Genomic DNA, 144,179 nt, shown 5'->3' with positions numbered 1-144,179 from the left:
CTGCAACAGAGACCTTCAAGCATTTAAATGTTGGTTGGGACTGTTTTCCGTCTTCCACACACGCTGTTTGTCCTCTAACTGCTTCTTTTTAGCCACTAGGGCAGGGTTTGCAGTTTCACTGCATGATGGGGAAATATGCCCATCCTCCTGTCAATTAAAGCAGTACCGGGGCTGGAGTTTGTTTGTCTGCTTCGTCTTTGTCTGGTTTTGCATATTTGTATTTGCATGGTCTTTGTCTGGTGTTGGGCTCTGGGATTTCTCTGAAGCTCTTCTTTTATTCTCCTTTTTCTGAAAGAGGTTAATTGGCTCTGCAAGCTACGAACCTGCTTCCTAAGATCCTCAATAGCATTGAGATTGATCTCTGGCTTCTCTTTTGGCTCTGCGCAGGCACACACTCCCTGACAGTGAAGTTGGATTTGCTGCTTTGTGGCACCAATTTGTTTCTTCATGTGACTGGCTTTTGCTTCCTGCCTGTATTCCTTAGCATTTTTGAATGGGGCGGCACAATGGTGCAGTGGTTAGGACTGTCACCTCACAGCAAAAAGGATCCCGGCTCGGGCACAGGATCTTTCTGTGTGGAGTTGGCATTTTCCCCCATTGCCTGTGTGGGTTCTCTCCGGGTACTCTGGGTTCCTCCCACTGACCAAAGACTTGGAAATGGGGCCTAGGCTGATTGAATACTCTAAATTCACTGTAAGTATGACTGTGAGTGTGAATGGTGGTTTGTCTATAGATGTTGGCCTTGCGACGGACTGGTGACCTGTCCAGGGTATACCCCACCTCTTGCCGAAAGCTGCTCGGATAGGCTCCAGCCCCCCCCCCCCATCCTATCTGACAGATGAATGGATGGTACTTTTGAATGCCAGCCAATAAGGAAAGGGGGGGGGGTGACACCCCTAGATGAAAACATAATGTTTGCCATCTTTCTACCCCTTTTCATGTAGAGGCTCAGAAAGCTATTGCTTGATTGATTAGCCAGTTTTTATGCTACAGCCATAGGAGAATGCAATTATCAAGCTCATATGCAACAAGATAATTTCTAACAAACTACTGCCTGAACAAGACATACATGACTACCGGTTTGAGCAGGAATTGCTGAGAAAATGGCTTTGCTTATCAGTGAGGATACATTGTTCATCTCAACTTCTCTCCCAACGCAGCTGTAAACTCTCCACGTAAATTACCCATAGAATCGATCAGCTGGTCTCTCAATGCCATGGACACCAAAATTTCGACAAGGAAATCAGGATTGGAGGAGCCAGCCTGCCTGGACGGACTATGTCTTCGATTCCTGGGGGAGCTGGCATGTCTTGGATGGCTTGACGCCACTTTCCGTGGAGGACATCGAGGACCTCTACTTATTTGGATTCATGATTGTAGGGCTTCTCCTCCTTGGACTTGGAGGTGCCCTCACATACTGCAAAATTGGCAAGATGACAGCTGCCACCAAATCTGGATCTCCACACCTGACCGTCATCTCCAATGCAATTAACAAGGTTGGCAGAGTGGCGCAACAACTGTCTGTGTTAGCTCATGAACAGAAACACAAAATGGAAACCATCTCGGAGGAGTTGGCCGCTCTGCGAAGAGAGTGATGTTGAAGACCAGTAAATATAATTTCATATGAATTGGACTGGACTGAAAGAGAAGATGGATTGGAATTTGTGCCCCTCTGCCCTAACCCAAACACAGCAACCTTATTGGCTACTGAAGGACATCTTGCCCCATTGTTTGTCCTCAGGAGAACTCCACCTGCCTTGGTGATGCAAATGGTACGTACTATCCTCCCCTCCCCCCGTTGTGCTCCTGACCCCCTCCCCCATCCTCCTCCCCTTCTCCTACCCAAATCCCGCCTCTGCCCTCTCCACCTCCCTTGGGGTGGCAGCGCCGACCTTGGCTGCAGCCTACCCCCCCAGGTTTGGCAGCCCACGCTGCGATGCCTCACTCTCACTTGCCTCCATTGGGACAACGGACTGCTCAAGTTTAGCATACATACACAACAAATGTATATGTGCTTTCGTTAATTCTGAAGTGTGCCATTATTACGAACACCCTGTACTAATTGTGACTGTTTTTGATAGCTGTATCAGGCAATTGAGTGAGTAATTCCATTGTGCCTCTGGGCTCGATCCCTTGGTGACAAATAAAACTGAGTCTGAGGATGAAGAGCCTGAACCAGGGTTAAGGCTGCAGTGAAATGGGAACAGTGGTGCTGACGCTTCTGTTGTGCGCTGAAGAGCGAATTGGTCAAAAATACTGATAATCGATAATTATGGATAGAATTATCGATAATTAATAAATTACTAATTAATATGAAATATTAATTATTCAGGGCACCACCCTGATGAGTTCAGGGAAACTAAAATACGACCAAACTTGTAAAAGTTATCAGTCTCAGAGTTTATCGACTAAACAGTCAATATTCTGTGACATTAACTACCTAGGGACAGCTCTGATGTTTGAAGGATGAGATCCGAGCACTGGCTATTGCTTAAACACGTGACCACAAATTCGTGCACAAAAGACGCTACGACTTCTCTCTTATAATAAAAAAAAATTATTAACACAGTGCATCAATCAATCAGCAACACGTTGGTATAACAGTTATCTAACCAAAAGACACAAGTGATAATAGGTGTGTGTGTGTGTGTGTGTGTGTGTGTGTGTGTGTGTGTGTGTGTAAACGTGTGAGTGAGAGAATAAGGAAGGGGAGGGGGAGTCTGGTTGCCTAGCAACCAGTTAGCATCGCAGCAGGGCTAGCAGCTAGGCTAGTTAGCTGAGGCTAGCCAGCCGCTAGTTAGCACCGTGGAGGTAGAACTTGTGGAATGTTAATAACTAAGCGGAGTGCTTAGCGGAAGAGAGAGAGAGGAAAGAACAAAGGTAAACCCAAAAATGTGTGTGTTAACACACTTGTTCAGTATTAATAACAGGTAACACCACTTGAGATGTCACGGTTATTAATAACTAACGTCAATAAATAACGCATAATGCTAATAATGCTTAATATCTGCTAATTACAGGACTTTCGTCACATAAACAGAACATTCATAGACATTATACAAACACAAACTAAGCTATTTCTCTGCCCAGAAAATGCCTAGTTGAAGGAATCCTTACTTGGTCCGGTGGAGCAGAAAGAGATTTGATCTCCGTGATCCAGAGCGCGGTTCGGCTCGACTCGGAGGGCAGCAGAGCAGCGGCAGGGCAGCCTGCAGGGTCTGCTGGAGTTACTGGTGGAAAGGTGAAGAAGCTGGAATGGGCTTTCTTTCACCAGGGACCAGTTCACGCAAATTGCGTGCTGGACGGTGACTTCTCTGGATGCGGAGACAGGAGGAAAAAAGGTGTTCTTTGATGAAGTGAAGTCCTATGCACTCAGGAAGGTCATCAGTGGATAAGACCACAATCTTGGCCTCACCATAGCACCAAGGAGGTCAAGATGACACACCAAAGTAGTCCTGGCAGATCTGGACAATGCGGACAACATCAGCTTGCTCTCCAACCCCGTGGAACAAGCTCAGGAGCTGGAGAGTGGAGGCAGAGTGTGCACAGACTGACCGAACGGTTGAATGCCAAGAAAACAGTTATCAACTGCAACATTCCCTTTGAACATCCACCTCTGACAATAACAGAAGGCACAGCTCTGAAAGAAGTTAAGGACTTCAAGTACCTGGGCTCATGGGTCAACTCAATGGAGCAAGATCTTAAACTGAGGTAGGCACCTGCATGGAGGACCCTGAATGGCATGGTAGCGTATAGAACTCAGTTTCTCCTACTCAACAGTAGAGTCAGTTCTACTATACGGCAGTGAATGCTGGACCCTGACGCCAACCCTGCAGAAGTCTCTGGTGGATGCTACACCAGAATGATGTGTATAGTACTTAACATCAGCAATAACAAATAGCATCAGCATGTTACTAACGAGAATCTGTATGATGGAATGCCAAGGGTCGTTGTTGTTGTCCTCCACTTATCGGGTTGGTCTGGGTCGGGGGGGCAGCAGCCTTTGCAAGGAAGCCCAGACTGTCCTCTACCCAGCCACATCCACCAGCTCTTCTGGGGGATTCCCGAGGCATTCCCAGGCCAGCCGAGAGATATAATCCCATTCAGCGTGTCCTGGGCCGGACCCAAGGCCTCCTCCCAGTCGGACATGCCTGGAACACCTAATTTAAAACAGTGAAATCAAGTAAGAACATCCCACCTATGTGTAGACAGAAGTCCAAGGTAAGGGAAAAACAATATAAGATCTTTGTTGTTGGGAAATCTTGTGCCATCATGCTCAGTGTTAAGGAAATGAAGTGAAACACAAGGAACTGTAAGAGTAAACTGTCTGAATACACACATGATTAGGATATAGAAAAGAAACTAAAAAATTAAAAATATGAGAATATACTTGTAGTTTAGCATCAGATTATAAGAGTCATAGTAGAGTAGCCCGCTATGTGCAAGAATTGGTCATTGTTTTTACAACTTTTTTCTGACTACAGTTCCAACTGGAAAGCAGTGAGTTTGTTCTTGGAAGGCAGTGTGTGCAGTGCATAATAGTAGTTGCCTTTGTTGTAACAAAAATAACCTTCTGCCCTTACTTTAGCCACATTGGGCCCATTTTAATATGCATTTCTGCTACATGGCTGACCCAGTTTCAATAGATCTTCCTCTTTCCAGCAGCAAAGTACACATTAAAGTCATTGTTTCAAATGTTAACCTCACAGTGGTGAAATAAACATAAAAATTTTATACATTCTATTCATCATGTTCCAATGATATTTTCAACATCAATAGTATTGCATTAGATGTAACCCTAACCCTGTTTGTATTGAGCCAAAAAATAATGTGTAATTTACATACTTTGACAAAAACTGCCTTTAACTTGTTATACAAAAAAAAATGTTGAATATACAATATGCAGTCACTTCAAAAGTTTAACTGCTGGACACAATATGTCTCCTCTATTCACAGTGTTTGTCACAGGAGGCTTCATTACCGATCATAATTGTTTTCATTATGCTTGTAGATTCACACCTTGAATGTAATTCTTTCATTATTCTTCACAGTGCAGCTCAAACTTAAAAACTGTTTTTGAGTAGCAGGGACATTATTCATGCTATTCCACGGTATTAGAGCCCACCTTGGATGCTATCCATATTTTTTTTATGCCAGCTTTTTCAAGATATCAAATATCCAAATGCTTCTATTTATAACTCATTCCACTGGCAAATACAGTTGTTGTTATAACCCATAGTCTACAAATAATATAAAGGCTCAAGTTACCCAAGACCACTGTGTGGGGACCTCATGAGAATAGCAGGTGCCTAACTGGCTAATATTTGGTTTCTGGGGGGGTAAATGTTGTGGGAGGAGGATCAGATGCTGTGAATATGAAGGAGTGTGAGACAGGACATGTTTAGGTAGATCAGTAAGCAACCTGACAAACGAAGCTGTGAAGCGTTCAGTGTGGAAATGACCAGTGACCCAACATAAACCACCACACAGACACTCATCATCCCTCCCCCCACCAAGTCAGTGAACCTATCGTGAGTATGCATTGCATATTTGCATTGTGGGATACACTTAGTCAGCTACTACTCACGGGGAGCATGGCTTAGAGGTACAGTTGCCATCTGGCAACCAAAGGGTTGCAGGTTTGATCCTCACTTTCCCTGGTGACCATGTTGAAGTAAACTTGAGCAAGATTCTGAGCCCTTAATTCCGCCTCTTGCCCAATGTCAGCTAGGATAAGCTCTAGCCCCCCTGTGGTAGAGAAAATGGATGGATGGATGGAGTAATTGCTCACTACACATTGGAACATTATGGCAAAATATTTCTTAAAACAGGTCTTGTGAATATTTCTCATGTCTACTTTGTAGTTTTGTTTTATAAATACAGTTGTAGGTCCTTTTGAGATTTTGTATTTTGTGAACTTCATTGGTTCTTGGCATCTGTTTTATGTAGGTTCAGTAGATAAATTTACACTGGGTAAAAACTGAATGGAGAAATATTTAAGTAATATATCAATACAATAAAATACTTAAGCAAAGACTGGATTCCCAGATATTACAATACAATGGAAAACCTTACTGGCACATTGAAATTGAACACTTAAGTCACAAAGATGGCATTATTGCAATGCTGTTGGTGCATTTGATTACAAAAGTGAATCCAATCAGCTTGTACAACAAGGATGAATAAGAAATAAACCAGTTTATTCAAAAATATACTTTAAAACATGTTTTGCCAAGAAAATAATATAAAACATAATAGGGTCTTCGCCTGAAGTACCTTCTGGCTCAGGCCCTAATAATGATTATTTTATGTCAAAAATGTTGCCATAAATCAACTTGTAAAGGCTGTTCTGGTGTACAGTCGTACTGTGAGGGATCATAGATGTTAGCTAAGCCTTGGACATTAACACCATCCGACTCCACCCCTGGTCAATACAGATATACAGAGACAGACCAGGGAGACATACCTATTTTCTTACATATCCACAGGATCAGTGACAGTGTATTACACAGTGATTGCTCATACTATCATGATGTATCGTATATAAGTGCTAGAAATCAAATGAAAAATTCCAACTTAAAATGAAATTTCTGAACTGGACCGATATATGCTTGTTGTGGTCGTCGTCATCCTCCGCTTATCTGGTTGGTCTGGGTCGCGGGGGCAGCAGCCTCAGCAAGGAAGCCCAGACGGTCCTCTCCCCAGCCACATCGACCAGGAAACTCATTTTGACTGTTTGTATTTGCGATCTCGTTCTTTCCATCATTACCCAAAGCTCATGACCAAAGGTGAGGGTATGGAATGTAGACTGACCGGTAAATCGAGAGCCTCGCCTTTTGGCTAAGCTCCCTCTTCACCACAATGGATTGGTTTAACACCCGCATCACTGCGGATACCGCCCCAATCCGCCTGTCAATCTCCCGCTCCATCCTACCCTCACTCGTGAAAAAGACACCGAGATACTTAAACTCCTCCACCTGAGGCAGGACCTCCCCCCTGACCTGGAGTGGGCAGGCCACCCATTTCCGGCTGAGGACCATGGCCTCAGACTTGGAGGTGCTGATTCTCATCCCAGCCGCTTCAGATTTGGCAGCTGTCCTAGCAAGAGTTGGAGGTCTTGGCCTGATGGAGCTAAGAAGACCACGTCATCCGCAAAAAGCAGAGACGACATCCTCCCGCCACCAAAGTCGACCCACTCCTACACCCGGCTGTGCCATAAAAGTTATGAACAGAACTGGTGACAAAGGACAGCCTTGGTGGAGTCCAACCCTCACCGTGCACAAGTCCAACTTACTGCCAGCAACGCGGACCAGACTCTCACTCCTCTGGTGCAAAGACTGAACAGCCCTTTGTAAAGTGCCATCCACCCCATACTCCCGGAGTACCCCCCACAGGGTGCTCCTGGGAACACGGTCATAAGCCTTCTCCAGATCCACAAAAAACATATGGACTGGTTGGGCAAACTCCCATGCCCCCTCCAGCACCCAAGCGAGGGTGAAGAGCTGATCCACGGTTCCACGGCCGGGACGAAAACCACACTGTTCCTCCTTAATCTGAGGTTCAACGATCACCCTGACCCTCCTCTCCAGTACCCTGACGCAGACCTTTCCAGGGAGGCTGAGGAGTGTGATCCCCCGATAGTTGGAACACACCCTCTCTTTCCCCCTTTCTTAAAGATGGGGACCATCCCCCCTCTCTGCCACTCCAAAGGCACCACCCCCGATGTCCATGCAATGTTGCAGAGACGTGTGAACCAAGAAAGCCCCACAACATTCCTTCCGTTCCGTTTCGTTCCTCAAAGTATTCCTTCCACTGCCCAATTATCTCCCCAGCAGACATCAGCAGCCTCCTGTCCCCCCTGTAAACAGTGTGGACAAGTTGAAAAAAAAAAAGCTAACAAGAGGGGGCTAACAAAAAGCCCACCCAGGCCCTCCATCTCTCACCTGAAGCAACTCCAGTAAAGGACAGAGTCCAACCCCCCTCAAAAGCCAGCTTCCATACCTGGGGATCAGACAGTCAAGGCCCCCGCCCTGGACTGCTGCCCAAACCACATAGCACCAGACCCTTCCAGTTCCTCCTACGCGTGGTGGGTCCATGGGAGTCCATGTATCCCTTTCGGGCTAGGCCCAGCCGGATCCAATGAGCTAAGGCCCGGCCATCAGGCGCTCGCCTTTGAGCCCCTGCCCCAGGCCTGGCTCCAGGGCGGAGCCCGGTGCCCCTCCAGGCTTGATACACAAATGCCTTGGTTTAACTTCCATGAGGGTTCTGTTGAATCATTCTTTGTCTTGCCCTTTGCCTAGGACCAGGACAGCATCACTCCTAGGGTCACCAGGGCACTCAAAATCCTCCACCACGATAAGGTGACATTCAAGGAGGAGGATCTATGCTTGTGTTTTTTTTATTAATAAATATTCATATTTAATTAAAATTTTAATTTTGTCAGACACGTCAACTTTTACTGTCCAAATGTGAGATAATTTACTCTTTAAATAATTATCTTTTCTCCTTCTCGATTTAAGTTGACGTATTTCACTTAGCAATATTAGCATTAAGTAAATCTGACCATGTGGTGGTTAAAAGTCCTCTGTAATCTGATAGTTGTTTAATTAAAAATATGCTCATTTCATAAATGTCAATTAACATTGAATAGAGGCAACTTTCAAAGTTTAGCATGGTTTGGATGTATCTAGCAAAACATCTTATGTGAAAACACCATTGAAAACACAGTGAGACAAGCCTCTGCTGAGCCCTTCACACTTTGACACCTCTGCCTGGATAGAAGCGAGATGCCCAGGATAAGATAGGGCCTGCAGATAAGATAAGGCAAGTCTTTTCAAAGTGATTTCCCACACAAGCTACGTGCTGTATTCAATTTAGATGGTAAGATATGCATGAAATAAATTGGATTTGGAGGGTGAAGATTGTTCGCAGTTGTTGTTTTGAGAGTGATTTCCATGCTTGAGATTGGCTCGATTTGTTTATCCTGGCTCTGAAGCTTGTAAAATGATGAGAGAAGAATTTGGATGATGCACAGTGGTTGGTTGTTTGGTTGCCACTCTGGACTGAAAGGATATTTGATGGGGCATGGCAAGGTTTGAGTTTGAAGCGGCTCTCTGGAGCCAGACAAAGCCTTTTGGGGGCAGAATTCCCAGCTTTAGCTTTAGGAAAGCAATAAAAGTGAGATGATAATTAAACATAGCCTACACACACACACACACACACACACACACACACACACACACACACACACACACACACACATTAACAGCTCTGGCCACCACACTGAAGAGATACAACAAACACGTAGAGGCTAGGAGAATAAACAAGATGTTTTCCACTGATCCAGCCAAAGTGTACTCTCAGTGGCAGGGGGATAACAACCAACCAGGCCCACCAAGAGCTGAGATGGAAAAGTTCTGTAAAGGCATATGGGAAAGAGAAGCATCACATAACCCTGATGCACAATGGCTAGTAGACCTGAGAACTGACCACAGAAACCTCCCAGAACAAGAACCAGTAACAATCTCAGTGGCAGACATCCAAGACAGAGTGTCAAAGCTGAAGAGACGGACAGCACTTGGCCCTGATATGATCCACATATACTGGCTGAAGAAGCTATTTGCACTCCATGAAAGCCTTGCAGCACAGATGAACCAGCTGCTAAAGGATGGGACGCACTAAGAGTGGCTAACCCAGAGCAGGACAGTCATGACCATACATGGAGAAAAAAAGATAGGCAATAACAGTCGGGGTTAAGATCTTTCAGGACAATGGGTGCCTCCAACTCAAAGCCAACATTGATGACCATGGGCTGTGTATTGGGTGTGTCATCATCTTCAAGCACTGTGAGGGCCCCCATCGGGACACCTTTGGTCTGCTTGTCTTCTGGATCAATTGCCACATCACTGAAATAGTGTTGTGTCAAAAACTAGCCAAAATAAAGTGTGATGTCAGTTTGAGTGCCTGCGATGTAGTGTGATCTACACTAGACATTCTCTTTTTTTTTAAATGGAAAGAAAAAACAATACTTTAGATTAATAACAGTTATTTGTGCACAACTTTAGTTTCCATTTGTGTTTCCATCTCTACTACTGTGCATGTTGGCAGAAATAAAACAATTGCAGATTCTATAAGTTTGTTAGTGTTTCTTTGGTGTGTCTTGTGATACAAGGCAAACACTAAAGGCCTTGTAGTCATACAACTGACCTGTTCATCAAGCTTTTCCAAAAGGTTGACCATTTACAAAAGGCACCCTTCCTTTGGGGTGAACTTTTCAAGTGCAAAGGTCCCAAACAGGTCCTTGGTGGTGACACATGTGAACTCTTAACAAATCTGAAAAAAAAATGCAATACAAATACAACAACCTGATCATGCACTTGTATACATATAGATACTGCAAACTGTCAGACATGATACCAACAAAGCCTTTTTGGTAAGAGACACATAATCTTCATTTGGGTACCTCTTTTCAAGTATTGACCGTTTTTCATCTGAATATGATATTTTCACTTTGTTCACACTATCAATATACAATTTTGGCTTGAACGGATGCTGTTTGTCAAGACAGTATGCCATGAACTATTGATGTTTAGTGGAGTAAGTAGTATATTTTTAAAACAGAGAGCATCATTGATCACTTGTTTGAAAAACTATGCTTAGATTCAAACCTAAAAGTCTTCAGGTTCACTAATGGTCCAAAACACCACGTGAGATGCACATAATGATCAATAAAGTGAATCAGCGTAAAGTTAGGAAAGGTGCTGGTGAGCAACTGTTGATGATCAGATAATTTATTCTCCAAGTAACATCATGTCTCCTTTGATAATACAGTAGACACCACAATCTCCACAATCTCTTTAAGGTCCATTAAAATTTCCCACAATGGACCTTAAAGAGATTGTAGTTCTTAATCAAGAAAGGTAGGAAACGTACAAGTGTCCAGTTTTAATGTACGTTACCTTTTATTTTTCCAAATGCAGGCTTGTCTTCAAAACTGGCTGTGACTTGATGACCAAATCAGATAATTTGTATGGAAACTGATTTATATGATTATTTAGTCCATGAAGTGTAATGAAAACTTTCCTAATCAATTCTTTTAAACAAACATAACTACATTGGGGCTACACCCTTGAACAAATCATGTAAAATATCGGGGGAAACCCTGTAACTTGGAGGAAGCAAGACAACTTACTCAAAGCATAGGATTCAAACATGGCTCATCACTCAACTTGAGTTCTTCCACAAAAGCATCATGCTGTGTCACAGTTCATAGTGGAAATTCCTTGGCTTAGTGTTTGAAATTTCGTCTCGGTTTAAGCGACAAAATCTGCAGAATTTTTCAACATTAAAATCTTCCTGAAATCCTACTAAGCTATGTGCACCAAGGTGAGACACAGACACAGAACACTGTTCCCTTTACAAATGTATCCAGAGCCTCAATGTGCAATCCTTCTTGTTTATCCTCCAACAAAGGAAGGCATCATACCCAAATTGCCTGACATCATTAGTTTTTCTTAAACAAGCCAGCTGAATTAGGGGGAGGGGAGAGTGACACGTGCTTGGTAAATTAACAAAATGTAATAAACAGCTGTAATTTTATGGATTTTTTAGAGGAAACCAAAAAATTACAAAGTTCCAAGTCATCGATGTAAAGATCTATAGAGATACTTGGATCTCGCACATGCAGATCATTGTCTTTGTAGTACTGGCCATCTTGAAAAGAGCCCAATTAACCTGGGTTGTCCTCCTTACTAAATACCAACTTCTCCACTTTTCCTTTTTGATTTTTATGGGTTATTATATATACAGTGAGTGAGTGTGTGTATATCCATCCGTTGTCTTCCGCTTATTCCTATTAAGGGTCACGGGGTGGGGGGGGGGGGGGGGGGCTGGAGCCTATCCCAGCATCAACGGGTGAGAGGCATGGTACACCATCACAGGGCCAACATACATAGATAAACAACCATTCACACTCACATTCATACCTACAGTCAATTTAGAGTATCAATCAGCCTAGTCCCCAATTGCATGTTTCTGGATGGTTCGAAGAAGCCAGAGTACCCAGAGAGAACCCATGCAGGCACGGGGAGAACATGCAGACTTCACACAGAAAGATCCCGTGCCCGAGCCGGTGGTATATATATATATATATATATATATATATATATATATATATATTTTTTATATATATAAATATATATATATATTTTATATATATATATATATATATATATATATATATATATATATATATATATATATATATACACACACACACACACACTCAGTCAGCTCAATTACGGGACAATTCTCCTTAAAGTAAATATCTCTCCTGTGATCAGCGGCCAATGCCGATGCATGTTTTTTCTTTCTGTGCTTACAGTTAATGGATTTGTTTCAAAAACAGCATCATTAACCTTCTTGGCAATATCATCTATTTTAATGCTATGTTCTGCAAGCACTTCTTTGAGTCTTTGTTCAGAGTGAGGTTTTGAAAAATGTAAACGATCATTAAATCCTTCAGCTATTTTCTTTACAGCTCATCTAGTGACATGTAATTCAGTTTGCATGGATAGAAAGAAAGATGCAACCCTGTGTTCAAGAGTCTCGGCATCCACGTTCTCATCCTCTTCACGGACATCTAAATCTGTGTAGAGCTACTTTGAAGTGTCTCTTCCTCACAACAGATACCTGATGGTTGATCTAAGGCATCAGTCTCAGTGGGCACAGGTTTATTTCCACAGTCTGTTCTTACACATGTTCTGATGTTATTTCCATGTTTGTGTTTCCTACTTTTTTGTGAACAGAAAGGCTTTGTTTTGCCTGTTTTAAAAATACATCTCAGGAAGGGGCAATGCATAGCAGATTTCCTGAAATTCACATTAGTGACAAAAAAATGGTCAAGTTCTCAGGACTTAAGGCTGTCCTGCAATCGATCTGGTCAAGTGTGACTATAAGGCACCAGGTGTTTTGAAATTCTATACACAGTCACTGTAGACACACGGCCTGAGACGTTGGTGCCACAGTAAATGGTCTTGACTGGTGCTGACAAAGCCACAGAAGCGGCACTTAAACCTGCAACGAGAGTGGGAAGAGCGTATGAGAAGGGATGATGTGCAGCCATTCACATAAATGCTGTTGAACAGCGCTAAAACATTCAAGTCGCATGCTAGATCTACCAAGTTAACTCACAATTATCAAAACAAAAGTTTAGCATCATGATTAGGGCTAGAATTTTAGCTACCAACGTATCTAGCTGGTTGGCTCTGAGGCTGCTATCATGTCGTCATCAGGAGCTATGTAGACTAACCATCACAAGTGTCATTTCAATGATAAAAGCAAACATGCATAATATGAAGTCATCATTGATCAGGAAAACAAGCATAACGTCTCCACAAATCTCTCAATTATTGTATTCTAACAGTTACACAAAATGCATTAACATGGCACTGCAAGCTGACAGGCAGGGCTTCTCAAAGAATACATGTTATAAAAATCTTTTTATACAGTTAGTCCAGGCAGCAAGATGGAGCAGTGGTTAGCGTTAGCGTATAGCGTTGTGTTGTCCAGGAAGTAATCTGTCCAATAGTACAGGTGCCTTGGACTACTTAGATTATAAAAGGTTTTTGTTGCATCATTATATTTATTCTACGAGAAGCCCTTCTTGTCAGCTCACAGTGCTGTATTAATGCATTTTCCATTAGAATATGCCCACACTCCAATTTGAGAAACGGCTGACTTGACTGCGCAAACTTTACTGCTGACTGGCTTGACTGCAGTAATGTAGCTGGTTAGCTCTTTGGCTGCGAACAAGTTCAAGGCATCGTCATCATCAGCAGCAGCAGCAGCAGCAGCAATGCTGACTGACCATCGCCAGTACATAGTTTTATTTCAGTGACTGAAGCTAGCATGCAAATGAGATTATTCCATTCATCAAGAATAGAAACATAACAGCTAACTTTCTCAAACATTATGTTTTACTGGCCAACATATTGTTAAAATTTGCAGTGTCAGTGTGACATTGCCAGTTAACTAATGAGACATTCGTAATACCACAAAATTCAGTTCATGCTTTATGGATTTTTTTCCACACAGTCAAAAGAGACACGATAAAATCTACATATTGAAATCTATTACCTGTTTGTGGCCAAGTTTTATGTGACAAAGACTGCTTACAACATTACAATGGTGGACTCAAACTTTTTGAAAGGAGATGGTAGCCTTGCGAAAATCCTTTGGAGACCCTGTTACAGCTGGTTGCCATGGCAGCAGTCAAATGACCATGAGCAGAGAAGTTGACGTAGGTATTGTGTTCAGTGCAGCATTCACGTCCACTAGTAGATTTTCTGAAGGTACTTGACAACTCAGCTTCGGTATACGTCGAAGGTTCCACGATTCTTGTTGGTTCATGATCTTCCTTCTTAGGTAAGCAGCTCTTGTATTGAGGCTGTTAATATCTATTGGGGGTGGTACCCAATCTCAGTTGGTGGGGGTGATGATGACATTCTCCCACTGACCTGTCATACTAGCTCCCCCTTGCTGTAGCATTGTTGTTATATGTCATTAATCTCTAGTTGTGACAGTAGTTTCTGGTAATGGATGTTGGAACACTTGGCTAAGAGTTGTTTCTTTGTTAGTCTAGATTTCAGGTTTCAAAGTAGCCATTGGTCCCACATCCTCTGCATGTTTCCCCTCTCTCTCTGGGATTGCTTGTATAGTAGCATTCCAACAAGCTTTCATCCAAGTGTGTCTTGTTGCAGTATCCCATTTATCATCAGATTGCCCTGGTTCCATAGCAACTGACACGGACCTTGTTGACCGGGGAGACGTCTGAGCCAGTATGACTCTTCTATAAATATCTCTCATGCGCTCTGAGGTAGGCCAGTAAAGCATTCAGGGTCTTGCTTAAGGACCCTTACTGGATACCCCCCTTGCCATGGCTTTGAACCCCCAACCTCCAAGTTCAAATCTGTTGCCTGTTTACCTGTACCATCCAGCAAGAGGGGACTAGACTAATCGGACACTCTAAATTCACCGTAGGTGTGGCTCTGAGAGTGAATGGTTGTCTGTCTATGTATTTTGGCCCTGCCATGGACTGGCAACCAGTCCAGGATGTACCCCACCTCTCGCCCCCCCACAACTATTACAGGATAAGCAGTAGAAAATATATATATATATATATATATATATATATATATATTTGCTCATGTTTCTAGATGAAAAATATGAAAAGGTCAAAAAGGTACATCAATACTTGCAGTATATTGAACAACTTAATTAGACTGAAACATATCAGCCTGTAGCCTTCATCAGGGTCATCAAAAATCTGAACAACATAAAAAAGAGCCCAAATCTTCAAAATCAGTTGTGCATGAAAAGCGTTATCAGTGAAACTCAAACAGAACTTGAATGAAATATGTTTTTGTTTGTTTATTTTTTCCCCATAAGTGGACATTTTGTTTTAAATAGATCATTAATCAATCTATTTCTAAGCTTAATAAAGAACCATATTGTTCAAAAAAGTGATGTCTTCCTCATATTTTGAATCAGTCCCAATATGATGCACTGTTAACACTCCACTACCAGACCTAATGAAGAATTCTAGTTGCCAGGCTGGGCGGCAGAGGCTTGGACAGTGGAGATTTTTCATCTTGTAATGTTGGCACGGGTCATTAATTGTGCCTGCCTATGAGACCAGTGGGCTTCTCCTTTGGGTAGAGCACCTCTATACATCTCCTTAACCTCAGCCTACTCTCTGTCTCTCTCCTCACATACAAATACACACACACACACACACACACACACACACACACACACACACACACACACACACACATATTCTCACAATTCCTGGCACATTTACCTGGGTGATGGTTCATTTTGGGTCATCTGCATCTTTGCTCTTATCAGGAATGGTAGATCTTATGCAGCGTACCTGTTCTGGTGTTGTACTAGATCAGAAAATTGTGTTCCTTTTAAGACTGGTTGGGAAATTTCGATAACAGCCTCTATCTGTCCATAGTAAATCCCATGGAGGAGCTTTTTCTTTCATGAAATTTTTCTTCATCCTCATCACTCTTTGTCTTCTGTTGCCGGGGGTGCTCACTTTGCAGTTCATCTTGGGGGGTCCTTTTTCCCATGCACTCATGTTTTTCCAGTTTCATCCTGCATAGGGGCCCTGCAGGATTTCGCATGAAACCCTCCCTTTATTATGAGGGTCTGCACATGATGAAGAGGTTCCATCACCTGATATCTGTTGCCTTTACCTGCTGAATTAGCCAGATTATTAATCCAACAGGATTGATCTGTTTGAGGGGGCTCAGGTATATGTAGACACAAACACAGTGCATTGTTTTAATATATGCCACATTTGATGGTTAGTTACAGTGAGGCCCAACAGGATCTTCCATGGAGGAAAAGCATGTCATCAGACAGTTGAACGTTGTTGAGAAGCAGCTGGTTCATGTATGACACCAGATGTGAATTGTTATAATATATCCTACTGCAGATCAAATAAATAACACATTCACAAAAATTCAACACTTTTAAAGACATTTGCATATCTATCAACTAGTGATGCGTGTTCTGACTCCTGTCAGTGTTTGTAAGTCCATTTTAATATTTGTGTTGCAGTTTTACAACTTTCAATAAGATTTCAGTGATTCACTCCCAATCTGGAATCAAGCCTCTTGAGTCTTTGTGTTTGCTATCTGACGAACAATACAGGTGACATATCGGCTTGGACAGAATAAAGTGTGTTATACCTTTTCCATGCAATGCTGTGGTTTGAAAATGTCAAGCTATCAAAATCAGCAGGATTTGCCATCATACCCTCACCATGGTATCAGATTCTTCCAAGAGAGGGAATGCTCCAGCCACATGCACAGTTTAGGAAGCCTGTGCAAATTGACATGCAATCTGTCAAAAATAGATGCACTGCATCAAGTGTATGCGTGCATGCATGCGTGTATTGCAACAACACAGAAACAGTCATAATTTCTGTATAATATTAACCCAATTTTACAAGGCAGTCGTTTGTTAAAATTAATAATTACATAAATTGTTTACACTGGCAAGTAAGATAAGGGGGCAACACGGTGGTGCAGTGGTTAGCATTGTGGCCTCACAGCAAGAAGGTTCGGGTTTTGAGTCCCGGCTCGGGCACGGGATCTTTCTGTGTGAGTTTGCATGTTGTCCCCGTGCATGCGTGGGTTCTCTTCAAGTACTCCAGCTTCTTCCCACAGTCCAAAGACATGCAATTTGGGGACTAGGCTCTGTATGTTGGCCCTGTGATGGAATAGCGACCTGTCCAGGGTGTACCTCACCTCTTGCCCATAGACGCTGGGATAGGCTCCAGCCCCCCGCGACCCTTAATAGAAAGGAATAAGCGGAAGACAATGAGTGAGTGAGTGTTTACACTGGCAAGTAAGATAAGGGGGCAGCACGGTGGTGCAGTGGTTAGCACTTTTGCCTCACAGCAAGGAGGTTCCGGGTTCAAGCTCTGGCTCGGGCACGGGATCTTTCTGTGTAGAGTTTGCATGTTCTCCCTGTACCTGCATGGGTTCTCTCCGAGTACTCCGGCTTCCTCCTTCCATCCAAAGACATGCAAGAGGGGCCTAGGCTAATTTGATACTCTAAATTGACTATAGGCATGACTGTGAGTGTGAATGGTTGTCTGTTTATATGTGTTGACCCTGCGATGGACTGGTGACCCCTCCAGGATGTAAACCTTGACCCTTAGCAGGATAAGAGGCAAATAAATGGATGAAGTAAGATAAGAACTAAAAACTGAAATACAATGTTTTCTGATGTTCTACATTAATGTTCTATTTTTTAATATAATTTTTAACTGCAAAATAATTTATTTCTTTTTTTTAAATAGTAAAAACCAGATTTTACAACAAACAGCCAATAAAGGTCTGCAATATTATAAAACTGTGTAACTGTGTTTTTGTTTGTTTGTCATCAGAAAGTCTTATTTGCACATCTCTAATTTAACTTTTGACACTAGAGTTGAAAGCAAAACTAATGCTTGTAATCAGTAATAATACAATATAGATCTAAATATGTCCTTTTTAAAACATTTTGTGTCCTTTTTAATAATTATGTTGATTGCAGTTTGTATGATGCTTTTCATGAACAATTATGAGTTAATTTTGGTGGACAAAACAGCTTTATATACGAGGCATGGTTATGATTTCCATGTCAATATGTCTCAGTTAGGATGCAACTGATTGGAACCGTCAAGCTCCAGTAGGAATCCTGTACTGATCAAGAAAATTCTCAGCTCAACCCATCCAGAGTAGGGATCGTCTTGGAAGGGTGTTCTGATGGATGAAATGGCCGACCTGCCTCAGGCCCTCTATGTCCTTTTTGGACTGATTTATGACCTGGACCTGGACAACCCCTAATACACAAAAAACACTTTCTACTCCATCCAAACAGGTAACCCTTGGCCTCGGTAGAAGTGTGCTAGAAGCCAAATTTCAGACTCACGTCACACAAGGTTTTGAATAGTTATGCTGTTCCAGATAACAAGTGTTTTTTTTGTTTTGTTTTTTTTATAATGTTGCTCTTTCAGAAATTATGTTTGCTGCTCTTTTTGGATGTTTTACAGGATTTGTATTCAACTTGAACCCATTCTGATTCACAATATCCATCTTTGATACTAATTAATCCCATAAAAAGACCTGTTTGGAATATGGTCAGTTTCAATACCAAATGAACACCTAAAATACATATCTGCCTTTTTCCGGGTTGTTGGCAGTTATATATGAGGTGAGTCAGCAGTTTTTTTGTGTATTCCCAAATTCAAGTTATTTGGTCAACGAGATTTGTTAAAATAGCAGTCATGTTTTTAGTGACATTTTTCACGTCATTTTATGTCTTTCATGTGTTACTGGACTTTCAAGGTCATCAGATGACATGTGGGCATGATTTTAGAAGTGTAATTAAATAAAGTACTTTGGTGGAAAAATATAATACTTGCATTGCCTAAACCTTTTCCTCTCTCAATTTTTTCTCCAAATTCAAGAATTAATAGACATCTGTCATCCCTGGTCAACTCACATGGCACATATCCTGGAGGAAATGAAAAATCATGGTAGGCAACATCTGAAAAGCATGCAAACTGAATCACTAAACACACATTGAACATATCACTAAAGCATATTACAGAATCAGTTTTTCAGTGAAGCATAAATCCAAGACGGTTCTGACTCCTCATCCAGTTTACTCATGATAATAGCTTCTAGTTATTTTGACTCTAAAATGTTGCTGTGTCATTATAGTTTATTTTCTGGAATGTCCTCCATTAAAAGACCATAAACCTATTAACAAGAAGTTAGTGGGGTGAGTCAGCTGTTGTCATCATCTTACACACCATAAGTATCAAACCATTTATATAGAAAAGTACATTGTTTCACAAAAATACAGATCCAGCAGTCCACCAGACGGAGCGCAAATTCATTTGCTAGTGAAGGGGCAAGGGCGCTTGACATAGAAATATATGCATGGGCTTGAAGCAAGCAATGACTCTTGCGCTTGATTGAGCTGCAGCTTTTGCCATGCTTAAAATAGGGCCTTATGTGTGAAAGCTGCAGTCTGAGGTTTCCTAGAGGATAATCATAAGTCTGGGCAGGTACCAGCTGACTTCTTGGAGACTCAAACAGCACAACATCCCTCACTGCTCATCAACAAAGGAGCTGTAAAGGTGGTTGAGTCTTTGAAGTTCCTAAGTACACTCTGAGAACACTTACCAACCTTAACTGGAAGACACACTCATTGGATGTATTCAAGCAAGTTCATCAGAAGATACACTTCTTCAGACTGCTTTAGAATATGAATGTCTCCCAAAGGTTTTGTTGAAAAGTACTGCAGGGTCAAAATTGAGAATTCTCTCACCCTCTTCATCACTGTGTGGTATTCTGCGTCCTTTGCCCACCCCAACCACACACGGAACCACATTTGGTGCTGAGTACTGAGGTTCAAAGGCCTGGATCAGTTGCAAAGTCACGATCTGTATGGACCAGCAGGGAATGAGCCAGAAATAACATGTTGTACTTGTATGCTCCTGAAATGTCACAGTGACCTTGACCTTTGACTGTCAAAATCTCATCCGTGAGTCCCAGTGGATGTTTATAGTACATCTGAAGACAGATTTGCAATGAATTCTTGGATTTCATGTTCATTTGAAGTGAAATTTATTTATTGTCCTGTCATATTATTACAGTTTATAGTTTGGCTAAGATATTAACACACATACACCAACAATCATTGTCAACTCAATAATACTGAACCAGAATACAACCAGGAAGAGCAGAAGTGTGGCGACCAGACACAATGAAATATCCACATCATCAGATGTAAGTTACAAAGCAATGGATCGTAAGCAATGAGCAGATTGTATCACAGGTAGTGTGAGCTGGTCTTTGTGTATCAACTATGCCCTGGTCATGCTTAAATATGCTGCTTTTATTAATTGTTTCAAATGTTCTGTTATTTTCCACATTTTTTTTGTTTTCTTTCCTCTTCGGGTTTCATTAATTTCCTTCTTGTTTGACTCATGTTTTTTGTACTTAATGTGACTTATCTTTCTTTCATACTCTCCATTAAACAAGCATATTCAGTATACATGTGATGGGGCTATTGTCTTTAGTATTAAATTGTTTGGTGGCCACCAAAGGACTGTGTATGCAAATTACCTGGCAGCTGTGATCTTGGATGGTGCAACAACTACTGTGACATTTTGTTTTTCGCTGTATATGTGGCCTTTTACATGACAAAAAAAAAATAGAATACTCCTGACAAGCAAATGAATATCTATTGAAACTCTTAAATGCTAACGCCACTGTGCTCATACAATACATGGCTACAATTTCCCAGAATGTATGTGTAGATTTTTTTTTTATACACTCTGGCATCAATACTGAGAGCTTATCGCTACCTCACAGTGCAACCTAAACAAAGCATTATTTTTCCCTCTGTTTTTTGTCTGTTTTTTTTTTTAACGACAGAAAGAATTCCCAAATAATGGAAGGGGGCTCTTAGTTTCCTCATTAGGGAGGAGGACAAAGAGAATGAGCTAGACAATCAGCTGAGACCCTGATGAACACTTTCAGACTTATTTATTGGTTTTTGGAATTTCCATGGCTAATTTGCTGAGAAATGCAGCAATGTAGATGGAGATAATTTTCTGAATGAAGCTGCAAGTAATTAGTGTGTGGCCAGATTCTGGAGAGCATCCCCTGGTGGAACTCTGCTGGCTTGGCTCAGGCCTGGAACATGAACAGAAGCCAAAGCACTAGTAACTTTCATCTCATCCTTCTTTCCTTATGACCATGCTATGGCTTTACCCTCCCTTTGTTTGTCATTTTCTCTTCTTTTTCCTGTTAGTGAGCATTATCTGCTAACTTAAAAAAAATGTGAGGTGGATGCAGTACTTATGTGGAAATATGTTCTCTGACTAAGGGGTGACAGCAATGTTTCTTCGCTTCTTTTTGTCAGAAAGGTGTCTTTTCTTTGCTTTGCTTATAAAGCAATAACAAGAAAAAGAGAAGATAAAGCTACAACATTTTTTGTCCAACATAAAACATATTATAATTCTTTCTATAGACACATTCTATGCCCACTTATTATTACAAAACTGAATATTCTGTGGTTGTTGCTGTATGAGTTTCTTTTGTCAAATACAGTAATGAGACCCAGAGTAGTTGTAACATTGCTGGAAACAACTCAATAGCCTGTGTGTCACTGTTGGAACATGTGATGGAGGTAGATAATGGGAATGTGTGTATCTGGATGGTGGGGGTGAGCAGGATCGGGCCCGGGTCTCAATGAGCATCTGCAAAATGCCTTGGCAGAAGCCAACTCTCCTCATCTTCCTTAAGCGCTCAATTTCTACTGTGACCAATTAAATGAATTTCAGCAAAAGAGCATTTTATTAGTATTTGCCCACAGCTGCAGAAAACTGCAATAAATTCTTCTTTTGAGCACTCAAACAAATTTGCACATTAACCAGTGAATGGCTGGAGGGCACTCTCCTGCCCATGCCTCCAGGGCTGGCTGGCGAATCGACTAGTGTGCTGATTCAGAGGCAATCTCTCTGCTTTATCATTCAGAATGACAGTATGGGGCTGGAGTGCTGGACTCAGATGGGGGCAACCAGTGCCAGATGTCAGCCATTACCTCTCTCTCTCTCTCTCTCTCTCACTGTCACTTCTCTCTTTACATGCACAAATACATAGGCACGGCCTCCAACATTGACTCCCTCTGTTCTCTTTGGCAAGCCCAAGCTGTTTGCTTTTGAGGCTCAACGAGCCCTCTGGATTTATCTGTTATTACATTGGAATTGTTGGATCCAAAAAACAAGAGGGAACCTGTGGTGTGTGCCAGCACTGTTGGCTGAAGGTTGATGTCTACTGCTATTCCTCCTTTTGACTCCTCCTTTCATTCACACTTACTCCTTCTATCGATAAACTTCTATCCGCAAGGAAAGCACCAATCTGCTCTGCCTGTCTATATACTTTTTGGTTATGTATACACTTCATGTTCCAGCAACTAACTGTCATTTTGTCTCCCACCACCCTGCCTGGCTACATGCCCCCAACCTCCCATCCACCACTGCATCACAGGGGCTTTCAGCAGTGCTAATGAGGATTACCATGTTTGTGTTGTTTATATGTGTGTCACCCTAATCCTTTTAGCAATAAGCTGTTTTGCAGGAAGTAGGAGTAATTTATGCATGGCATATGTTTCATTGGATTGTTAACTGGCAGTATGGACATTCCACACAGACTGGTGCAAGACTACGTTGTTTGGCAATGACCTAATCAGATAATAAGCCACAATAAATAGTCCAAATATATGCAATTTCTGGGTGTACATGTAGTGTGACTAAAGAACTGACATTCTACTTCCAACTTGTGTTTGGAACACTGTGTGTGATATGTATTTTCATATATATGTATGTGTATGTATGTATGTATGTATGTATGTATGTGTGTGTGTATATATATATATATATATATATCTGTGTGTGTAAGCCTCACAAATCTCACAAATATTCATCTGCAAGATATTGTCTCAGTCTTATTGTTTTGTTGCATGTGTAAAATCATCAATAACAGAATATAACTTTGGTTTATAAATTAAAATACAGACTTACAGTATACACAACACACACACACACACACACACACACACACACACACACACACACACACACACACACACAAAACTTTTATGTTGCACCCAAAAAAAATGTTATTTGAGACCTTCATCCTGCAGACTTGCACTTTACAAGTGCACCACTTTGTAATTATTGGTATTATTTTTTTGGTACTCTTAAATGGGGAATGTAAATTTCTATATACTTTTTTGCTGTTACAGCATGTGTGACTAAAGAACACATCAGACAAAATAAACACAATTAATGCAAATACAATTTCCTGATCACATATTATAGATGTGGATTTAATCTGAATGTTCCATTTATGATAGTCAAAAGCAGGAAATCTTTATGCACAAGACTGGGCAGAAAAAATGTGCAGATTTAAATCTTACTTTGGTGAGAAGTTATGTATTGCTTATTACAATCACAACTTTCAGATTACATATAAAAATGAACTCCTGTTAGGGTATGGACACAACTATGTGCATTCCTCAACCTCAAAGTACAGTCTGGATTTTATTTTAAATTTATATGCTTTAATTTTATGCTATGTATATGTCAAAGCCTCATTGGAGGAGTGAAGTTGAAGTAGGGCTGTTGTCTTCAGTCTGCTCTTTGGAAGACAAAGGTCAACTGAAACTAATATGAGACATTTACAAGTTTTAAGATCAAGTGTGGATTCGCTAAAGATGATCTGGGTTTTTAGCCTAAGGGCAGTTCGGCAGAAAAAAAAAATCCAAATTTATTCAGCAGAACCAGAAATATTGTCATTTTTATTGCTACTTCCTTCAAACCTACGTCTTCTTCACTTCAACGGGACTGGATCCTCTTGACTGAACAAATTCTGGTTATGCTTGTGTTGGGGCATTCCCTGATTTTTTTTTTTTTCATTTCTAAACTTGTAGTCTGCCACAAATGATGTTGACTAACATGACATCATGTACTTTATCAGATTGGTGATGATGCAGAGGTAAGTGGGATAGCCACTAAAAACACTGCAGTTATGTTCAAGTTTCTTTTGTTTTTCTTTGAAAATAGAACACAATGATGACAGTGATGATATTTGTTGACAGAGAAACTGGCTGGTGTCACTGAAATGGTAATGGCTCCTGGCTGCTCCACCTTGCCTGTCCGCAGAAGAAAAGGACAAGTCATAAGCAAGCTTCTCTAAAACATTCCATTCATGAGATGGCAGAAAGGTTAAAAAAAAACAAAAAAAACAAAAAAAAAACTTAGTAGTAATTCGACTAGGACCATGATCACAAATGGGCTCCACTTTGTTGATGACTGGACACTGGGATAGGGGACCGAGCTCTGTAGGGCAAGCATGTGGCCTGGTGCTTTGTTGCAGGAATGGTGCCAGCCCTGGATGGCAGACCCTTCCACTGTCAAGCCCTGTCAGTCAGTGCGTGCTGCTCATCCTGGGCTTTCATCTTCTCCACAGTCTCGGCCATCCCCCTCTTCCAGTCCCCACAGACCCATCAAAGGCTGATTTTCCAACCCAGCGGGCCAGCCGGGGAGGCTCACAGCCAGGGACAGGTGGGAGGCAGGAGCGTCAGGGGAAGGCTTTGGAGGCTGGTGGGCCAGCATCTGAGCATGGAGAGGGTGCTGGGCTTGGGCCAGTAACTGAACTGAAAATAGTCCTGCCCTGACATACAGGCCAGGAGGTGCATGTGGCTCCAAACACACACACAGAGTTTGAGAATTTACTTTGCACCGACAAACACGTGCAGCACCAGACCATTAGATTTTAATGGGATGTATTCATTGATGTTATGGCACTCCTGCATCTATAAAACATTAAAAAATGTTGAGGTGACACACTTCATGAATCAGTTTAACAACATTTTGGCACCTACAGTGTCCTTATGGATTTTATGGACATATATTGTACACCATATATAGCAATAAAAGGCAACATCTGAACAGACAACGGCACATAAGCTGAACTCATAACATTGAGAATTTGAGTCTATTCTAGATTTGGTTTTGTTTCGCCATCTGCCTGACAAAAAGGGATAAAAATCGATGTCCATCCACCACTAGAGGTTAAATCGCTATCACACCGGTGAGGCCACTCAAGCCATCAAACCTATTTTTCTCCCAGTCTCCCAGTCCTCTGTCCTTTTTAGATTTTAAACTTCCCTTGCCACCTTCTATTTTATGCTGGTGTAAATGAGTTCCCCCACAAAATCTATAGTGCGTCTTTAAAAAGCGATAACTCTCATGGTGGTGCCGTGACATTGACCCCCCGAGCAGGGCAGTTCCGGTTCACTGCCTAGGCCTCACACTGGAACACACACAGACACATATATCCACACACTCACAGCCAGACCCCAGGTGCACCAAAAGGAGCAGTTAAATTTCATCATTACCCTTTCTTCCCTGTGTTGTGGCTTTTTATAGGGCCTTTTTATGGCCCGCTCTGAAGGTGCCACTCTGGTCCCAAAGGTGCACAAGAGGAAGACAGATAGATGGAGAGGGACATAGCGAGGGGAAGACAAAAAGGGAGGGTGGAAGGCAAAGGATATGTGTATGAGGGGGAAAGAGAAGGAGGTGAGACAGTGTGCATGAATGCCCACAAACATGCACACTGTCAGGCGTAGAACCAAAGCAAGTAGGTCACTGGGGAGTGAGAAAAAAGAGAAATGGAAAGAGAAAGACTTGGTTGAGGGAGAGGGAGAGAGGGCCATCAGTTGTCAGTGTGACTGCTGGCTGATATAAAAACAGTGGTGAGGGTGGGGATAAGGCGGATGATGAATGAGCTGGAGACACTCATCCATCCCACTGAAAGATTTGCGGCCAGGGAATCGTGTACAGACACATCTCGAAAGAAAGGACTGTATGTGATGGGGGGGGGGGGGGTTGTTGTGATGTGTGTGTTTTTAGGCATGTGTGATGTACTGGTGATTGGAAGACTGAAAAAGGCAGAAATAATGGATTCACTACTGAAATGTGTGCTTGTGTGTATCGGTGTGTGTGCTTACAGTTGGTAGGTACATGTCAGTCTTATGCATTGGTATCCTGGACATGCTTGTGTGCATACTTTTATGACAAACCCCTCTGTTGCAGCACAGAGATGACAGGCCTCTGCCCTGGAAGATGAATGGTGAGGCTTCTGTCTAACTCTCTACTGGCCCATCCATATCCCTCACTGCTATCAGCACTGTCCAACTCAGTTTTATTGCATCAAACATTGGCCATAATGACACTAGGACTCTGAACATGTCAGGGCGCACCAGATCGATTGGTAAACATACACAGCAGCCTGAGATACACTTGTACATCATTGTCCTGATTTTCAGGCAGGAGCTGTAATAGAGGTTGAATTATTGCTGAAGGTAGATGCAAAGGGTGACACAGTGGTGTTGGGGTTAGCACTGTTCCCTCACAGCAAGAAGGTTCCGGTTCGAGCCCTGACTCAAGCACAGGTCTTTCTGTGTGGAGTCTGCATGTTCTCCCTGTGCCTGCGCGAGTTTTCTCCTGGTACTGCGGCTTCCTCTCACAGTCCAAAGGCATGCAAGAGGGGACTAGGCTTATTAGAGACTCTAAATTGACTGGAGGTATGACCGTCAAAGTGAATGGTTGTCTGTCTCTATGTATTGGCCCTGCAATGGACTGGCGGCCCATCCAGGGTGTAGTCCGCCTCTTGCCTGAAGGCAGATGGGAGAGGCTCCAGCCCCCTCACAACCCTACAGGATAAGGGTGGATAAATGGATGGATGGTAGAAGCAAAGCTAGATTTAGATGATGTGGGTCATTTTAATGCAGAGACTTTTGGAATGTGTACAAAGAAATGCACAAATCCATGTCATTCATTGTAGAGTGCAGAGATCAAATATGAGGATGTGTTTGCAACATTTAAAAACAGTCATCCTTCGCTAACTGACAGAATATATATTGATAGCTGTGATTTTCCCTCTGCACTCATGATCATTTACAGTATGCCTTGTCTGTTAACAGTGTACATATATGTGCGTGTGTTTGTTTCTGTGTGTGCATGCGTGTGAATGTGCATGGGTGCGTGTGTGTGTGCGTATAGAAAAGGGTATATAAGGGAGGTGAGCATACATGTGCACACTCTGCAGACTAATCAAATTTCTGCTGCATCAAATCACATTAAAAATTATTTCATGACCCTTAACAAGCAGTGTGTCTACAACCACACTTTTTTTTTTTAATTAAACCCAACAATTCCCCATGAGCAATATTGTGACAGAGGCAACTAAAAACTTTTCAACTCAAACTGTTCTCAACTCACTCTTTTATACTTAATATAAGTACTGTGGTCAAATTTATCCAAGTGTAGAGTCAAAAGTAACAGTTGGATCTTTTAATACTGGATGAAAAGAAAACACTATATAATGTGAGACCTCTTTTCAGCACTTTGTTTTCAAAGTCAAAGTCAACTTTATTGTCAAATATACTATACGTGCATCACATACAGCATAGATGAAATTTCAGTCCTCTCAGACCCATGGTGCAAAAACAGGCAGATTGCAGAACAGGCAGGAATAGTATAAAGACAAAAAAATAAATAAATAGACATTTGAAGTAAACATTCAATATTTGACATACAAGGCACTGATGGAATTCCCTGAGGTAGTGCAGTATACTGCAATAGTGCAATAGAGGATGCTGAAGTGTACATGTTTGTAGAGAGGCTTTGACTGGATGCATCCCAGCAAATCAACTCACATCAGACAATGAAGTATCCCTGAACCAGCATCATCCACCTAAAGAGGTTTCACTCCATCAGTCTCCAGTAAAGAACGATCGGAGGGAGAGGAGCCCCAAGTCAGCCAACTTGAGGGACTTGGAGGTAGGATAGAGGTCTACTATTTGGAAGGGGCATCATATAGGGCTTTAAAAACCAACAGGAGAACCTTAACGTCAATTATATGTCAGCCAGCACAGAAACAAAAATGATATCCCAGTGGTCAGATCTACGTACAGACCCATCATGTTTCCCGATGATAGTTAAATCACAGTTGTGATTTTTTTTTTAAGTGTTTGCTTTTTCCTCAACACAAAATTGATATTATATTCTTATTTTAAGGCCTTCTGCTCAATGCTTTCATTGTTGGGGGGAAAAAACAGCTTCTTGAGATTGTTACTGGTTTCACTCTATTTGTCTTGGTGATGTCAATATCCCCTTCAAATATATTCTTTAAAACCTTGTTTATACTAGGAAGAAGTGTGGATATTGAGGTCAGATGCAGTGGACTGTCAATATGAATATCGGCCTCAGTGGGGTTATGGTTGGCAATGTGATGTACTTCTAACCTGCACTGCCCCATTTGACCCTGAATAAGATAAGAACTTGATAGTATTGGCAGAAAAATGACTGAAACAATCTACATTCCGTGATTAGTCATTTTCTGGCCTTTTTATATCTCATTCCAGACTAGGTGGTTATAGGACACTGGACACATATTTTGAACACAGTGTTCAGCTATCAGCTTTCAGATATGTTTTACTTTACTGTTTCATGTTCACTTTCAGGTTTGCATGATTCATGTTATCACTGCTGATTTATTTATGTATTAATTTAAATGAAAGCTCACACAACACGATAATGGAGTACTTTTATTGATGAGATTCTTATCATTCAAAGATATACTTTTAAGCAGGGAACCATAATGTTATGGGCACACAACTACTTGCTGTGCGGGGCTGATGTGCATAGCCAGGCCAGTGCATGTGTAGGGGAAAGGTGTTAATTAGTGAGGCAGTGGTCCTCAGACCCTCATCAGAACTATGACAGTCATACTTTGTCATACTGCTTGAAGGGATAATTCATTGATCCATCCATCCATTTTCTTCCGATTATCCCTGTTAAGGGTCGTGGGGGGGCTGGAGCCTTTCCCAGCGACTACAGGCGAGAGGCGGAGTACACCCCGGACAGGTCACCAGTCCATCGCAGGGCCAACATATAGACAGACAACCATTCACACTCACAGACATACCTACGGTCAATTTGAAGAATCCAATTAACCTAGTCCCCACTTGCATGTCTTTGGATGGTGGGAAGAAGCTGTAGTACCCAGAGAGAATCCACAGGGAGAACATGCAAACTCCACACAGAAAGACTCCGTGCCCGAGCCGGTACTTGAACCCAGAACCTTCTTGCTGTGAGGCAACAGTGCTAACCACTGCACCTCCATGCCGACAGGATACTTCATCCAAAAATTATATTTTCACCTTTAAGGTACACACAAATGTTTCTCTCATGAGAGTGTGTTTTCCCTCCCGTGTTACACTAGAATTCAGAGGGACACAACCACATATATCAGTGTTGAATCTAATGGCAATCGTAGCTACCAGTTACAACGAAAGTGCATGTAGAACGCAGCCCGACTGAGTGTGAAATGAGTGTGAACAAATTGGTCTGACTGAAGGCATCATCATAAATTAATGCAGACCCAAAGGTTTGAGTTTGTTTTTTATCTCAAATCAAAGTGTTTGTGGATTACTGAGTGTAAAGTTGGGCAAAGAAGACTTGGACTGGGTGATGCTAAATGTGTAAATGTCCATTTTTGGACAGTTTTCCTAGAGCTACTTGCCAGTTGAGATTGTCTTCAAGCTACAGTAAATATAGGTAGCTGACTCCTGCATGATGGATTCAAAAGTGTAATATTGCACAATCTCAGGACATCTATTTGTGAATACTTGAAAGATCAAATGCGCTTCTTTGGCTGAATTCATTTTAAAGGGTCAGTGCCAAATTCTTTTTTTTCCTCACTATAATTTTGTCATGCTTAAATTTGTGTCTGCAGTTATAAAATCAGACTTAGTGACCATTTAGAGTCTAGCTCTTTGCTCTTCCAGATCTGTTGCCCTCCAAGAGAAGTCTCTGCACATTTTTACCCCTCACCAGTGCCAATGTCAGTGCCTTGTGTCTTGTGCCAGCCTCAGCAGGCACCGGTCCTAAGCTTGCACCCCATGCCCTGGGTCTTTGCAAACTCCCCCATGTGCATATGCTCCGTATGGTTCAAGCACCACTGCCAATTTTCCACCATCTGCCCAAGTCCTGTACTTACACACAGAGGCAGTCTCCACTGGATAGTGACCGCCACCCTTCACCTTGTTGGAGCAGAGAAATTTCAAATGTTAACTTGCAACCCACAGGAGCAGAGTGATCTACAACCCTCACACTGAGGAAGCAAGTGAATATGCTGATGTTGAGGAACAGAAAGTGAATTGACTTTTACCATTAATGTTTTGTTTCTTTTTCTATATTCCATGTGTTCTTCTTCCCTCATTTTTCCACTCTGTCATGCTTCTTTTCACTCTTCACTCCCCGATCTGTACCCCCCATCTCCCTCTCTCCATCTAGCCTCCTCTCTAGCTTCATGCTTATCCCTTGCTCAGTCTTGCAAATGGCTGCTCGCCAACAGTTTGTCTGAGGAGTAAACCGATTTGAATGAAAAATGGAAACAAAAGCAGGAACAAAAAGGCAGTAAAAGGCAGCAAACATGGGACTATTGCCTGTTGGAGATGCTCAGTTTGGATCAGAATGTTTTTTTCTGTGTGTTTATGTGTGTTCAAGGGTCTTTACTGTACAGTAGGTAGCAGTCAAAGACTAGAGGGTAATCCTTTACCCGGGCATTACCACTAGGAATGTCAGGAACAAGTCAATCATGATGATGCATGCACTTTGCTGACAACACCTGTATGTGGTCAAAAAATATCTAAGGCTGGCAGATGTGCCAGAGCCCTGCCTGCATGACATCAGGGTGCACTTTATGATGATAGGCTCTCACACACACACACACACACACACACACACACACACACACACACACACACACACACACACACACACACACACACACGCACACACACATAAAAAGCCATTGAGGTAAGGCCAGATAAGCAGATTATTTGAAGGAGGCATTATTCACCATATGAATGCAATAATTGGTTTTATTATTTGGTGGGAATTTCAGCGACACTAAATGAAGCAGTAGACAGTGTTGGTTCCCAAAGCAGGCTGGAGTTGTGTTGCCCACTATGGCTCTGTGTTTACAAGCTGTGTTTTCCAGGTCTTATCTCAAATCACAGTGAGTGCAGCTGCTTCTGCTGCTGCCTCTGCTGCTGCTTTTATTTGTTTTAAAGTCAGTAAATGAATTCAATATTTTTTCGGATATTTTTCCCACTTATTCAGCGTGTCTGAATGCATGTGTGTCCTGCTTTATGTGCATGTGTATTCTGTCTGTCAGTGGAAAAGAGGTAGGCGGGTTGAGGGGTGGGAAAGCCTTCTTCAATGATCTTTTGAAGGAGATAAATGGCTTACAGATGGCCCAATCAATATATTCAAATGAGACACAGACCCCAGCAATAAGCAGTAAGCTCAAGGGTGGTGGTGGAGGGGCTGATCTACCACACGTCATGACTAGACCACACCGCAAAGATGCAACCTCAGACCTGGACATAATTGTATGCCATTGTGTTATACATGCTTTTGTCTTGTATGATTACATATGTTTCTGTTTTATAAGGTTTAAGAGCTGATGTATTCATCCATAATACTTTCCTCTTTGAAGCTGAATGCTATGTTTTAAGCACATAGACTGGTCAAAGATTACATAATTAACAAACTGAACATGTCCCGAAGTAAATTAACTTTACGAAACATTTGAACGAGGAGAGAGCCACCAGCATTTAAAACAGACATTTGACGTTCATCTAAACCTGTCACACCTCAAAAATTGATGGAAAGAATGGAAAATAGAAATAACAGACAAGTTGTGGACAAAAACTTTAAAATGGGCTGGGCAATTTCTTGTTCACCTCTGCTTTATTATCTTTTACCACTTGGCTGTTTATGCTCTATTGTGGCATCATTGGCTTTCAGAAAAATTAAGCCAAGATACAATGTTTTCCCAACTCTAACATTATGTTATTTTGCATTAACCTTACCATATCTCATGACATCTAAAAATATTTTTTGAAGACTGATTTCTTCTGTCTCAGTGGACAAAATGCTTTTGAAGACTGATTTCCTTTAAGTAGACACAATACTTTAGAATTGGAAATCATAGGTTGTAGCATACAGTAAGGTTACAGACTGTCAATATTTGCTTCATATGAATGCAGTGCAGGTGCTTGCCTACAGCCACTTTGATTTCTTTGCCATGTGGTGAGAAATATAAGAATAACTTCTTCAGACATAGAATTGTGTTTTCTAATAGGCTACTTCCACTATCATGTGCCATATGGTTGCAAGCCCAAAGATAATTACAGGCGATAACATAATATAGATAATGCTGGAGAGAATAACCCATATCTCAAGAGATAAAGTTGTTTACTGACAAAGCAGCTAGTTGAAAAATGTTGAGGAGCAATTGGTCTAATAAATGGTAGCATGGAAATAGAAGGGGGGGGGGGGCACACGCCCTTTATAGCCAGTGACTTGAGGTCAGAAATGTTCTTGGGGCTGTTGGGATGGTGGTGGTGGGGATCCTTACACAGGATCCTCTGTAGAAACATAAAATTCCTCAGGTATTTTATCACACCCTATCAGATCCCATTCTCCCTTATCAGGCTTTACACACACTTAAACACAGAATCCCATTTCTGGACACATTGCTCACATTGAAATATAAGAGGGGAAAGGAGGGGCCATGTTATTGTTTTTCCTCAATATAGAATTTTGTTTTTGTCAACAGCATTGCTAACAATGCTCTTCCTACCCTTTCTTTCTAACAAGATATTAGCTTTCAACTTCATTTATATGTTCCCTCTTCCCTGTAACTTTCTGCATATTTTTACCTGTTTAAGTGCTTTCTGATGTTCTTTTTTTCTGTTGTTGTCGTTTTTTTAATTCATATAACATACAGCCATGAACATCATACACATTAACTTTAAACATTGTGAATTTATTTCACTATTTGATTTCCATGTTCTTGTAATTATTATTATTATTATTATGCTGCATTCATGAAATGTCTTGAAGTCTGAGTTTCTGAGTTGGAAAATCACTCCTCTAACTTTGTTATGTTCATGAGCCTTTAAATCATATTGTATAAACAACATGGAGGCTACAAAGAGGAGTTCCATTTTTATATGTAGAGATTTTACAAACTATTTTTTTCTGTTCCCAGGTTTTTGTGACATTCAAGAGTGAAGTAAAGTATGAGGAAGTTAACACTAATGAATAAGTTAATCTCACTTTATACAGACAGCATGTAATTGTATCACATTACACATTATTGTATGTGATATCAGTATCAGTACATTAATTAGTTGAAAATTCTTACCATTAACCTAAAATTGACGATTGTCTGCCATGTTTCTCTATAGGACATCAACTTGTGTGAAAACAATTATCTCCAATTTACTGATTTGTTCACGCGAGAGGCCGTTTGTGTGAATCATTCCTGTTGGAAACAAATTTGTCAGATATCTCCTGAATGCATCAGGTCAATCTGCATTATTACTTCTTAAACATTGTGATACGTGTTAAGGTCAAGGTTTTTCTTTTTCCTGTATGTATGTGTGTGTATGGATAGTATGTATTTATAGAGTATGTATGTAAATGGACTGTATATCCTTTTATCTATGTCAAGTTTTTTTTCTTTCTTTCACTTATTTATACAACAAAATTTATACAATCATGATGAATAATAAAAATGAGATAAAACCAGATGAAATTGCAGAAATGTGTTAGAGTTAGACTGAAAAGGAATGGTGAAGGTTGTATCCTGATGCATGAGTGCATGTGCTCAATAGTGTCATAAGGTCACATGTCATAGACAGCATTAACAATAGCTCATTTTGGAGGGGAATAAAGGCTGTATCCCACTCACAGCCTCCATGCCTGCCCGCTCATCACCCAGCAGTCTGTTTCAGGCCTCAGTCTCTCCTTGACCTTTAACCTCAAGTAGAGCCAGGTGTCAACCATCCCCCTGCGTCTCATCTCCCACCTACATACATAATACATATTTGCACACACGTACAAGCTCAAGCAAATACATTTATAAGGGACACACAATCACACATTAATGTATCGGCAGACAAAAAAAACAACAACATGCACATAAAAAATAGACACATCCTGCACACAGCACCACTCAGATACCAGTACTGCTAATGGTATTAAAGAGATATAATAAATTGAACTAAAAGGACTACACAGTAAAGACCTGATAACAAAAACACACACACACACACACAGAGACACACACACACACACAAATATATAGTTCACAAACTGTCCCTCAGAGGTTTTTTTTTTTTTTTTTTTTTAAATATTAGAGTTGCTCAAGTGGGAAAGCAGGTGTCCATTTGTCTTTGGGGCTAATATGAGTGTTGCTGCTTTACAGACAAATAGCGCACACTTCCATTTCTTTTATCACTGTCAGGCCAATTAATAGGCCAAGAATCTTGTTACTGAGTTACTAGACAGAGGCAAAATATACACACACACACACACACACACACACACGCGCACACACACACAGCTCTTTCAGCTGCTGACCTTGGCTGCTCCTCCCAACACAAAAGAGCTCAGAGATGGATGCCTTGATAGGGAGCAAAACATTGCTGTCATCCGCCAAACACACTCTCAGACGGTAGCTGTCCAGGCTAACAACTGTTCTCTGTCCCAACATGTACGCATGCACAAACGCACGAACACACACACACACACACACACACACTAGCACAGTTACAGATGCATAAAAGCCCATATGTACAGAGATAATGTACACAATGACAAAGCTCCAGTACTTTGTGATTTCTTGAGTTTCACCATTTTTCAGGTCAGGTGTCAAATAGCTATAGAGATACAGATGATAGCAGATCCAAATGAGAGCAGTCACATTTAAAGATGCACTGAATAAATACTGTTTCAGTCCAAATATATGGTGTCAGTCTCTGAGGACCCAAGCTGAAGCATTCAATCACTGCTCTGTGATATAAGGCTGCAATGAGAGCAAAATAGAGCCTTTCCTGTGTCTAATGGCACCAACCATTTATCAGACATGTAGATTACAATGTCACCTGAGTGTCATCTGGAGGACGCAGCAGTCTGGCAAATATATGCATTCAATATTCTTACAAACAGACACATGCACGCTATCATGACGCTTCTCATTTTTTAGATTTTTTTACTAACTTTTTTTGCACTAAATATTATGGCTACTTTAAATTAATGTATATGGCTTTGAGTATGCTACTGTAAGAAATATTTGATGAAATGTGATGGACAGCTCCAGAATAAAGATAGTCAGGGACTTCTGCTGTTGCGCAGAATGAAGAACAGGAACTAAGAAAGGACAATGTTGCACGATAAAGAATGTATATATCACCAATACTAGGGATGTCCACATGTATGTGTTAACTTTTTAACCGACCGTTAGGACTTTAACAGGTTAATTCTAGCTGTTTGCACCATGATAGAAGCTTAAGAGCTCCACATCTATCTGTTTGTTCAACCAACTCTACAAAGGTGCACAGCCATATTTTTCCCTGAGTCAAAGAAAAATTTTATATATATATATATATATATATATATATATATATATATATATATATATATATATATATATATATACATAAATGCACTTTGAATCTAAAGTTAATCAGTTTGGTATCTCTTGTTGCTTGTGCTGTCATTTGCACATAAAAATAAGGTGCCTCCATGCATCTAAATTTTATATTTTTAGTGGGAAACACACATCCGCAGCTTTTTTTAGTGCCAGTTATTTATTTAATAAGTGTTAAGGGGGAGGGGGGGGCAGTTCATACAAATGTTGAAAAGGCAATCTCAACACCAAACCTTTCATAGCAGCATACAGACCATAGTTATCGCAAGGCCCATACCAAATGGCATTCTGAAATACAAGGAATATTTAGGACAAGTGAAAGATATTTTTTAGAGGCCAAATTTTTACACATGAATACGATTTGATGAAAAATAAGGCAGCATAAGGTTACATCTTACTTAGGCAGATGTTTTGAACCGTTATCCCAATGATGTTCATGCTAAAACTATATATCCTTTTCTTCCCAATTAGGGAAGAAAATGAAGGGAACTTTTTTCTATTACTTTATTCTTTACACTATTGCAAAAAAAGCACATTTTGCCTATGAAACATCATGCCATGTGAGTGAGTGAGTGTCCTGTGAAAGCTCCCACTTTTTATATGATGAGCAGGATCACTACTACTGTTATTACTATTACTATACTATTGCAGGGTATACATAGAGTATTAGGGGTGAACACTTGACATTAATGACCAGTGCCTGAATCTTATATTTTTAATCCACTGACCGATACTACACACATACATGCACGCACGCACGCATGCACGCACGCATGCACGCACACACACACACACACACACACACATTTTGTTAACACACTGATGAGCTTGATATTCATTCAATGAAGATTAACTTGCCTAAGGTAAGTCCCTTCTCTCCACTGCTTTTTTTCCCCTTCTTTCTTGTGAAGGAAGAAGCCCAAATACGATTATGGGTAAGGGGAAATTATGCCAAGATGAGTAGAGCTTAATATATGGTAATTATTTGACAGGATATACTTACACAGCGATTAGCATATCTTCAAGACAAGACAGAGATAGAGAGTGGAAGGAGAGGAGAGGGAGGGTGGAAGAGAATGGATGGGAAGACAAGGGCTACCTGATAAGGATTTCTTTCTCTTGCTGTCTGACAGGGGCTGGTAGGAGATTCTGTAAAGGCAAACTATTCTTCCATATGTTACCTCGCTGATAAGCCATCTCTATAGGGTCTAGGCCAATATTAAGAATGCCTGACATGCCTAGCATAACACACATACAGTATATGTCACTTATCATCTACTAACACTTGCACATGGAGACATCACAAATGTTGCCACACATGCATGATAGTGGTTAAAAATGTACGCACAGAAAAATGTGACAAGATTCAAGTATGACATTTAGCATCCATGCAAAACACACACACTGTCACACTCAGACTTAAAATCACTCTGCACGATACATGACTGAACATTTGCTGAAACACCTGATACAAACACTGCATAATCCATTACAGTGCCTGTGTGGCAGTGTAGTACATACATCTTGCTGTCCACCTCTGTGTCCTATCGGCTTGGTTCTGTCAATAGTCAAACAGTGGAGAGTATATCTGACTAATACATGCTGGCCACAAGAGTAACTCCAGCACAAAACATTGGTGGAAAAAGGAACACTTTCCATAAATGTACTTTTCTGCTTGTTGATACCTTATAAGTAGTCTTCTTAGTTAAGACATGGAAGATTGTTAAATCTCTTATTAGATATGCCCCACGCAAATAAAGATAGGTGAGTTCACACCTGAATTTGTCTCCTGTGACCGTTTGCTCCATTTCCAGATGTTCTGTTGCTTTTCCTGTGCCAATAGATGAGTGTCTTGTTTTTGGTACGCACAAAAGATGGCTTTGACAACCTCATTAGTCTGTGGTCAATCAGTGAAATGCATGTTGATTTGCACTGTGGTAACGCTGTCTCATGCATGCCAATTCACAGTTATTCTGTGTATTTTGGTTCATTCATGTATCAATATTACATGATGTGAAAATTTAGCTCATTAGTTGACTATGAATGAAAATGCTTCTGAGCTGGCAGAATAACAGGGTCTGCTTACATGTGCTCACCTGGTTTTAAATTAGGTGTTAATTCTGTCTCCTTATTTGACAATATCAAGAGCATCATGGTTACCATATCATGAAGATAATTAATAAAAAAAAATGACAATAATAACACAGATAGCAACTAACTGTGGAGCGAACTGGCATATTTGAGGTGACTTTATGACTCGCCACATTGTTTTGTATCCTCCGTTAACAGAGAAACAGAGATATTGAGGACAATTGCCCAGATCAGGGACAGTGAGGACATAACTACTAGCTTCACTCCTCAGTAAACATCTTGATTTAGTGAACCAAAGCTTTAGCGTCCTTTTAAAGCCAATACTTACATTCTTGTTTATTTTGTATTTTATCTAATGAAACTGTTAGTGTATTTCCATTGCTTGTATCATCTTACCAAATGATTTTATTACCTAACTATATTTGTTATTGTTGTCTAGTCCATGATTTTTCTGTCTTTTATTTTCTTTTTTTGTGTGCATTCATTTTGAATACATGTCAATCATTAACAAGGCTGTTTTGTATTCATTCAAACAAGAAACTGTCATTCGGTTTGATTTGTTTTATACACGTTAACTCAGTTCAAGTCAATGAAAATATCATCCACACAACATTAAAAGCTTCTTGCACACAGGCTTTGTTGCAATTTGAACGATTGCTTTAGCCAGGTGACCCAGTAGTCTGGCAGCTGCATATAAAGACATGTAGGCAATTTTTAAAATTGTTCTTATTGTTCTTCATTCAACAAAATTAATGATAGCTTGTTCCGTTATAAGTCAAACTGGACTATAATATGTATTTATTTATTTATTTATTTTTAGATATCTTAAGAATACACTGTCCCTGCTCTTTGAAATATTAATCATACAGTCAGTGGCCATTTAGTAATGGCTTAGCATGTATTTCTTTTGGAAAACAGATGTATGCCTCAAACAGTTCTAATTGTTGCAGAGAATGCTCCAGTTGGGTCAAAAATGGTCAGTACTTAGAGGGTCAGAGTATTAACAACAGGGGTTGTGAGGGTATAGATAGATTTGCCATTGTGAATACATTGTGTTTGGAAATACTGGAGGTAGTGAAGAACTTCAGCCATCACTGGAGAGTCCAGCTCTCTCAGAATGGAATGACTGCTGAATGGTGATCTGGAGGTCTTGATCCCTCCCTGGTACTGTACTGCTAAAGTTTGCACTGACAACAGGTTTAAATTAGCCAAAAGGGCGAATTTGTGGAATCTTAATTTCAGTGCATGTTTATGGCTAATGTAGCTAGTTATAAAAATGCATAAACATATTAGTAGTAGTTGGAGTAGTAGTTGTAGTTGTTGTAGTAGTCATAGTGTTAGTAGTAGTATTTTAAGGAAACGTGAATGTGGGCGGCACAGTGGTGCAGTGGTTAGCAGAAGGTTCCAGGTTTGAGCGCTGACTCGGGCACAAGGTCTTTCTGTGTGGAGTCTGCATGTTCTCAGCTGTGCCTGCGTAGTTTCTCTCCAGGAACACTGGCTTCCTCCCACAGTCCAATGGCATTTAAGAGGGGACTAGGCTGATTGGATTCTCTAAATTGCCCGTAGGTGTGGCTGTGAGTGGGAATGGTTGTCTGTTTATATGTGTTGGCCCTGCGATGGACTGGCGACTCCGTCAAGGGTGAACCCCGCCTCACGCCCGCAAGCTGCTGGGATAGGCTGCAGCCCCCCCCCCACGACCCTTAACAGGATAAGCGGATGAAAATGGATGGATGGATGGGAATGTGTGCAAATACAAGACTGCATGCATAAGGGTGTAGGCATTTGTAAACAATCAAACTTTCAGCGCATGTTTGTGGTGTTAAAAAGAAACAATGTTTGCCTTCATTCTAACATTATTGTGTGGTGTACTATAAAATGAGCACAAGATTTGCCTGTGTGATTTCTGTTTCTGTCTCTACATCTGGAGACGAGGCTGACCTTGCGCCATTACTGCCTCCCAGTCCTTGTAATCATGCCTCTTTTTTTCCTGATTGAATATTTATTGGCTTATTTATTCTTGATCACAGACAGCAGTGTGTCTGTCCCATCAAATTTAACCCCTAGCACACACCCTCACACTCACGAATGCACATAATGTTAAAATTCACAGCTGAACCCCATTGCCTTTGGCAATCTCTCATTGAGCCAGTCAGTAAGTTAGAGAGGTCCCAGTAATTCAGTGTATGGGTGAATAACTGTGTTCGTCAGCTGACCAGTCAATCAGTGTGATGGACCCTGTAGGTTATCATCAGTCTGGTCATCATGCATAGTAAAGAAATGGACAAGGCCATTTGTTTAATACATTTGAATTGCAGATCTAAACATCTGAACAACTAGACATTTTACTGTCTGTTTATTTCTTTGTTTTTACCTCCTGTCCCATTTTTGTTGGCTCATTTCTCTCTCATTTTTTCCACTGCAATATACAGCAACAGAAAGGTAAAAAAATACATATATTTAAAAAAGCAGGACAAACCTAAACTTGACTTTTGTGCAGTAGACCATAAAGATGTCCTTAATCATTAAGAATAAAATAAAGTACGTCTGTTTATTTTATAACAATGAAAAAGATAGACTGTAGAATCATGTATACAGTGTTATACAGTGTCCAAGTGCTCTTAGGCACACCATTAGATATCATATTGACACATATTGAACTGTTTACATTTTTTTTTGGAAAATAGGATTTCATACAGACATTTTTGTCTGATTCAATCATAACTTAAGCTGAGACTTCTACTGATGGAAGCTAATGTATACCATTTTACCCTCTCTTACATGATAGCTGGTGTAACTAGGGGAATCAAAATGGAAAATGTTTCTTTCCTACCTGCTGGCAGATTTGAGGGTTCAGAAAGTTAAGGTAGGCTACAATTTTTAAAAGCCCATCAATTTTTTTGTGCCACAGAAATTCACACCAGATCCAAATCTTCACCTAATAATTCTAAGTCATTATATTGCAAAGGAGAGTGGTAAGACTTTACATTAAATTGTGATTTCTCTGTTATGTTATTCGGTGTGCTGTTAAGGATCGTGTCAGAAAATTAGGTCACCCAGCAGAATATAGCAGAAAAGCTTGAACAAGTCTGTGTTCTGCAGAGCTCAGAGGGCCTCCGCAACTACCCCTGAGCAAAAGTCAACACACAGACACTTGAGCGGTGGCCTCTTTCTGCTAGATCATTAACCTGCTTATTTTGCAGATGTTCAGAAGTGATTTTATACAATGGTGTGGAAGCAAGTTGTATGATTAAGTGCATGCAATTGTATCGTTCTCATTCAAAGGAAGCAAGAAGCAGACTTCAGATCAGCTTCCTCTACCTCTCTTTGTTTTAGCTCTAGCACGAGCACATTTGACATTATCGCACCCAGCATGAGCATGGGGTTGCTCAGCCCCTGTTCCCTCCAACTTAAGTAACAGCAGGTAAATGACTTTCCACCTACTCATTGTTTCTTGCTCCCATCGCCTTGTTTTTTCCTCATGTCGTCCTGCTCTAATTGAATCACCATAGACTTGGTGTATCAGTTTTTACTTTGCTATTGAGATTTAATCGGGTGTGCAACAGACTGGCTTGGCGGGCCAAGGGCTCCTTTTGTGAGAGGCCCATCTGTTGGTGACACCAGGGCCCCAGATCGGGCCTGGCCCAGAAACAGAACAAGGGAGTGGGAGGGATGACAGGATGCCAGGATAACCCTTTCCCCAGCACAACCCAGACCTCCCACTTCTCACTTGGTGGATGCCTGTCTAGACTTCTGCTGTCTCAAGCCACACTCACATATAAGAATAATATATGGTTTTATCACTACATTAAAATTACCTTATAATTGTGACTATACTATAGAATACAATACTATACCATAAGGACACACATTTACTCACTTTGCCTATTTATTAGGTAAAGATATAACATATACAGTATGTGTAAATAAAGATAAATACAATGCAGTATAAAACATCAGCCCTGAAACAAATCCTTCCATCCTGAAGATTATTATCATACTGAATCTGCCTGAGAGCTGTTGACTTTTCATAGTTTCATGGTTCATTTTCATGGTCATTCTGGAGGTTGTTATATGTGGTGTTGTTGAACTGTACCGGGAAATACAGTACAGGTAGGCCCTTCAAATATATATTTATATATATATATATATATATATATATATATATATATATATATATATATATATAACTTTCTTTCCTTAGTTAAAGTGAGACACTAAATACTGTATGGTAATCAATGTCATTTTGAGCCTACGCTTGAGAGTTTGTAAATAGATGTTATTGGGCAGTTTTGTTGTTGTTAGCCGTCAATTGCCATTAGCTTAAAGCTAGATATACTGTACATGGCTGCATCTTTCTACTGTCTGGAGTCACAAAGAACAAAAGCACAAGGGGAAAAGTGTAATTTTGAGCTTAAGATGTCTATTTTTGACACTTGACACTAGCTTTGCATCCATCCATCCATCCATTTTCTATCGGTTATCCTGTTAAGGGTCACAGGGGGGCTGCAGCCTATCCCAGCTGCCTTCGGGTGAGAGGCGGGGTTCACCCTGGACGAGTCACCAGTCCATCGCAGGGCCAGCACATATAGACAGACAACCATTCACTCTCACAGTCACGCCTTTGGTCAATTTAGAGTATCCAATTAACCTAGTCCCCTCTTGATGTCTTTGGACTGTGGGAGGAATCCAGAGTACCCTAAGAGAACCCATGGACAGGCACAGGGGGAACATGCAGACTCCACACAGAAAGATCCTGTGCTCGAGCCGGGACTCAAACGCGAAACCTTCTTGCTGTGAGGTGACAGTGTTAAGTTAGTGCACCGTCATGCTGCACTCCACTTGAGACTTGATAGGCATAATATTGATTGAAATTATCACTTAACCTATATTATGGGTTATTTCCAACATTGCATTTTTGTTATTTAAGCTTTAATTGGTGTTTTTCATTATGGACCAATGAAGGTGATACATGGTATTTGGATCTGACTCCTGTCCACTGATATTAATGGCATTTATTAATTTATTACCTGAGTGCCAATTGGACCGAAATGTCTGTAATGTAATATATGGGATTTTAATGATTAATTAAATTTCTTTTATCAAATTGTTGACAAACCTGATATTCTCCATAACCAGTTTAACAAAAGTAAACAATTTCTGGATGTATTTATCGACAGTAAACAGCTCCAGTAGCTTACCTGAATGCTAACATCTTCCCAGGAGTACATTTTACCCAGTAAAGCTGCAGTTCACGCCTATAGTTAACACAGTTTTGCCAGTGCCTTACCAGCCAGCTTAGGGAACTTAATGTGTTACTGGAAGACATGTTGTTTCTTCCTTTTGGAGAAAGCTTGGTTGAACTAGACTCTCCAGTGAGCACACAAATATTTAAGTGAACTCCCTATCAAGCTCCTTTTGCATCAGAAAACAAGTCAACACTCATCATGTGAGTAAATTCAAAGAGTATTAGTGGCATAAATACTATTTTAATTTTCTTACTGTACACCTTACCGAAAAAGATAATCATATTGTTTTAATTAGTTTTGTAAAAGTACCTGAAACGTATTGCTATCATTTGTAGTGTATCAGATTTAATTGAAGAAAGAGTTAAGTACAACAGATGAGGCAACAAATAGATCAGTAGAAAACAAGTGAATGGCATCAAATTTCTGCAATTACTTTGAGTACAAAGCTCTAAAACATGATAGAAATTATGACCAAAACTTTGAAAATAAGAGTGAAATAAACTTTCAAGCTCTCCTCATAGTAGTAAATATACATCAATAAAGAACCACAATTTTTTATAAAAAAAAAATACACACATGTCCATATTATGTACATATGCATGTACAATATAAACATGCAAATGCAAGCTTGAACATAAAAGAATACATACACCATATAGTAAACACAGGTAAAAATACTTTTCCACATTTATATGTAGACATAGACATATGCAGGAACACCTACCTAACAAATAGCAGTATGCTTGCATACATTACTGAAACACAATTTGCAACAACAAAGCATGCCACAGAGGTCACACACCCAGTCTTACACACATGCACGTGTGCAACACAGTACAGCATCAGGCAAAATCAGCTTTTTACCTCTCCAGTCGAAATGACAGCATGCATACAAAACACGCACATGCCTTTGTGACCCCTAACTGCCACTCACATACAGTACTGACATATGTGTGTGTGTGTGTGTGTGTGTGTGTGTGTGTGTATCGTGTGTGTGTGTGTGTGTGTGCATGTGCATTGTGTGAGGTGGGGAGTGCTGTTGGTCATATTGGCAGCGCTGATAAGTTTCAGCTCAGCATTCCCATCATTCAGTGGGGTTATGACCTCTCTGTAAAATGGCCTGACAGCAGGGAGAAGGTGTGTTTATGTGTGTGTGTGTGTGTGCGCGCGCGCGCATGTATTTAGTGGGAATGCACTGAGAAGTTCATGAATAAGGAAAATGAAGAACCAGAGGGCACAATGCCAATGACCATAATAGAGAGATTGCCATGTTGATGTGAGGATATTGAAGGAAAGGATGATCATATGACTTGTTGTTAATGAGCATCTGTTTAAAACACAGGTTTAACCTTTTGTAATAGCTTTTAAGATGATTTGTGAAGTAGTCACACCTGTGATGACATCAGCTAGCATCTCACATCATCTGGTTGTGCATGATTAGCTGCACTTTCACAACTGCCATTATGAGATCTAATGATATCTGTAAAAGCATTTGTAAAGAATTCACTTCTCTCAGTCTGTCGTCTGTTTATTTTTGAGCCAATCAGAGAGTGGTCACAATGATTTTTGGGTGAAATCTGACATTGAAGGTACTGTATACATATCCTGCCTTACAAGGCAGACATATCCTACCAATGGCCGAAAATGATTGTCAGGATCCAGGATCTACAGCTTGATCCAGACCACTTCCTAAAGTTCATCATTTGTTCCTTTCAATATAAATATCATCTTTCAACCAGCTAATGGTGAAATATATTAGATATGCTACTTACACACTCTTTGTAAAATGTCTTTACACTTTCTCAGAATAATCCCCATAACAGTCATTGCTCAAGCCCCCGAAAGTTGAGTGGGCATGATACCACAGGGTCTCAAGCAGAGGAAGCGAATCATAATCACTGGGTTTGCTTAATCTGAGAACACAGGTATTGATTAAAAGCAACATGTGAATATCAGCTACAATAATCACAGTGATTAAGAATAAGGTGGTGATCATGATGCTGAATATACTAACAATAAAGAACATTGTGATCAGAGCTGCTGTAGCCATCTACTGTCTTTTTCTTTGAGCATCTATTGACCTGGAGGGATTTCCTTGCATCACTGAAACCAAACAACCAATACCCACTTTATACACAGATTAGCACAATGACAGGCAGGACACCTCAGCTGGCTTCCACACCCCAGTTGACACAGGCTTGACCTCTGTTTTGTGTTTGTGTGTCCAGCTGGTTAGCTATACTCAGGGAGGGCTGTCAGTCCACTCACCCCTTGCTGCCAACAACTGAGCAGGGGAGGAAGCGGAGCAGTCTGGCATGGTATGAAGGCAGAGAGGGAGGGTGGCTGGAGGGTGACATGAAGGCGCACGTGTCTGTGTGTGCATGTGTGTGTGCTTGCCCTTGCCTCCTGGAGTTGCCTGGTCAATTAAATACACATTGGGGATAAATGATTTGCAAATGATATACAAGTGAGTGTTGCGTCCTTGAAGGGCTGACAAAGTTCAGGATTAAAACGTGCAGCTGTGGGGTCAGAGAAGGTTGACAGACTTTGATATATCATTCAGAAAATACATTAATGATGCATTTTACACTAACATATAATTAAGCATTTTGTTTATTATTGATTAATGTTATTTAAATGAAACACAATCTACAAAATAAGTGTTTTAGCACATTCTTCATATTAGGCTGCTAATTTGACAAAGCATACTCCAGTACTGTAAACTGTTGACCGGCATTGATTCATTTTGTAGAATTTATGGCTATCAAACCTCAAATACATTTATCTATGACAATTATATATCAAAGATAGCATCAAGGTTCTGGTTAAAGATTCCTAATCTTGGTGACATGCCTGATCAGATATTTTCTGATATAAATTATAGCATAATGATTCATGTTCTCTGGCATGAGAAGACCTCTGTCAAGTCAAACAAAGTACTCTGATAGTTGCTACAGGTCAATAAATAAACTTTTTCAATAAATATTATGCTTTTGAAAGACAAGAGACTTATGGGTGGCCATATCAACTTCCACCATGGGAAAGATCCTGTGTTGAAGACAACTGGGGGGACATTTGTAAGTCTGTGTTTTCAAATGGAGCCATAAAAAATAGAAAAAATAGTCCTTTAGCTTCCCAAACCACTCAAATGTATGTCTGTACTATTTGAAACCCAGAGGTAATCCTCTGACAGTAATGTATTGAAAAGTATGCTGAATAAATCATTTATACAAATAAAAACATGATCTAATGTATCAAAACTTGTTTGATTGCATTGAAAAGGATTTAAAAAATGTCCAAAATATTTAAATAGCCCTATTATTAAACATGTCTTTTCCTTGTTGTCTTCATCATTAGACAATAACTTAGTTCATAACATAGATATCTACCTCCAAATACCCCCTGGAGAATTGTCAGAAATCTCAGCATTGAATGCTGCATGGTATATAATAGTTGCATTGTTTAAAAAAATCATAATATGAAAAAATTAAAATTAAAATATCAAAAAGATATTTTTCTTATTGGTGAATAATTACTTTAGAATGCCATAAGATGGGACACTGCCAAGTCTTCCAGTTAATTTTGGTTTCGTCTGTTTTTTTATGTAGTGTTATATTGATGTTTTCTATCAACCCTAAAAGAGACAGAGAGGTGATTTCACTTTTTGACCTTTTGCTAAAAGACACTCAGACTCAGACACACACACACACACACACACACACACACACACACACACACACACACACACAAACATACACACTTACAAATTACTAATCTTTCATACAAAATTCTTTCTGTGATGCATTGTTTGTTTGTGCGTGTGTGTCTGTGCGTGTGTGTGTGTGTGTGTTTGTGTGTGTGTGTGTGTGTGTGTGTGTGTGTGTGTGTGTTTGTGTGTGTGTTTCAGACAGAACAAGGCAGAGAGAAAGCAGGAGACCAAGAGCATCAAGCATGAATGAGACCCCCTTCTGGCTATCCTCTGAGGGGTTGATGATACTAAAGACACTGGAGAGTGCCCCGGCTGTGAACCACACACCCACCCATGCACACACAGAGACAGACACAAACCAACCCTCCAACCATTCTGTTCTCTTTACAACTTTACAAAATAGGCTTTTAATTTAGCTGGGCGGCTGGGGCGTGTGGGGCCTGCCAGCATCAATCATCATGAGGAGGCTGAGGAGGCATGGCCGTCCCCTGGGCCCTCTCACAGAGGAGGATGTCCCTGTGCGTGCGCGTGCACGCACACTCACACACATACACGCACACACTAAAACACACACACACACACACACACAGATTTCTTCCGTCTGCTCTTTTATACAGACGTTGGTTTGTGACACCTCTGGACCTTTTCCTTCTTTCCAATACATGTCCTTGTGCGTGCAGACACACACACACAAACACACACACAGACACACACCCTCTGGTGCGTAGGTGATGAGACTAAACCAAACATAAATGAGAAATAGACAAAAAAGCGGAAATGGCATATCCTAAATAAAACCTGAGTAAACATACGATAGTACAAGTGAAATGAAAACTGGTTCGGTGTGTATGCAACTTCAACTGTCTGCTACTAGTTTTTTTGTAAAAAACACACACACACACACACACACACACACACATATATACATATACATATATATATATATATATATATATATATATATATATATATATATATATATAATCATCTTTTTGGAATCCTTTGTGCAAGCATGTTCCCCTCTAAGCCAAATTGTATTTGCATTGCAAACATTCATTTCCATTTTGGGTTCATGTGCCTACCTTCTCTGTTAATTGGATTTGGATCACTTCCAAATGTTCAGCATGTACCCAGCAATAATTATATTACTGGAGAGTTCTGGAGGAATTTTGTCACTGACTTTGACGGTTTGTTGGCACATCAGCAACTTATTCTTTATTACATGTACAAAATGCAGCACAATCTTAAAACAAACAATGACCACAACATATTTAACACCATATTATATGCTGCTGGCATGTCATTTTTATTACATGACACCATCATTACTGCACTAAAGAAAAAATGCTGTGCCAATTGAATCCCCAAGTGAATAAAAATCATCAGATTTTTTATGAGAAGTAGAAAACTAGGAAGTGTACATTTAATGACTTAGGATCACGCACTTCATGACTTTCACTTTGAACTCTCATTAAACACTCAATTGTGTAAGTGCAAATGAGACCCTGTAGAGTAAACAAACACAGAAGTTAGAGATCACCTGTTAATTTAACGGAATATATGACTTGCACAGCCATCTGCACCAAGAATGTTTGAAAAAGAGATAGAGAAACACATTTGGGTGAAGTGGTGGAGGGTTAGAGTTTGGACTATAGATTGTTGAGGTAGTTGGACGTGAGTGACTTTTTGGTAAAGTTGGCACTATAGGCCAAGGCTAAGCTATCTATGCTACCACTAGATATTGTGGTAGAGACAATTACCACACAGGCAGGCTGGCGCCTTGCATGGCAGCCTTCACAATCAGTGTGTGTGTGTGTGTGTGTGTGTGTGTGTGTGTGTGTGTGTGTGTGTGTGTGTGTGTGTGTGTGAATGGGTGAATGAGATTACACTGTAAAGCGCAAAGGTGCCGCAAAGGTAGAAAAGCTAGATATAAATTAAGTCCGTTTACCATGAGTCCATTTAAAATCTGTCAGAATGCCTTTGATGACAGTCCAAGTGAGTATCCAAGCAATTGTTTATTAAAACATTATATACACATATGGGTTCATCGAGAAACGTGGATAATCTCGGGAAACACAGAGAAGAGACTAGACACTGATAATTCACATGAACACAATAACTCGATGTAACTTCATACTTGAAGAAGAAAGGATATTTTTAAGGACAAATTATAACTGAGCTCCAAGTTGCAAATGATGATGCAGGAAAATATCTAACACGACTATTAAGAGTAAAATGACATTGACTTACCAGTATTCTATACTGAGCATTGGTGTGCTCCATCAAATGAGTGATTGAGAGGAAACAGCACGTACTCAAAGGGGAAGTGATCATGGAAACAGGTGAGCAGAATCAAGTGTGGTGACAGGCAAAAGTGAATTGTAATCACCTTGTGAGGAACTGAAGAGTGGTATGAGGAGAAAGGAGGAAGTGTATAAGGAAGGATTAATGGGGTCAGTAATATCTCCAATATTTTTTGTTTTGTTTCAGTAAATCATTTATTTTGCTCCAGCAAGACAAATAATTCTGCTACTGGACTGGAACTGCTAAGCAACATAAACATTTTTGTTCACTAAGTAAATTTACATGTTACAGCAAGGTAATTTTAATTTTTGCTTTTTTTTAAGATCAGCTGATGTCATATAAGCAAACCTGGAGGGTTTGCTTGGAACAAGCAATGCTTCTGTCTTTCTTTTCATCTTCTTCTAATCACTATTAATTATTTAGTCAAACAGGCATGAGTGGATGATAAGGTTTCCAGCAGGTACTGGCTTTACTGAATGTGATACATATAGTAATACATATTAATAAAAATCCCAGTGTTGCTGTGCTCTATATCAATGAATGTCTCATGTGTAATCAAATTACTTTGTGAGAAATAACTGCTGTAGAATGACATATAATCATCCTTCGTTTTACCTCTATTGTTTGTTGTTGGCTTTTTGATGACACTCATGCGCAATACATACACAAATATGTTGTTTATGAATATAAACCGTATGCACTTGTAGTTTTAAAGATTACATTATTCATCCCATGTAGGAATCAATAAAGCAGTGTCTAAAAGCTGCTGACTTTCATTTCCTTCAAAGATGCTGAATCTTATCTCTCTAATAACTTTAATATCATTGCCTTCTTAAAATAATTGCTGAAGTCAGTGGTTCCCATCCTTTTCCATCTCAGGGCCCACTTTTAAGTCTCAAAATGTTCGCAGCCCACCTCAGACAGCTGTAGATATACTATTAGTGTCTTGTCTCCCTCTCCTTTTAATTCTCCCTGTTGCTAGTCAGCTATCCATCCTTATATTCCATCAAACATAAAGAAGTCAAGCGCAATGAGATCCTGCGGCAAAGTGGTCAACAACAAAATTCCCTGTCTCTCATTTGCTTGTCACATGTCCTAAGGTGTGTTCGCACCAAAAGCGACACAAATTTTTCACGTGTTAAGTTTACATGTAAGGTCTACATAGAGAGGCGAATAGACACAAATTCATGTGTTTACTCACTGGGCAGCGCGAATGACGTGAATAACGTAACGCAAATTTTGCAACGCGAATTTCGCATATTTGGGACGTTGTGTCAAGAGAGCCTATCAGCGTTGAGATTCCCCTGGCATCAATGACGTCACATCAACGGTCCTGGCGCCTGTAGTTGGTGTCCATCTGTGATATCATGGCACCAATCCTCCCCAACAGGTCATTGAACTGGGCCCTCGTCAGCCTGAAGTACCGCTGGAAACGGCCATCGCCCAGGCACAGTTCCTGGAGAAAGCAGTGAAATTCACCCAGCTGTGTGCTCCTCCGGATTATGCCATGGATCCAGATACATCAGTCATGGTTGATGATGGAAAGAAGTGGCGGAAATAAATTCTCCTCGTGGAGGAAAGAGTTCGCATGGATGTGAAATGATCCAAGCAAAAGCGACATGAAAATTTTCGTCAAAAATCATACTATTTTGGAAATTATTTGGTGGCCCAATCATAATACCTTGGGCCAGGGCCCACAGGTTGGGAGTCACTAGCCTAAGTCACATTTTCAAGTTTTTCAGAAAACACAAAAACCTTCAAACAAAACATTATAAAGAGTTTTTTCAGGCAAAAATAAATGTCAAAAAATGACTTCGGCAATTATTTTAAGAAGGTGACGATATTTAGGTAGGTTCTTCCTTCAATGTAAATGCTCTAGACCAGAGTGGCCTCTCTGTTTAGCCCAAGCATCAGGGTCAAAGGGTTAACTTATGTTAACTTATGTTGACTGACTCAGCGTTGTGACCCAACCCAGAAGCATGTTGGAAGTAATCAATTTCAGGATGGCACTACCCAGGCTGCTAACAACTGGGTTGGGAAAAATTAATGTAATTGATTGCAAATAGGGGAGCACAATCCTGATGCACTTGATAGTAGTGGGACTATTGAGGCGGACAGGAGATACCCTGGAGTGACCCTGCTGAACATCAGGAAAGCCGCAGGGCCAGATGGCATCAGTCCTGCTCTGCTAAGCCACTGTGGAGCTCAACTTGTTCTGGTGTTTTACAACATACTCAACAGCGCTCTTCTATCCCCCAGTGCTCCAAACCCTCACCCATCATCCTTGTGCTTAAGTCCTCAAAGATGACGTCTGTGCATTGTGTTACCATTCCTAAAATTCTGAAAGGTGGACCGATGTCAATTGGCCTACTAAGCCAACCAATCTATTTAGGATGCTCTCAGCCTACCACTCCATGTCAGCCTGCAATACATAAAACCAGCAAAAGCCTGCATCCTGATCATAGATTTATTTTTTACCTTTAAACCCACTACATTTCTGGAAATGAACATTGACACATCCATCATTTGATACATCTTCAATACACCTTCAAAGGGTGAGGTCAATGAAATACTTCTGCTGTCCTATGATCTTTTATAGTGTTATCCATTTATGTATTATGTGCTCCAAAGTCATCAGGCTTCAGTCTAGATACTAAAAGTCTCTGTCTTTGCAACACCATTGGAACTGAATGAACTTTGAATTCATTTTTCATAATTTTTTTACTACACAAGACAATTGCTGGAAAGAAAGCAATCCTGTGACGAATTCATGATACATTCACTGACTGCCACATTTTTCTTACACACATGATCAGTTTGGAAAATGTAGATTTTTTTTGGATAATCATCACGGAATAAAAAAAAAAGAAGAAAACATGAACCCAAATATGAGAGCCAGACTCATGTGCCACATCCAATTTTTAAACAGACAAACCTTTTGACATTAAATTTCAACCAAGGATATTAAACTTATTTTACCTTTTTTCTGCATTGAGTATAGGCCTCAAATATATCATAACATACACAAATAATTTCACACATCAAAAAAACAAAAAAAGGTCACTGTCAGCCATCTATGAAACACAAAACAGATATGGTCATGGTGCCTTGATGTGTCAGGCAGGCAAGCACTGGCATTAGTATCCCCTGTCATCCCTTGATTGGTCTGCTCAACGATGGTGCCTTAAAGATAATGAGTAATGATGGTCTTTAGGATGTGTAAACATTTAAAATTTTGAAATGGATGAATAATTGCAGTACATTCTTCCTCATTTCCCCTGGAAAAAATCTGTTTTCAGTTATTAGCTATTACATGGCACATAAGGCAAGTTGTTTTTTATTCCTAATTCTGATTGATTTTCTAAATAAAGTAGGACAGCATTGATGAACAAACAAGTATGTCATGCAACTACATGTTTTTGACAGGCACTTCTCATTTAGGTGTCAAACTGGAACTGGAAATTGTATTCCTCAGAGTATAACATATGTTGATGAAGAAAACAATCACTGGATATAAGTCAAAGACATATTCTGCCCCATGGCCTGTGGTGGAATCAAACAGAAATTTGTCAGTGTAGCATCGTTTGACCATCAGAACCAAAACAAAATAACGGCCCCCACCCCCCCGCTCTCTTTACCTCTTCCTTTTCCTGGTTGTGTGTAATCAGATAAACCAAGCCGAGAAGTGTGATAAGAAAGGGAATCCCTGGGGCTCTATGTCGCTCCCTCCTTCTCGCACCACAGCCACCCCAACCCTCTTCCCCCTGCCCCCCAGCTCTATCGTGGCTGCCGGTGGCAATGATGGTTAGTATGCATAGAGCTGAGCTATCTGCTCCACTGCACCTTGACCCCCAAACACACACACACACACACACACACACACACACACACACACACACACACACACTATGATCACTATTGGGGAGAGGGTGTTCCTAGCTGCCGTAGCAAAGAGAAAAAAATACACACAGTGTGCTTCATGCAAGGACATTTTCTTAATCCCATCTAGATTTTCTTGTACTTTTGTTTAAGGTGGAGCTGTATGTGTGTGACATCAGATCCACCAAGGACTTGTATCGTCAGGACATGGCCTGCGTAAACATGATGAATCACATCTGGTCTGAAGAATAGTAAATTATTGATACCCTCAAAATACAATATCAGTTTAGGCATCTTGCACAGAAATACAGAAGCTCCACTGAAAATGGCCTCAAACATGAAGAAAAAGAAATACAGAAATATGATATCACATCATAAAAGTAATAAAATTAAAGGTCCTAAGAAAGCCAAGGAAGTCTGAGTTGCTGTGCACATCATCACAAGATAACAGAGAAATGGTTTGACATGAACTGGGAAAAAAATGTCTTTCTAAAGTATTGAGATCTATGACAGCAAACCGGAGAAGTCACAAGGACTCACAATTACTGAAATACCAAGTGATGAGATCATATATGGTGTAACTGGTAATGTGTTCAAAAGAATCAGATTGTATGGAGACATGGCATCACTATATATTATAGCCAAGTTACCAAACTACTCTCAATAAAGCACATCAGCCCTGTTTTTCTGGCTGATCATAGCACAGTTGACTGTAATTCCTGTTGTATGATTATCTGGTCTGTGGTTGACTAGATGAGTCATCAACAGAGCCAACCACAACCTAGATCATGAGTAACACAAGACAATTTATGTATACAAACTGAAAATTTCTTCAGAGTCATAGACAGGACATAATTCATTATCTCTTAAGAGAGCAGTGGTGTTGGGTATGACTGGCTTTCACATTTGTTGATTTTGTTCTCGGCAAAGAGAAAAATCCAAAAACGTATGGAAATAGCTCTTTCTTGCAAATTGTTCTCAAGAGTGATTTAATTACAAATCTGTGTATGCAAGAGGTTCTTGCATGTAGCCCAATATGTCGACCTCACCGGCCCAAGTTCAAATTTTCCTGTGGTCTCCATTCATCCATCGAACGATTTTCTACCACCTGTCCATGGGCGGCATGGCTCAGGGGTAGAGTGGCCATCTAGCAACCAGAGGGTCGCTGGTTCGATCCTCGACCCCGGTGACCATGTCGAAGTGTCCTTGAGCAAGATACTGAACCCATAATTGCTCCTGATGAGTAGGTTGGCGCCTTGCATGGCAGCCTCCACCATCAGTGTGTGAGTGTGAATGGGTGAATGAGATGACACTGTAAAGCACTTTGAGTGCAGCTAAGGTAGAAAAGCGCTATATAAAATTGAGTCCATTTACCATATCCTGTTAAGGGTCGCAATGAGGCTGGAGCCTATCCCAGCAGCCTTCAAGCAAGAGGCGGGGTTCACCCTGGACAGGTCGCCAGTCCATTACAGGGCCAACACATACAGACAGACAACCATTCACACTCACAGTCACACCTACGATTAATTTAGAATATCAGATTAATTTAGTCCCCTCTTGCATGTCTTTGGACTGTGGGAGGAACCTGGAGAGAACCCACACAGGCACAAGGAGAACATGCAAACTCCACACAGAAAGACCCCGTGTTTGAGCCAGGGCTCAAACCCGGAACCTTCTTGCTGTGAGGCGACAGTGCTAACCACTGCACCACTGTGCCGCCTCATTCTGTGGTCTGTCTATTTAAAATAATCTGACATCAAGTTAAAGTGCAGAGGCTCTTTCATGCATAAGCAGACTGTAGCCTATTGCTGATGTAAGGTATAAAGACCAGCTCACTCTCTGTCATAGTTTCCTCCTCAGGGTTGTCTAAATGTTTTGTTATGAGTCATATTGTGTGCATCATTTTCAAGCTGCCTACTAAGGGTGCAAAACTAAGTTTCTAGCTGCACCTTGCAACAATTTTTAAAGTTACTAATTTGTTCAAATATTTTCAAATTCATTTGTATTTGAAAAGTAAATACGCATTCTATTGTTGGTCTTCCTTGAGAGCATGGTGAGTGTTCTACTTGTGTTGATGAGACAGGAGGGTAATTGAGAATTGAAGGGAGAGAACACAGCTTGAACCTGAAAAGAGGTGGCTCATAACCTTTGCAAAACATGGCAAAATGCTGTGTCACAGTATTGTATTAATTTTAGCAATTAATTAAAATGTATGTGCTTTGACAGAATATTGAGATTTATTCATAATTTAACTTTTAAACTGTTTTCCTGTTTAAAATGTTTGATGTGAAGTGTAACGAGGAGGAGATAGGACTCACTTGACTTTGGCAACAGGTGGACTCTCAGGTGGAGAGTCAGCAGGAGCAAGAGCCAAGAATGAAGCTTTCAGTTGAATGGTGTGGCAAAAGGCATACAGCAAGAGTAAGCAGAGCACTGATGCCTCTAGAGCCCTGCTGTGGTCAAAATGGTTCATTTGCGTATGTGTGTATTGTGGCACATTAAAGTTCATGCTGTGGAAAAAAATTCAAAGATTTCCTTCGTTATGTAATATTTTCGGGAGCACTTACCTAACTCCAGGTCAAGTGGTATGGGTGAAAATGTTGCTGCACTCCCAGTTTTCTGAATTGATGAGAATAGGAATCCAACCTTCAGAGAAGACTCATTTTTGTAACTTTTTTTCTTTTGAATATTGTAAAATATCCATTTTGATAATGAGCAGTAGATGCACATCTTCAATAGTTGGACATAATTTTGATAGCATGCTGGGTGGACTGACTACACTGACTGAAGCTGGTAGTTTTTCAGATAATTAAATGTTTTTTTGATGTCATATTTCATGCCAGAATTGAATCATAGAGCTGACTCATCATGACTGACAAGTCATCAAATATATATCACAGTTGATGAATGCATGACAAAAATCTAAGGTTGACAGCAAAATATTTAAAAGAAAAAATCAGCCCATCTAAAAATGCTGATCCTCTACCCTCCCCTACCCATCAAATTCCAACCTCTCCACCTCAATACAACATCATGAGTGCCAATCTACATGAGAATATGCAAACTCAAAACTGCAAGTGTAAAGAATCAGTTCAGTCAACCACATGGTAAACACATCAGTGCTATCAGCTGCTAAAGAGCAGTTTGACAAAGACAGACAATATATGTTTATTTTGTGAATCAGTCAAACCCAAACTTTGCTGCAGCAAGGTAAATGTAGAGGTGGAATTGTCAGGTGAAGTACACTGTGTGTGTGCGTGTGCGTGTGTGTGTGTGTGTGTGTGTGTGTGTGTGTGTGTGTGTGTGTGTGTGTGTGTGTGTGCGCGCGTGTGTGTGCATGCTGGGGCAGAGAAACAGTTGTTAGCCTGGACAGCCACTGTCTGGTGATAAGACAAACGCAGGGATGTTTACTGTCTCGGTCTGTGCTGCCTGGCTATTAAAAGGTAAGCAGCTATCTGATGGAGGCCAAACTGGATGCAACCTGTCTGACTGGCTAACTTGACACATTCAAAGTGGCACGGCTTAATGTGTAACTTTTTAGAAATGGTCTTGTCTGCTTTCATCAAAATATAATAGTTCAAACATCTTCCTGAATTAATAAAGTATCAAATGAAAATACTGATAAAAAGAAACAAGTATGAACTGAGTCTACTGATAAATGTAAAGTTGCTGTTCTGGCTGGATATCTGTGGTTCAATAAAAGGTGATATTAATGGAAAAAAATAGCTAAATTTTGTGTGTCTGAGTCTCTGTCTGTCTCCGCCTACAGTCCTTGAACCTGTATTTCCATTGTGTGTCTGTTGAGAGTGCAGCTGTCTTCATTCATGTGTATTCCAGCCAGCAAGTGGAGAAACACAAAGCCATCCTTCTTTCCAATAGCTTTACATTGTTCTAGGTGTGGTGCTTCACTACTGTTTGGTCAAGTGGCTTTTGCCATGCTTACAGAATCTACTGCGTGTGTTCAGTGTTAAGTCCTCAATATGAACAAACACACACACACACACACACACACACAGAAATCCATTTTCAGCCAATGATTTAGTCATACTAAGATTTTGTAATTGATTTTGCACTGAAATTCAGCTGGATTTTTAATTTCCCTTTTCATTTTTCCCCCTACATGTGCACTTATTGCATCACATTTGGGACATATTCTTGCAAAAAGGAAACAAAGGGAAGATTGACCTGGAAAAAAAAGAATTAAGATATATGTAACGAAGGAACTTCTAACAGCTAATGCAGTTTGTGTTTTAATGTTAAGACGCTAACAAAAATGCTCAGGTAAATTCACCTGTAAATTCATGCCCAGAACAAATTACACAATTTTAGCTAATAATGACTGATTATCAACAACAGCAAAATGTCCAAAATGCAAATGCACAAACAACATCAATGTACTTCATTTTACTTTCACCACATCTACAAAATATTGCATACAAGCCCAAGATACTACACTCCTATGGTACTTTGACAACACATTTCATTTGCAGTGATTGGATTTGTGATGTCAAACATGTTGCAAGGGGGAATAGGAGTGTGCACAATGGGAGAAGGGTACTAAACTTCACTCGATAAAAAAAAGAAATATATATATATATATATATATATATATATATCAGTTATTTACACTTTTTCTCAGTTATAATGGTCTTCTTTCTCAGTGTGTAATGTGTTATTAAATTAAGCTTCAGAAATGTGCATTTTTGTCTCTCTTCTCTCTGCTGTCCATTTCACTAGTGTTCACTCAGATTTTGTCCTGCACAGAATTCACACTAGGGGTGGGGCATATCTGATATTTGTAAATCTGTAAAATGTTAAAATGATGATTCTTATATAAGCGAGATTTTTCTTTGAGTTACATTGCGATGGGAAACTAGGCAGACACGTATTTACAGAGCTAAGTAGCAACACACTAAGTATGCAGTTACATACTCACACAGCTTCAGAGTTTTTGGTTTGACCAGAGTCCAGAGTTGGCAAGTTGCTTATCAGCCTTCTCTCTACCTGTATGTTACCAGTGATGGTTCTGCAGTACACTGTATCATATTGAAATTTTACTGAAAAAAAAGAAAATAAGTTTTGGTTAGAAAAAAAGGATGTTTATAACACCATGTGGAAGCCAGCTGAAATGTGATGGATTTACCATTGCTGTGTGTGTGTGTGTGTGTGTGTGTGTGTGTGTGTGTGTGTGTGTGTGTGTGTGTGTATGTGTGTGTGTGTGTGTGTGTGTGTGTTTGCTAGTACCATTCCAACCATCACTTGAACAGCAACAGGGCCCTGCAGCAACGTGAAAGCATAGAGTTAGAGCCGACAGCCGCATCCAGGATTGTACTGACCAGAACTAAATTGTAAACCAACCAAACACACACACACATGCGCACACACACACACACACACACACACACACACACACACACTAAAACGAGCCCAGACATTGGCAGCAGTTTCTTGGTAGCCCCAGTGGCTGCAACTGCTACTGTGGGCCAGATGCAAAGCTGCTTAACAGGACTCATCTGGGATCAGTGACAGATGGACAACCTGTACTGGAAGCCTGGGCACCACCAGAGCTCTAGGTGACAGGTAAACCCGGTTAGAGCCCCACGGAACCCTGTGGAAGCTTACTGAATTGCTGCTGGTATGTGTTGCCTCTGCATATGAAGCTCTGAGAAGGATGAAGTAAGTTAGTCTTGTAAAATAATGCTAACATTATTTGACCCTCTGTAATCTTTCAAAAGAATACAAATTGTCTGTCTGTGGATGAAAGTAATGTACATGAATCTTTAAACTGATGTTCAAACTTTTACTTTTTCTGAACATTGCTTGTGAGTTAAATCTTGACTTTGGAAACAGTAGATCAATGAACTGGAAGTTGTCATATTAATGAAATTCATGTGACTGAAATCTTGAGGGAACTTTTTCACTGACTATTATGAAGTTGCTATACTTAAGGAACAAATAAATGAAATAATCACTTAATCCAATATTGAGAATACTAAGAACCAGCAAGTGTAAAATGGGTGCAGTATAGTAAAAGTGCTTAAACTGATACCCAATAGGGACTATTTCATATTGTCTCTAATATGGAGCAATCTATCTCAGTGTTTTTCCTCAATTCATAATTTAGACCCAAAAAGACTGGAAAATATTGGCTTAGTTTGAAGGTATAAGGAAATATCCTTTCAATACTGAAATTTGGTACAATAAACACATACAGTAGTGTATATAAGAAGTGGATAGAGCAAATGTAATGTCATCCATTTGTTTAATTTAAGATTTTAAAGTGTAGGAATTTTGCTACCTTTGCCATCTTCGCTTTTTGCACCTACAGGTGAACTGGAGAGATTGAGAGGTTATTCAGACTTCTTATATTTAGATCACACATTATAAATTGAGACAAGTGATCTGTAGACATGCAATATAAAAAACTGTGATTAATAACATGAGAGGCAACCTTCCCATGTGTCCGATCACACCATTGTGAGGATGGCCTGCTCCTATCACCATGTTGCTTCTCTCAGCCCTGTATCCTACATTGCATTTCATTCTTGCGTGGCACCTGCAAGCTGATATGAGAGCAGCTAAAGGACGGAATTAAACCCATTGCTGTCATCCTTGGCCTCTTGTCAATGGCTCTTAACTCACTTGTTCTGCTTTTGCTGTTGTTTTACATCCAAAGCGATATGTGTGGCAAAGTCAAAGTGGGTAGATGTGTGTTGTGCGTGTTGTGCGTGTTGTGCGTGTGTGTGTGTGTGTGTGTGTGTGTGTGTGGGGAGGGGGGCAATAATTAGCGTTGGTATTGAAAAGTAATAACGGTATGGATTAATGTGGGAGAAGTGGAGTGGAGCGCATCATCGAGTGAGACAAATCCAATGCTGAGAATTGGCAGACAAAGCAAGAGGCAGTCAATAGGGATTATGTGGGGGCTAAGCCGCCCCACTTTGGCTGGGGGACGCTGAGGGAGGAGAGGAGGGGCGTGGATCTTGATAGCACTGGTGGCAGCTTTGGGACTGGCATGGATACACACTTGTGCAGTTCAGCTAGCCATCCCCACCATCCTAGCACACGTTGCACATGTAAAGAGTGTGAGAGGGGAGGGTAGAGATGGGGCAGAGGGGTTGGCAAAGGGAGTGGGCGGAGTCTTGGTCCATCATGCTAGCTTTCTGAATGTCGCCAACTCAAAGACATGATCCTTCCCTCTCCACAAGGCCCTAGCTCCCTCTGTGCCCCAAGGGAGGTGCCACATTGGCACTGTCAGAGCCCCAGTCAGTGCCAGCTTGGCAAACACTCAACTTGTTGACAGAACAAACACCTTGCAAAGAGAGGCAGAGATGACAGCCCCACACAGCAAGGAGCAAGACCTCCCAACACCTTAACAGCTCTTCAGTTTCTCTTTTACAACAAGACAGGGACTAACGCTACATCCACACTAATAAGGTTTCATGCAAAGTTTACACTGTTTATGCTTTATATTCATACTTTTATAAAAGCCTTACAACACAGACATTTGGAATGCAAACTGAAAGGTTTCTGTGCTGTGTGTAAGGTGAGAAACCTCTGATCATGATGGTGGGACTAGGAGCTGGCATTTTCAATGATATGTGGAAAAACAAAACAAAAAACAAACACACACACGGACACACATACACACACAAACAAATCAACATGACCTTTGACTATATGAGGTTAATTTAGCATTTATAATGTATTATAGACATACATTGTTGTGTTTGCTAGTCGTAGTTTATTGGAGTTGAGAGAAATATTTGACATGTCCTGATCAAAACACATGGTCACAGCACAACATAAGAGTGCCTGTGTATACAATGTTAATTACACATGGTATTAACTTGGCTAAGTGATGAGGGCATACCTCAATTAACAGCTTATTCTTGAGGAATATTTTGGAAAGTTAAATCACTGCAAGTCTAAGTCTACTATCTCTTTACCATCTTTCCTTACAATGAAACAGTAAGCAAGGAACCAAAGTAAATCATCTTGTTGTCATCTTCTATCAAACACACAGTAGTCCCCAATGTCTGCCTTAAGTGATTCAGCAATGGCTTCCTCTGTTGATGAAGTACTCTTTTGTGCAGGTCAAATGTGTGGTGTAGTTCTTTTGCAACCTCTACAACTCCAAGTTTCCACCACCTTGACCATCATACCTTCTTTTATTAATTGCTCTACAATATCATGGCTACAGCTATACATTATCATCGAGCCAAGCAAAGAAATTTCTGGTCTTCCTTTTCATGAGTGGGGAGACATGCTGCTTCATTTTAAAACTAACCAATTAACTAAAGCCACATGATTTTGAAAATATCTGATTGCAAATATATTGACTGATTTGCAATATCAGTAGATATGCTCATTTTTACATCAATTCCATTTAAAAATGATGAAATTGATTTTTGTGGGGGCCTGCATTACACAAATATTTGACTATAAAATGCAATGTGAAGGTAGCCCATCCCTGTGGCAACATATCTGATGTAAAACATTAACTCACAATTGGCATTTAACAAATATTGTGCCTTCTGGGATTTGAAAATTGCAGTAGCCCATATTGCAATTTGCAATTAATTTTGATTAATTGTGCAGCTGTTATGTAAAAAGTCATGATATAGGAATTTCCCCTTTTCTTGTGTGAACAGAGATCATAAACATTTTAAAACTGTTTGTATACGAAAAAAAATCCTTAGTATGTATGTAGTCTAAGGTTTCTGATTGGTCAGACAGAATCATTCCTCAAATAATCACCAAGCAACATATAGTTACTTAAAGTCAGTTTATAGTCAAACTTCTTGGAGGATGGCATTACCAGGACCAGTGGTTTGTCCACAAGGAGGGTAGCAGTGTTCATCACTGCTCAGTGCTCACTTCCTTTGACTAGCTCTGAGATACAGCTGGAAGAAGAGGTCTAGACCTCCAATGATCTGAATTGAGATGAAATGAACCAATACCATATAATGATCAAACAACTTTTTTGGGGGGTCACTTAGCTTTTAAAATGCAAATATGAAACTGTGTTGCCTTTGTTTCCATATCCATCTTGTAATTTTTTAGTTAAAATCATGCTCCATTCTTAACAAACTGACTAGGAGGAAAATTCGAGATTTAAAACAAATACATTTAATCTAATTGCTGTTCATTTTCTCTGAATACTATTTTTTTTTTAATTTTATGTTAATGGCTGTATGGGGTGGTGGCTGAGTTTTGATGACATATCTTCAGTGGAGATCACTGGCCGGCTTAGGCAGCCTGTCCAAAAACAGCTGTGAAATCCAAGGAAATAATAGAATAGTGGTGGTGGTGATGGAGAGGGTATAGGAGGGGTGGATTTACGGCAGATGAGACTTTGCATTCAAATAGCAGGGTCTGTCTGGAGTGAAGGGACCCCCCCACCACACACATAACACCCAAGAGAGTGGGAGAGAGAGAGGTGGTGTTATCGGGTCCTTGCAGCCAGAGCTCCAACTTGTTCCTGAATACAAAATGTGGCAGAGGACCAGAAAAGTGAGTTGTCTTTGTTATGTCAAGTGTGCCATGACAAAATGCCCCCCCCCAGCACACACATGCAGAAACACACACACACACACACACACACACACACACACACACACACACACACACACACACACTCATAAGGAGGAGAAGTAGCTCAGCTGAGGGACTTGCTAATCATCTTTGCATAAATACAAAGACACACAAACACCATAGGTGGTTGGTCCTCTCAGGTAGGTGTCCACCCTACTTGAACTATCACTATTGTTGCCATGGGAATGGCTGTCCCTGTCACCAAAGACATGTACATTCTGAAAGGCTCCTCACACAGGAGCAGAAATGCACAACTACAATCTTGAGAAATGTGTTTAAGCATGTAATGCACGTGTAAACAAAAGGCAGACACACAAGACATACACACTTGGGAAATACATTTTTAACATGTATAAACACACACACACACACACACACACACACACACACACATACATATATATGCAAACCAAACCTCTATCTTGACTCCAACAAGTCCTGCTAAATATTCATGAAGCGAGACAACAACAGTGTCCCCTCTCTCTCCCAATCTGCCTTGGTCTGTCCCTCACTCTATCTCTCTGGTGGCCTTTGTCTTAGTCTCTCATCCATGGGGCTGCTGTGTATGCAGGGTGCGTGTCAACCCCCTGGTGACAACAGACAGCTTTTGAAGGGTTTATTATTAAGCAACTGGCTGTTGTACTCCTCTGATAGCTGCCTGGCTGATGGCTTGATATAGCAACCTACACCACATGGCCCTTTTGCACAGCTTGTTCAAGGCAGAAATACTGTGCTGTTTTTACCTCTCAGTTCTTTACACAACACTTAGAATGCTGGATTGGGAAGACATATTTGTTCTGTTGTTTAGCAGGCAGTGGAAGTTCACACAAAATTGACCTCCACATTAAAGGAACTCTGTCACATTGCCAAATAAGGAATGCTGGTGTGGCGGCACAGTGGTGCAGTGGTTAGCACTAGTGGTTAGTCCTGGTTTGGGCAGTGGATCTTTCTGTGTGGAATTTGCATGTTCCCCCTGTGCCGGCGTGGGTTCTCTCCAGCTTCCTCCCATTGTCCAAAGACATGCAAGTGGGGACTAGGCTAATTGAATACTCTAAATTGACCGAGTGTGAATTGTTGTTTGTCTACATATGTTGGCCCGGCAATGGACTAGCGAACCGTCCAGTGTGAACCCTGCCTCTCGCCCAAAAGCCGCTGAGATAGGCTCAACCACCCCGTGACCCTTAACAGGATGAGCAGAAGAAAATGGATGGATGGATGGAATGCTGGTGTGCTACATAATAAAACATCTTTGGGTGGCGCCATACCAATGTTGTTTGGTTTGGCGTGAACAAAGTGGCTGAATATTGGCATTATTGTGACTGCAGCTTTACAGAATGTATGTGTAAAAGTGGTAAATTATATAGGATGCTTGATAGCAGGTTGGGTGGACTGTTGCGCACTAAAATTACCAGGGATTAGCCATGAGCCAATGTAACTCTCAGTAAAGAAAGTGATAAAAATATTGCGATTAAGAGTTGATTTAAGTCACAAATTTGAGAACTTAAGATTTGCTTGACTGACGCTGATGACAGAGTTGACTTTGACTCAGTTTTTTTGAACTAAGATTTGAATGAGACACTACACAGATGACTCAAAGCCCCTGTATATTAAGATTGGCCCTGATGTGCTCCTATCACAAGTGGACAGCTCTACTGAGTGTGTTCACATTTAGATTTAACATGCATCTCCAAATGTGTCTCCTTCACTTGCAGTGTGCAAATAAACACCAACATTACATCTGTTTGCTACATTTGTATTGGACAAGTTTGTTAGTGTGTTTAATATAAACTCAAAATGTGCAGAGATGAAACAAGTTTATTTGTTTACTTTGTATTGTGTCAATCAACACATCCACGCATGTATCACTGACATTTTTAACACAAAAGAGTTACTTGCAATTTTAAATACAGTTAGCCAAACTCTTCTGAACAAAAAAAAAGATTACTTCTGAGTCTTACTTAACTGTACCACTCTGAATATCACTTATAAACCCAGTCATATGATCAAAAAATCACTGACTGAAAGCTATGAATCATACGTGTCACCATCAAAGGGGAGGCTGATGCTGACATGACACTGAAAATCACTGGATATTGTCACTCTAATACACATGCAGTCAATGTCGCTATCAAATATAAATACAATCTCTATGTGAGAGGAGACTATATGTATGTGAGAGGTGTATATATGAATGTGTGAGAGAAAGTATGATCGAAATAAAAGAAAATTTGCTTGTAATGACAGGCAGGTCATTTCTTCCATTATGATAGGATGAGAAGTGCAAGCAGCAAGCTTAGTGAGTAAGCAGGAAGATGGTTTGACTTTTCTCTCACCATCACTATATCAGTGTTTTAGAGGCATACCGTGAGTGTGGCCGTGCTCAGTGCTTTGCCTCCATCCATTTCCACTGTGGGAGAGACGGCCATGTTGTCTGCTGTTGGGTTGATATACAGTCAGTCGGAGGCCCTGTAATGCTCATATTATTCCCAGGAGGGAAATATAGTGCGTAACATCGAAAACCCCAATAAACCTAAATGCAAAAACTCACATGTCCAAATGTTCAGACCATAACTTGTTATCAAATCATTATATCAATAACACACACACACACACACACACACACACACACACACACACACACACACATACACAAACACACACACACACACACACACACACACACACACACACACAGTGAGTGAGTGAGTGAGCAGGCTGCCAATAATGTCTGCATGTGCTTGTGGGCATGGTGGCCGAGGTGTGAATGTGTGTCAGATGGTTTGGTAGGTAGCCTGGCAGCCAACAATGTGGTGGTGCCCACACTTTCAGGGAGAAAGGCACAACACACACTACCTCTGCCCCCTCTACAGTGCCTTTGAGTCTCTAACCCACATACAGACACACACGAACAAGGAACAGTGGAAGTGTAATGGACCTGTTTGACATGATCTGCAAGTGAGATCAGAGCTATCTGTGGTTATAGATATTTATATTTTTTACATGATAAACCCAAATCTTTTAGCTGATTTCACATTTATTGAATAAGTGATCAGTTCCACAAGGTGTTCATTGAGAGGGCATGTTTATTTCTCAAAACATAGTGTCCCATGATGTCTTATTAACATTTTAAACATTTGTCATCCTTCTGCTTTAAATGCATCAATATATTTGATATAAATGAACAAAATTGCACTTACTGACCACAAATCTATATGTCTTTCCTTCACCAGCAGACTGTCTGTCTGTCCATATGCCCTGAGCCTGAATATTGGGCTGCCTTATGTAGGTTGTTCTCAGCCATCCACTACAACTCACCGTTCGTGTCATGTCAATGATTATTTTGTAGAATCCTATAAAGCTATACCTACATTTTTCACGTGGTTACTAAATATGTATTTGTATGATTTTGGCAGCCCAAATGGATTTTTAATTTTTGTAAGAATAAATCACTTTCCTGCTTGTATTCTCAATCAGATTAGGACCAGATAAAGTTCAGACACATTTCCAAAAGTAAATTTGGTTGTGGATCGGGATCGAGCAATTAAACATGGCCTGATCTCCATTACAGTCTACACACTGAGAAGTGGTGGATGTGAAAATGAGATGAAAAGGCAACAAAAAAGAAGGTGGCTTTTCAAAATGGTATATATGCATAAGTGTGAAAAGCACAATTTATGTGGTTGATTTGTCTCCTGTTATTGTGTTTAGGCACACATTGCACTGATGTGTTAATACATCTGTTCCTCAGTTTTTGTTTCTCTGTCCTGTGTCCTTTTACAGATCCAGGCAATTTTAATGAGTCAACAAACAATCACCAGACTTTATAATAAAGAGACTGATTCTATTATATCAACACAACTTTAATGTGTGTTTCGTTGTTAATTGCAACAAGAGGCTACACGATTCAACCAAGACTAACCTTAAAAAACATGGTTATTTGACACCACATGATAAGTCCTCCCTAAACCTAGCCAAGTCTTTGTGCTGAAATTCAACCATACTTCAATAAATCATGGCAAGCCACAACATCTGCTACCGATAAGGAACATGCTTTTGGGTCAAATAGAAAATGTACCCATGGGTCATATCAGAGGATCAGAACAAAATGACATCAAATGTCACTGGCCTTGGAGGACAGAAACATTCAGTTTCTCAGCAGTAATTATGTATAGCATATCCAGAAACAAGTTTTAATCCCAAAATTACTATAATTCCATTTTTAGTTAATACAGCATTGTTTGTCCTGCTTTAATTCCAAGACTACAAATTACTATACAAATAATATCCACAGTCCTTTTTTGAAGAAATAAACAAGGTATATTGATTTAGAGAAAAAAATACTGATATTCTTTAGAGCTAAAAAAAAACAGATTAAAATATGTATGTATTGTCAGTGTTATATTCTGTTAGAGAATAATAAAATTCTAAAAGAAAATTTTACTGTTACAATGTACAGCATTAAGAATTTTTTTTGTCTCATTTTGTGAACTCAGTTCTTCTAAACTTCAAATTGTCATTCCTCTCTAACCCTTGTTGTCACCGTCTATCTATCTCCCTCCATCTCTCACCACCTCCCCCTGTCTCGCTGCTCCCTCTCTCAGCAGTAAGCCCTCTAATCTCTTCTGTTCAATCGCCTGGCAGACACATGCCCTCTGTCTGCTGTGCCAGCAGGGATGCTTCCTGTGCAGGTGTACCACAGTGCATGCACAATAGGTACGGTGAGCATGGTGAGCCTGGCAGCTTTGGTATGATGAGCCAGGCCCGTTGGGTTTTGCATGCTAAGCATGCTGCGTATCACACAGTAAGTGGAATAAAGATGACCGGTATAGTCGATCTCGAGGACATCAAGGGTGGTGAACAAGCCAATTGTGGGCAGGGGTAGTAATAGTTATGAGTAACAAGTGCATTGATTTTTGCATTCTATGTGCACTGGTATCACATTGTGAGTAGAATAAACACAAGGGTTGTGGTGGGTCAAGTGGGTATGAAGGATACTTGATATGGTAAAGAAGCTGATCAGAGGTTGTGGTTGGTTATGAGTATGACGTGCATGGAAACAGCAGCAGGCGCAGTGGGTGCAATGCGCCTGGCAGATGGTGGGCACAGTGAGTATATGACATGGCAGACACTCTGGCTACAGAGAGCTTGGTGGGACTGGTAGCCATGATAGTAGTCGCAGTGTGACCCCATGCTGAACAGTAGGACCAGGGGCCAAGGTTGCCAGCAGTGTCCAAACATGTGCCCACACTTCCTGACATCCAATGTTACAATTCCTTTCTCCCCTCTTGCTGAGTCATTAGTAATTTTTAATAGTTGGTACCCCCCCCCCCCCCCCTTGCTGGCATCTCTTAATCAATGTTAATTGGTTTGGAATTAGCATATGTTAATTAATGATATTTACTTCAAATTGAAGGTATGAGTGGTCCCAGAGGGTTTCCTGTTCATCTAATTAGAACCAATTAGCTGCAATTAACACGTGTAAATGAGACAGCACTGAGTCCAAAACAAACAGTGTGTATATGCAAGTAGCTGCCCAGCTCCCCTTGTTTTCACTGTTTACATTTCATATGTGTGTCTGCATGTATACGTACAAGAAAGTAAAAACCCATTCCAGTTTAAACAAAAAAGCTTTTCTCACTCACATCCTCAGCACCTCTTCTATTTTTAGAGTATGTTGCCAAACTAATTTGTTTTACAGACCTTCCTATCAAGTGAAGAAAATCCCGGAGGTGTATTAATTGAAATTCAGTTGACGGCACATCTTGTTTTGGTCTAAGAAACCACCAGCCATGCTGAGTGTGGAGAGTAATCTCACACAGGGAAAATTGCCAGGAAATGGGAAGATGTAAACAAGGGAAAAGGCAGAAAATAAACCGAAGTCATTCAAGCATCTGTAGCATCTTACCATACAGTATTAAAAGTGGGCTGTCAGCTTACTTTAGATTTGGGAGATTCTGTCTTATTTGATACAAAACACACAGTATGAAAAAAAAAAGAAGTCATTTTTACAGGCAAAATGAGAACAAAGTTACTACTTACATAAAATTCTGTTGTGTTGTTTTAATTGAGCTGCGCTAACTATTAGCAATCTAGCCAGCAAAACAGAAAGTTTGGCACATTCTCCCAAGAACACTTTTATATGGCCCATTAACCCAGCACTAGATAGATCACATGAACAAGCTAATGTGGATGGAAATTTAAAAGTGTAAGTACCATTTTTATTGCCATCAATGAAAGATTTGTTGTGATTACCAATTCCATTTCCTGCTCTGTTTCTTGGTTCTTAACTTTCTGTGTAACACCACATCTCAACACTCATCCTGGTTTCCTGCCAGTCAAATAAATCTGAACAGTGTTTCCAGGAATGCAACTGCTATTCATGTTGGAGAAGTTGATTATTAACCATAGTGTTTTAACCATCCAAGGTCGATTCACCTGGAGCACAAAAGTATCTGCTCTTAAAGAAGCCTGAACTTCAAAGAAAATAAACTTTATTTGAAGAAAAAAGGTTTTCTACATTTCTACACTAGCCTACCCATAAATCTAAAGTAAGTAACCTCCCTGACTGATGGAGTGCATTGTTACCATGAAAATATGTACTGAATTAATCACTGTCAGGCATTTTAAGTTTCACAAGTTCCCACAATTTAGAGGAACGTGGCTGAAGAAACATTATTTCCCTTTCTGACATGAAAATTTAAATAGCTTAAGAATTTTTTTTTTCATTAGACAAGCAAGCTAGCTAGCATCCAAAAGCAATGGTCAGTTCATCACAAAATACTTTAAATAAAATTAGGTCGGAAATATTGCATGGTTATGGTTCAGATTGTCGCTGGTTTGTTTGGTTCCAGGATTAAAAGTCCTTATATATTTACTGAGACATCAGTTACAGAACACAAACTGAAAGTTTACTTCTAAATCTGGAGTTTGTCAAAATGTGAGTGGTCACTGTCAAGCTCTATATTGAATATGCTACTCATCTGCACCTCATCAGTGGCACATCATATATACAGTATTATCCCCCTGCCCTTCCTTCACAGACAGATTTTCATGTTACTGACCTACATATCTCATCTTTGCATATTCTCCTGTATGGTCTTGCTTCACGCCTGCATCCACTTATGTTTAACATCACTGACAACTTAGCTCAGGTGAACAACAGTTGATGTTCTTCAGTGCCTTGTCTCTGGGTCCTTCTTCTGAGTCATAGGCTCTATTCTGACTGACAACCCAAATTCATTTTTGCTGATATAATTAGTAGAAATTCTGACTAGCTATAATCAGATGTTCTGAAGCTCAGTCAGATTGGTCTTTTGCATCACTCACTGAGGAGAAACTGATCAACTTTGAATGTAAATGCTGGAATACTGTCTCCTAGCATAGCTCATATGCAAACAATATATCCAGTGTACATGGTAAATTCACACTGGAATTACCACAGAAACATGAAGATAAACTGCATATTCCCTGCAGTTTTGATACACCCTTGCACTCTCTGTTCTCATGTTTCAGTTATCGGGATCATAGGTGTGTCAGCCTGAAGGAAGTCTACCAAGAAGTTCAAACCTACATGCCTTCTGTCTGTGCACAGCTCAGAGACTTAAACCACTGGCTTGAATGTTTTGGCAGATATAACTGACATCCTTTCATTCCAACTTGAAAAATAAAACCACACCCCCTTTCGTGCATACCTTTTGAAAAAGCTCCAAGTTCAATAATCCATCTGCACTGGCAAGGTATCAATGAGGCATTCAGAACTTTCCTTGCTTTAATGATGAATAGATGCAGATTATAATTCTTTTTGTTATTTATTCTCCTCCGTCACCCTCTAAACCCACACTGCCACCCATCAAGGTAAAAAATGGTTGTATTGAAATTCCCCCTAGAGCATTGCCTAATCTTGAGTTTGTGTTTGTGGGGATGCAGCTTTGACAGGCATCTCTCTATATGTTGCTTTTTCTTCACTCTGTTCTCAGTCTCCAGGTTTAGCAGCAGGAAACGATGAGATGCTTCAGTATACTTAACACTACAACAATCAGGAGGATGGAGCACGGGGGTATATTACTGCTGAAAATACAGCATCTGTTGCCTTTGTTGGGTGATAAGGGAAAGGTGGGAGGGTGGGCGACGTGGAGGGATACATGTACACAAGGAGCGGCCTCGAAAGCTGAACAAATCTGAGAATGGCATTATGGGTTGGTAAACACGGATGCCGTAAGAGGCAGCAGGATTTGTTGTTTCCTATTTTCTTTTTTTCTGCAAGTGGGGGACACAATGATGAGGTGGAGGTGGTGCCAGAAGAGAAATGGAATTAGACAGATGAAATGAAGGGCAGGTAAAGAAAGACAGGGAGAGAAGAAAGTGAAGGGTGCAGTGGTATAGAACAATGCATCAAAAAAGTAGAACGAGGAGAGAGAAGATACAAGGGAAAACAGACAGGCAAGGATAATGCAGTACTCTTTCACTCACCTCCAGACCCGCCTGGTGTCACTCTTGCTGTCAGGGTTTCATCTCAAATCTCTGGCCGCAGTTTGCAGCTAGCTGTCACAGTGCTATTTACAGTAGTACTGAATTCATATCACAAGAAAAAGTCATCCACACGAGTTTAAAATGATACAAAACAATTCATTGCGGCGGTACGGTGGTGCAGTGGTTAGCACTGTCGCCTCACAGCAAGAAGGTTCTAGGTTCGAGTCCCGGCTCGGGCACGGGATCTTTCTGTGTGGAGTTTGCATGTTCTCCCTGTGCCTGTGTGGGTTCTCTCTGGTACTCTGGCTTTTTCCCACCGTCCAAAGACATGCAATTGGGGACTAGGCTAATTGGATACTCTAAAGACCGTAGGTATGACTGTGAGTGTGAGTGGTTGTCTGTCAATATGTTGGCCCTGCGATGGCCTAGCGACCTGTCCAGGGTGTACCCCGCCTCTCGCCCGTAGCCGCTGGGATAGGATCCAGCCCCCCCACGACCCTTAACAGGAATAAGCTGAAGAAAATGGGTGGATGGAAAGACACTCTTAGCAAGCACAAACTGTGGAGATGTCATAACAAAAAAGCTGAGCTTTGAAACAATATTATGAACACTATACAGAAGTGTCCTTCAGCAAGATACTGAACCCCTAATTGTTCCTGATGACCCTGCAATGGACTGGTGGTCCGTCTAGGGTGTACCCTGCTTCTCGTGCAATGTCAGTAGGGATAGGCTCCAGCCCCCCACAGCCCTTAATGGATAAACACTATAGAAAATGGATGGATGGACGGATGATTTAAAAGAAAAAGATGCTGTTTTGGAAAGGTGCAGAATGAAAGTCAATTTACCTGAAAGTGAAGTTATTATCTTTAAAAATGTAATGGTTCAAAAATGTTTATAATATTTACATTCCAGTGAGTTGGCTGACAATCAGTTAAGGATCTCTGAGCCAATAGCATAAACACACTGATAACATGTTCCCCTAAACCAAGGAAATGGCCAAGAAACTTAAACTTTCATTATGTTATCCATCTCAAATACTATTGGACTAACAAAGGAGCAAGACAAGGGTCAATATTAGTTTAAGATAATTTTATAGTTTTGAGCAAGTTTTTTTTTCTAATTTGTTTTTTTTATTAGCATGATACAAGATGCATTATCCATCCATCCATCCATTTTCTACCACTTATCCTGTTAAGGGCTGGAGCCTATCCCAGCTGCCTTCAGGCGAGAGGCGGGGTACATCCTGGATGGGTCGCCAGTCCATTGTAGGGCCAACACATATAGACAGGCAACCATTTGCTCTCGCAGCCACACCTAGAGTCAATTTAGAGTATCCAGGAGAACATACAAACTCCACACAGAAAGACCCCATGCTCTAGCCATGGCTCAAAACCCGTAATCTTTTTGCTGTGAGGCGACAGTGCTAACCACTGCACCACCGTGCTGCCCAATACCCATTGTATCTTTTTAAAAAAAACAATAGTAATGACAACAAAAACACTTTGCCCTGGCCAGATGGTCTTTGGCAGGCCTCTGAAATATTGTCAAAATCCTCTCAGAACTGTCCCAAAATATAGGTACACTTTAAACTGCATTGAAATGAATGTGAGGTGTCCTTAACCTATTTCTTTGTGTCTTCTATTTTATGATTATTCAAAGCAGTTCAAATAAACTTTTTTTCAAACAGATTCTGGTCTGAGACTATCAAGCTCTGTTTAATGAAAACTAAAAATTATTCTGCTTATTCTGGCCTTCATTCATAGGCTTTGATAGTTGTTAATAGCTTTGTTGTTGCACCATTGTAATGGTTGATATTTACACATTATTTTGATGTTCCTCTTTTTTTTTTATTTGGCAACATGTAGGAGGGAAGACAAACCAAAGAAAGAAAGGCAAGGAGGTCACAATGGAGAATAATTGAATGAAGAATAATTGGCATGAAAATCTGGCATTGGGGCTGCAGAGAGAGGAAAAAGGCAAAGACAGAGAGAACCATAGAGTGGAGAGAATGATGGAGTGGAAAACTGCAGGAACACCAAGACAGAATAAAAAGAAAAGAACCACCACATTGAGAAAGTGAGGACAAGTTACAACTCAGAAAAGAGAGGGAGGAAAGGGAGCACCTTGAAAAAGAGACATAGGACAAGGAAAGCTCAATAGAGAGAGGGAGGAAAAGAACTGACTCAAGAGAGGAAGGAAATGGAATGGCCTTAAGGTATTCTTCTTGACAGAGAGGGAGGAAATTGAATGACAAGAGAGAAAGAGGGAGGAAATGAAACAACTCCAAACAGAGAGGGGGGAACTTGAATGATGAAAGTGAGAGGAAGGAAATGGTACAATAAAAAAGAAAGAGAGAAGAAATGGATAATGAGAAAGAAAGAGTGAGGAAAAGGAACAACTTGAGAGAGGGGGGAAATGCGCCTGACTCAAGAAAGAGTGGGATGAAATTGCATGATGACAGAGAAAGAGAGGGAGGAAAATGAGCAACTCAAGTGAGAGGGGCATAACTTGAGAAAGAGTGGGAGGAAATTATATGAGAGAGACAAGGGAGGAAATGGAATTACAAAAGAGAGAGAGAGAGCAGGAGGAAATTACATGATGAGAAAGAGAGAGGGAGGAAAACACAATGAAGAAGAGTGGCAGGAAATGCCTTGGCTAGAAAGAGAGATGGGGGAAATTGAATTATATTGGAGAGAGTTAGAGAAAGACAGAAAACGCAACTTGAGAAAGATTGTGAGGAAATGGCATGGCAAGAGAGAGGGGGAGGAAATGTAGAAATTCAAGAAAGGGAGAGGAGGAAATGGGGGTAGCATGTCTCAAAGGTCAAGTGGCTGTCTAGCAACCGAAGGGTCACTGGTTCAATCCTCACTTCCCCCTGCGACCATGTTGAAGTATCCTTGACCAAGATACTGAGCCTTCTATTGCTCCTGGCAAACTGATGACCCATACCGGGTGTCCCCCACCTCTTGCCCAATGTCAGCTGAGGTAGGATCCACATCAGCAAGGTCTTTACTGCCACATGTGGAGTGTTGTTAACGTTGGATTGCGGTTCCTTACTTACAATTCGTTCTGTTCTGCCTGCAGCTTTGTTGTGTTGTTGTGTGTCTCCCAAATTCTGTCTTTATTGCTTTTTGGAGCAAGACAGCTTTGTTGACCTTAATGTTTTTTGGATTTGTTCATTTGTTTGCCTTTTGTTTTTTTGTGACAAATCATAGAAATATTTTGCAGAAATCAATAAAATATTACGCTTACTTCTCCATTTACTCTTACTCTTTCTTCTCCATTTGATGACCAAACTTTATACTTGGACATGTAAGAGATAGAATAGTTTGGAATTGAAAAGGTTAAAGGATACATTTGAAGCTGGAACCTCAGTTTAAAGGTGCTTTCACACTGGCCACAAAGACACTAATTCGCCCATCTTTTTTGCAGCTTGGTCTGAGGTTTCAGACAAAGTGTGGCAAATCTGGGGTCAGTTTTAGCCTGGCAATATTCCTCCTCCGAGGGTACACTTATTGCTGCCTCCACTGCTACGTGAATCCAAGCTGTGAATGTACCAGCTCAGTGTTAGGTGGGCGGAGGTTTCGATGATGACAGAAACTCGCAAACATAACGCTCGCTGGTTCTCTTGCATCAAACACCCGAGAATGTCAACACTGTTGCTGCTGGCAGCCAGAGCGGCAAACTGCTGTTTTGAAACTTATAGACTGTCACAGGGCTAAATATTCTTCCAATGCATCGTCACTTCAGCAGGATGAACACCTGGGGAGCTGCTGAGATCAGGGAGCTGCTAACCATCACTGGTGAAGGGACCGTGGATAACCACCTCACAGGTCTGTGAAGGATGGCTTGATGTATGAAAAGGTTTTGGAGGAGCTTGGTTGACGTGGCTATTGCTGGATGATGAAATGTCACCAGCAAGTTGAAACACTTCTGGAAAAAGTACCACCAGATCTGTGACCACAACAGCAGGAGCAGCAGAGGGAGGTTGGACTGGGACACTACGAGGTTTGCCAGACTGTCATGGGGCTGAATATTCTCCCGACGTATATGTTGTACATAACAGTTCATGCGCAACTTCATACTTTAAATCAAGTTACATGTTTAAGCCCACACAAGTGGCAGCTTTTTAGGAAAGAGGAATATTACACCTCCATTTCACACAGACTAGAAAGCAAATTCTCACCTCTACCAGGCCACAAATTTGGCGCATTCTGTGTCTAAAAAGGGCTAAAGAGTCTGACCTCCTCTGAAAGGTTAATGACACAGCATGCAACATCACTGTACTTATTTTGCTCTACTTGGGGGTCTTTTAATAGATGAGAGGTATGATAGTTGGGATTTAAACTGGTCTTTTATGAGTAAAATGTCAAAAGCAAGATCTGAAAATTAAATCTAAAACAGTAGTTCTCAAACTTTTTCTGTCACAGCCCCCTTTGTAAGAGGAAAAATTTCCAGCCCCCCAACCCCAACAAAATGATCAAAAAATGGGTCAAGTCTAACTTTTATTGCAAAACTTCAATATACCCTCAGTCATCTGTTGTGCAAATAAGAAAAAAAAATAAAATTCAAACCCATCACTGTGTGTTCACACCAAATGCAAATGCAAATTTCGCATTGCGTTATTCACGCAAATTTGATGCCGGATCAATTTAATGTCCATTTGTGTCATTCGCGCAAATGCGCTCACTTGCCCGAGTAGCGAGTATTTCCGTCAACGTTTCTTTCTGCCATTTTAACCATGGATATTCAAAGAACTGTTGCGTTGTAGGTTGTTCGTCTCTGTATGTTGGCCCTGCGATGGAATGGCGACCTGTCCAGGGTGAACCCCGCCTCTCGCCCGTAGCCGCTGGGATAGGCTCCAGCCCCCCGCGACTCTTGATAGAAAGGAATAAGCAGAAGACGATGAATGAATGAATGAATGTTGCGTTGTACCTACTGTGGAAGGCCGAAATACGTCGGAAAACTAAACGCCATTGTATCTGGGTTAACAACACCATCTAGAGGCGAGCGCAGCTCAGTGAAATTCACCGCTCGGTGAATCGAGCTCCTCCAGGGGCTCCGTCTGGATAACTGCCGCTTCCAGCGGTATTTTCAGATGACGACTGGCCAGTTTAACGACCTGCTAGCTAGGATCGGTGACAGAATTTCACGATTGGACACCAACTTATTCAACCGTTTCTTGTAATTTTGACACATAAGTGTCATACAGCACCGGGTTCCCACACATAGCCACAATCAACTTGTCCTCCATCTTCACAGTCAGCTGTGACGTCAGGACATCCTCAATGCTGGTAGGCTGTTGTAACGTGAATTTTTCGGCAAAGTTGAATATTTTCAACTCAACGAAATTTCAACGCGAATTCGCGCATTCGCACCGCCCGACTGAAAATTTGCATCATTCGTGCGTTTGCATAGACTTTGAATGGAAATTGTTTGTGCGAATTCGCGTTTGGTGTGAACACACAGTCAGACTTCTTTCTCAAACAAAAATATAATGGAAGATGCGAACACCTTTTTAGAACAGTAAATTCAATCTGTCACATGTCAAATGAGCAACCACCTTTTTGGGACAATAACATTAACAACAATAAGATCTCTCCACATCTCTTACCACATTGGCAAAAAAATCACACACAGAGCAGTTACACGGCCCCCGTCATGTCACCGGGCCCCTTGGGGTGTGCACCCCACAGTTTGAGAATCACTGATCTAAAATGAGGCAGTCGCCAATGTGGAGCCCATAAACCCAGACTATAATGTTCTCAATGTTTAGTCTTGGTTGGAAGATTAGTTGTAGCATTTTTATTAATCAGATTTTTTGCTGTTAATTTTGAAAGGCTAGAGAACCAGGAATTACAATTATCAAGTCTTCTTGAAAAAAAGCATGAAAATATTTTTTGTGTTTTCCTTGGGGAAAAAAGGTATTATGCGGGTAATATTTCTTTGATGGCAAATTTCAGTTTTGATGGATTCAAAGTTCAAAATACAATCAAAGATAATGCTAAATGTCCCTACCCCATGCATTTTCTTAAAAGTGACTAGCGATAAATCTAGCGACTTTTTGTGGTGTCATTGGAGACTTTTGGAGACACTGACGTTAAAGCACGTATCACCTGCTCTTCTCAATGAGCAGCGTGTGCTACCGTGAGCCTCTCCCCCGTCCCACAGCACTCACAGGCAACCAAGCTCTCGCGTGTCACAGCAGTCCCTCCCAGCTACAGTCAGAGGAGACGTGTGCACTCCTCCACATCCAGACTGCAAATGAATCGCGCATGCACGAAGCCGCCACTGGTTGATTTTCATTTTCATTTAGATTTTGATTGCACAAACTGTTTAAAATATTATAGTTAAAATGATAATGTTTTACTGTTATTTGTTGTTGTTTAAAACCAAACAAAATTTTTAAAAACTTAAAAAAAAAAAAAAACCCTCAGTAACTCTGCCAAATTGTCTCAGTTGGGTCATTTTTGCTGGTCCCAAGCCCTGATGAAGGAGATGGGTTGGTATTGTGGCATAAAAAAAAGAATGGACAGAAGAAAGTTCATTTGTACTTCTAAACATATTTGGGTTGGTTTTTTTACTCATTTTTTGTCTCTCCCACGACGTTGTTCCTCTCTCTTACAGCGTCCATTACAATTTGGCCAATTATGCAAACGAGGTGATGACGTCATTTAGGGACTTCTAGTAACTTTTAGGACATCCAATAGCTACTTTTCTTACTGAGGAGTTGGCAACACTGGGTCTGAAACCATTTAAGAAAGATAATGTTGTCAGTGGTCACAACTGATGCCCCTCAATCCAGAGTGAAAAGACCAAATGACTTTACTTCATCAAGTTTCATTCTGAGACAGTTTACAACTTTTATTAATGCTGTTCTGGTATGATGGAGAGCAAAACCACTGATTTAAATTTCTTTGAAACACAGTGAGATTTCAGATAAGCAGATAAATTGTATGGAAACCAATTTGTATATGATCTTGGTCATGAAAGGTAGGTTTGGTAGGTATGGCAATTTTAAACATAGACTTTTATTGGTGTTTTAATGGCTTTATATTATTATAATATAGGTTTCTGGAGTTTGTCATGCGGCACGTGGTGCAGTGGTTAGCACTGTTGCCTTAAAGAAAGAAGGTTCTGAGTCTGAGTCCCGGCTCGATCACGTTGTGCCTGCATGGGTACTCTGGCTTCCTCCTACAGTCCAAAGACCTGCAAATGGGGACTCGGCTGATTGGATATTCTAAAATCATACATGTCAAACTCAAGGCCTGCAGGCAAAACCCAGCCTGCATTGGAATTATTTTTTTAATATGATAACATCCAATAAGTATTATAGCTGGCCTGCTGGTATATTGCACACACCACTCATACTACAAGCCCCACAATGCACTGCCAGTGCTTTGGCGCCTCAATCATGGTCCTGCAAGTACGAGCCCCTTCAGAGCGAGTCACCTGTGGTCAACTGGTGGCAGAGTATATGTTTGCTATAAAGGGAAATTCTGTTTGTGTTTTTTGTGGACATGTGGCTGTAATGAAAGAATACAATGTCAGACGACACTATGAAATGAAACACCATGACATGTACGAGCATCTGGACATACAACAGAAGCTACAGAAGGTAGATGAATTGAAGAGAAGTCTGGTGAAACAACAGGCCATGTTCACAAAAACAAAAAAACAAAGTAATGCTGCTGTAAAAGACAGTTTTAGTGTGGCAGCAGAGGTCGCAAAATTGGCGCGGCCCAATACTGAGGGAGAATTAATCAAAAAATTCATGGTGAAAGTTTGCGAGGTCGTGTGCCCAGATAGAAGGAAAGCCTTTTCGAATGTGAGCCTTAGCAGAGACACTATTTCTAATCGTGTATGTGAGCTTGCCACCAATCTACGACAACAGCTGGTAGGAAAGGGAAAAGATTTCATCGCATACTCCCTTGCTGTTGATGAGAGCAGCGACACTTCTGATACTGCCCAGCTGTTAATTTTTATCCCTGGAGTGGACTCAGGTCTGTGCGTAACAGAGGAACTTTTGGCAAGGCACAACTACAGGAAAGGCTCTCTTTGAAGAGGTATGCAGATGTGTGAATGAAATGGGTCTGCCTTAGTATAAACTTGTAGCACTGACGACAGATGGAGCACCCCCGATGTGCGGTCAAAAGAATGGATTGGGGGCAGAATCCAAGAAAAGAATGCGGAGGAAAACGGCACAGATGAGCTGACAGTTTATCACTGCATCATTCATCAAGAATAGTTGTGTGGCAAAGCCTTGAAAATGGAAAGTGTAATGAGCACCATACCATGAGCAGTTAACTTCATGAGAGCCAAAGGTTTGAATCATCACCAGTTCAAGTCTTTTCTGGAGGATTTGGGTTCAGAATAGGGTGATTTGCCTTATCACACAGAGTTGCGATGACTAAGCCCAGGAATAGTGCTGGAAGATGTTTTGAGTTGCATGAGGAGATGTGTCATTTCATGGAAAGTAATGGGAAAGACACAACAGAGCTCCAGGATAAAAAGATGCTGTGTGGAGTGGTGTTTCTGTGTGACATCAAGAGCCATCTCAATGCGCTCAACCTGCAGCTTCAGGGGCGGGACGTGTGGTCACAGACATGTACGGTGCAGTGAGGGCTTTTAAAACAAAGCTTCGCCTGTGGGAGACGCAGATGCTGCAAGGAAAGTTGAGCCATTTTCCAAAAACTGCCAAACAATGAAAGAGCAAGCCCCTACCGTCATGTTCCCAAGTGCAGTTTGCTGAGAACTCAGCATACTTGGTGCCGAATTCACGGGGGGATTTGCTGATTTTGACACCCAAAAAAGCAGGCTTGAACTGCTAAGTAATCCATTTGCTGCTGATGTGGAAAGTGCACCAACAAACCTCCAAATGGAGCTGACTGAACTCCAATGTGGCGACACACTTAAAGCAAAGTATGACTGTGGGCGCAACAGAGTTTCCATGTTTCATCCCCGACACAATGCCCCAGCTATGTACCAAAGCTGCTCAAATGCTCTGTATGTTTGGCACCACGTACCTGTGTGAACAACTGTTCTCTGTGCTGAAGAGAAACAAAACATCGCACAGGAGTCTTCTTACAGATGAACACCTTTACTCAAACATGAGGATTTCCTCAGCTCAGAGACTGACCACAAACATTGATAAACTTGCATCCAAGATGAGATACCAAGTATCTGGCATCGAATAGTGTACATCACGGAGCAGCAAACTGAGCTTTCCCTTTTGTACTTTTTTTCTTGCATGTTTGATTTTTCTTTGAAGGAAATTGTTTTTTGGCTGTTGTTGGCCTGTGAAAAAATGTTTTCACTTGAAATTACTCAGGAAAAGCTGCTCATGGGGCCATAAGAAATAAATGCATCTGCTTTTCTTGTATTTAATGTTTCATGTTGTTGTTTATAACTTTTACACTTTGTTAGTTCCAGGTTCAAGTTTCAGGCTTGGACTAGTGAGTATCAGAGAGCAGCAAACTGAGCTGTAATATATTTCCTTTTTGCCCTTTTTTCTTACTACCACAAGGCATGTTGGAATTTTTTTTGTTAAAGGAAATTCTTTTTTGGTTTGGCTCGCCCGCAAGCTGCTGGGATAGGCTGTAGCCCCCCATGACCCTGAACAGGAAACAAGAAAATGGATGGACGGTTGGAATTTGTCATATTTGATATATTTGCTTTAATGATATCATTAAAATGTCCTATGTCAGTTTGACACAAGAAAAGCTGTATTGTATGTATTGTCTTGAAGGTGTTTATGCAGTTAGAACAACTTGACTCCAAAAATTCCCTGATGTGTATAAAATGTGTACAGCTCATTGAACCATATCATACTTTTAATTTTAGTGATACTCAATTACACTTATTATCCTAGGCATAAAATATGAGGCAAAATTAAGAAAAAATAGAAAGTAAATTGTGATGATACACATTAAATTGGGTCACATTGATTCCAAAGATTATGGATGTTTAATTGGTAAAAGACATATCAACCTATTTCAAATTACTGATGTGTCACTTGGAAAGGTAATCACACATTTTGTGGCATCCAGTCATCAAAACCCAATCTTTCAGCAAGCTTTTTGAAAATGTTAGACGTCCACAGCATAGCATACATGACCATACATGATTACAACAATTTAAAAATTTCTACAAATATATATATATGCACTTCCTGTTTAAAGTTTTTCTTTATTTTATTTTCATGGCTATTTACATTATAGATTCTCATCAAAAGCATCAAAGCTTTGAATGAACACATATGGACTAATGTTAAAATCAGTTGTGTTGAATAACTGTTTTGTATTTCGAATTCTTCAAAATGGCCACCCTTTGCTTTGATTACTGCTTTGCACACTCTAGGCATTCTCTCGATGAAGTTCATGAGGTAGTCACCTGAAATTGTTTTTCAATAGTCTTGAAGGAGTTGGCAGAGATGCTGAGCACTTGTTGGCCCTTTTGCCTTCACTCTGCGGAACATCTCATCCCAAACCATGGTTGTCCTGTTGAAAAATAAATGATGGTCATCTAATATAAAACAGATGGGATGGCGTGTCGCTGCAGGATGCTGTGGTAGCCTTGCTGGTTCAGTGTGCCTTCAATTTTGAATAAATCCCCAACAGTGTCACCAGCAAGGCACCCCCACACCATCACACCTCCTCCGCCATGCTTCATAGTGGGAACCATGCATAGAGAAGCCATCCATTCAACTTTTCTGTGATGCACACCAAAACCAAAAATCTAAATTTTTGACTCATCAGACCAAAGCACACATTGTTCCATTGGTCTGATATCCATTCCTTGTGTTTCTTGGTTCAAAAAAATGTCTTCTGCTTGTCGATTTTCCTAAGGAATGGTTTCTTAGAAGCTTTTAGACCATAAAGGTCTGATTGGCGCAGTCTCCTCTGAACAGCTGATGCAGAGATGTGTCTGCTACTAGAACTCAGTGTAGCATTTATCTGGGCTCCCATCTTAGGTGCTGTTAACTTGCTATTTCTGAAGCTGGTGACTCGGATGAACTTATCCTCAGCAGCAGAGGTGACTCTTGGTCTTCCTTTCCTGGGGTGGTCCTCATGTGAGCCAGTTTCATCTTTGCACTTGATGTTTTTTGTGACTGCACTTGGGGACACATTCAAAGTTTTTGCAATTTTCCAGACTGACTGATTTTCAGTTCTTAAAGTAATGATGGACTGTCATTTCTCTTTACTTAGCTGATCGGTTCTTGCCTCAATATGAATTCTAAGAGTTGTCGGATAGGGCTGTCAGCTGTGTCCCAACCTGACTTCAACACAACACAACTGATGGTCCCAACTCCTTTTAGAAGGCAAGACATTCCGCAAATGAACCCTGACAAGGCACATCTGTGAAGTGAAAACCATTTCAGGTGACGACATCATGAAGTTTTTTGAGAGAAGGCCAGGGCTTGCAGCACTGTCAACATAGCAAAGGGTGGCTATTTTGAGGAACTGAAAATCTAAGACGTATTTACAGTTATTTAAGGCTCTTGATCTTGTACTAAGTGCCTGCCTCTGTGCTGTCTTTCAGTTCAGCCTTCTCCAGCCACTGATAGGATTTATTCATATTAGCTACTTCTTGTCTTGTGATGGTACATGCAGAGCAGGGGTTGTTCCTCCATTAAGGTTAATCCTCCTCCTCCGCAGTATCATCGGGTTTCTGCTGTCCGAGGTAATTACTTAAAAAATCATCTTTATGGGCCAGCCTCTGGATGTATTCCTGGATCCTGGTTGTTTTGTCCTGGACAGTGGCTCTCACATTCACTACTCCATGGCATGGATAGAGTCTCGGGGTGAAATCCTTCATGCATTGTGAGGACCTTCCTGGTCTTGATATCAGTAGCCTCTATCTGTCCGTATTTGCCAACTTATTATACCAACGGCGTTTCTGATGTCTGGCAGGCCACACATATTGATGGCTCAGACCTTGTTCCTCCTATTGAGCTGTAGGACCTGCCTTATTCTGTGGAGGTATTTGGCTATGGCTGACTTCCTTGCACTCTCCTAATGGTTGCAATTTGCTTGTGAGATCCCAAGGTACTTGTAGTTGTTCTGAACATCTGCAATGCTGCCCTCTGGTAGTTCAATCCCATCTGTTGTGATCATCTTCCCTCTGTTACTGTCTGTACCATTTGACCACACTTACAGCGGGTAAAATAAGTATTGAACACTTGAACATTTATCTCAATAAATATATTTCCAACAGTGCTACTGACATGAAATTTCACCAGATGTCGTAACAACCCATGCAATCCACACATGCAACGAAATCAAAACCTTAGATTTCCATAAAATAAGTTATGTCTTCATGGAATGGAATGACACAGGGAAAAATTATAGAACACATGAAGAAACAGCAGTGCAAAAAGGCACCCAAAAGGACCTTCGCAACCTTATTGTTACAAAATATACTGATGACATTGGCTACAGAAGATTTTCTAAACTCCTGAATGTTCCAGAGAGCACTGTTGGGGCCATAATCCGTAAGCGCAAACAACATCATTTAACTAAAAAACGGCCACAGTTGAGTGCTCCTCAAAAGATTTCTGACAGAGGAGTTAAAAGAATTATTAGAAGAGTTATACAAGAGCCAAGGACCACTTGTGGAGAGCTTAAGAAAGACCTGGAATTAGCAGGAAGTATTAAATAAATTTTAGTAAGTGTGTTCAATACTTGTTCCCTGTGTCATTCCTTTTTATTACACATAACTTAATTTATGGACATCTAAGTTTTGATTTCTTTGCATCAGTGGCAGCTGCTGGTCTTTCAAGGAGGGGAAGCTAATTTTTCCAGCCTACATCATAACAGACAAAACAGAGTCGCCAAACACAACGCTAGTCGTTTTTAACAAAGACAAAGTCACTGGGGATCGGTTAAGTCTCCAGATCAGTTCAGAACAACGGAATGAAAAACTTGGAAAATCCTCCGGTAGATGTTTATTCTTCAAGATTGCTGATTCACTCATGTAGCTGTCAATCAAAAAAGGATTCCGCCTCAGACAACTCATCCAATTATCATGCAGAAGCCGAGCGTCCGGGCAAGCCCCCTGCCCCATAGACCCCCAGAGACGCTGAGCTTCTGATGGGCGGGACAAAGCCCAGCATTTATCCAATGACCGTCTAGTTTTGCTGCAGTGGAACAACCCGCTCTACGCTTCCCCACTGAAGTCAGTAGAAGCTGAGCGCCCGACTGTGTAAAGCGCTGTGGCACCGTGGGGATGAATGAGAAGGAAGCTGTGCCGGTTACCTGTGATAAGAAGCTGATTCTGAACAAAAGATGAAGGCTTTCTCGTGTATTTAGTCAATGAAATGTACACACAGCAATAGGCCTACATATTTCACCACGGTTTTTTTTTTCTGATGACATTTTAGGGGAAGCTGAGCTTCCCTTGCAGTCTTGAAGCAATCGCCACTGCTTTGCATGTGTTGGTTGCATGGGTTATCAACGACATTGGCGAAAATTTCATGCAAATAGCACCTTTAGAAATACATTTACTGAGAAAAATGTTGACATGTTCAATACTTATTGGACCCAGTGTATATAGTCTAAATGACATCCTGATGTTGTTGCTGTAGATCCTGGTGACGTGGATCAGTGAGTTGATGTTTTGCTCATTCCTAGTGTGCAGCTTGATGTACTCCATGTAGGGGAAGTGACTGATGGTTGCCCCACCTCAGAACAGGTATCTGTAGCCACTCTTACTGAAGATCCAGAAGAGGGTGTTCAGGCCTTTGCAGAACAGCAGCAGTGATAGTGCATCACCATGGTAAATGCCGCACCTGATGGTAACTTGTGCAGTTGCCTTTGCGTTTGCCTCCATAGTTGTTTTCCATACGCCCATTCAGTTCTTGCTGAAGGCATCCTGTTAATGTTGTACATTTCCAAACACCTCTGTATCCATTTGTGTGGCATTGAGTAGTTAGCTTTCTTGTAGTCAATCCAGGCGGTGCACAAGTTTGTCTGTCTTGTCTTGCAGTCTTGGGTGAGTGCTCTATTGACAGTAGCAGTAGCTGGTGCTTCACTCCTCTGGTATTGCTATCAGTGCCTTTCTGGAACTCACTCATGTTTTCGGCCCTGAGCCTATTCATCTTCGTAACTTTGGTATCTGACAGGAGGTTCCATGTTGTGCAGAGGCAGATTATTGGCCCATCACCTGCTGATCACCTGCGTTTGGGGGTCCTTCATCATCAGGACTGTATCCCTTGGTTCAGCCATTCTGGGTGACTCCCATCTCACAGCGTCTGGTTCATTTGTGCTGCCAGGCATTCATGGAGTGCAGTTAGTTTCTTCAGCCAGTAAGTCTGGATCACATCAGGGCCCAAAGCTGTCCAGCTCCTCATACCTGACAGTCTGTCTTGGATGTCTGCTGTTGAAATGGTTATTGAATCTTGCTCTGGGATATCACTGTGTGCTCGTCACTGAGCATCACTATTGTGTGAGGCCTCCTTCTCCCTTATGCTCTTCCAATATTGTTCAGTCTCAGCCCTGGGCAGAGCTGTTCTGGTGTTATTACCGTGCAACTATGAGTACACTTTTGATGGTTCAGAGGAGAACACCCTATTTATTCTCCTGGCTTCTGCATCCCTTGTGTATCTTTTTAGGTGGTGAGTTTTTGATTGGCAATCTCATGTGCCTCAGGTACGGACAGCTTGTCATACTTCCCAGGTCTCTTGTTCTTCCCTGCACCTTTCGGTAGCTCTGAGGGCTGACTAACTTCTTTCCACTTTGCCTTGATCTTGGCCACCAGCCTCCTTCTCTATAGTTGGCAAACAAAAGAAAACCACAAACCAGGCCACTGATACACCCCTTATTCAAAAAATGAAGGGTCAAATTTAGAAATAATTTAAAAATGAAACACAAGTTGTGTAATCTTGCAATTCATTGTGATTAATAATAGGATTTCATTGTGATTTAATTTATTAAATGTAAATGAATCAATCAATCCTAGGTCCAATTCTTATCCATCCATCCATTTTCTTCCGCTTATCCTGATGGGGGGCTGGATCCTATCCCAGCAGCTTTCGGGTGAGAGGTGGGGTACACCCTGGACAGGTCGCCAGTCTATCACAGGGCCAACACATATAGACAGACAACCATTCACACTCACAGTCTCACCTACGGTCAATTTGAAGTATCCAATTAGCCTAGTCTCCATTTGCAAGTCTTTGGACAGTGGGAGGAAGCCGGAGTACCCGGAGAGAACCCACGCAGGCACAGGGAGAACATGCAAACTATACGCAGAAAGATCCCATGCCCGAACCGGGATTTGAGCCTGAAATCCTCTTGCTGTGAGGCGACAGTACTAACCACTGCACCACCGTGCCGCCCTCCAATTTTTATCCATTTTTATTTCTATTTTTCTGAGAACTTTCCACAGCACAAACATATATATTGTGTCCACAAATGCAGCCCACACCTGAGGTAGTGATCGTTCCTTCGTATGGATACTCTCGTAGCTACTGTTATTATTATTCTTACTATGATAAGTGTTTTTTTATTGAACATATTAGATAACTAAATAATAAATATAGATTATTCTACAGCCCTTAACTACAGTATGAATATTATTTATGATTTAGAAAAGCATGAGCAATTTTTGTATAACATTCCAAGGTCAACATGTTGATTAGCTTTGCGGCCTCTGTACTGTTTATTTAGGACACTGATAAAAGGGCCAGCCTTTTATAGTTGTTTAACAGTTTGAAATAAGTTAATTTTGTCTTTTGTGACTGAATGACTTTATCATTATTAATCAGCATATAACATATTGTCTTCATCAGGGGTTCATTTGAGCCGGATCCTGCCGGAACAAGATCCGGCACCTCTGAAATTTGGCCTCCCTGTGTTCCGGTACTTATTTGGGAGGATCCGGTACCTCCGTAATTATTTGGGCAGATCCGGTACCTCTTGTGTTAAAAGAAAATATGAAAACGTTTTAAAAATGTTTAAAATACAACAATGATGTGCATAGATAAATTTACAGACCAAATCCTTAGAATTTCCTGTTGTTTATTAAGATTCAACGTCATTTGAAAGAGTCGGAGATCTGTTGATGCACTGATGCCAACACAAACAACGACACAACAAATAACCTTTTGAAATTCGCCGCCTCTGAGGAGCAAGCACAGAGGAAATAAACAGTTACTATTTCAACGCCAACATGTCAAAAAGACAGTAAAATTTGCTGTTTTTTTTTCAAAAAGAAGGAGTCGCATGACGCTAGTCAGAAAAGCCTCAACAAGCGGCGACGAGGGCAGCTGCAGCAGTGATGTTGATGATCAAAATCGGCTGCAGCAGGAGGCTAGCGCCGCCACAGCTAGCCAGGTTCACCTCCAGCTAGCCAAGCCGGGTCTAAAGTGATATGGGGTGTCTTGGACAACTAAATGGTGAGCATACCGTATAATTATACGCCGCCGTGCCAATCTTTAAATACCGTAATAATAATAATGGAAGATTGGTATGATTTATTGGGAGCTCTTTTTGGTTTTTTTTACAAGTTGGACCTGTTGAGAAACTAATTGCTGACTGTAGACTGTAAGTTCCACCTGTGGTGATGTGGGCATTCACCTGTGCTGCACAGAGGAGGCTAAATAACTATGAATTATCGTCATAACATTGATACTATAGATATTGTTTGAAATGGAGGCTTGTAAGTCCCACATCATGGCAAGTGGGCATTTGTATGTTGTTTTCTGTATACGTTCCGGGACCTGTGCCCCTCTCTCACCCCTGAGCTGTCATATGTACTTAGCGTTCTGGCACCTTATGATTTACAAATTAAACAGTGGTTTTACATGTTGTTTTTCTGTGCATTCCGGGACCTGTGTCCATCTCGTCACCACTGGGGTGTCATATGTGCTTTGCATTCCAGTACCTTAGGATTTACAATTGAAGCACTGGTCTTCATCCATCCATCCATTTTCTATTGCTCATCCTGTTAGGGTCGTGGGAGGGTTGAAGCCTCACATATTGTCTTGCTTTATGAATAACAGAAATTTTACACACTTACCAACAAAACTTAATTTTGGAATAATTATGTATGTAAGAGAAACAAATTTAAGACGCATGATGACAGTACATCACTTTTCACTCATGTCTGCAGTGCTTGAGTCCATTGTGATCAGGATTTGTTTGTTCTCCCTGTTGAATTGGCTCCACTTTTAGGCTGGTCTTTGAATTGACTTGATGCCCGTCTCTACAGATTTGTGTCCGCTGCAACAGACTGCCTTACAGCATGTATGCAGACTTCTAGGAAGAAGTACATAACAGCTGCATCCCTGCCAGTATTCAGTGCTGTGGCTTGAGGGAAAGGAGAACTCTCACCCTGCCATCGGCTGCTTGGCGGAGATAAAAGATTCACAGTGTTTTTACCTGCATTTGTCTCTGCTGCTGTATATCTAGGAACTACACCAGGGAGCTGGTCGATAACGCCACTACAATCAGGCTTGCCACAGTGAGTAGCGTGTTCTCCTTTCAGAGCTGTCACAGAGGAAAGACAATGCAGCACACCTGTAGACTCCTCCAAGAGCTTCCTCTCTTTTATTGTCAGCTGGGAGCCCTGGGACTGAAGCGTGAGCGTGCTGCTCACTCTCTGGATACTCTATGACATCGTAATCGAGTAACTACAATCTCTCCTGTCAGACATGGGCTGCATGCTAACGTCTGTGATGCAGGCATGCAAAATAAAAATAATACTGTTCCAATATATGAACATGATGATATTTGGCAAAAAAATGAATAAAACAGTATTTATATTTGAAAACATTTTAAGAAAAAACACACCTGTAAGTCTACTGATACTTCATCACAAGCCAAATTAATGTTTAAATCCATTAAATGTCCAGAGACAGTTCTTGTAAGAAAAAGGAGCAGATTGTAAGTGCAAATGTCATAAACAGTATTTTAATACTTAAGCGACAGATGTTAGCCACCAAAGCAAGGGCTCACGTCATCAGAAATTCCAAGGCTATTTTGAAGCCCAACCAATGACAGGCTAGCAAATAAATTATGTCTTTATGATGTTGAAAAAGTAGTTTAAAAAAAATCTGTATGTACTCAAGTGTGTGCAGTGGGTAAAGTGTGTTAAGATGTCTTTGATCAAGTTATGACTTTTAATTCCTACATAGAACAAACTTCAAGGACTGCCCTCTTTCCCCTTTGTAACATACAAATATCTGATGAGAGAAAATGTGTCCATGTATTTGGTAGTTCCAGGCTGGTTTATTGCAATGCTTTATCATCAGGCTACTCCAGCAAGTTTCTAAAGCCTCTCCAGGTGATCCAGGAACTTAAAGGAACTATTTAAAAAAGAAAAAAATCAAACAACTCATTTCCTCATCACTACCTGACCTTCTCTGCATTTGGCTCCCTGTAAAATCTGTGACCTCTCTTCAACTATCGCCCACTAGAGTTGAGACTTGCTTGTAGCAGAGTCTCTAAAAATTTGAAGAGGCAGGGCTTTCAGCGATCATACTCCTCTAATGCCAATCCCTCTTCCAGTTTCAGTCCGGGAGGTGGACACCTTCTGTATTTTCAGTGGTATGTAACTTTGCCAAGCAGCCAACATCTGTCCTCCTTGTAAATGGATGTTAACAGCTGCTTCTGTTGTCATTAGGGCTGAGGACAATCAGAAGATTGTCCTGAGCTGTTTTCCACTTCTGCAACCACTTTGCTTGTGTGTGTGTGTTCATGAAATGCCAGTTCTTATTGTTGTATGATTTCCTCTGATTTTCTTGCTTTGACAGTTTTCAGGCCCAGTTAATATTTAGTGTTACAAAACACAAGTGTTTTTGGATTCTCTTCCGTAAGCCATCTTTTTTTTTTTCGAAGTATCACTGTGGCAATTTTTTAAATAGACAATCAATGAAGAGGTGACAGGAAAAAGGACGGATGAGTTTTAAACCCTTACAGCCCAAGGATTGTCTCTACTCACATTTTTACTTACAAACCTTGCTAGTACTGTCTCCCATTTGATTTTAAAAGGCCAATCTCTTTTTGCCATCATAGAAGTGGTGAGTCTGTAACAACTGTTTCTTTATTTTAAACCCTGTCCGGCTAGAATAAACAGACAAACAAAACAGGGCTTCCACTGTAACAATGTTAGTGAGTGACAAACCTCTGGCAAATAGTGACTGATGGTGATCAATACATCAATATTACACAGAGGATGGCAGCAGCATCGGCCTAGAAAGAATACTGGAAACAATTTGTTGTTGGTGGCTAAAATCATATTTCCACAACTGGCTCAGGACTTAAAATAGCAGTGACCAGTTGTTTCATAAGGCGACCCAGTCCACACGATATAGTATTACAGTAATGTTCTTTTTTTTTCACTGTATTTCACCTTAAATTGAAACTTGGTTGAGATTGAAGAAAAAAAATGGCATGGCAGTATGGAAGTTCTGACCCAGTTTGCAGATGAGAGAAAGTGGTGACACTGATAGTGGGGTTGTGAATTATTAACAGATTGCATAATTAACCTTACTCATTGAATTTCATTTGATATAAATATCCAAGTGTTCCGCACTTGCATTTGTAGAGATGTAGTAAACTGCTCCATAAACAATGATAGATTTAAAATATGTAGAAAATCTTGTTATGAATAATAGTCTGCTCCACTAGAGCTTTCTTGCTTTTTCTACCTCTGAAGCAGAGCAGATTACTAGTACTCATCTTAATGACATTAAAGAACAGATGTTCAGTCCTTTGCAGTGTCTAATGTCATGGGCATCACCAAGTCTAGTAGTCTAGTTTTTCATGTAGTTTTAGTGTGTAAAATTACTGCAGTGAACATGAACTGTCAGATGCATTAGTCGCATCGACAATATGACATCAACACACTTCACCACATGAGCATGAATTGTGTCACCTATGAAGAATACAGCCAGTAACAGCTCATGATCAAGAAACTCCTCATCCTCTTACCACAATGCAACCACAATGTAGCTTCAATGCAAAAATGGATTCCCTCAATCTTCCATTTTTAAGTATGGGTTTGAGGCAGTCCTGCTTTCATGGTGCATAACATTAGTCTGATTGCTGTTAATATGACTACTGCGATGACACTCTTGCACAATTATGCATTATAAACTTTTCCGGCATTTCCTCGTAGTTGTTGCAGTGATTCACTGTGAGGAACCACTGATCAAATGGTACATTTAATGCATTCAGTATTCACCTGCTATTCTACATCAACAATTCTGGTTGAATGTGGTTGTGTTGAGGGTGGGATGTGAGGATTTCACGTGCACATATTTCCAGGTAGACTGTGATTTATAAAGGCAATCATGAGATTTATAAATCAGGATATTTTGGTGCTCACACAGTTTCTGTGTTTCATCTGTACACCATCTGCACTCAGCTTTCCTACATACAGTTTTATAGATGAGCAGAGATACCCACAGGTCTCTGAGCTCAAGTTCAAGTCAAGTCTCAAATCTTTGACCTCAAGTCCCAAGTCAGGTCTCGAGTCTTTGAGCCAAGTCAAGTATCAAATCTTTTAGCTTGTGTCTCAAGTCAAGTCTCAAATCTTTTATGGTGTAATGAGTTAGCATCGGTCGGTATGCTCAGAACAAAACATAGCTACAGTATATCTAAAGAATTTAAAGCATGTAGAGTTTTATCATCCCTCTTTTATCAAGTAGCTTACACTGATGCATTATAAAAAAAACATGATAAAATATGTCCCTTTTTTGGTTTACTAGAATTATTTTCCTCGCATCAACATACTGCTACAGTATATGAACCATGCATTTTGCATATTACTACACACCTAATGGTAATCTTCTATCAATATCATGTCAAGATACATAAATCATAGTAAAATAATAACACAAACCAAACTACTGTAGAAAACACATAAACCTAGGCATAAGTGACCATTGGTGTGGGCCCTCCTCTTCTGAGAGGGGAAGAACAGTAGGGTGCTGCCATTTCGTCTCCCCCATATATTTTGTGCATGCGAGTAAGGTGACTGTGACTTAAGCCCTGACAACCATCAGACTCCTGTGTGTAGATGATGGCACAAAAAGTTGTTCAAAGAAGTGTATGCTCAGCACACATGTTTTACATCCTTTATTAGCCAGCATTTCATGATGAATACAAGTGCCCTTGAAGTGTGGGGCAACCTGTTTTACAGTGTTTTTCATGGCTTGGCACAAACCAAGCCATGAAAACCAGTGGACACCAGGGCCAAACCCAGTTATCAGTCTGAGGTGGTGGTTGGTAACCCTGCACTGCAGCATACAGTTTGTTTACAGTCGTATTTGTGGGAGCAGATCCCAAATGGATAAGAAGGAAATGAGATTCAGCTTGTTTGACCAACTATGTTACTCCACAAAAGAAGAAAATAAGATTGTTCATGAGTCCCAGAGCTTTGAGTCTGAGTTGAGTCTTCAGTCTTTTGAGGTTGAGTCTCAAGTCAAGTCTGCAATCATTGGCATGGCTCTGAGGGAGAGTAGCTGTCTAGCAACTGGAGGGTTGCTGGTTGGATTTTTGCTACCCCCCAGTGACCATGTTGAAGCGACCTTGAGCAAGATACTGTACCCTTAATTGCTCCTAATGAGTAGGTTGGCACCTTACATCACCTTCAGTGTGTGTGTGTGTGTGTGTGAGAGAGAGAGAGAGCGAGAGAGAGAGCTTGAATGGGTCAATGAGTGCTTTGAGTGCTACTAAAGTAGAAAGGCACAATATCAAAATTAGTCCATTTACCAAGTGCAAATTGATTTCAAGTCACAAGTGCAACTCCCTCTCCATCTCTGTAAATCAGGCCCCAGGCCAGTCTTGAAACAGGGTAATTTGGGAGAGAAAGGGGGATAAAGCACACAGAATAACAACTTTATTGAATAATATTTGTGTTGCCATGATTTGTTTTTCCCCAGGCCCAATCAAATTATATATAAACAATTTACATATAAAATTCTATATAAACACAGCTTTTGTTCTAAAACATCAAGAAAACAAAAATGTAGGCTGGAGTATGATTCAAAATTTTGTCCAACAGCTCCAGAATTGAAGTGCTGGATAGGCTATACGTTTAATTGTTTTCTTTCTGTCATACCAAAATTGTTTTGCAAATGTCTCGTCCCTGCCACACAACAAGTGAATCCATATGTGCGCCATGCTGGGTCTGGTAAGACCTTTTCAGACATGTTATATGCAGATGCAACTTCAGTCACTGAAATTGCGCTCCAGTTGTTCAATCAAATCCTTGTGCTAAATTAATTTATTTAAATTTTTTTCCTCCCAGTATTTTAAAACCTCAGATAAAAACGCCTCATACTGCATATTCATTAACGATATTTGCTGAATCAACAGTATACACTGTCAAGCTCATTTATAAATTACATTCCTCCATGCGCACCCATCAGTTTGCACCATTGTTTGTAAGTAATATGAATTTTGAACTCACTTGTTATACATGAAAACCTTTTGTAATCAGGCCCATAGTGCACTATTGCACAACAACACTGACTGCTACTAACTACTAAAAAAAAATATGATTAGTTGTGGACACTGGCATTTCAATCCATCCATTGTCTTCCGCTTATTCCTGTTAAGGGTCGTGGGGGGGCTGGATCCTATCCCAGTGGCTACGGGCGAGAGGCGGGGTACACCCCGGACAGGTCGCCAGGCCATCACAGGGCCAACACACGGAGACAGACAACCACTCACACTCACAGTCATATCTACGGTCTTTAGAGTATCCAATCAGCCTAGTCCCCAATTGCATGTCTTTGGATGGTGGGAAGAAGCTGGAGTACCTGGAGAGAACCCACACAGGCACAGGGAGAACATGCAGACACAGAAAGATCCTGTGCCCGAGCCGGGACTGGAACCCGGAACCTTCTTGCTGTGAGGCGACAGTGCTGACCACTGCACCACCTTGCCGCCCACTTGTATTTCACAGAGAAGAAAGACAATTTTTTTGGGGGGGTTAATTTTATCTTTGAGTATTTTTCATGTCTAGCTGCTTCAACACTCTTCAGGTTATAATAATTACCGCCTATATTTTGATGATTTTTTTTTTAATCGCAGGAACCAGTTCTTGTGAAAAATATATGGTAGCAGTTTATTTCTCACAACTGTAGTTCCATCTATTGCAAGGGGTTTGTGTACTGCCTTATTATATGATTTTTTTCTTCGAAATATGAATTCTTTCTTCCTTGAAGATAAAACAATTTTCATCTTCCTCACATGAAGAGAACCTACACATTGGTCAGTGTGAAGCCGTTTGTCACACATCCTATACAGTATGCTGCAATATCTCCTTTGCTGTTAATGCCACCATACTTGACTCAAATCAGTAGACTAAAAAAAAAAAAAAAAATCATGTTTGACTTCTATCTGTAACTGGGAAGGAAACCAATTAAATAGTTATCTGCTTAGTTGAGTTTTAGGATTTGATGATTTTTTTGTCTGCACTTCCTTTTTCCTTCTTCCTGCTGCCTTTGAAAACTTTATTCCTTCCTGCTGCATCTTTTTATTCAACTTTAAATGGATTTTATCTTTTCTTTCCATTGCTATAATCATCCCAAAAAAGCTTCCAACTTGTGAACTTGAAGAATACCACCCCCACCACATCTCAGTCCCCTCACCCTCACTTACACACATAAGCATACGCACAGACACACACACACACACTCACTCACACACAGACACACACACACAAACAGCGGCAGGGATCTGAGGCATTCACGGGCTGATGATTCCAATAATCCTAGTTCAAATACAATTCCTGGATCACAGGATTTAAATGACATTATATAGAAATTAGATTTCACATCTAGAGCAACTGAACCTCCCCCCGATCCCATCTCTTTCTAATTATGCTACTTTTCTCCTATCCCCCACCCCATCCCAAATCTGCAGCACACACTTTTCTTCTGCTCCTCTTTTTGTTCATTTTGCTTGAATACAGGCTGGGATATTCTTTGCAGCACAATGCATCTATTACAATACCAAGTAACCAAGAAGTGGCTATATATTCCCAGTGATGGCTCCCAGGTGACTTGACAGCGTGTTTGATTCACAGCGGGCCACAGAGTTACCAAAAATCAGACATGGAGCATATTCTGTCATCTACCTGCAACTAACACTCTGTATATCTAAGATGGACAGCAAACATCAGATGAATTAATTTGAGATCAGGTTTTATAGCTGTCCTTAGGTTTTCACTGCCTGATGCAGATGTAGAGGATGAGGTTGTCTGTCTTGTCTACTTGTCTGCCTATGAATCTGCTTGGACACTACCTGCCTTCTGACGATAATACATGAGGACATGAGGTGAGATGAGGCTACTCATCACACAACTACTGTAAATTAGTGATATCACTGATTTCTAGCATGATAGCATCAACTCACTGATAAACCAGACTAGAAGGTAAATCAAATTACACACACAAAAAAAACAAATGTACACACAAAGAAGTTTCATGTTCACCTACTTCCTACATGTTTCTGTTGCAACACTCTGTGTAAAATTCAAGAAGAGTCCTGGTCACAAAATTTGTTTTCATGTAACCGTCGAGCTAATTTGAGTGAACTGAAGAAATGTAAAAAAGGGAGAAAAAAAAGGAAACTCCTCCTGTTCACATAGGTTTGTATTATGAAGAGAAGTCTTGAGGAATTACCATCAGCTGCACATGTTATAATTGTCCTAAATATGTTGCTGCTGTCCAGAGATGATGATAAATTGGGCTTTCCATCTGTTTTGGGCATTTATAATATTTATTTCATCATTTTACAGTATGCAGTTATGTGTTATCCCTATATACCATTCACCAAAAACAAACCTCCAGAAACTAACTTAAAACAAACATAAATATAAACAAACTATACTTTACTTTTGAATGTGGCTATGTACATGTCATAGCCATAGAGGGAGCAAATATCACTTCTACAGTTCATTGAAGAAGAAGAAGAAGAAGAAGAAGAAGAAGAAGAAGAAGAAGAAGAAGAAGAAGAAGACGAAGACGAAGACGAAGAAGAAGAAGAAGAAGAAGAAGAAGAAGAAGAAGATAGCACTTTATCCCAGAAAGGGAAAGTCAGGGGCCTATGGTAGTAGATGTCTACTTATGCATTGCATGCCAGATGGAGCAAATCACGCACTGCATTTTTCAAATTTACCTCTGGCCAATTCTCACCAGCAAACAAACTGCTGAATTCTCAGAATTCAGATACAGTGGATGACATCTTATCATTAAGAATTTGATTTCTGGTAAATTTAACCTTGACAGTTTAAACATCATGCATTATCAACATCCTTGCCATTATTTGCATTACCTGTTCTTGTCCCACTGGATTGTTAGCTTAAAACATGATCTTTCCCTATCAATTGCAACAGCTTGTTGTGATGGATTCAGGTCTTTATGAAGACCATCTCGCGATAGGGTTTTTACTCGATGCTGAAGTGACGGCCTTCCTGCTTATGCAAGGCCTGATGATCATGTTTTGTGTTGACACAAGCGGCCAGAGTTAATCACTCCAACAGGGAGCACCTGGCCAGTCTCCCAGCAAGCATTTAGGTTGTGGCTCCCAGTCCACATCCTGCCTGCTTCTGAACACATACCTTTGATCAGCTCCATGGCACCAAGGTTTTTTTTGGTTGGCTTTAGCCAGGTTAAACTTTAACAATACTCATCCGCTCATGCATCAGCAAACACACTCATAACACACATGTTTAAACCTCACAATTTAGTTTAGGTTTATCTTGATTGTTTATTAATTAATAGAACTTGTGCAACATTCTGTTAACAATGTGTATCTTGTTTTTTGACATGGCTCGTAAACCAAGTCATGACACTGTGTTGCAACTGGGTCTGATTTTTTTCCACTTGACGTCAGCTAAGAGAAGCCTGGGCAGTGATGCAGCTCCAGGTCCATTTTATGGCTTTGATTCTGCTCTCCTACTAGTTTCTTTTTGTGACAATCCCAATCCTGTGGTGACTTTTCATCCCACTTGTCTGGCGGGTTGGTCATGGTGCACTTCACTTCCTTTTCTGATATTGATGATATTGATTATTCTGTCAGAATTAAGTACCTCCTTCAGTAAAAGCAAAAAATTAATATTTTTTAAAAAAAGCCAAATTTGAGTAAAAATGTTGCATTGTTATAATTTCTTTATTGATAATTTGATCATTGTGTGTGAGTGTGAATGGTTGTTTGTGTTTTTGTGTTGGCCCTGCAATGGTCTGATGACCCATCCAGGGTGTACCCTGCCTCTCATCCAAAGGCTGCCGGGATAGGCTCCAGCACCCCCCCCCCCCGACCCTAAACAGGTTAAGCGGTAGAAAATGGATGGATGGACATTTGTTTCTAATAGGCGATATCAGAAATATGTGCATTTAATATGTTTTGATACAGTTGTGCACTGTGTGTGCTGTAGTGTATGGTCTTTATTCATTATTCAAAATAGGTAGATCTTTGTGTTCAGATATTATCTATTTATTTTACATAATATGTGAGAGTTGAGTGACATGGTGTACATTCCAATGAAATAATGACTCAGAAAGAAAACAGCATATATATATATATATATATATATATATATATATATATATATATATATATATATATATATATTCATATTTCACTCATTCCAACATATTTGATTATGACATCCCAATGTTTTACTCTCTAATATTGTCATTAGACCAAAACTTCAGTACGACTTTGTATGAAGTATTTATGATCCATCTCCCCATCCCAGGGGACTGTCAGACTGAAAACAAGTAGTTTTCTTGGGTTACAGTCACACTCTCCATTGATACTCTAAAGACAGCCTCTGAAGTTCCTGAAGCCAGGAATAAATTATAAAGCAAACTAATGGTGAGATTCAAAGATGAATATCATCCCACAAATACTAGCATAGAGCTTCAAGCCCCCACCCCAACCAACCTCAGTTCCTATTCATCACTGGCTATCAGTGTTTCTCATAAGAAGAGTGTGGGACTGCGTACTCCGTGTGACCAAGCAGAGATGGGGCCAGATAAAAGGAATCTGCCAAGTCCTGATTAGATCAGCTCCCATGTTTGTCTTCCACTATCAGGCATTACATGATTTATTGGAGTGTGTTGGGGCTGTGTGATGCAGGATGCTTACTCTCCCACCCACACCCCATAGGTACTGCATTCCAGAAAACTCCATGTAAATGAAGCCAGCAACTCTCTCATTCCCCTACCAGCTGCTATGTCCCTTCAGCTTGTTAACTCCCTCCTTCCCAGCTCAAGCACCTTGGGGTGATTCAGATAATTTTCTCCATTAATGAGCTCCGTGATTGAAAAAAGCAACAGAGAAACAGCAGATCGATGAACTGCCAAGCGTGAGATTAATTTGTTTGATATGGGCATATTTATTATATATTGTGTATTAAATTTTGTGGGGGTGGAGTGTGCTGCATGAGTTGCAGGCATTTTCGAACTTGACACCAAGTGTGTATTATCAGTATATTATAGAAATTACACTGTAGAAATTTTTGTACTGCAACTGTTACAGCTATTAATTCCCAACACACACACACACACACATATATGTGTATATATATATATATATATATATATATATATATATATATATATATGTATGTAGTGTGTGTGTAACAGTTGCAGTACCAAAATTTCTACAGTGTATTTCTTATAATTTAATTCTTATCAGATGAACTCCACATTTTCAAATCAAACTGTGTGGAATTAAATCCGTTTCCATAACTCGCAATGCATGAACTGACACAGAAAGAATTAATCATTGACAAGAGGGTATAGTAACTATTAAATATGAAATTCAATATACATAGACTCGAGATTCATAGGCTTAAACTAAATGCTATAGTGTTTCCCAAAATGCGGATCAGGACCCTTTAGGGGGTGTTAGATACAGATGGGGGTTGTGAAATGATTTTTAGAAATCAAACTAAAAAAATCAACAAGCTTAATTTTCATTTAATGCACAGGTACAGGTAGGAACTGAAACTGAACTGAGGAGTTTCACACAAACACAGATGCTCACATGAGGCATTGTGTCCTGGTATTACACATTATACATTGCTATATGTTAACCTTGTCCAATTCCACTTTCATCAGGTCATATATTATAGTATAGGGCAGTAGATGTCAGTGTTATCAGTGTTTGCGTTTGTTTCATACCTTGCTTATTAATTTATCTATTTTTAGTAGACAGTCTCAAAAAATACTCATGTGGATAAATATATTGGAGACCATTGGATTTAAAAGCAAGACCTAAAAAAAAAAATCCAGTAATACCAGCACATGACCAGACATAGATCTAGGGGAACTGGGTCAAAAATTCAGTGACAGGCCTGTTTTGCCTCCTTAAAGTAACCAAGCATTCCTGTTTTATTCTTCTACATTATCTAACTCTTTCACTCAATTTAATCAACAAAAACAAACATAAACAAACTTAGAGTTTTGTATATTAAATGTTTGGATTTCTGTTTTGGGAAAAGGATGCACACTCTTAATCTGGTAATACCTTTTTTTGTATATTTGAACATTAAATTCTATCAAGAAAAAGTAGTCTTCCTGTGTAATGTATGAGTAATACAAAATATAATTGAGTTACTATCGCTGAAAAGATGGCTTTCTAACAGCCTTCTTTTGTTTAAACCATTAACTATTATGCATCACTGGGTAGAGGGCTCAGTCAAATCTGTATGGCAGAATCCGAGGTGCACCACCCTGCAGCCCTCCTCCCCCTCCCTCTGGGCTCAGCTGGACGTCCTAAGCACAGGTCAAGGTGGGTGCTGTTCTCTTAAACTACTGCTGACCATCAGTCTGCCAAGCTGGTTAATTTAAAACCCACCCTCCTCAACCCTGCCACATCCAACTTCCAACAAACAACATCCCCACCATAGGTGACACTCTTCCTTTTCCCTTGTGCACTCTCTTGCTCTTGCTCGCAGCCATCTCTCTATTTATCTCTATCTCTCTCTTCCTCTCTCGCTGCATGTAGATGATGCCAGCAGCACGCACCAGTGGAGACAAATCAGGCGTCCTCGGCCATGTCATCGTAAAACATCCCCCAAGAAGGTTGCGACCTCCTCACCCTTTCAACTCATCTGCAGGCATAGCAAGTCAGAAGGGGGGGGGTTCTCCATGCAGAGGCATAACTAGCTCAGCTATACTATCAGAGAAGAGGAATAAGGGAGGGTATGAAGAGAATTTGTGAAACACATGAGCAGGGGTAGAGAAATGACTAAACATTCTCAGATGCTGTGCACTGTAAAAAAAAAAACGAATGATGCCAATAAATAAAAGATTGATGTTAGTGATCAAGTCACCGTGATACCTCACACTATCGCTCTTTCTCTTTCTTTCTCTCTCTCTCTCTATCTATATCCATATATATCTATATATATATGTATGTGTATGTGTGTGTATATGTATATATATATGTGTGTGTGTGTGTGTGTGTGTGTGTGTGTGTATATATATATATATATATATATATATATACACACACACATACTGTATATATACACATACTGTATATACTGTCTGTCTATATGTTTTGGCCCTGCGATGGGACTGGCGACCCGTCCAGGGTGAACTCCGCCCAAAGACTGCTGGAATAGGCTCCAGCGCCCCCCCCCCCCCCCCCCCCGCCCCATGACTCTTACCAGGACAAGCAGTAGAAAATGGATGGATGGATGGAAATTGTCATAAGGTCAGAAAAATGCTTCTTGCATGTTAGTTTTGTGGGTGATTGGGGTTACACTTATCCCAGCTGAGCATGCTCCCACCATAACAGAAGAAGGTTTAAAAAACTAGGGAAGGTGTTCTGCTACCTTCTTTCAGGATGACTCCCGAAGATAGTATCAAATGTCCAGGTACCTGACAAAGTACAAGAGTGTATTATACCTGGGAGAGGAGGCTTAATTTGCGAAAGTCAGAAACAACTAAACAACATTGACTGCAACAGTGGACATTACGAAACAGTTATTAGTGAATACAATGCTTACCTCTTAGAGGTACTTAAGGTGTTGGGAAGATGTTTTTAAATGGACAAGCACTTGTAATGCAGTGTTGTTTTTGTCACGCTGGACGAAAACGAAAATGACGACGTCAGACCCCTTTTTTCCATGACGAAAAATGAGACTAAGACAAACGTCACCATAGCCCTGTAAAGACTAAAATGTGACGAAATTGTATACATTTTTGTCTGACGAGAACAAGACGAGACTAAATTGTGAGTGGGTGGACGATCAAAGTTTCAAAAAATGTGTTTTTTTTCCCGCCAAATATAACATGCGTGCAATGTCAATCAAGAGCTCAAACATCGGAACGGAGCCAGCTGTAGCTGTTGGTCCGAATGGTCACGCCCCCATCTTCAGTACACACGCACTAAAAGCCTCTCTCTCTCTCGCGTGCACACACAGAGACAAGTCTGGGCCTGTCTGCAGCGTACGAGACACACACCACGGCAGCAGCAGCGGTGTCATGAAAAGAGGGATGATTAAAGCATAGCTTTAGTCTATGTTAGGCCAGCCCTGTGATGGATTTTCTTTTTTGTATTAAGCCTAAAGTTTTGTGGTGGTGGTGGTGGTTACACCTCCCCCGTGGTGCAGAGACCGCTTCCTAGTGCTACATGCTAAAGCTAGAATGAATGAGGCTGCCAGGAGCCCCGCTAATGTTGGCTGGTTTAAACCAGTCCTTCTATTAATTTAGCATGTTATGAATAAAACCCCTGTCCATTTGTGGACGGGTGGCAAGTGAAATGCTTTGACCCATGTTTGTGGGACTGGGAAACACGGTTGTCTTCATTCCTGTTGCTGTTCCCTATCTAAGCAACACACGTGGATGCTTTAACCAATAACAGCAGCTAAAGCCAATATGTAGGACATGTGGTCATTCATATGGAAGTCAAGTGTGCTTTTATTTTTTGTTTACTCATATTTTATTGTGATACAATACTCAATATTGTGTGCCAGTGTGTTGTCTGCATCTGCAACAAAATAATAAAAGTAAAAGGTAGAGAAAGAAAAAGAGGGGAAAAAACTCACCTTTGAAAGTTAGATCAGTTTCTAATACCTGTATTCGCCTATTAAGTACATACGCACATCTTTTATTATTATTGACTAAAACCTTTGAGTTTTCGTCGACTAAAACTAGACTAAAACTATCAAGGATAGAAATGACTAAAATGTGACTAAAACGAAGAAGCATTTAGTCCAAAAGACTAAGACTAAAACTAAATCTAAAATGCCTGCCAAAAACAACACTGTTGTAATGTAATTAAAACAGGCAATTCTGACCTCAAGATTTGGCCGAACTTTCAGAAATAGACAAGAACAACACATGAAGAAGCACTGTTCCTTCTGTGGTCATCTCTGCATCACTTTTAAGTTTTTAAAAGAGGACTTATATGACAGCTTAAGAATAGGGCCTTGGTGGGGAGCAGGTAAGAACATACACCAAAGATGTGCTGATGTTTCTGATCTCAGAATCAACAAGAATGATGATGACTTGAAACCCGAGAACATGCTACTGAAAGAGTGTGAAAGAGTGTGACAGAGTTACAAATACAGCAGTATCTGGCTTAGGAGGGCACTATGTTATGGAAGACTCAGTTGCACCTGTTGAATTATGTGTCTCCAGAGAGTCTTTTGAAAAACTGAAGCACAGTCACTGATATATGGAGTCTGGGTGGCATAGCTGCACAGCTTGGTCATTGTCTTTGTAAAGGCACTAACAGTACCATCCAATTCAACTGTATAATGAAGTTGCTTGGTGTCCCTACTGCATGGTTGATGCTGCAAACAAATACACATTTTAATTGTATTTTATTCCTTTTAACATAAAAGCCATATGATCTCAAGAGGACCCAAGGATTCTTGAATTTGATCTAAAACAGCATATATCAACAACACAGTGCAGTGCAGTGGTTAGCACTGTCGCCTCTCAGCAAGAAGCTTCTGGGCTCAAGTGCAGGGTCGTTCTGCGTGGAATTTGCATGTTCTCCAGGTGCCTTTGTGGGTACTCTCCAGGTACTCCGGCTTCCTCCCACATGAATGGATGGACAACAACACAGGCCTTGAAGCATGGATCCAAAAGATGAAGACCAGAAAAACTGATGCAATAGAGTTTGAGTCTCTACTTGGTCTGTTATCTGACTGTCTCTCCAGAGTTGTTTCTGTGCTTGATTTCATGACCATCGGTGTGTCCCAAATGGCATACTTCCATACTGCACACTTAAAATTTTCAAATTGAGTATACTAAGCATACTATGTACTCAATCGCGCAGCAAGTTTCAAGGGTTCGGTGCTGTCCCAAATCGCATACTGCCGTGCGATGCACTCACCGGAAATGACGTGATGTGTTCTTCTTCTACAACGATTTGTGACAGTCTAGCACCGCATCAGCTTATTACTGCCACCTTTTGACTGCGCTTGTTTGTCGATTTTTGAAGCAGTAAAACAGCAAAATGAAAGGTTATCGCGCATTGTTACGCTATAGTAGGCGCCGACAGCGCAATGTCCTCCTTCTATTGGCTGGAGGTCAACAGTATGTATAGTTTATTTAAGTGATCTATTTAACAAAACATATTGGTGACAAGCCATTTTATTTCTTCAAACCCATGTCCACACAGAATTTCAAACTTGTCCCCGTTATTTAATGTAAAGATGACTCTATACAAGTCAGTGTCGACCAAATCTCACCACAGCTGTCCACCTCCATTTTTATCAATGAAATGAGTGCGGCGGGTGTCCACTGTTGCATAGGCTACTCAAAATCTTGACCAATTTGAGTACGTCATCCGGTTACTTTTGCATACTCAATTTTCGCATACTATCCATACTTTTTTCCATTTTGAGTTGAGTATACTCAAAATATTAAGTATGTAGTATGGAAGTATGCAATTTGGGACACACCAAATGTTTTGTTTTGTTGTTCTCTGTAAAATGTTTTTGAGGTTCTTTGAAAGTGCTTACCAAATAAAATATACAGTATTACTGAACGTAAGAAAATGACCGACTTTCTTTGAATCACTAAACTCATGATAAATCTTACTAATGCTGTATTCATGTGATGTTGGATGGTGCATCGTGTGTAACAATTAATTCACACACACACACACACTCACACACACACAAAGAAAAAAGGAAATTGATCTGAGGTAAACTATCTCCCAATTTTTTTGTACATGTGCAACTAGTGTTCATCTGGGAGCCAGCTTTGAGTGCAATAGTATTTTTTCTAAATTGTCAAACAGCAGCACTTTATTGGTCACATCCTTGGTGTTGGGGCTGCACAGTGGTGCAGTAGTTAGCACTGTGGCCTCACAGCAAGAAGGTTCCAGGTTCGAGTCCCAGCTCAGGCATGGGATCTTTCTGTGTGGAGTTTGCATGTTCTCCCCATGCCTGTGTGGGTTCTCTCTAGTACTCCGGCTTCCTCTCACCGTCCAAAGACATGCAATTTCGGGACGAGGCTGATTGATACTCTAAATTGACCACAGGTGTGAATGTGAGTGTGAATGGTTGTTCATCTCTATATGTTGGCCCTGCGATGGACTGGCGACCTGTCCAGGGTGTACCCCGCCTCTCGCCCGCTGATGCTGGGATAGGCTCCAGCCCCCCCGCGACCCTTACTAGTAAGGAATAAGCGGAAGATGACGATGGATGGATGGATCCTTGGTGTATGAATCTATCATGCAAGGTGCCCCTCAGCTTCACCTTTAAGCTTCAGCCTCAAGTGGTAAGAATAGGGGACCACACATTGTCAACACACATCCTGAACACAGATGCACCCCAGGGCTGTGTGCTCAGTTCGGCCCTCTTCACTCTCCTCACACACAACTGCACCCTGATCCATGCCTTCAATAACATTGTGAAATTTGAAGTTACCACTGCAGTGGATCTCATATCAGATAATAATGAAGCGTCATTACAGAGAGGAGATCCATCACCTTGTCCACTGATGCTAAGAGAACAACTTGGTCTTGAACACCAACAAGACTTAAGCGGTCATTGTTGTCTTTTATAATGAAGTTAGTTGAAAGGCATCTCATATTAATACCAGAATGTGCCTTGTGTGTTAATTTAAGGGGCACATGGAGTAAGAACATGAAAAGTGGGACTTGAAAATTGAGCTCCATCTACGTTTGTTCAATTTATCAATCACCTCAACCAACCACCTTGTGCAGACTTTCAAACTATATATAGAAGTCATCAGTACCGCTCAAAATGAATTAGCAGCAATACTGAAATTATACATATCATTGGTTTGCTGGATGCTGTGCTGTATACTCAGCATCACCTTTGATTCTGGGACAGATCCCCCGACTGCTCCTCAAACCCATACACTCAAACTCAAACCGACATTGAAGCTCATCTAACGTCTGACTCCCTGTTGCTCAAGCCTGATGGAGCCATCAGCTGGAAGCCAGCTAGAGAGCAGTTGTTCTCATGGTCTCATCTCCTCTGCAAAGCCTTGACACAGGGAGAGACAAACGATTTGGCCTCCCGCCCACAGTCACAGCCAGCTGGAAAGGCAACTAGGGGTTGGTGTCAGAAAGTGGGGTGGGGAGTGTGGGGGGTCACTCGGTGTAGATGTCTTTCAGTCAGTGAAAAAGACAAAAAAAAAAAAACAAGTTATATTTGAGAGCCAGTGTGTGTTCCAATATGGAAAATGACCGATACAAGCATAGGGGATCTATTTGCAGCCAAGTGGTTTGTTCCATGAATGTTAAGGGGGTTTGCTTTCAACAAGTGGGATGTATTTTACTGTATTCTTTGCATTTAGACAGCCTCTCTTTTGTCCTTCCCTGGAATAGATGTGTGTATGCAGTCAGCCAAGGTTGTTTGGCCAGCTTTGAATAGTACCACTGTCACAGTCAGACTCTAAGGCATTTGACACGGGGGCTATGACAAAGGGAAATGGGGTTGTGTGGTGAAATGGTTAATGTGAATCTTAATAGACACGGCAATGTCATTATCTCCAAATCCGCTGAGCCCTCTCGACCAGGGGTCGTGGTAGTGACGGCCACTTTACATCCTGAGCGTGTCGGGCCAAGAGACCAGGGGCATGACTGCCCATCCCATCTGAAGGATTTGTGTCCTCCTCCACCAAATTCAGTAAGCGGATGCAGGCTCATCAAGGTATTGAGAATTGAGGAATTTGTCTGGGAGACATGGCCAAAGTCAACGAGCTAGTTTTGCCTTTCAGCTGCCGGATGAGAATGAGGTCAAGGCACTGCGAGCCACCTGAACCCTCCTGCTTCCTTCAGTGAGACAGTCCTGAGCACAGAAAGGCTGCTTGCTTTTAAATGAGATAAATGCTGTCAGATTTACACACTGCCATGGTTTCAACCAACCCCTTATAATCCTTTCCCAGAAATAAATTGTCCCATTAAAATGAAATGTTGCCCATATAGTCTTAATAAATTGAAAACGCTTGTTTGAATCCTCTGTAATTTGGACGGAATCCCAAGCATGTAGCAAAGGCTGCAGCAAAATAAGATTATTTGCTGTGTATTATAATGTATGCAGCGGTTTTTAAGCGACCAAACAGTGTCAGTGAACCCCCTGATGAAATGTGTGCTTATTTATATGCAGTTATTCAGGTATGCAGTAAATTCCAATTACTTCTTAAGATTTCTATTTAGCATGAGGGGGAAATATGACAGGGAAGCTCTGTGTTTTGAGCAGCATTGTAAATCTTGTTAACTCTTTGCAGCATATAGTGAGAAATCTACATTCTTGTCAGGGAGAGAGGAGTGCATAAGATTTTTAACAACTAGCTGCTAGTCCTGTCTGTGCATTTTTGCAGTGATCTGAATGAAACTTTTTTTTAATCTGATCATTTCTATGCTGACTCCTTTTAGTTTTCTTCGTTTGATATTATCTGAAATTTGTATGGCTGCTAAATTTGACCATTTCATTTAAAAAAAACCTTGCAAATACATGTTTTTTGAAAAGGATAATGACAATAATGTAGGATATGCACCTCTGAAGGCACATTGAATCTTTGTACGCGGTAAAAGGAAGTATTGACCGCTTACAATTCAACCTATATGTATGTATATATGTATATATGTATGTATGTCTGTGTGTATATATATATATATATATATATATATATATATATATATATAAAGGTTTCCTATTATTAAAACCTAAATTAAGATAACCTAAATTATACAGGAATGATTCCTCACACTCCCTATAGAACTACAGATACAGCAAAGCCAAAACTTATATACCGTGTGTAATGGGAGTCTGAAGTATTGATTGTACCTGACAAGTGTGCTGAATGTTGAACGTGTACATTATATGGTATATACCACAAACCAGATTATTGTACTTGGATTGTTATTTTACTCCAGAGAAGTTAATAAATGGACACTGTTAATTCTTTTGTTTTTTGTAAGTTTTTTTTTTGGTAAATTTTCAAGAGTTTGATTGTATTTTGCACACAGTGTGAAACTCATGTTATTTCCCATCAGGCAGTCATACGTAGTTGTGATGTCAAGTGACCCAAATTCAATGTCAAAACAATATAATGCCAATATCATATTGACAATGAATGCTGTCAGCAGCTGAAAATGCTCCTCCTGACTGAAAGAGAATCAAACCAAGGATGTAATATATATATATATATATATATATATATATATATATATATATATATATATATATATATATATATATATATACTGTATATATATATATATATATATGGGGGGCTGGGAGCCTATGACAGCTGACATTGGGTGAGAGGTGGGGTTCACCCTGGATGGGTCACAGGGCCATCAGGAGCAATTAGGGGCTCAGTATCTTGTTCGAGGGAACTTCGACATGGACAGCGGGGAAATTGAGGATTGAACCAGCGACCCTTCGGTTGTTAGACGGCCATGCCGTCCCCCATTTCATAATTATGTAGAATAATTTGGGGTTGGTTTATATGCTGGGTTTGGGAACCTTCTTGGGGCCCTATAAAAAACTATGACTGGCCCTGGATTTTTAACAAAACGCCAACACACGAAAACTGAGCTCTGAATGAGGTTTGTGTCCTTGACTGTGTGGTAATGTGTTCAACTGTATTATGACTTACAATATGAGTGGGGCCAGATACCTCTATCCCCGCAGTGCTCAGTCCCCCGTGTTGGGCCCGCAGGGGCCCTAAATCCCCACTGCTCTTCCCTGCAGCCCCCCTATGACGTGCAGCATCCCGAGCTGAGCAGCGCTTTGCCTATGCATTAGCCATCCATTTCTCCTGGCTGACACCTCTCCAACATAAAACCGTAAGGCGGAGGTAAAATATCTCTCTCCTGGTGAAAATAAAGCTTTGTCTGCCTGCTGATCTATTGGATATAAAACTAGAGCCGCGGCTTTGATGCGGGCTTTACCTTATGCGCGCCTTTGCTTTTTGCACACACAAAAGCCCAAAGAAGATGGATCGAGCGGGATTGGCCAGGGTGCATCCAGCTCAGCAGCATCACTCACACCACTTCTCTTTTCTCCTTCTGTCCTCCTTCTCTCTCACGCAGACCTTTTTCCCTCAGACATTGTCGAGGACTGCGTTGTTTGTTATTGATCAGTGACTGTCGATAATTATGCAGGGATTGGCAGCTTAATCGGCTTTAAGAAAGTAACGCACATTCATATTAGGGAATAATCAAAGGATTATTCAGTCTTGTATGATTTTGCTCATTTTTTAACCCTTAGACCTCATTTAATTTTATTATTAGTATGATACACAGACATCTGTGATTCTTAATAATTTGCTGTGCGAGCATATACTTTAGGACGTCTCGTGGTCTCATTTCACTGGCCCACAGCTGCATCAGTTTCCTTTACGTTAAAATAAAGACTGTTCATTTCGATTGTTATTTTAAATAATCCGCAATATTTGGGATCCCATATAGTTTTATACAAAAGTAGATATTAAAAGACAGAGAAAACAGAGAAAAAAGTAATTTCTCAAATTATTTTCAGAATATTTTCATGCTTTCTTTTGAAATCAAGACCAGACATGATTGAGGTAATTCAGATTTCTACATTTTTTTTAGATGCTGTAAAAATTGAAGAATTTAAAATGTTTACCATCAAAACACTTTTAATGCATCACAAATTATTCTGTGTTTATTTTAGTTTGACACAATTCTTTTATTGCCTCATTAACATTCAGCATATCATTTTTAAGGTTGAATTTCTTGATTTAAAGAATCCCTCAAGGTTGTTCCACGGGGCCTCTTTGGTGCTCTAAAAAAAATGAAAGCACGAAGTCGTGGTTGTTTTTAAGAGCAATGTTTAATTTACCACAATTAAATGATAATTAAAGACAATTTCTATATAAACATAAACTCATGTAAAACAAGGTGTGTGTGTGTGTGTGTGTGTGTGTGTGTGTGTGTGTGTGTGTGTGTGTGTGTGTGTGTGTGTGTGTGTGTGTGTGTGTGTGTGTGTGTAAATATATCTATAATTCAGGTATCAGCAGCGGCCAGCTCTCCGTCTCTCACGCTTGCGGGCTTTTATGTCAGCGCGCAAAAATCCGCAGCGGCAGCTATCTGGCACTCTGCAGCCATGCACCTCGTCCCCTGAGCATTGGCCAGCGGGCGATAATATCTCAAAGGGAGTGGTTATCGCCACACATTATATTATAATCATTAGTGATCCTAGCCCTTTCACCCCCAACTGCAGAATAAGCGCGGAGGACCATTAATCTAAACTAGGGGAACTGCTTCCCAGCGCGTTTATGTAGATTCATTTCTCACTTTCAAGCATGTTTTATGTGAGAGAAGACTTTTAGTTTTGATTAGCGGGCATAGAGTTGGCCTTTGTTGAAGAATCCCAGATGGCTAAACTCTTTTAACCAATAATCAGAATTTTTTTTTAATCCACATTTGTAGCTGGAGACAATTAGTGACTTGTCCTTGTTTAAATAGATGGCTTATCTATCAAGATGAAAAATAGAATTAAGATATATGTACTGCCCATTTCATTATCATTATTATTATTATTTAACAATGCGCATGCATGCAGCATCAGTCTCTAATGAATATCGTCCTCCTGATTGAAGAGAATCAAAGGACGGAAATATTTTATTTTTATTATTTTATTTATATATATATATATATATATATATATATATATATATATATATATATATATATATATATATATATAAATAAAATAAATTTCCGTCCTTTGTTTATGTGGCGTAGGGGGCTGGAGCTCCCAGACGAGAGGCGTGAAGGTAGGAAGGTCGCACGGTATTACTCCCTGGACCGTTAGCTCGGCTCAGTATCTTGCTCAAGGATACTTCGACGTGGTCGAACCAGCGACCCTTCGGTTGCTAGACGGCCATTCTACCTCCGAGCCATGCCGCCGCACCCATTTATTATTATTATTATTATTATTATTATTATTATTATTATTATTATTATTATTATTATTATTATTATTATTATTATTACAGTACAAGGAGCATAAAGCCTCTCTTTCCCCGGATAGAATTCGCCCCCTAGAGGAGTTGCGGGGTCTCTGCGGTGCTGTGTGACGTTGATGGCGATCGCACGGTCTCATGCGCCGTTTTGGACCCCAGAGTCCCCCAAGTCACTGAATCATATGATCTCTTTGACAAACACAGAGGCAGTGATGATGGTCACTGGATTTGTGTGTGTGTGTGTGTGTGTGTGTGTGTGTGTGTGTGTGTGTGTGTGTGTGTGTGCGTGTGTGTGCGCGCGCGCGCGTGTGTGTGTGTGTGTGTGTGTGTGAGAGAGAGAGAGAGAGAGAGAGAGAGAGAGAGAGAGAGGTGGGGAGTGGGGGAGGACTGACTGACTGAGAGGGGACAGCTGTAGGGAGATGATCTATAAATCCCATTGGATTTCTCTGAGCGCGGGCCGGGGCCCGAGTTGGAAAGTCTGGAAAATGTTTGCGTAGAGTTGCTGCCGGCTCAATAATCCACGTCGAGTTCACATCGGCATATGTTTGGCTGCTGATCCAAGGGTGGGGGGTGACACAGCTCAGCCACCCGAATGTGGGACTCTGCGTGCTTTTTGTTGGCTGCTGCTGCTGATTTCATGTGAGTTACCACATTACAGACTGTGATTTCTTCCAAATCTGTCAGCCGGGGCCTTTTCTGCTGCGTGAGCAGCGCGCACCGTGATGGATGAACGGGCGGATGGGTAGAAGAAGGAGGGAGGGAGGGTCGAATTTCGGTCCTGGGAGTGCGCGATAATACGGTGAGAAATGATTGACAGACTGGACTGGGCAGGAAACTTCACACACCCCCTCCTCCAACATGCCATCCTCAACAAACACACACTCACTTTTAGAATATGACGCTAACCTCAGCATACGAAGTGCGCGCTTTTCCCCCGAACCAGAGCTGACACCTGCACATTTAATAGCCGCCTCCTTCAACAGCTATAAGAAGGTGTGTGAAAGATATAAAGCACCACAGTTTCGTCCAATTTCGTAATTATTAACAAACATGGATCCATTATGTGTCTGATTTTCGCTGTTTATTTATGGTTCCTAAGAACAAACATGCGTTGTTATTAGTTTGAGAACTGTGTTCTCTATTGTACGTCCAAGAAAATTATTAATTTTTAAACGAAAAACTTTAAAATGCATTTGGAAAATTGAAATGTTTCATTGCCCATTTAGGATTTTAGTTTCATTCGTTCACAATGTGTGCTTTTTGTTTTGCTTGTTTTGTTGTTTTTGTTGTTGTTTGCCACACTCTGACTTGGTATTTTTACCTTTTGTGGTTTCCAACAAAAAAGGTCCACAGCAGGATAAAAGAGCAAAATCAGTCTAGGAGAAGTGCGGCATTTTATTTCTAAATAACGCATTCAGAATGATCAATTTGCCTTCTCATGAATTATGAATACCAGCGCCTTTTTACAATATCCATTTTTTTTAAATGAAAGAAAACCCTGCAAAGGCAGCAAACTGCCAGAGCGGGGCAGCGGATCCGTACCCCACCTCTCCACCTCCTCTTCCTCCTCCCCAGTACACTCAGTTGATCAAAGCTCCAGGCGGGGAGGGAGATTTCTCTTTGTATAACCGAAGTCATGGCGTGTCCTCCCGGCTGCCTACCCGGCCTCACTACTCCGAGTTTAAGGTCATGCAGGCCTGGTTTACACAGCTTGAACATCGCGAGGAAGGAACATAAATATAACAGCAACCATCTCTCCTTTCCCTCCTCTAGCCTCGTCTCCGTACATTGTTGTGATGACATTGTGTCTCTAAACTGAGCCTGGAGGAGAGAAGGGAGACAAATAAACGTGTCATGATTAGAATTAATGATTGCATGCATCTTCACAGCCTCATTCATTATCTCAGATTAATTATCTCACAGTGTACCAGTTCACTTGTTTGCACTTCATAAACCCAAAATCTCCTGGGCTGCTTTACAACGCTCTGGCCCTGATACAAGAATACCCGATTTCTCCACTGTAAAGCGGGGCCTAAAGGGGCCACGAAACCAAATAAAAGGAAATGCATAGAAAAAAATCTTAAAGAAAGCCTCCAGCTTTATCTCAAATAATTTAGAGATTAGAAATGAACAAAAAGGGATGCCTAAAGTTTTGTTCTCAATTTGAGCACATATATAGCTCAATTCTCAATTCCCAACTTCTGCCTGCATCACAGTAAAAAGTGGGAGAATAAAATCTATTGCTATGAAGGGATTACAGTGGTAAGGTTGGAATCTTTTTTGCATTAAATAGTGCCTTTTCCTGGAGGGGAGTTGAGATATTTTAAGCCTATAGCTTGTATTTTGATTTTCCTCTGTTCGTGGATTAATCTGCCTCAGTGTGCTGGCTTTCCCCCCTTCTTTGGCTTATTCTAAATCAGGCGGAGATTATCCCCACTGACAGACTATCAAGGCATCTTCTACACATGGAAATAACAACAACTTTTGTTGTTTACATGCTGCATGTACAAGTTTTGGGTAGCGGAGAGGCTTCCAGATTGCAGGATTCCAAGGCTTCATTTCAGTGTTTTCTACAGATTTTGTTGCAGTAAAGGGAATGTAAAGTGAAGTTAAAAAGCAACAAGATAATTCCATTGCCCAATTTCCTTTCGATGCAGAAAGATGGACCTCCCAGTTGTCATGAAGCTCAGTGAGCCTTTCTCCAGGTCTCTGTGATGGAAACTCAGACGCATCTTACACAGAAAATGGGGAGACAGGAGATTTAAAAATGAAAGTGAAACGGGTGAAGCCGGCTGAAAAACACTAAACAGCTCGTGGACGTTTGAAGGCTATGTCTTCTTTCTTCGGCCCAATAGTACCTCCCGTTGAGGGGGTGCTCCCCAGGCGCCAGGAGGCAGCTGGACGGGGACGAACGGCCGTTTTGCATGAGAAGCAGCCCATATGCAGGAGGTGCTGGAGGGCGACTGGTGGAGGATACGCATGTCTCTGGGTCGCCTTTCAGCTGAAAAGTACATTAAATGTGCAGCTTGTGAGCTTGACTCAATTTTTAGTCAAGCAAAAGCACATTCCAGTTCAGTATATTGTTTTTAGAGAAAGTATCATATGTCTTTAATTCACTCTCCCGTTTCATTTGTGGTCTCACGGGACAGTTTTGCCAACAAATGATAAATTACTCCAAACTCTGTCCAGGTGAATGCAAATATTGTTTAAATAATGGAACGAAACTAATAAACATTTTATTTGAGCAAAAACAGAACATACTACTGAAGAATCGGGCTTGTGAATTATTAATAAATAACAAAGGCTTCAACTGTATCCGAGGTAGGACAGGATAGTAATCCAGCGGGTTGTTCGACTCTTGGTGTTATTTACTGAAGCGGGGCTTGAAGTGGATTGGACCTCCCCTAATGAATCGTCCGAGGTGTCAGGGCCCCGAGCCTCTGACAAGCTGATCTGCACCAGCTGTCAACTTTAGAGCCTTTCTGTCTTTCACTTCCACGCCACCGGCACGCAAAAGACACAACTGATGAACCACTACACTCACTAAAGTAAATAAGCAGTATTTCCCAGGACGCGGGGAGAAATAACCTAAGTACTGGAAACAGCACGGCCAGATTTCACCCATCATTGGCATCATCAAGTGCAAAATAAGCCATTAAATATTTTAAAGTACAGTTTGATGACAGCATTACTTAACAGCTTCTAACAATGACAGAAAAAACACAAAACAAAACAAAAAACTTCTAACTGAGTTTTGATGTTCTGGCGCAGTCTAACTTCCAAGGCCTAAATATATACACAGGAAGCTCATGCAACATGCGCCTGGAGCTGCTTCCCCCTGTAGACGCCGCTGTATCTACCTGCCACCGCAGATCCCTCCATCATGTCCCCTCATGTCCCCTCATGCCCGGGAGACACTTTGCAGCAGAAAAGAGGCATGTGTCCCTGCGCGCTGACAACCCTCCGCCGCGGCTGCTTCCTTCCTCCCTTCCTTCACATACACTCACTATGACAGTTTGCAGGGAAATTCTTGACGATTGGTGTCTTGAGTGTGTGGCATAAATAGAAGGCAGAGCCCTCGCTGGGTTATGATGGGGCGGCTTGATGGTCGCTAGTATGGCAGCACGCTGATTGGTGATGCCTTGGTCTGACGTCAGGAGGCTGGGAATAAGGCTGGGCTGGAGCTTTAGGAGCAAGACAGTGTACTGGAGACCCAGCGCATCCCAGCGTACACGCGGTTCTGGAGTCTGGGGGCATCCCAGCATCCACATTGACTACCAGTGGACCAGCCAGCACATCCCAGCATCCCCCGCAACGCACGTTGTATATCCAGGAGCACCCGATAGAACGGCAGGGAGAGAAAACTCTTTTTTGTGTGTGTTTTTTTGTTTCCCGTCGGGGTTTGAACTGTGGATACGCTGCCATGTCAATGTACACCGAATTATTTATAGACGTGCGTGTCTTATGTGAAAGCTCTGCCGTAAAAGCTTTTTATTAGCCTGAGCCTCCTCTTAGCAGTGACTGGGACAACACTCCTCTCTGCCGATGCGCCACCTCCAAGAGCGCCGGGATAACCAGCCTGGCTCCGGTCTTCTAGACTGAGATTGTGCTCCGGACCATTGAAGGACTGATTTATTTTATTTCGTCCACGTTGATTTCTCACCAGCATTAGAGGACGTAGTTTCCATCCTTGCGTGTTTGTATTTTGGATGCTGAGCCGGGGAGAAATCCGTGGTGACACCTGATCAACTGGCTTCTCTGCGCACATTGACCCGGGAGCTTCACGCGAATATCAGGGACAAGGAGAACTGATAACTCGGTCAATGCTTGGCCTGAGCTGTTGACTTTGTTTCCGTTTGAGCTTCAATTGTTGGGTTGTAGCCCAGCCAGCCTGAGCCATGGTCCACTGCGCCGGCTGCGAGAGGCCTATCCTGGACCGCTTCCTCCTCAACGTGCTGGACAGAGCCTGGCACGTCAAGTGCGTGCAGTGCTGCGAGTGTAAATGTAATCTGACAGAGAAATGTTTCTCTCGAGAGGGAAGACTGTACTGCAAAAACGATTTCTTTAGGTAAGCACGGAGAAGGGAAAAACACAACTCTTCAACAGTTTCATTTTTGGCGATGAACAGATGGTCACCGGGTAAAATTGAAGTTCAGTGGAATATTTTTTGCCAAATAGTATTTATCCTTTTACTTCCATTGTAGTCTAAAGCGGATTTCGTAAAGTTATGAATTATTCTAACTGTTTTGCTTTCATTTAATCACTAAAAAGCAGCAGTTTATTGGCAACTATTTCACAACTAAACACTTAGTACGGACCGTTTGAATACATCCGTAAAATTTGTAACATTTAGGAGGATTCTTTAAAAGAAGGCGTGACTGCAATATAAGACTTCAAGCGTTAAGGATGAACACAGGGTCCATCTTATTTATTTTTTCCCCATGATGACTAAAACGAAGGGAACCTGTCCTTGCCTCCAGGCCTGACTGGCAATGCAGGGCGATAAGCTTTGATTAGGACGGAGTAATTAAAAGCTTGTTAATTTGGATTCTTATGCAAAACAACAACAGGAGAGGGGCAGCTACATTAAACGCGTGTGCATCGGCTCTCAGCAGGGAGGGGGCGGTTTGTTAGGAAATTGAGGAAATCACACTCGGGGTGTTTTTCTTTCTCTTCTTCTTCCCCCCCTTTTACAGTGAGCAGGCTATCTAGGGAACGCTCAGATCAACCCCCGGCCAGAGGAGCGCAGGCCGGTGTGTTTGCTCAGTTCCACTGAGGAGGACGTGATAAGTGGATTTGAATAGTAAACTAGTTGAAAAGATCAAGTCCACAGACAATGCATTCACAGACGTGCAGTCAACAGGCAGTGCATACCGTTCAATACACATTGTTGAGCGCTGAACTTAATGGCAGCTCTCTCATTTGTTTCCCAATCAGCCGGCGAAGAAGAACTTGAATATTTCCTGGCCGGCTTTTGACACACAAATAATTAAAAACAAGTCACATGCGCGTCTTTTATTTAATGTTAAAATGTTTGTGAAACTGCTTGTGAAGACAGAGAATACTTAATCCAACTAAAGTAATATGCGCATCCTTTTGGAAAAAAATCCCAGTGTTGCCTAATATGTTCTCAAATATTGTTGCTAGTATTAAGGGTCAGTCAAGGAATATGTTAGAGTAGTTTGAGAATATTTCACTACAAATGTAGCATTTAACATATTTTTTTATTCATGATTAATGTGTATCTAAATATTCCAAATGCGTAATTTTCATTGTTTTTTTTGGTTATTGTTTTAAATCCGACAACATGTGTTTTCAAGCTCTTGGAATTTGTAGAAGTCCAGTATTTGTAAATAATGTTGGTCTGTTTCTTACTATCAAAATAAATTTGTTCATTTACTCTATTCCCCTTTTGTCGGCAGAATGTGCTGAGGTTTGATTTCATAATCTAAACTTTATTACGGTGATAACGGCAGCTTTTTCTCCTCCTGCAGGCGGTTCGGCACTAAGTGTGGCGGTTGTTCGCAGGGCATCTCTCCAAACGACTTAGTCCGGAGGGCCCGCAGCAAAGTGTTTCACCTCAACTGCTTCACCTGCATGATGTGCAATAAGCAGCTCTCTACCGGCGAGGAGCTTTACATCATAGACGAGAACAAATTCGTTTGCAAAGACGATTACCTAAGCAACACCAATGTCAAAGACACCAACCTCCTCTCAGGTATGCAGTCCTTTTTGCTTCGGTGTGTCTATATGCGTGTGTTTATGCGGGTGTTTGTGTGTGTGTGTGTGTGTGTGTGTGTGTGTGTGTGTGTGTGTGTGTGTGTGTGTGTCTGTGTGAATCCGAGGCGGGATAAATTGTGATGGATGATGTGTTCAGCCCCGCAGTGGCTTCATCATTTCCACGAGCAGGACTTAGACGTATTCAACAAAACACACTCTATGCCCTTATGGAGGGATTCTTAGTATTTTCCTTACCCTATTTCAGACGATGATGTTCATATTGGGATGAATTTTAAAATGAATTCAATTATCCTGAAATATATATTGTTTCTTTGTTTGTAATGTGTAGCCAATTATTTTTTTAAGTCTCAACGAAAAAGAGGGAAAAAGAAAATAATTAACATTTTATTTTAAGATAATGAAAGATGTATTCGTGGCTACATGAAATTGTCTTCTTTTGTACAATCATAAAGAAACGTTTTGTGAAAAAACAATTACGATGATGGTGATTTATATTCATATTTACATTCATATTATATAATTATTTATATGTGGCACAAGATTGAGGTCATAGTTCATCCACCTATTCATTCGCCAACTGACCACTACATCACCGCTGACACGCCGCTGTGATAAACACTATTTTGTCCTGTTGGTTGTTGATCAATCTCTGAAACAATCGTGTTGCATGGCTTTTCTAATGTTTCCCTCCCATTTCTTTCAGTAACGGCGTGTAGCGACCCGAGTTTATCACCGGACTCTCAAGACCAGCTTCAAGACGACGTGGTCCTCAAGGACACGGAAATAGCCGCCCTATCCGACAAGGAAACGGTTAATAATGAGAACGACGACCAGAATCTGGGCGGCAAGCGACGCGGTCCGCGCACCACCATCAAAGCCAAGCAGCTGGAGACGCTGAAGGCAGCGTTCGCTGCGACCCCCAAACCCACCAGGCACATCAGGGAGCAGCTGGCCCAGGAGACGGGCCTTAACATGAGGGTCATCCAGGTAAAGAACATCAACATCCCATTCTTTCATTTAATTACCAAAAAATAGTGAGGTGTTAAAAGATAGTGTGAGTTTTTCAAAGATGGGTTGACGTTCCCCCCCTCAGATTTCAGCACTGAAATTGAAGTTAAATAGATAATAAAAACAACAACAACAACAACAACAACAAAAAACTGCCGATCTGAAATGATATTGAACTAAAATAACAAAAAAACTGGACACGCACAACTGGGGAAGGTGGACCCGCCTTTCCACCTTATGAGGTGTTACGCACCCATTAAAATGTGTGACGTAACAGCTTATATTTTATGGAGAAATGTCCCTGCCAAGACGCCAGACTGCCATGACCACGCAGGCCTTATCCCATCAGCGAGGAACCCTCCCCCCCCCCCCCCAAAAAAAAACCCACACTCACTCACACACACACATACACACACATGCACACACACAACAACTCCCTCCCCCTCTCACATCCTTCATCCCTCTTTAAATGAGGCCTCTTCCCCTCAAACTGCGCGGTCACATTGAATTCATTAAGCCAGAGATTGGCCGGGTGACGAGCTTGATTTGGAAACGGGTAATTTATATGGGTATTTTTGATTCTTGGCGCTCGTCATGGGGCAAAGTCGCCAACTGGCGCCGGGCTGCTGCAAGCGCTGGGAGTTCTGGCACAGAGTTGCCATCACGTTTTGCGACCACATTTAGCCATGCTGTGAGCTTTTCCAGCCAAGTGGAAAGGCAGAAATCTGTTTCAAGGGTCCTCAGATTGTCTACACAGAACTCTGAATTACACCAGGATCACCTGAAGTTAAACAAGGAGCAATGCAGACAGTTAACAAATTCTTCTGATCATTACTGTTAGTTTTATCATTATTGACGGTGTTGTAAATTATATTCGTGCACTAAAATACCATCGAATGGGGGGGGGGGGGCATCCTTCCCCCAGATATAATAAGAAGAGAACTTACTGGAAGTTATTGTTATTATTTCTATATTTCTATTTTTTTCAGACAAAGATGTTTTTTTTATTATGTTTACAATTTCCCGGGGATGAACATAAGTCAAAAGCTTTTCCATCGCAGATAAATGGCGATAAAGTGAGAATATACGGATATATATTATGTATGAGCATGAGGGGAAAAGGGAAGAGCGTAATTAAAGGAAGCCGGCCTATAGATTAGGTAACGATAACCTGCGAGAGGCCGGTAATATATTGGTAACAACCCTCCTATTAAGTATTAATTGGAGATTTTAAGCCCCCGCTGCTGTAGCATTCAGACGGAGTAAATGGAGGGTTAAAAGATCATTAGGGAGGTTAGATCTGGCTCCTGTGACGATAATTAGGCGCAGTCTTCACTAGCGCAGAGCCTTGCGGATTTAACGCACCAGCTCATCGTGCATATAGCGCCCAACACACCCAGGGAGAAGGGTTATTTACTCTGATGAGAGGCAAATGCCATGATCCCAAGATGAATATGACACTAATTACACGTTCTCTTTATGGGCTCAACCTAAACTGGATTTTTTTCCCCCCACATTTTAATACTTCGACTACTACTACTACAAATACTACTAGTTTACACTAGTACGACTACGACTACTACTTTTAATAATAATAATAATAATAATAATAATAATAATAATAATAATAATAATAACAAAAATTCAGCTTGACGTTTTGTGTTTGATGTAACCGAACATTTCCGTCAGCACAAACAATCTATCTAAGCATTTCCACATCATTTCCTTTCCTCTCCCATCTCCCGCAGAGAATATTGATCGTGCAATCAAAATGGCGTCAGTAGCCAATCGCATGTGATTGCCAAATGACTTGAAATGAGCTGCATTTGTTTATTTGTATGTCTAGGTCTGGTTCCAGAACCGCCGTTCCAAAGAAAGGCGTATGAAGCAGCTGAGCGCGCTGGGCGCACGGAGGCACGCGTTTTTCCGGAGCCCAAGGCGGATGAGAACGCTGGTGGACCGGCTGGAGCCCGGGGAACTCATCCCTAACGGGCCCTTTTCTTATTATGGAGGTAACTGTACTATTTAGTTAATATTGCTTGAACAAAGTGAGTCCTATAATTTTATTTTTTTCAAAAAGGGTTACTTTTTTAAAAAGTCAACCCATTCTAAAAGGCCCCTGTCAATCTGTTTTGCACTTTTTCTGTAAAATTGTTCCAAACATATTGTGTAACATAATTTGTTATAGCTGATACTTTCCCCCATTATAGTGTTGTTTTATACAATTTAAGATATTTTTCTGCATTTTCCAGCCCTTTTTGGAAATAGACTTCATTTATACATTCTTACTGAAATCTCACCAGCTAGATTTTCAGTAATCTTTTTGTAGGCCAGTAAATATCTGCCTTTGCTTTATCTATTTTTTTTTTGGAGGGGGGGGGGCAATTTGTACACAAAGACTTAACACTGAAATGAACAAATGCGTGTGAAAGAGCACTTCATGTTCTCAATTAACGTCATGGCAGTTTTCTTTTAGTGATATAATTCTTTTAGTTATAAGATGAATATAAATTTTCTATTTTGGTAGGTTACCTTGTCCACATCTGACTGATTTTACTTTGTACTCTGCTTTGAAATATCTGATCATTTTCAGAGAATTTCATTTGTGCTCAGGTCTTTGTCCTTTCTGCTGAAGCAAAAAAAAATCTAATAATATTCTGCTGATTTTAAAGAAAAAGTTTTCAGTATGTAGAAATGCTGATGAAATGGACCCCATTTTAATTAATTTTGTGGCCACCTTGTTCTCCCCACCCAAATACAGTTTTGATTTAAGTGTAACCTGCTCTGTGACTAATGTGGCACGGCATGGGTCTCTCCTTCTCTAATATAAATCGGGGCTATGTATATTCAATGAATTTCTCCATGTCTCGAGAATTATTTCTGCACACCAATTGTTCTCAGAGCTAACATTCTTCTTCTCTTGGATCTGCAGATTATCAAAGTGAGTACTATGGCCCAGGAGGGAACTACGACTTCTTCCCTCAAGGACCTCCATCATCGCAGGCCCAAACCCCAGTCGATCTCCCCTTTGTGCCCTCCTCAGGCCCAACAGGCACCCCACTTGGGGGTATGGACCACCCTCTGCCGGGTCATCACCCCTCCAGTGAAGTGCAACGCTTCTCTGATATCATGTCCCACCACCCGGGGGACTCTCCTAGCCCAGAGCCCGGCATCCCGGGGCCTCTGCACAGCATCTCTTCTGAGGTGTTTGGCCCAAGCCCGCCCTTTACCTCACTGTCTCTGAATGGCAGCGGATACAACAACCACCTGTCCCATCCACCCTCGGAAATGAACGAAGGCACAGTGTGGTAGCTTTTTGAAGAGCGGACTCTGCTGTCAAGAGATTGGGTAACATTGGGTAGTGTTACGGGGACTGGATCGAGAAAAGGACATGGATATCTTCAGGGTTAGGGCAACACCATTGAATCATTTTTTTGTAATTTCATGTTTATTTATTCATTTGTCCATTTGATTTGTTAATCTATTGTGAGGAAAGTGTACCTGGCATAAAATATGCTCAAATCATTTTCTTCAGTACTGTTTTTGAGTGTTTAAAATGCTTAGTTTGCCCTCACCTTGAATCAAAGACTGGACTTAAAGACTTTTTTTTTTATTTCATTTTTTCATTTAATTTAATTTTTCTTTTAAAACAGGCAAGACTGCGAAACTGCCACCCTTTACCCTTCTTTCTTTGTGCCCCTAGGGCAACCTGTAACCCCTCCTGACTCCTGTCAGTGGCCTGGCATAGCGACCAAACCCCCTGTACACTCACCAGTGGGATGAAAAACAACCCTTTCGAAATCTCCTATAGTATGCCCAGAACATGAAAAAACATCATTAGCTACTGTCAAATACATCAATAGCTTTAAAGAGAATGAATAAAGTGGCTGAGGTTTGGTTGTGTGCTGGCCTGGGACTGTAGGATGGCTGAGCGGCGTTCAGACTATGTTGGAGGCATTAGACGTGTCCCTTGTATTTATTCAGAAGCTCCTCAGACCTCTTTGCCTCTCAAGGCTCTGCCATATTGACACTTAACCTTTTTGACACTATGTTTCTGAAAGCCAGAGGAAATGACAGTTTCCTCCATCTGGACTGTTTTGTTTTGTTTTTTTCTTTTATTGGTTTCAGAATTTCCACCAAATCTGAAGAAGGTCGCCTTCAAAAGGCAAACAGTAAATACCCTCTATGGATTGCAAACCCTTTATTTAAAATGGAAGTGAACTTGAAATATTGAAATGAAGTCTACCTTCTAAAAATCTTCTACTGGGGTTCTAAATGGGACTTAGAACAGTCAACTGTTTACGTAAACTATTTAATTCAGGAGTCCAGAAGACCATGTTTTAGAACCCCTCCCTCCATATAAAAATGTTCAAAGCAACCAACCAAACTTTTGTATTGATTTCCTTTATATTGTATGGAGATAAAAACACATTTGCTGGGGTTGTGGTTCACTGTGCTAGTTTGTACAATATGTTGTTTACAAAAGGTTTAAAATGAATTAAAACATGAGTAGTTGCCAAATAAAAAAATAGCACAAATACTGTTAAAGTGCTTTGCACCGTCATCTGCAGAATATGTTAAGACGAATTGTAAGTGTTAAAATGAGTAATTTCTTTCTGAATTTTCTAGTCTGGCAACACATTCATAAAATTGTTAATATAACATACTAGACAGGTTTTTATTTTTGTGTCTTCAAATGAGAAAAAATCCAAACTATTAAAAATTGATGGTCAAATATGCAGCTAGTAGCTGCTACATCTCTGAGCATCAAGCCCCCATGGTCTGTCTTGTTCCAATAAACCTAAGCTAATGTGACCTCCACTGCATATTAGACCATTCACTGTATAATTACAACATGTTAAAATGTGTTTCTAATAAAATTAGAAAATATACTCTAACACATTTTCTTTGGAGCAACGATCTTACAGTATATATTATATTGTATCATGTATCTCAGTACAACTGTAGATCACAGCAGTACATATCAGACTGTGCAGACATGTTTTTAAACTTTTTTTTCATTCTGATTGACGAGATTAAAAAACACTGAGTTAAAATAAAAGGCAGTTGGAGGAAGGCACAAAAAGCAAACAACACAAAAATGGACACAGAATGTTGATGCTTTTCAGTTTGTGTTTTCTGGTGCCCATCTTTAAAAAAAAAAAAAAATCTGCTAGCTTGAACAAGAGTCCACACACCAAAAGAATAAGTCTGTAAACAACAAAATAACTTTATCAGCTGTGGGGGAATTTAGCCTGCTGTGTCCAACACAAGGGGGAGTGAATTCACAACTTTTGCTGCTGCAGCTTCTACCCACATCCACTGAAGCTCCAGTCTCGGTTTCTCCTGTTCACTTATTCAAGGTCATCGACTAATCATAAGCAGTTAGTTGTGCAACTGTGAAGGACAATGGTGAAATTGCCATGACCGTAGCTCTTCAGCTTGTTATGTTTTTATTATCATGGTCCCACATTATTATTCACTGCAACATATTGTTCTTGTGGTGTGGTCTGGCGACTATTCGACTAACCTAGTTGTATGAATGCAGCAGTTATAACAATCAAGAAGCTGAGGTACGATCTTCTGCAGGAAGAATGAAAAAATGTTCATAGTGCAGGGAAACAAGTCGGGCAGACCGTTGTAGGGTAGTGGCATGAAGCCAGAAGAACCTTTATCTCCCTAACCCTGTGTGTGCAGTTAGGACCGTGTGCAATCCCAGTTTTCTCCCTTGCCTCCAGACTATAATCCACCATGAATTAATCATGGTCTTGAGAGTTAACCAAGCTTGGGGAGGTCGGGTGGAGGGTCTGTGGAAGGATATAGGTCTCTACTGAGCCCCTGGACTTAGCCCCCCCCTGTGGTAACACCATGAACCGTGCAGGCTGACTGCCCTCAGGGCCATGGGTCTTTAAATTCAAATCTCCTATTGATCGCTCATCAGCTGTTGGTGCAAACTGACCTTGTAGTCTAATGCTGGAAAAATAAAACAAGTCTTAACAGCACTGAATGGCTTTTAAATGACACTTTAAATCTCTGAGTCAGGATGTTTGACTTACCCACACACCCACTGGGATCCAAAATAAGTGCACTGTATGTGCATGTCCTTTTGATTATGTGGGTGACAGAAGGATAAACACTTAGAAGAAGGAGGTGGAGGGTTGAAAATGGTTTACTTTAGGGTAAAACAGGGGCCAAAACATTGAGCCAATAGAAAGATCAGGCTCAGCAGGGAAACATTGAGGTATCAGCATTCAAACTGAGAATTATTTTTTTTTTGGGGGGGGGGGGGCATCTCCATATAAGATCCTTTTGGCTGCTGGTTTTAAATGCAGAGTGGCTCAGCTGGAAGCGCACCCTCTCCTTAAAGTGAATGTAGTGTTAAGCACACAGACACATGGCACGAGTCCATGTTTCTAGTCTAACAAATGCCACATGTTGGGGAAGCCAATTTCTTCACCAAGAATGAGAGAATGCTGTTAATCAATGAAGCTGGCTGGTTGACCACTGAGTCCCAGTTCCCAGCATGGCTCAAATATTAGCGAGTGGCTGATACACAGTTGTGTAGCAGTCTGATAAGCTGACCTCTGCTGACGAGCTGTTTGTTTTGCCACCTCACAACTCTGTATACTTGTCTTTTTTGACAACTGAAGAAGGAGGGAGATTTTTCACTTATAAGTCAATTTCTTTTGCTACTTCAATAACATTTCATGGCATTTAACTAAACTTTTATTTACCCCAAAAGAAAAAGCCCTCACTGACATTAAAAAAAACCTACTCAACACAGGCAATAATGCAATTTTTAGGGCTCCAGACATGATTGCATATATACATGAAAACAAATCAATAAATTACAGAATCATGAAATGTCAAAGATATTTTTATCTATCTATCTATCTATCTATCTATCTATCTATCTATCTATCTATCTATCTATCTATCTATCTATCTATCTATCTATCTATCTATCTGTCTATCTGTCTATCTATCTATCTATTTATCAAGACAACATTTTACATGTCAAACAGGGGTGAACAAAATACTCAAAGCATTTACAGACTTCCCTGCTTACAAATAATTTTAAAATAACTCTAAAAGAATCCAAACTGGCCACTCTTGATCCTATAAACAATAAAGTAGTGTCATCAAAGCTGTTTTCTACATGTTTTGCACAAAAAGGAATACATTGGGTAGTTTGTTGTTTTTGCTTGATAGAAGAAATTAACCCACATCAACTTAAGCCAGTGTAGGTGAAGAGGCCAAGAACAAATTGCCACGCATAAAAATTCAGCCATAGCTCACAGTAAATGATAGGTAGTAAGAAAGAATGCAGATGCAGATGCCCCCTCAAATGGAAATGATTAAAAGAAAGCTCCAATGCTGACAGAGTGTCTGTGATCAACAAAGTTCCTGAATAAACAAAATGTGGTTCTGAATCTTGACAAAAAAAAAAGAAAAGCACAATATTTCCTTATGTATTTTTTGGAGGGTGCTATTTTCTTTTTCTATATTGCAAGGCCTGTATCAAGGAAGCATTAATACTGAGGTCATAAGTCATTGTTTCCACATGATATCCAAAAAAACACCAGAAAGATTTCCCAAATATGTGTTAAGTGAGGGCGGCATGGTGAGGCAGTGGTCAGCACTGTTGCCTCAAAGCAAGAAGGTTGCGTGTTCGAGGCCCGGCTCAGGCACGGGGTCTTACTGTGTGGAGTTTGCGTGTTCTTCCCGTGCCTGCATGGGTTCTCTCCGAGTACTCTGGCTTCCTCCTACAGTCCAAAGACATGCAAATGCAGACTAGGCTAACTGGATACTCTAAATTGACCATAAGCATGACTGTGAGTGTGAATGGTTGTCTGTCTATATGTGTTGGCCCTGCGATTGATTGGTGACCTGTCCAGGGTGAACCCCACCTCACGCCTGAAAGCTGATAAGTAGAAGAAAATGGATGGATGGATGGATGGATGGATGGATTGATTGATAAGTGAGGAAAGGATGAAGTTCACAATGTAGCAGTTTTGCATTGAAACTGGATTGTAGTGCAGAGGTAGGTAAATTAACCACTGCATGACAGAACAATACAGTATGTTCATCTCAATCATCTCTGAGAAGCCACTCAAGATAACAGCATCCAAATGAGTAAATGTAATGCGATGGATCACTTAACTTATTTTGATAGGATTTCCAGGTATACTTTTAAATTGGTAAGTAAGGCCATTAGAATTTTCTTGTCTTGCTGAATTATTGCTGAATTGTAACCCTCAGAGTTCTTTCATGTCCCCTCTGACTGGGTCAAAAAGTTGATGCTGAAGACTGCACATTCTTCACCCAAAAAGTAGGATGTATAATCTGCCTATGACAGAAGCTAACTCGCCACACCAGCAGGTGGCAGTACTCACAGGTACTCATCATTAAACTGGAAACTGGAGGATTCTGATAAAAAAGAAGAAAATACATAAGCATCATTTCTCACCACTTCGATCACTTTTGTAATATCGTTACTTTTTATTATTAAAAAGCTACAACTGTGCGAGTCTTCCTGCTGGAACACATTTACTGCATTGCTCATTTCTCTTTTCATTTTGTGGGCTCTGATTTATGGAAGCTGCCCAGCCAATCACAAAGCTCAAAAAGCCCCTAAAGCACAAGTACAGCTGACAGGAAACTAGGAATTGCTTTCTTTTTCCTGGTGCATCATGTTCAATGTCACAAATGCCATCATCAAACCAGAAAGAATTGATCAGTTTCAAAACAGCACCAGAGTGCAGGATTTTATACAATCATTGTTGGCTGTAATAAAAGCATCATGGAGGACAGTGAAAGATTTTCTTTTTCCTCTGAAGAGTGTACATGTTTTATGCTTTTGCCTTAAGGGGTGGATCTTATTGTCTGATCATCACATCTTCTGAACAGCAGGAAATTATAACTGTTTTTAATGGAGACTAGCAGTGCCCCCCTTTCTGCACTGTGCATCACTTTGCAACAGGCATAAGATATAGCCCTAGATGTGGCTGGGGTAGATACAGGAACAGGTTGGACCCAAAGTCTCACTGACATCAGCAGAAGCAAAGCAACCTTGCATATTCCCCCAATACCAGATCACTGAAAAATGTTGTCTGGAGACAGACCACTCAGGCTGAAGACAAACATGCTCATGGCTAGCCACAGTTCGACATTGTTGAAGAGAAACAGAATGTGGCTCCTGAGTCAATGACTTGATTGCAGTCTTGGAAAACTGTCTGAAGTCTAGCTTCAGGAGAAACTAAAGGATAAGTGCAAGTTTTTCTTTTCCGTATGGCAACAATTTAGGAATCTATGCCTGTCATTGCAGTATTGCTCCACTAAGTATCTGGAAGAACCAGATCAACAAGAACCAATAATAATAATAATAATAATAATAATAATAATAATAATAATAAAAATAACAACATAGAAATAATAATAGTAATAGAAACTGGGACGGGCAGCGCGGTGGTGCAGTGGTTAGCATTATTGCCTAACAGCAACAAGGTTCCGGGTTTGAGTAAGATTTACAATGACAGTAATCCAGCAAATGAAAAGAGATAAGACAATAATACACAGAAACTAATGACAAACTAGTGGAACAGACCTAAGTATCTTCAGTTTTAACTTCAACTGCAGTTGAATCAATCATGGCAGCCATTCTGTTGAGCTAATTTCTGCCTTTCGAGCTTGCCCCTGAGAAATTATGTATAATGCTTTCTGTAATTTGCTGGTTACAACAATAAGAAAAAAACAACTGTTTTATTTTCTAGATTTGTATGTAACTCATTGTTGTACAATTTACATAGTTTACATAAAGAAATTGCCCATGTAACAAAAACACATCCATACAGGGATGAAAGCATCCTAATTTAGTAAAGTGGAAAGAACTAATTTCCCCTGGAGGATGTTCTGATGCTTTGTGAGGTCTGTAGGTTGGCCTGGTTAGCACTGAGCATGGAGTGTGTCTACCATCTGACCCACTGAGGGATATTCATTTGTCATTCACATATTGGAGACCAACTGCTGTGTTTTTTGCTCAGGGCAAGGGTTTTCTCAATGAGTTTGTGTATGATCGCACTGGCAATTTCCCATTCTGATATCACGGAATATATGCTTCGTTGCAAAATCTGTTCATAATTTTCACATGCTGGTTGTTGAGTTGGTTAATTTTTCTTTCATGGGGAGCAGACTTTATTTCCATCCATCCATTTTCCACCGCTTATCCTGTTAAGGTTTCACAGGGGGGGCTGGAACCCATCCCAGCATCCTTCAGGCGAGAGGTGGGGCACAACCTGGACTGGTCGCCAGTCCATCACAGGGCCAACATATATAGAGAGACAACCATTCACACACACAGCCACGCCTACAGTCAATTTAGAGTATACAATCAGCATAGTCCCCTCTTGCATGTCTTTGGACGGTGGGAGGAAGCCAGAGCACCCGGAGAGAGCCCATGCAGGCACAGGGAGAACATGCAACCTCCACACAGAAAGACCCCGTGCTCGAGCCAGGGCTCGAAACCTGGAACCTTCTTGCTGTGAGGTGACAGTGCTAACAACTGCACCACCATGCCACCACAGTCTTTAGTTATATTTATTTATTATTTATAAAATCATAGGAGAACAGCACTTAATTTAGGAACTAATTTGATGAGCACAGACTGAGCTAAGCTATATGGAATTCTTTGGCTAAACACTTTATCTCAGGGGCCTTTTTTAAGTTCAACAACGTATGGAAGTGGAAATTACTATTCGCAAGAAATTAATTCACTAGCATTTCTGTAATTCATGACCCTGTTATACCTGGCTTGTCCAACAATGGTCCTCTATTGGTTAACCATTCACCTCCATTTGCTTCCCAGTTCCGTCATTCCAGGGAGATAAACTCACAAACTAGCACCACTCTCTTGCCGTATTCTGATTTTAGTGTACTAGAGTAACTTTACTCCTTCCTTGTATGCCAACCTCTACTTTGCATTTCAGCAAAATAAACATTATTTTACATCCATTTTTCATGCTTTCATGTCCAATCATACATTACCACAAATGTTGTACCTATTGTACTGTCAATAAATTTTATACAGATGGTGTTTTTTACTGGTAAACTGTGGTACATTTAGAGGTACAAGCTCAGAGTTTGGGAGAATACTGAAAGTCTGTCCAACCAGGGAAAATTTACTAAGGAGGAGCTTAAAACACAAAAGGGCCTTATTTAAACTTGGTGAGAGCTGGTGCTCAGTCAAGCACAAGCGCCATTGCTCATTTCAAGCCAGCACATATGACATTTTCACATCAAGTGTCCTTGCCTTTTTACAATCAAATGAGTTTCTGCTCCACCTGTGCCAACAGGTGCTTAAGTATGTATGTGAGGTGTGGTCTGACACAACCATGGCGCATTGCTGCTTTGGGACACCAGAACATGTTTGTGCCAGGTGCCTTGTTTCACTAGGGTTTGGGCTATGATTATGCACCCTCTAAATATCAAAATGAATGTGAACATGCCTCTAATGCTGCAGCCATAGCGCCATCTGCAAACTGCCTGGTGCCATAGATTGGTTTAGATGGGGACCTTCTATGTCATACTAGCAGTATGATCCTATCAAAGCTTTAAGTAGCAGATTTTGACAGCAATGATATTGTAAATACAGCAGAATGTGAACATAAACTAAGGCACTTAAAAATATAGCTGCACATTGAACACATAATTGGTTTGATAACAGTAATTGGGTCATCAAAAACACTGAATTAATATGATTTCTGACAAGGACAGTCAAAAATACATAAATGAAATCAATACATTTCTTGTGTTTTTTTTGATAGGGGTAGGAAACTGGATAAAATTTAGAAATTTTGACTTCTGAATTTGAAATGAAATTTTGAAAAAGGAATGCACTACAAAAAACAATAACAACAATGTAAATGCAAGATTGTAAGAAATCAGACACAGAAGGGAATTCATAACTTAATGATTAGTTGTTTCATTTTGGGATACATTTCTCTCTTTCAGACACAAGGAATATAAGAAGAAGGAAAACCCAAAAGCCAAAAACACCAGCTGGAATAATATCATTCTTTGAATTGTTCTTGGCCTATAAGGATTCCTTGGCAAATTGATTTTTTTTTTTTGTTATTTTCTTGCAGCTTAACATTTTTACTGTGGCATTATCTGTGTTTGAGCAAGTGGCTAAATGCACTGAAGTAGAGAGCCCTTATCACCCAAACACATTGTAACTTCAGCTCCAGGTGCTCTCTGCCATGTTACTGTACCCAACACACACGACCACTTTACTAATTAAAGCAATCCCATGCTTATCCAGAGAGGAAATACCTGGATTAGCATGAGATTTGCAACCCAAATCTAAGACATGCCCAATCAATTTTAAGCCATCTGACAATTAATTCACTTTGGTGGAGGGTGGATATTGCGCATGCACAAATCTGGCCCTGAAATTGTCACTGTATGTACTGATGAGTACTGAGTGTACAATGCATGTACGCAGTGATAAGTATAGGCAAGCAACCCATGCAGAGGAAGGCAATAAACAAATTATGCTTCCTGTTTTGAGCATTAGGTCAATAGTCTCTGTGGTTTACATTACAATTATGAAAGTAATACCCATATTTACTGTGACAAGCACAGGACCAAGTACTTCCTAAATTATGTAGCAGCACCATCTCCAGGCGGAGGAGCTACTTCAGTGACAGGCTGTTGTCGCTGTTGTCCCACACCGACAGGCTGAGGAAGTCATTTGTCCTTCGGGCCATTCGGCTCTTCAACTGCTCGCTCTGAGGAGTATATCGATATCTATCTATCTATCTACTCTTGCTGATGTCATGTACTGTATGCAACATCCTGGTGTAGCACCTGTCTAGAGACCTCTGCAGGGTTGCTTTCAGGGTCCAGCATTCACTGCCATATATGACAACAGACTACCATTGCATAGAAGAAGCTGAGTTATATTTGTCTGGGGATGTTGGTGTTCCATACACTGGCCATGCTGTTCAGGGCTCTCCATGCAAGTGCCTTCCTCACTTTAAGATCTTGCTCAGCGGAGTTGACCCATAAACCCAGGTACTTGAATTCCTTGACCTCTTTCAGAGCAGCACCACCTGTTTTTGTGAGAGGTGGATGTTCTCATGGGATGTTATAGGTGATAACCTTGGTTTTCTTGGTATTTAACCAAAGATCATGACTTCATTTTGAAAATGGCATTTTCCATGGCAACATTTGTCTGGCCAAGTGATGGGGAACATAGTCCACTTACAGAGTCTGTAGTGGATCCATATATGGTACTGCTAGGTGTTGTTTAACAGGCCAATAGGGTAAAATCATATCCTCCTGTAAATATTTCAGGTACCAGTGTCAGTATACATGCATGAATCTGTTAGCTTTTCCCTCTCCATCAGATCTGGACCACCACCAGTGGAGATTCATTGCTATATTTGGGATGAGAGTTTGTGGGCAGTGCGTGCCATATCAGAACAATGTTAAAGGAACAGCGCTTCCTCAGAAAGTACAGTCGGCTCTGCCCCTTCCTGTACAAGAAGTCTGTGTTTGGTGACCAGTCCAACCTATCATTCAGATGCAATCCCAGGTATTTGTAGGTCCTGGTGAAGTCCACCTGGACACCATCGATGGTCACAGGCTGGTGGAGCGGCCTTGGCTTCCTGAAGTCGACCACCATCTCCTTGGTCTTGGAGGCATTGATGTGCAGGTGGTTGGACTGACACCAGGTGACAAAGTCATGGATGAGGTTCCTGTACTCCTCCTCCTGACCATCCCTGATACACGCCATGATCGCAGTGTCATCCAAAAACTTCTGCATGTGGCACGATTCTGAGTTTTACTTGAAGTCCGATGTGCATAGGGTGAACAGAACAGGAGAGAGCACAATCCCCTGTGGAGCACACATGCAATGTAAGGGCAAGTTGTCTGAAGTCGTTCAGCTCCTTTGGGTGTGGTCTCTTGGAGACTGGGACGATGCAGGATGTCTTCCACCTCCAAGGCACCCTTCACAATCGCAAGGACTGGTTGTAGATGTACTGCAAAGGTTCCCCCAACTCCAGTACACAGGCCTTAAGTAGTCCTGGCGACACACTATCTGGACCTGCTGCTTTGCTGGGGCGAAGCCTTCTAAACTCTCCACTCACCTGGGCAGCTGTGATGGTCGGTGGAGGAGGGGGGGTTTGTTATTGAGAAGGGGGAGGTGAGAAGCAAGGTGTGGCCCCGTGATCAATGTTAATGTCCACCGATGTAGCAGCCGGGCTGGGGGAGGGGGTGGGGAAGTCAAAACTGTTGAAGATGTTGAGTTGATTTGCTGTCTGTGTGCCTCCCTCCACTACTGCCTCCTTCATGGGACTACAGCCAGTGATGGTCTTCATTCCATCCCACACTTCCCTAAGGCTGCTCCGCTGCAGCTTCTGCTCTATCTTCCTTCTGTAATTGTAATTATCCTTAGCCTCCCTGAGTTTGATCGTCAGCTCTTTCTGTACACACCTCTGCTGATCACCATGTGTGAAGGCCCTCTTCTTCTGGTTTAGAAGAGTCTTAACATCGCTAGTGATCCAGGGCTTGTTGTTTGTCTGCTAACTTATAAGGCTCTCAATGATAAAGCTCCATCCTATTTGAAAGAGCTCATTAGTCCCTACTGTTCGACCAGAGCACTCCGCTCCCAGAATGCAGGTCTTTTAGTGATTCCCAGTATCAATAAAAACAGACTGGGAGGTAGAGCCTTTAGTTACCGGGCTCCTTTACTGTGGAACCAGCTCTCTCCATGGGTCAGAGAGGCAGACACTTTAACTACGTTTAAGTCCAGGCTTAAGACCTTCCTCTATGACAGAGCCTTCAGTTAGGACTGGTTCAGGTAGCTCTGAACCATTGATAGCTATGCTGCTACAGGCTTAGACTGCTGGGGGACACATCAGGTTACATGGAGCCCTTCCCTCCTCTCCTCTCCTCTCCCCCTCTCTCCTCCTCTCCTCCCTGCACATTTTTGGAACTGTCATTACCATTACTTGTTGCACTTTGTAGTTTGGCCTTGGTGTCTCGCAGTCTCTCTGTGTTTCCACAGATCCACCAGAGCCCCAACCGCCGCCTGCATCGCCCCCCCCCCTTATTCCCTACTGTTACACCGGCCTGCGCTCCCCTTCCATGAACCAGTCTGCCATCCAGTCCCCCATCAAGCTGGCTTGCTCTCCCTGCCTCCCCTACCAGAAGCTTCCTTCTTCAGCTGTTATTAACATTTCCGTGTTTCCCACATTTTGTATTGTAAACTGTTTTCTTGTCTGTAACAACATCTACTGCACGTCTGTCCGTCCTGGGTGAGGGATCCCTCCTCTGTTGCTCACCCTGAGGTTTCTCAGATTTTTCCCTGTTAAAAGGGTTTTCTATGGAGTTTTTCCTCAGTCGATGTGAGGGTCTAAGGGCAGAGGATGTTGTTATGATGCCATGTGAAGCCCTTTGAGACAAACTGTTTGTGAAAACGGGCTATACAAATAAAATTGCCTTGCCTTGCCTTGCCTTTGGGAAGCAGCTAACGGTCTGAGTGGGCACGACAATATCCATACAGAAGTTGATACAGTCAGTAGTGCAGTCCACAGAAAACTCTCCAGCAGGAGGAAAAACAAATGCTACAAACAGTATCAACCTAAAGCACTCCAAACGGGAGGAAAAACTAACTAGGCTACAAACTAAAATGCACACCTGAAACAATCGGACGCTCTATTCTAATTCATAAAACTAAACTAAGGCTATGAAATCTTACAATGGAAAAATCACTCGGAAACAAGGAAGGCTCAGGCAGGAATATCGAGATCAGGACTGCGACGAGACAAGGCTTTGGTGATCTGACGAAACACTTTGGCACAAGACAGGGGAGACGCAGACTATTTCACACATGAGGGTCATGGGAAACAGGTGGACACAATCAGGAATCAGGGACTACACTGACGACACATGAGGAAGGGCAAGTGACCTAAAACGAGAGGAGAGTCAAGACTGTCAAAGTAAAACAGGAAATGACAAGACAGAAAACCCAGATGAGACAACCTCACCGCAGTGTGACAGTACCCCCCCTTCTACAGCCGACTCCTGACGGCCCAGACTGTTCTGGATGATTCCTGTAAAAGTCTTCTATCAGCGAATCATCCATGATGAAGCGTGAAGGAACCCATAGTCTTTCCTCAGGCCCGTACCCTACCCAGTCCACCAGGAATTGCCTGCCCCGGCCCCGATTGCGAACCGCCAGCAGTCGCTTCACCTTGTACACAGGTCCCCCCTCCACCATCTCAGGAGGCGGTGGGGGCGGAGGGGCAGGGACCATGGGACTGTCTTTGACTGGCTTGACTTGGCTAACATGGAATGTTGGATGCACACGGAGGAACCAAGGCAGGCGAAGGCAGACAGCCACAGGACCAATGACCTTGGAGATTGGGTACGGGCCCAAGAACCGCGGTGCCAACTTCTGAGATGGCACCTTCAGGTGCAAGTTCTTGGCAGATAGCCACACCCTCTGCCCCGGCTGGTACACCGGAGCAGGACGCCACCTTCGGTCTGCCACCTTCTTGACCCGGTCTCTCTGGCGCTCGGGCACCTGCCGGGCGGCTGTCCAGATGCGGTGGCAGCGGCAGATCAAGGCATGGGCTGAGGGAACTGTGGCTTCTGACTCTAGGTTAGCAAAAAAGGGAGGATCATAGCCAAAGACACATTTAAATGGTGTGAAACCTGTGGCTAAGGTGGGGAGAGTGTTATGGGCGAACTCGACCCAAACGAGGTGTTTGCTCCATGTCAAGGGGTTCTGGGAGACCAGGCACCGGAGGCCGGTTTCCAGCTGTTGGTTAAGGCATTCGGTCTGGCCGTTAGCCTCAGGCTGGTAGCCCGAGGTCAAGCTAGCTTTGGCTCCGATAAGCCGACAAAACTCCCTCCAAAAGTGGGACACAAATTGGGGCCCCCGGTCCGACACAATGTCCCTGGGAAATCCATGAACTCGGAAAACATGGTTAATCATGACCTCAGCCGTTTCCTTGGCTGAGGGAAGCTTAGGCAAGGCAATGAATTTCACCATCTTGGAAAACCTGTCTACTACTGTGAGAATTGTGGTTTTACCTTGAGAGACCGGGAGCCCTGTGACAAAGTTTAAGGAGATATCTGCCCAAGGTCTCAAGGGAATAGTGAGGGGCTGTAGCAGCCCCATGCGTGACTTGGTGGATGATTTGTTTCTGGCACAGACCGAGCAGGCCTCGATGTACTCCTGGACCTCCTGCTCCATGGAAGGCCACCAGACCCTCCGTGAGATGGCGAACATAGTCCGCCAGACTCCTGGATTGCAGGATAGCCGTGAGGCATGGGCCCAATGAATCACCTGTGGGTGCAACTGGACTGGGACAAATTTTTCGGGCACCCACTAGGTGGAGGCACCTCACCGTTGGCCTGCTTTACCTCCTTCTCTATCTGCCACGTCACGGCTCCAACCACACAATTCAGTGGGAGGATAGGCTCTGGTTCTTTGGCATCAGTCTCAGGGTCACAGAGACGGGACAGGGCGTCAGGCTTGATGTTACGAGACCCCGGCCTGTAAGAAAGTGAAAAAGAAAAACGGTTAAAGAGCGCCCACCTGGCCTGGCGTGAATTTAATCTCTTAGTTTTACGCATGTATTCTAGGTTCTTGTGATCTGTCTAGACCAAAAATGGATGCTCTACCCCCTCAAGCCAGTACCTCCATTCCTCTAAGGCTACTTTGACCGCCAGAAGCTCTTGGTTCCGAACATCGTAGTTCCGCTCTGCCTTGGACAGCCGCCGCGACAAGAAGGCACAGGGATGCATCTTTCCATCCATCTCCGCACGTTGGGACAGGACGACCCCAATTCCCTCATTGAAAGCGTCCACTTCCAGTACGAATTGTCAGCATGGGTCTGGCATTGTGAGGATGGGAGCCGTGGTGAAGCATTGCTTCAGCGTCTGGAATGCAGCCTCCGCCTCCGTGGACCAGTTGAACCACACCAGAGGTGAGGTGAGTGCATGTAGTGGGGCAGCTATTGTGCTGAAACCTCTGATGAACCGCCTGTAAAAGTTAGCAAACCCAAGGAATTGCTGAACCTTCTTGTGGCTATCAGGTGTGGGCCATTCCGCCACCACGCTCACTTTAGCCGGGTCCATCTGCACCTTCCGAGGGGCTATGACAAAGCCCAGGAAGGAGATGGTGTCGGCATGGAAAACACTCTTCTCAGCCTTAACATAAAGCTTGTTTTCAAGCAGTCTCTGAAGAACCTTGGAACCGTGGACTCGATGTGTGGCTAAGTCTGATGAATATATCAGAATGTCATCTAGATAACATACACAAACTGGTCAAGGAAATCTCTCAAAACATCGTGAATCATGGACTGGAACACAGCAGGAGCATTTGTAAGTCCAAATGGCATGACGAGGTACTCATAGTGGCTTTAAAGCCCGTTTTCCACTCATCCCCCTCCCTGATTCTGATGAGATGGTAAGCATTGCAGAGATCTAGTTTGGTGAAAATCTTGGCCTGTTGAAGCTGGTCGAACACGGAAGACATGAGGGGGAGGGGTATCGGTTCTTGATCGTGATGTCGTTGAGAGGGCTATAGTCAATACAAGGCCCTAGAGAGCCATCCTTTTTCCTCACAAAAAAGAAACCCTCTCCAGCTGGTGAAGAAGAAGGACGAATTAGTCCTTCAGGGATGTTTCGATATAGTCTTTCATGGCTGCCTTCTCCGGTCCAGAGACCTAATACAGGTGGCCGTTGGGAACGGTGGAGCCCAGAATCAGCTCAATGGCACAGTCGTAGGGTCGGTGTGGTGGAAGAGACATGGCTTTGGTCTTGTTAAATACTTCCAGGATATGATGGTAGCAAGAAGGGACGACACTCGGGTCTGGGTATTCAGGTTTAACAAAAACATGGTTAACTGTGGTAGTGTCTGTTCTCTGAGTCGGCAAATAAACCCTGTGGCTCACACAGTCCTTTCCCCACCCCCGGATCTCGCCAGTCTACCAGTTCACGTGGGGATTATGTTGGCGCAGCCATGGGTGTCCCAGAACCAAGGTCTGTGAGGGAGAGTGAAACACATGAAAAACTATGTGTTCCCTATGATCACCAATTTGGAGCTTAAGGGGCTCTGTGGTGTGCATGATGGTGAACAATTCTCAGCCATTAAGCGCCCTGGCCTTAATATGCTTGATCAACGGTTCAGTCTTAACCTGATAAATCCCCAGTCTATCAGGCTCTCATCCGCCCCAGAGTTTAAGAACCCCTCCCCCGCTGCACTGTCTTTGATCTGTGCTCGAGTGGAGAGCAGAGAAGGATTAACCAGTTTTTAGTGTGTAAAAGCTGAATAAGTTGGCATACATTGGTCAAAAGTGTAGGGATTTTTGTCAGGAATCCATTGGTGTGTTTGTAAAAGCTGTGGGATGTATGGTGTAGACATGAGAAGCGTTTGTTTGACAGTATGTACCCTGAGAGGACACGGTCTCCCCATAGACTTCCATTGTAAGCGTAAAATGTGTCTTGCCAAATTTGATGGCTTGTCAAATGGACAGCGAGTGACCTATTACAATGAAAATTAATATTGTTTGATCAGCACATTTGGAGGAGTAATCTGGTAAAGTTTGGAAGCGATACCATTAATGCCTTAGGAGGAGATAGATTTTGTTCGGGGGCCAAAAAAAGTGCTCATTTTGACAGTTTTGTCCAAATTGTGGACATTCTGTTGTATATAGGTGAGGGGGCAGGTGGGAAGGGGGATACGGAGCTGCAGGAGTTTATCGTGGAGAATGTCCGGGATGATGATGTTGAACGCTGAGCTGAAGTCCACGAAGAACATCCTCACATAGCTCTTCCCGGTCTCCAGGTGGCTCAGCGCTGTGTGAAGCGTTTGAGTGATGGCATCCTCCGTGGACCGGTTTGCCCTGTAAGCAGACTGGTGGGGGTCGAGGGAGGGACGAATGCAGTCTCTGATGTGCTGGGAGACCGATCGCTCAAAACACTTCATGATTACAGACGTCAGAGCTATCGGTCTGTAATCATTCAGGCTGTCTATGGCAGATTTTTGAGGGATGGGGATGATGGTGGAGGCCTTCAGACATGTGGGGACGGTGGCATGTGTCAGGGAGAGATTGAAAAGTTTGGTGAGGATCCCTGTTAGCTGGTCTGCACATGCTTTAATCACCGCCCCTGGGGTTTACTGCCCGTACATTTTTCCTCACCTCCTGTTCCCGGAGGAAGAGAGGTGGGGCGCTGGAATCAGGGGGGGGGGGGGGGGGGGGGGGGCAATGCCTGCAGGTGTCTCAAACCGGGAACAGAAGCTGTTCAGCTCCTCTGCCAGGCTGCTGGGGGATGTGGGAAGGGGGTGGCCTCTGTAGTTGTTCAGGGCCCGAATGCCCTTCCACATCTGACGCGGGTTATTGTCCGTTAGGTACCCCTCTATTTTGACCATACCAACCAACCCTAGGTGTTGGTTGGAAGGTAGATTGACCGGTAAATCAAGAGCCTCACCTATTGGCTAAGCTCCCTCCCTACCACAACGGACTGGTTTAGCAGCCGCATCACTGCGGTTGCTGCCCCAATCCGCCTGTCCATCTCTCCCTCCATCCTACTCTCACTCGTGAACAAGACCCCAAGATACTTAACACATGAGGCAGGACCCTCCCCCCTGAACTGTAGTGGGCAGGCCACACTTTTCCAGCTGAGGACTATGGCCTTAGATTTGGAGTTGCTGATTCTCATCCCAGCCGCTTCACATTCAGCTGTGGACTGCCCCAGCAAGAGCTGGAGGTCATGGCTTGATGGAGCTTAGAGGACCACATCATCCATAAAAAGCAGTGATGACATCCTCCCACCACCAAACTCAATCCTGTCCACCACCCAGCTGTGCCTAGAAATTCTGTCCATAAAAGTTATGAACAGAACTGGTGACAAAGGGCAGCCTTGGCAGAGTCCAGCCCTCACCGGGAACATATCCAACTTACTGCCAGAATCTCACTCCTCCGGTAGAAAGACAGGATGGCCCTTAGTAAGGGGCAATCCACCCCATACTCCCGGAGTCTCCCCCACAGGGTGCTCCTGGTAACACGGTCATAAGCACTCTCCAAATCCACAAAACACATGTGGACTGGTTGGGCAAACTCCCATGCCCCCTCCAGCACCCTCAGGGTGAAGAGATGATCCACGGTTCCTCGGCCAGGACGAAAACCACATTGCTCCTCCTTGGTCTCAGGTTCAATTACTGCCCTGACCCTCCTCTCCAGTACCCTGACGTAGACCTTTCCAGGGAGGCTGAGGAGTGTGATCCCCCGATAGTTGGAACACACCCTCTGGTCCCCTTTCTTAAAGATGGGAACCACCGTCCGAGTCTGCCATCCCAAAGGCACCGCCTCCAATGTCCTTTCTTCAGCCTGATGGCTCCCCTCACTTCTGGTGTTCACCAGCGGGACTACCGCTGCAACTGGCCCCAGCAGCCTTACAGCTGCAGCTCACAACAGCCGCCTTGACAATAGCAGAGCAGAACATGGTCCATTCGGGCTCAATGACCCCATTTAGATGCCATGGTTAGGAAGAGCTAGGGAATGCATTATGTCAATGATAGTCCACAGAAATTAAAAGGCAGATGAAATTATGTGTGTGGGCACACATGCATGAAAGGGTGAATACGGAAATATTTTACCTTTGTCACACCCATGCATCAAATAATTCTACTACTAGTATAGTAACAAAAAAAATAGTGTTACTAGTAATAAATCTAACAAGTTTATTGGGAGATTTGAAAACAACAAATATAAATGAATACATTTATCAAATTTTGGTTCACAGTTGTTTTGATTCTGAAGAGTGTGCATATGATTTTCGATTGTAATTTTCACAATTTTAATGTATGATTATATATATTTTGATGTATTTAGCAGAATTGTATTTATGGGTCAAGCAAAAGGCAGTAAAATGTATTATCCATTATCTATAATGATAATAAAATAATTATTTTTTTAATTAAAAATCTGGTTACATAAAGTGATTGCCTATCTGCAGTGGCACACACTTATCTGTAACTGTGCATGTATAGTCACTAATATTATATACTATATGAATGAATAGTAGGATTTGACTTTCCATACAATTCAAAGATGTCATGGGTTATTTTTCCATATAGGTAAATTTTCAATATTCTACAGCTACAGGGTGAAGCTGACTTAAACTCGAGACACATATTGTCTGTAAACTCAGAAAAATAGCCCTGAATATTTTGCTCTTAAGAAAAAAACATTAATTCCAATTAAAGCAGGTCTGTGCAAGTGCAGCCAAGCAGCTCTGTTATTCAATTCCATTAAAATGAACGATGCAGCGGCATGCAACCATGCAGTTAACAGGAATTAAAACCACAGGCAAGATGACGGATTACACTAGAATAGAGAAGTGTGTGTGTGTGTGTGTGTGTGTGTGTGTGTGTGTGTGTGTGTGTGTGCGCACTTCTGCATCAATGCACACTTTTTTTTTCTTGCTTTCCATTTTGCCAAAATTGTACATATTGGATATTTTCCCAACACATGTACTTGAATATTAAATCAAAGGTTGAACACTGAAACGTGCTATTGGGTCTATTCTGTGGCATGGCTTCGATGTACTTGTCACCATTTGCCAGCTGTAGTTATTGCATGATGTATGGCTTTGTTCTTGATGGATGCGTGACAGTTGGCAGTAATTAATCATAGTTAGAAGATAGGATATGCTTTAGGTTCCCCTATCTTGCTCATATTAGGTCTCATATATGTTTAGCATTTTTCATGCTGTCCAAACTGCTGCAGAAATGATGACATCCACAAACATCACGTCATTCACTGGAATGCTCCTGTAAACAAATAAAAGCTTACCCACATTGAGCTTCCAGTCCTTTATATTGTCCTTTTTTTAAAAAATTTCTCTCCAACTTTCAACTCTTATTCTCTGCTTCTTCTGCACAACATCTTGTTTCTTGAGGGCGTATGGCCAAACTTTGTATTGACAAGCATAGTCCTGCACTGGACTGAAACTCACGACCATGGCATATCAGGCACTAGCAAACAAGCAAGCCAGAGCATTTTTCCTTGACAGCAGAGTATGGAGCCGGACATTTCTCCTGTGCTAGAAAGGAAAAACATCTGTCTTGAAACTACTGTGCAGACAACAGTCGCATCAGCAGAGCGGTTGCCTGTATAATGCTGTACATGTTACCTTCCATCTGCTAGATGAAGATGAGAACAGATGAAACTTCTCCAACATGCAAGAGTTCATCTTATATATGGCTAGATTGGACCCACATGCTTTTTCATCTGTCATGATGTCACCATGCCAGGCTATAAATATATATTTTCATCCTGTGCTGGCCAACAGACTGGCACCACTGTAAGAGTGATCCAATCATAATATGCCTATGTCCTCTGCGACCATACCCAACCTCATAAGTCAGGGGGAGGTGGGCCAAGGAGTGTCAATCATAGCTCCTGCAAAAGCACTGTGTGTGATCCTAGTGGTCTTGTGCTTTGAAAAGAAAATGAAGAAAAACCTTTGTAAACCTGTGCTTATGTGTTGCAAAGAGGACAATATGGCTATCTTTCATTTAAATTAGACTTGAGGTACCAGTGTGATAACATGTCCAGAAAGTTTTATGTAATCAAAAGGTCCCCACGGTCAGCGACAGGGTGGATGTTATTGACAACAGCCAGAGTGTCAAACTAGATGGAAATGCAAAAAAAACATATATTCTTCTCTTGGTGTCATGGAATATCCTGAAATCAATGTTTATGTCACACCACAAGAGAGTTTGTCATTCCAACATTCATATTCAGGCCCAACATTGAAAAATGGTTGACAGTGGAACAATAAGGTCAACGTTTGCTGAATTTGTTTTGTGATCTCTAATCTGTTGTATATCAGCTGATGTGAGTTCCTATGCCGGACAGCAGTCAGGTCAAAACCTCCTTGTGTATAACGGTCGCAGAGGCCAACTTTTCTCAGGAGGTTATGATCTGTCTGTATAGAGATTGTCAGGTTGTTCAAACCCACACTACTTCATCAACTATACAAGTAGCTGGTCAAACAAGTACAGCGGGTGATGAGTGTTCCAATCCTGGAACCAGTGTTGTCACACATTCTCTGAGGGCATGGGTCAATTGGCTGTGGTGCCAAATTGCTGGGAGTGATATATAAGGCAGCTTTTAAAAAATGAACATTTACCACTGTGGCAATTTGCTGAACATGACATGGCAACTAGCAACATGTCAGTTGTTCTTTCTCTGTTAACATTTGGCATTTGTGGTATTTTGATGTGACAAATCTGGTGTATTTATGACCTCTTATTGACCTTATCTTAAGAAATACATGTGCAGTGTTTTTGTTTTTTTCATATTTTATTCTACAACAGATGGATTATCTTTTTAAAGAAAAAAAACTTCAGTTAGTAGTGATCAGGTGAGAGAAATGATATTTGATATGTTTGATATGTTTCCACACTTTGAGTTTTGTTTTTTAAATATATATATATATATATATATATATATATATATATATATATACACACATATATATATATATTGCCAGTGAAATATAAATTTGCCAATGAAATGTGCATTTTTATTTTGCTCATGCCATCTTGATGCATGTTTCACAAAATACTTTGTGTACTTCAAAGTTTGATTGATGACTTATCTGACACAAGCTTATGTCATTAACAAGACAAGAACAAACAGAACAAATGCAAGAGAAAGGACACATTTACACTCCAATTAGAGCTTTTAAGGCCTTGTGCTGTATCAATTGCAGAAAACACAGCTTGTAGCCCCTCCGTAATGAGTCATTGAACCATGGCTTCCAATGGGCCTCCTTCGTCACTGTCACGTCCAATGAGTGCCTCAGTCACATTCAAATTGGCCCCAGGTCTGCAGACATTGATAAAGGGCGTGTGTTTGGTGGAGTGTGGGCAGGCTAATTCCTCCAGGCTGGGCTGAGGCAGTCCAGTCGCTGTCCATCACTTCCTTGTTATTTGCATTGGCCCCGATCAGCCCAGAGTGTTGATCAATGCAGAGTCAAAGTGAGCTTTCTTCCAGCATTAGGAGCTGCTTTCCATCACACTGTTGGGTGCAGCCCAGCATTGGTTTAATACTGAATAGATGTTGAGAGGATTGCCTGCACCAATGTGAAAACATAGTGTAAAGGTTCGAAGCGAAGTAAAATCTGGTCAACTGGACGTAAGTACTTACCGTACTTACGTCCAGTTGACCAGATTTTACTTCGCTTCGATCTACGATGACCTGGATGAATGAGAACCTACACAGACATAGTGTAAAGGTAGCACCACGAGGAGAGTTGATGCATCACACCAATTCTCTATTATTTTATGAAATCAGTAAACTTGAGGCATCTTTTTTATGATTCTTAAAGCTTATGAGTGGCTTGAGTCCATTCCAGCACAGGCAAGAGGATGCTTATTTGTCTGTGGGATGATGCTTTTGTTTGTGTTGAAACCAGTCCAGGGGATGCCCTAGTCCACATATGTTTGGTTTTAAATCCTTTTCTACCTTACTTACTAACTCCCTCTCATTAGAGCCAACTCTAAGTGTGACTGCATCGTAGCTAGCACCTAGTCAGGATGCATCCGTAGCATACAGTACCAGGCTTTTTATTGCCTGTAATGGCTGAAATATGCTGGACAGATCATTTCTTTTGTAAGTAACTGGTGCTGCCTTGGACCCCACACAATGAAACTCTTCCTTATTTCCTTCTTCAAACTCAACTTTCCTGTGCTCCAGGCCTATAAAATGATTGCACATGTCTGAGTAAAAATAAAGTTTGTTTTTAAAATGCATAAAATAAATACCTCTGCATCAGAGGCAATGTGAGGCAGCAGAGCAATATTGTGTTTGATAACATGCTAAATTGGTCCGATCTATTTATATTCATGATATGTGTCCTGTAATTAATAAAACACAACCAAGCAATAAATGCCACTAAAATGTTTGAAAAAA

At 41.3% G+C, this 144,179-nt stretch overlaps 1 protein-coding gene and 1 long non-coding RNA gene across 5 annotated transcripts; one reads left to right on the top strand and one right to left on the bottom strand.

Annotated features, from left to right (window-relative positions):
- Nucleotides 1-23,046: 23,046 nt before the first annotated feature.
- On the bottom strand, nt 23,047-58,379 carry LOC147254521 (uncharacterized). Of its 2 annotated transcripts, none has more exons than XR_015118172.1 (3): nt 58,197-58,379; nt 57,889-58,009; nt 23,047-24,297 (listed from the first exon to the last, which is right to left on the bottom strand). It is a non-coding gene; the product is annotated as an uncharacterized LOC147254521 (long non-coding RNA). The 2 variants fall into 2 exon arrangements; XR_015118171.1 differs by lacking the exon at nt 23,047-24,297 and adding an exon at nt 54,907-55,571.
- Nucleotides 58,380-58,554: 175 nt separating this feature from the next.
- On the top strand, nt 58,555-122,988 carry lhx1a (LIM homeobox 1a). Of its 3 annotated transcripts, none has more exons than XM_086216167.1 (5): nt 58,555-58,628; nt 116,919-117,142; nt 117,869-118,152; nt 120,020-120,185; nt 121,106-122,988. In XM_086216167.1, the coding sequence occupies exons 1-5, from the start codon at nt 58,624-58,626 to the stop codon at nt 121,483-121,485; spliced, it is 1,059 nt and encodes a 352-aa protein (XP_086072293.1). In that variant the 5' UTR covers nt 58,555-58,623; the 3' UTR covers nt 121,486-122,988. The 3 variants fall into 3 exon arrangements, with proteins under 3 accessions (XP_086072293.1, XP_086072292.1, XP_086072291.1); XM_086216166.1 differs by lacking the exon at nt 58,555-58,628 and adding an exon at nt 98,735-100,068; XM_086216165.1 differs by lacking the exon at nt 58,555-58,628 and adding an exon at nt 114,638-115,492.
- Nucleotides 122,989-144,179: the final 21,191 nt, after the last annotated feature.

This window comes from Aulostomus chinensis, chromosome 10 (genome assembly GCF_037954235.1).
Source record: "Aulostomus chinensis isolate RoL2024-O1b breed Wild chromosome 10, RoL_Achi_v1.0, whole genome shotgun sequence".
Taxonomy (NCBI): domain Eukaryota; kingdom Metazoa; phylum Chordata; class Actinopteri; order Syngnathiformes; family Aulostomidae; genus Aulostomus; species Aulostomus chinensis.
This window is presented reverse-complemented; position numbering and strand designations above follow the sequence as displayed.

What these genes read in the sequence shown, in the direction of transcription:
- lhx1a (XM_086216165.1), top strand. Translation starts at nt 115,323, where the DNA reads ATGGTCCACTGCGCCGGCTGCGAGAGGCCTATCCTGGACCGCTTCCTC. An exon ending in AGACACCAACCTCCTCTCAG is followed by an intron (nt 117,143 to 117,868) that starts GTATGCAGTCCT and finishes CATTTCTTTCAG; the next exon opens with TAACGGCGTGTAGCGACCCG. An exon ending in GCCCTTTTCTTATTATGGAG is followed by an intron (nt 120,186 to 121,105) that starts GTAACTGTACTA and finishes TTGGATCTGCAG; the next exon opens with ATTATCAAAGTGAGTACTAT.